This window comes from Peromyscus eremicus, chromosome 13 (genome assembly GCF_949786415.1).
Source record: "Peromyscus eremicus chromosome 13, PerEre_H2_v1, whole genome shotgun sequence".
NCBI lineage: Eukaryota > Metazoa > Chordata > Mammalia > Rodentia > Cricetidae > Peromyscus > Peromyscus eremicus.
The window spans coordinates 13937768-14074357 of record NC_081429.1 but is presented as its reverse complement, the minus strand read 5'-3'; the positions used below and the strand labels follow the sequence as shown (position 1 = coordinate 14074357).

At 39.3% G+C, this 136590-nt stretch overlaps 1 protein-coding gene across 1 annotated transcript; it reads left to right on the top strand.

Moving 5' to 3' along the window:
• Nucleotides 1-17367: 17367 nt before the first annotated feature.
• LOC131923625 (uncharacterized) lies at nt 17368-127845 on the top strand. Its single transcript, XM_059278746.1, has 12 exons — nt 17368-17437; nt 19037-21331; nt 26269-26460; nt 40695-40862; nt 46083-46184; nt 64342-64452; nt 74387-74565; nt 114335-114492; nt 116714-116756; nt 118520-118706; nt 125233-125368; nt 127383-127845. The coding sequence occupies exons 1-12, from the start codon at nt 17368-17370 to the stop codon at nt 127480-127482; spliced, it is 3741 nt and encodes a 1246-aa protein (XP_059134729.1). The 3' UTR covers nt 127483-127845.
• Nucleotides 127846-136590: the final 8745 nt, after the last annotated feature.

Genomic DNA, 136590 nt, shown 5'->3' with positions numbered 1-136590 from the left:
TAACAGATTTTCAAGTCATTTTTTGCTGTTATTTAAATACAAATGGTCAAAGACAACATAGGAAAATGTGCAATCAGCAGCCTGAATGTGTGTTTGGAAAGCGTTTACTTTCAGCTGCAGAGTACACATGTAGACATGTTAACCAGACCAGTATGGAGGTTGCTTGTTCTAGTCATACATACAACTGAAGGAATATACAGCTATTCATTGGTAGGAGGAGCCCTACGAACTTTTTTCTCTTCCTACCAGACCATGTTTCCCCTTTTACTGCTCAGCAAACCCAAAGCAACAATCAATGGACATTTCTCCTTCTCACAAGTCCCAAGCCAGTAATGCTCTCCAGAATATTGGGGGTGGCTATGAAATTTTATCATAAAATTTAAGTTAAAAAAAAATAAACCTATCGGCTAATGAATTTTTTTTTTTCTTCTTACTAGAAGTCTGATAGAAAAACTGCAGCTGAAGGAATAAAAAACAGTCCTGGCTTCCCCTGGTGGCTCAAGGGAACTATACTTGTCCAACTTACTGTCTCAGTCCTGACAGATTAACTTTCTTCCAACCACTTAGCCTGGGAAGTGGCTTCAATTTCAGGATGACTTTCCACCCAGCAGTAGAAATTGAAAATGGTACTCTTCCCTCTATTAGAGAAGAGAATGAACAACTGATGGAAGGCAGTGGGGTTTTTCATTGTTTCGTTTTTTTTTAAACCGGCCTATTTCACTCTAGCCTGAAATTGTCGTCTATGGGAACAGTGTGGTGTCCTGCAGACTTAGTAGAGAGCCTTATAAATATTTATTTACTCAGGTGGCGGAGGGCAGGAGTCGTCTCTGTCAGTGGAGACAACAGTGATTTAAATGCCATCTACCCAACAGCTTACTGCAGTTTCTGAGTTAGGTTTCCTTGTGTCTGTAGAACAGGATTGAAAATTCTAGTCGGTGCTAATTCATTTCTTTGTTGTTTCATTTGGGTTTTTTTTTTTTTTTTTTTTTTTGGTTTTTGGTTTTTTGAAAAATTGTGAGCAGAGCATCATTTTAAAAAGATGCCCCAAAGTCATGTGCAAATTGAAACCCCAGGGGCTTGGTTGGTCCTGACCACTGCCATCCCCTCTGCATCCTGGGTTAGGGCTCCGCTGGAAGTAACCATAATTGTGAAGCCAGTGGGAATTCTGTGTGCTGTGCAGTGTTGAGAAAATACATGTCTGAAAGCCTCAACGTTACCGTGGCTCTAGTGGTATCTAATAACCACTTCCAGGGAGACCTTTAATTTGTTTTGTACCTATTGCTAGGCTTGCCATACTAATCTTTTAAGGTCCCAGCCACTTTGTCTATCATTAACATTTTGATATTAATAGACAGAGTGTGCATTTTTTTCACACTCTTCTGGGCTCTATAGGTGATTTTTACCTTTCTTCCCATGTTGCTTCTGCATGTTACATTATGGGTCTTCTGTCAGTTGCTTTCTCATTGCTTTGATGAAATACCTGATTAGAAGCAAGGTAAGGGAGGAAAGGTTTACTCTGTCTTCTAACTCAAGAGGCTACCATCCATCATAGCACAGGAGACATGGAGGCCCAAATGGGGGGATGGTAGTCTCATTTGATCCGCAGTCAGGAAGCAGGAAGAGAGGCACAGCCAGAAAACTTCATGATCTCTCCCTAGTGACACACTTCCCCTAGCAAAGCTCTCCCTCCTAATGGTCCATGCACTTCCCAAATAACACCGTCATGTAGACACCAAGTGTTTAGACACGTGAACCTGTAGGTAACTTCTCACCTCAGACAACAGCAGGTCCCTATTTATAGCCAGCTACTAAGGACCAAGCTCTCTGGTTACCTTATTCTCATAGTAAGACTTACACAGGATATTATGTAACCAATGTTCTAATAGTTTTATCCTTTAAATAATCTGCTGTGGTTATTACTGTCAGCTAGACAGGATCTAGAATCCCCTACAAGACAGGCCTCTGGACGAGTCCTCATTGGAAGTGCAAAGACCCATCCTTACACAAGGGCGACCCCATTCTATGGGCTGAAATTCCAGACTAAGGAGGAGGAGCAAGTGGAGCACCATCGTGGGTGCCTCTGCCTCCTGATGGTGAAGGCAAAGCGACAAGAAGTCTCCCCTCCTACTGCCACACCTTCCCTACAGTGATGGACTGAGATAAAATAAATGTACCCTTCCTAATGTGGCCTTTGTCAGGTCCTGTGTTACAGTAATGTGAAAAATAGCAAGGGCATAACTGTAGAGAACAGAAGGCCACAGGGGCCTGTTGAAGCTGAGACTATGACATTGTTATGGATACCCAGTACGAATCAGTAAAAACATGGCTGACACTGGACACCCAGGGAACCTGAAGCAAACTGTCATGTAACCTATTAAATAAGCATTTCTGGCAGAATGTTACTTCATGAGATTTTGGAAACATGCCCTTGAGGTCTAAAACAAGTGACTTTGCCTTTGCTTACGCGTATCTACTTGGCATGTATGTGCAAGGCTGCATTGGTTACTTTACCCACCTGTGTGTAGCCCACTGCCTTGTGCCTGCCTGTATGCCTGTTGGCATCTAGAGTAGCCATTACCCCTAGTGCATAAAGTGTATCTCATTTGCTTATGATTCCTGCATCTTCTTTCTTGTCTTTGGAGCTTGGACTTGGCAACTACCTTATGAAATGCTTGTTGATATTATCCCGAATTTAACAATGGTCTAAACAGAGGATTCCATTCCTAAAGGCACATTCCTTATAATCGGTGAACCAGAGCTTGAGGCCAAGTATTCTACTCCAACTTTAGTTAGCTAGTTGGTTGGCTGGTGTTGTGGAATTAGTTTAAGATGTTAACATTCATTTATGCTGTGGAACATTTGTTTTAATGATGCAAAGATGCCTTACATTCTTTTATGTTGCATTTGTTTAACTTTGTAAAGCTGTGTTACTTTGCCTGCCTAAAACACCTGACTAGTCTAATGAAGAGCTCAATGGCCAATAGCTAGGCAGGAGAGGGAGAAGCAGGGCTACCAGGCAGAGAGAATAAATAGAAGGCAAAATCTAGGCTTAAGAGAAGAGCAAGAAAAGGAGGAGAGAAGGATGCTAGCGGCCAACCACACAGCCACACAGCCAGCCATGAAGTAAGACGGAAATAAAGATATATAGACCAACGAGAGGTAAAAAGCCCAGAGGCAAAATGTAGTTAAAGAGAAACAGGATCATTTAAGTTAGAAAAGCAAGCTAGAAAAAAGCCAAGCTAAGACTAGGCATTCATATAAGTAAAAATAAGTCTCCATGTATTTATTTGGTAGCTGGATGGTGGGTCCCCAAAGAGTTAAAGATAAAACAAAACTACAGGTTAGTTAGTTAGTTAGTTAGTTAGTTAGTTAGTTAGTGCTTTGCAGAGGTATCTCAAAATTTCTTATATTAGTGCAGAGAACAAGGTATTTTCAGTTTCACCTTCCTCTTTACGTCTCTAAAGTTTGGGTCCTTTGGGGTTTGAGTCTTCTACCTCTGTTATTCTCCACGTTTCTCCTGGTTCCTTAGTATTTATTTGTTTCCCAAGCCTGTCTTCCACGCCAGACGCACCAACTCGGGTGTCACTGAGCCAGCCTCCCCATGCTGTGCCTCTGTGTTCCCTTTTCTCCCCAGCAGGCTCCTGTTTCTGTAGCCCTTTGTCAACAGTCTTTTCCAGCGCGGGAGTTTACACCATCATGGTCTTCAACTTCCTCACTTAAATCCCTCACAACACTGCACTGTTTCACGATTGAATGCTTGAATCTCCAAATCTACCTCTCCTGCTCAGCCATACTTACTTCCTCCTCTTCCCCCTCCTCCTCTCTTCCCTTCCTTCCTCCTCCTCCTCCACTCTTCCTTTCCCTCCTCCCTCCCCTCTACCCTCTACCTCTCCCCCTTCCCTCACTCCTCTCTTTTGCTCTCCCTTCACTGCTACCGTCCTTTTCCCACTGCTCGTCTGCTTTCTACATCTGCTTCCAAAATTTGTCTCACTGCATACAGTTTTATTCCAGATCCATTCTTTATCATACACACAAAGATGTCCTCTAGGGAATTCATCTCATTCTTCAGCCTTACCGAAAACTTCAAGGGACTGGAGTTCAAGGGCTCAGTGGTTAAGAGTGTATCTTTTAGAGGACCCAAACTCATTTTCCAGCACCCAGGTCAAGGACCATACCTGTCTGTAACTCCAGCTCAGGGGATTCAGTGCCCTCCTCTGGCCTCTTGTGGGCACCTGTACCCACATACTCATCCCACATCCACATGAACATGCTCATAACAAAAATAAAATAAATACTAAAAACAGCAACAACAACAACACTTCTAAAAGAAGCCTCTTTGGGGAAAAGGAAAAGCCCTATTCATTAGCATAATTAAGCTCCCCAATTTCAACTCAGCACTTCTTTTTGAAACTTGTGTATTGAAAATCTTGAAAAATATCTTGAAAAGAATCATAGATATTGCTAATTTTTATACATTAATAACATTCATAAAGATAATCTTAGGGACCCCGTATACTAGCCTTTGGGTGGCTGAAACTGCTTCGTGTGTCTTGAGTTTAAGACAAGCCTGGGCTACACAGTGAGACTTTCTCTCCTTGTCTCAAATTTTTTTTTTCCAGAAAGATAAAAATAACCTTAATAATTATGTCCAACATCATATGCTACTATTCCTGGAGAACTGGAGCATCGCCTTGGTGCTTGGGTGAGACATCTAAGGTTAAGAACATCCGCCCTCAATGACGTCTTGCTAAAGAATGAACACAAGTACAGAGGACAGGCCAAGGTAGCTTTTAAAGGTCTAAGTGGGGTCATTCTGCATGGAAGGTCGGATGAGCACAAGAGAGAGAACACAGAATCATGAGCCCCAGAGCTTTGCACAGACTATTACAGGAATGGGAATGAACTCTGTGCTTGCCCAGAACAACAAGAACCTTAGACACAAAAACTACATTCCACTCCCAGCTAACAGAGAAATAACTAACCACATTCCATTTCTGATAGCTTTAACATTGCCTTCAATTAAAGGCTGTGGTGTGCAGCCCCAAACTCAGGATGGGTGTTTGACAGGATTGGTTAACCACAGTTATTACCTGAGTTCACCATTTAGCTTTCCTTAGCTTTGGAACACAAAGGAACAGCTCATGTGTCTGTTGTCACCAATTTCGCCTTCAGTTTTGTGGCCAGTCTAGGACACCAGGCTTCACTTTGAGGGTTGCTGAAGTGTTGGTGTTTGGACATTTTAAGATACCTCTGGGAAATGTGTCTCCTCTTCCAATTCTATTCCTCCTTTCCTTCCATAACAGTACAAATAGCAATCATTCTTCTTGTTTGTTCGAAAATCCTAAACTACACCACACCTTTCATGGAATTTCAGAAATTCTGAATCATGGAATGTGGAAATGGGACTTCAGTTCTAGCCTTCCAGATAAAATTCTCTATCAGCTATTACCATTATGCCATATGCGGCTTCCATCCCTGACAGCAACACAAAGACATGACAACCTCTTATCAATTAACCCAACTCATATAAACAATGAATTAGACTGTTGTAGAATATTATTTATTTTAAGATGTGTTCATTGGTTTAATAATGCAAAGATGTGTTGCATTCTTTTACGTTGCATTTGTTTAACTCTGTGAAGCTGTGTTATTGGGCCTGTTTAAACATCTGATTGGTCTAATAAAGAGTTGAACAGCCAATAGCAAGGCAGAAGGAAGGATAGGAAGGGCTGGCAAGCAGAAAGAATAAATAGAACAAGAAAAGGAGAGGACACCCGGGGCCAGCCACTAGCCACATATCTAGACACAGAATAGGAAGGAAAAAAAAAAAAAAGATATACAGAAGTAGAGAAAGGTAAAAGCCCAGAGGCCAAAGGTAGATGGGATAATTTAAGTTAAGAAAAGCTGGCAAAAATCAAGTCAAGCTAAGACTGGGCATTCATAAGAAAGAATTAAGTTTCCATGTGTGATTATTTGGGAGCTGGGTGGCAGGCCCCCAAAAGAGCAAAGAGTAAAACAACCAACTATATTATATCATTTAAATTTTCATGTTGGTTTAGGTTTCTTTGTATGTACCACATGCATACCATTCCTATGTTTCTCATACACCCCTACCAAAATTCTAAACCATAAAAACCCACAGTGCATTATGTATACTAAAGGTGTGTTTAAAAATAAGCTATTAGGAACAATTAAGACAGCTAATAATAGACTGATTAAGGGATGGTAAACCATTCCTGACACTGCATAAGATTAAATATGCTAATCAGATTTGGGACCTAGAAAACCCAGATAAAACCAAAATAGAATAAGACTCGCCACTCAAATCCTACTTCATCATTTTGCCTTTCAAACTACATACTTGAATTTTATCAATGTGAAGGCCTCGCCCAGGTAAGCATATTATGATATGTATGTATGATTATATGTATGTGTATATTTCAGAATTGAAATAGTATCTATTTTAATATTTGCTGGTCTGAAATGTTGGTTTGACAAAGGATAATAGCCAAGGAAAATGACTTGAATGCTTTATATGAAGACAAGTTTAACAATGTTCCCTTCCAATGGCCAACTATCTAACCGTGTTTGTAACCTATTCAGTGAACAAAGAAGATGGAGACTTCCAGAAAATTAGCCTAAACAATGTATGTAGGCCACCTTTATTTATGCTAAGAAAGACATCACATGTTCATTTGAAGAGGCATTATCCATATCCTAATGTGGTTATTCCAAATAAATTGTGCATTTGAAAAGCAAGGGAAATGCACATGACAGGCAAAGCGTCTAAGCATAATTGAAATTCACTCTAAATGCAGAAAGGGTCAGTGCCGTTTCTAAGCTATAGACCTTGTTTGGAATTCCTATGCTCTGCCTTGTTTCTATTGCAAAATTAAACCTACTAAGGAGAATCAAAATGATTTCCTCTGTATCCATAGAATGTTTCTTCATTGTATCGTTAGTACTCCTTGAGTGTTCATTTGTGCCTTGTATTAATTATCTAAAATATTAACCTGAGCTCAAGAAAGAAAAAGTTAAGGACATAACATTTTTAATACTAATCTCAAGTGCTATATGATTCATGTCATTTTATAGCAGAATATTCTGGCCATTGCATGTGGAGTAAATAATCTCTAATCAGACATTATAAAAATAAACTAATGTTGCTGCCTGATAATCTGGTGTGCCCCAAGATTTTTATGACAATATACATTTTCTCTGCAGGATTTCTTTCATCACTTAGGATTCAGAGAGATCCTCATTTTCTCATTAAGAATTTAACTATTAATCCAAGCAACGGTGATACATATCTTTAGTCTGAGAACAAGGCAGAGGCAGATGGATCTCTGTGAGTTCGAGGCCAGCCTGGTCTACAGAGTGAGTTCCAGGACAGCCAGAGCTACACAGAGAAGCCTTGTCTCAAAAAATAAAAACAAAACAAAAAAGAATTTAACTATCAGATAATTTTTAATCTCATTTTCTCTCTGAGAATTTTAACCTCATTTCTCCATGTATAATTTTATAATACCAAATAAGTAAACTAGACCCTTTTATTTGGAAATTAAGCTAAAAAAATAAATCTCTACCATCTGCCCTTATTTGTCCTTCTTTCTAGCAGTTGACCTTTATATTAATTTTAATAGAAAGCCTTTTCACTATTCAGTAAGTTTTTAATAACCTGGGAATGAACTTAGAATTAGGATGCTCATAAAATAGTCTTGGCTTCTTTCTCTTTTGGGGAAAAGTTGTTCAATTACTAAGTTTGCAGATTTCTTTCAAATGATACAATAGGCATGTAACTTTGGTGGATGGGCTTCTAAGCTCTTTCATAAAGTAGACTTCGTTCACAGTCTGTTTTTTGATTATTTTTGCAAAGTGCAGAATAAGAGTTCTGAATGTGATTTGATTTGTGAAATGTGTGTATGTTGTCAAATGTGCACTGATATTCGTATGAGAATTGCCAGACTTCAGTGAATCTGAGATGGAATGTTAGCACTGATTATTTGTCTAATATAAACGGTCCTAAATTAATCAAGTAACCCAGCAAATTAATCAATCCTAAGCAACTTTTTATTTCCCTTCACCATTGGCCAGATTGCAATTTTCAAACGCTATTAATTTAGTGTTTGTGTGTGTGCGTATGTGTGCACTCACACACATCCCATAGCAGTATATGGAGGTCAGAAAACGTATAGAAGTCTGTTCTCTTATTCCACCACATGGGTTCAGGGCTCAAAGTCAGGTCATCAGGTTCTGCAGAAACCCTTTACACACTGAGCCTTCCTGCGGGTCAGTTTGCAAACAAACAAATAAACAAAAGGTATGCAGAAAGTACCAAGCATATAACTTTTTAAAAACACCTTCTTCTTGCTTATAAACAAATATATTAGTTTGGATTATACTGCAGAACATTATTAATGGACAAACTGAACATAGAAAACATTTTAAGTGGTAATTCTAAATTTATCAGAAATTTCTCTATTAGGACTTTTAGTTCAAGCCTCTTTGGGGCACTTTTATATTTCTTACATTAATACTCTTACCAAAATATTTATTTTGGTGTGAGAAATAATTTCAAGGTACCTAACATTAAAATTATGAACAAGCAATGAGGTATGATATTGCTCACAGTTATTTAAATATTGTTTACAATATTGGGCTCAATAAGTACCGGGCAATATTATTGCCATTAAAGCACTTTAAATAACAATTCATCGTGTTCATCGAAAAGACTTGAATATGTAATATTAAGTCACAGACACTTCTTAGCTTCCAATAAGCAAAGCAGGGCTTTGTGAAGATAGCTAGGTACTTATTAATAGTCCGTGAGATTTTTATTACTGTTTAGAATTGATCAGTGTGGTTATAAATCAGCATTCCTTGAGTCTCAGGCAGAAATAAAAGAAGATGCTGCAGGGTTTTGCACTGAGCAATCCAAACACTTCCACTGTGTTGTAATCCCCCATGTACTCACCAACAATTTCAGCTCCTGCAGGCAGTTAGGTTTAAAGCACAGGAACCCTTGACTCTGTGAAGCTGAATGTCAACACAATGTCACAGGAAATGCAAGCAATCAAAAAGTCAACATGATTTGTCTTCTTAACTCCAGCAGCCCTGGCCTGCTAATTTGACTTGCTAGATTTTTGTCACAAGTCATGGTTAGCAGGAGGTGAAAGGATATTGGGGAGGTAACACCTGAGATTAGAACACGGTTTGGGTACAGCCTGTGAACATCCACGGGACTACTGAGGGGGGGAATTTAATTATCTGTCACTGAGTCTTCTTCCTAGAAACTTGTTGATACAGGAAGAAATAGAGTCTGCTGTTAAACCAAAACAACATTGAGAAATATATAAGCTTTAGTGTGCAAGGATAGGCAGAAGGGACAAAGGGTGGAACACAGCAGAGCTGAATCCATAGCAGGTATCCTCAGGGCTTCCAGATGCCGCCGACATCTTAACGACGCCAAGATTCTCTGGATAGAGTTCCACCCACCCGGTCCAATTTTATCTTTTGTTTTTTAATATCACAGTTTTTTATTGATTCTTTGGGAATTTCACATCGTGTACTCCAATCCCATTCATTCCCCAGTCCTTCCGTGTCTGCTCTCCACCCTTGTAGTAGCCTCCCTGACAAAAGAAACAGAAACAAGACAAAACAAAAAATTCTACTCCTCCATCTTACCCACCTCTCCACCACATACTCATTTGTCATAGAGGCATCGCAAGCTGCAGTGTGTCACTCAGTCTACCCTTTTGCCCAGGCAGCTGTACTTGCAAATGTTCGTTGAAATGAGTTGTTGGTCTGGTTCAAAGCCTCTGGCCTCTGCTTCATGATCAATACTGGACCCTCACCAAAACTCCTCTCAGATAGCCTGCTGTGGCCCTGAGTCATGGAGATCCTATGGCTATGGTTCTACAGGTCTGGTAGCTTCACATACTGCAGCGGGTCATAGATAGGGTAGATGTTGGGGTGGGCCAACTCAAAACCCTGGAATCAAAAGCACTTAGTACATGTGGAGCAGAAGAATGGGTGTGTATTAAAAAATGCATATGCCTGGATCCTAAATCTTGAAGATAGGACCGTAAATCTACATATTTATTGTGTTACTCAGATCAAATGCATTCAAATTGAACTTTTCAGAATGTGTTTTACATGTATGGGTTTAAAAAAAAATAGTACAGTTTCCTGGAAAAATAGCTCAGTCAGTAAAGTGCTTTTCACAAAATCATGAGAACCTTCGGTTGAGTTCCCCAAATCCACAGAAAACCCAGGAGTGACAGACAGCACGTGTCTTTTATTCCAGTGCTGGGGAAATGGAGTCAGGGATTCTTGGAGCCCTTTGGCCTTCTAGCCTAGGCAGATCAATGAGCTCCAGGTTCTTCGAGATACTTCCAGCCTACTCAGATCAATGAGCTCTGGGTTCTTCAAGATATTAAGATGGAGTATGACTTAGGGTTTCTATTGCTGTGATCAAACACTGTGGTCATAAGCAATTTGGGAAGAAAAGGGTTTATTTGCTCTTACAGATTGTAGTTCATCATCTGAGCCTCATAGTGGGCAGGAACCTGCATTCAGGAACTGAAGCAGAAGCCACAGAGAAGGGCTGCTTACTGTCTTGTTCTCCATGGCTTGCTCAGTCTGCTTTCTTAAAGCACCCAGGACCACCAGCCCAGAAATGGCACCACCCACAGAGAACTGGACCCTCCCACATCAATCATCAATCAAGGAAATGGACCACAGGCTTACCCATGGTCCTCTGGTGGAAATATTTTTCAACTGAGATTCCCTCTTCCAAAATGACTCAAGCTTGTGTCAAGTCGATATAAAACTAGACAGCATAGACAGAAATTGAGGAAGACACATAACATCTACCATTGGCCTCTACATGTGTATGTGTGTATGCATGTGCACACAGAAACATAAGCACTTATAGTCTGTGTGCTAAGACCTAGAAATTGTTATTAAAAAAACATTGATTCCTTACTGATTTTGTAGAAAACTATAGCTAGTGTGCTTCACAAAGGGGACTGGATGATATTCTGCCTTGAAATTTGAGCTTTTAACATATGAATTTATTCCATAATTAGCCTCCTAGGATTTTAATAATGGTAATTATCTACTCTTTGTGAATATTTCTTCTCTTATTGGTAATGTAATATTATATTTCAATGTTTCAAGAAAACGATTCACCTTAGCAATAAAATAGAAGAATTTTTAAGAAATTTGTCAGAACTGTTATACCAGTAAAAAAATTTAAGAATACCTTTCTGTTTTCTGAGCATAATGATACCATGTCTCAGTTCTGCAGTAGAAACACGGTACTAGCATTTCCTGTTTACACTCTTCCTTATTCTTCTGTGTATTAACATAATGAGACAAAGCCCATTGGCAAAGAAGCTCATAAAATACAACACACCAGATATGATAGGACTCAGCTTATACAACAGCAGTCACTGCAACTTTTCTGAGCTCTTCCACTGATTCTTGCAACACAACAAATATTCATGAAAAATAGAAACCCAGGAAATCTGTAATGGAATGGATTCCTCAATATATATCCTAAGGCCTAGTAGTGATACACTTTATTTGTTGATAGAACTAAATCCATATAAAAAAATAAAGTGTTTAGAACTTCTTAAATATGAAATGGGAATCGTTAAAGATCATTAAACAGGGAAGTGGTGTGATTTAGTTTTTGTTTTAAAAAAAAATCAACTGGCTTCTCTGTAAATCATAAAAGGATATGAATTTAGAAGAAAAGCATTGAAAAAGCTGTTGCAATAATCCAGATTTTAAATATTTGTTTATGTATTATACATGTGCTGTGTGTGCACTTGGAGACAGAATAAGACAAACTTGCTGGTGAATGGGAAGAGTAGGTTAAGGAGGAGGATCTAAGACGATGCACAGAAGTTTGATTGTATCTGAGTGGATGGAGATGCCACTGATGGAGACTAGACAGCTTCATAGGAGAAAATTGATGCACGAGTCACCAAGGACTCAGGTGGAGACATTAGTTTGAGTAAAATTCCAGCTTGATTTTCAGGAGGACACATCTACTTAACTATGTGTCCCTTCTTACCATATGAGATTAAGAAATTCAGGAGTGAAGTTATAAACTTTAGATTTGAAACAATGATGTTAAAGACATGTGGTGATATTTTATTTGTGCTGAAATGTGATGATATTTTAATTTGTGCCTGGAGATTAGAGGAAATAGCAAACCATTTTAAGTAAACAAAGAAGTCAGGCAACAAGGATAGATACGCCCTTAATCCTATCACTTGGCAGGCAGGATCTCTGTGTGTTCAATGTCACACTGGAAACAGAGCCAGGTGTGGTGGCACACGCCTTAAATTCCAAAACTAGTTAACCATGGAGGTCCAGAGGTCTGTACAAACAGACAGGAAGTGACAGAGCTGTGTAGGAAGAGGAAGTGATATAGCTGAATGGAAAGAGCAAATCAGATGGCAGAACGCAAGGTGTATAGATGTGGGTAGATAGGCAGTAACTCACATTTGGAAGCTGCAGAGTTGGTGAGGTAAGGTGGCTGTTTCTCTGATCTCTCTAAGGCTTTCACCCCTATATTTGACTCCGTGTTTTTTTTTTTTATTTAATAAGACCATTTTAGAAATTTGTCTACAAAGACATGGAAAAAATTTCTCAGGAAGAGAGTTGATGATGAAATAAAAGGAATGTCAAAGATTAGACTACGCAAGGGATGGTCAGCCAATTTTTCAGAAGAGGAACTAATGGACCATTACAGTGTCAGGGTGGTGTGGCTTCATGAAGCTGAAATCCCATAGGAATAGATACAAGAGGAATGAAGTGCTTCTCTTCTGCGTGAAATGATACTTAGTATATGAATGGACTGAGAACCAAGAAGTGACTGAGTTATAGCAATCTAGGTATCAGTCGTAACCTAGACAAGAGTCCTGTCAATGGAGTCCAAGGAGATAATAGGCTGTTTGAAGGGAAAAAGATGAAAGGCGAAGAGTGTTGAGTCAGAAAACAGTCAAATTGTTCAATATGTGTTGTTGTCTAGATACATGACAGCTGATGGAGAAGTCAAGCTGAAGAGAGAAATTGACACTTAGGCAGAGGAGATAATAAATGCAAAGAAAATGGTCCAGAGATACTTACATCATCAGGAAATGCTTACATCATCCACAAAATAAGAAATTTGATAGAGTATGATACCAATGCAAAGAAATTTGTCATGTTGATTGGAAAGCAGAGAGACTCACGGTCAGCTTCATTTTAGCATAAACTAAGTGGTAAGTTCATCCTCCCCCGTGTAGGAAAAAGGGTGGTAGGAGGCTGAGGAAGAAATAAAAACTCTTGCTTAAGAGAGAGGAAATAAGAAAGTGTTATCAATTTTTGCAGGGAATCTTTGGGATAACTATAGCATCTCCATATGAAGTTAAAAAAAGTTTTATTATGATTTGTATGAGGATTTTATTATGATTTTTCTAATGATAACAACTCTAAATCTTTTTCAAAAATGTAGAATTCTTTAAGGTTGTAAAAACATTCTTCCTCTCCCTTAGTTATTTTCTTTGAGGACTCAAAGATAGGTTTGTTAGGATTTTTTTTTTAAAGAAAGTAGAGAGAATAGATAAAGCATTCAAATAATTGAAAGTCTTGAAGAAGGGGGTCACATGGGACAAAAATACAGAAACAGCAGTCGGAGATACTAGGGAACAGCAAGCTCCTCCAACCCCGCATTTTATTAAGGTTCAGTAGACAATGTGGTTGCAGCATACTGTGCTAACCAGACAAATAGAGATACACTTTGCTTCCAATACTGTAGGATTAATTATACCCTTCAGTCTGCTCATGTGACTCATATAAGCCAATTATTCTGGGCACTGCCATGAGCTAACTTTGGTGCCTCTTGTAGAAGCAGAAAAATGTATTCGTGTAGGGGAAATTTTCAACAATTTGTGTTATAAAACCAGAAATTTTATTATCTGACAACAAATCAAATGCATTTAGACACAAGAAAGGGCACTATAGTAAAACGTAATTAGGCGCATGTTGGCACAGACCATCAAATTCATATATGCATGCATATTTATATGCCAAGCACTGTGCAAAACACTGGGTACACACTGAACAGTACATTAAATTTTCTGTAACAAAGTTGTGCTTTCTCACAGCTAAAACACAAATCAACTGTAAAATTTCACTGTATGAGTGGAAGCAATCCATGGCATCTAAACCATGTGTGTCTGCTCAAAAAGAAAGTTCAGCTAATTCCTAATAACCTGGGTCTAGATCCAGTTCATCTGAGTCTCGGTTTCTCATCTTCAAAATGACAGCCTTGTATGAGATGACCTTGAAGTCACTGTACAGTGCTAGTTTTAAATGTAATTTATTAAATGTGCACATACAGTATTACATAAAGAGTAACTGGAGTCATTTGACCAGAATGATTTATAGCATTTTCTATTGTGTTTTTTTTTTTAAGACAAACCCTTCAAGAAGAACATATTCCCATTTCTATCTCAGAGGTAAAGAAAACAGCTTCACAGAGATTGTAAGAAGTGTTGAATAGGCATTTGAGCCAGAACAAGCCCAGATTTCGTGAGTCTACATCCAAAGGGTTCTCTGCTGAATGTAATGGGACTACCTCATTTTCTGATCCCACTGTATAGAACCATAAAGAAATAATTTATAAACCACACAAGTTCTTTTGAAGCATTTTCAAAGTTTGAAAACCCAATATACATATATGACAATGATAACAAATTAAATTCCCACATTGTCTTCCTAAGGAAAAAATATTGCTTATTCTATCAGCTATAAGAACTTATTCATGCTCATGGGGGGGAGAGAATAGAAAAGACAGCTGGAAGTGCCAATAAATGTCTATTTTTCCAGAGAATAAAGGTTCTCTAAGGAAGAAAAAAGTTAGAATGCAAAAAGTTATAACACTGCCATACTTTTTGGAATATGGAGGATTTGGAATCAATAGATACCATGATGTGAAGGATGAGGAGAAAAATAAGTTGAGGGGACTCTAAGAACATTTTTACTAAAACTAGCCATAAGCCAGCCCCATTTAATTTGGAGTAATAAGCATCTTGGCTGATTGATCCATAGACAGAGCTTGCTCAAACCTGCACATAAAACTGCCCTGTTCCTATCCATCCAAGCTGCCTTCCTTGGATTGTGGAGATCACTTAATCATTGTCAAGCACAAAGGCAATGAAAATCAGGTGTAGCTGTACACAAAGACAGATGCCTGCCAACAGCACTACCTGAGTAGTTAGGAGAGCACCTTCTCCTAAATTCCTCTTTCCAATGTTTGCTGTTACTGAAGACATCATCAACAGTGAATAAAATCCTTTGTTTTACAACAGAGGTAAAGAATTTTGTCTGCTAGGAAGAAAGGCCAACTCTGCTAATGTGTGTATCCAGTCTCATGGTATTTAAATATAGTATGTAGGACAATAGCATAACGGAGGCAAAACAACTCCCTTTCACCACTTAATTGAATGAGGCTAAAAATCTAATGACTTTAAACCTAAGTAAAAATCACAAAAGCTAGAGTCTTCTATTAGTATAAGAAAAAGGTAATACAAAACTAATCAATTAAACAGTGGAGGGAAAAGGGAATTATCCTCTTGCAGAGGACCCAGGTTTGGTTCCCAGCACCCACATGGAAACTAGTAACAGTCCATGGGTCTAGTTCCAGGAGATCTGACAACCTTTGTTGCCTCAGCAGACACTAGCCATTTATGGGGTGCATATACATATGTACAGACAAACACTTATACTCATAAAATAAAAAATAATTAAATTCATTAAACAATGTAACTTTACAATTTGCATCCTAAATACCTAAAATCCTGTGTTTGTGCTTGTATGTGTATATGTTATATATGCTTGAATTTTGACATGTTATGTCTTATTTCAATAAGTTGTTGAGATATAACTAAATAGGAAGATAAAATATTCTTAGGACAATAACATATAGTCGAAGTAGAATACTACAGAAAAGCCAGACAAAGATAGAATGGTAGCAAGTTGATAAATAAGTTAATTCATAATTTGATGAAATCTAAATTCTGACTGAAAATAACTTCAAGTTTGGTACTTTCAAAAGGTAGAGATAAACGAAGAGATATACATCTCCCAAAAATGAGAAGGAAAAGAAGAAAGGCCTATAGGAAATGGAAACTCTTGAATACTACAGTATGTAAGTGCAATTTGATGCTTTGGTGAAGGGTATGTACAAAATTAACTACATCTGTATATACTTTGTTCATTATCGGAGATATTGGTAAGAAGAGAAAATATGTATTAAGAAATGCTATAAAATAGTTTAATGGCTTTGTCTTAGTTAGGGTTTTATTGATGTGAAGAGACAATGTGACCCTTAGCACCACTGTCTTCCATGCTCCTACTAGGATGGCCCACGAAGCTCCACTTAAAGCATTCAACTGCTTTTCTAACCTGAACTCCCAAAGTCCACATTCCTGCAAACAAAAACATGGTCTGGCCTCTCACAGCAATACACCACTCCTGGTACCAACTTTTGTCTTAGTTATGGTTTTATTGCTTTAAAGAGACACCATGACATCAGTAACTCTTATAAAGGAAAATATTTAATTGTAGCTGGCTTACAGTTCAGAGGTTTAGTCCATTATCATCATGGCAGGAAGCATGGTGGTGTGCAGGCAGACATGGTGCTGGAGAAGTATCTAAGAGCTCTACACCTGGATCCACAGGCAACAAGAAGAGACAGTGGCCCACTAGGCCTAGCTTGAAATTTGAAAACTCAAAGCCCACCCCTAGTGACACACTTCCTCCAGCAAGGCCACACCTACTGCAAGGTCATACATCTTAGTAGTGCCACTCCCTATGACGAAGCATTCAAACACATGAGTTTATAGGGTCCATTCTTATTCAAACCACCACAGGCTTTGACCTCTATAAATGCATTTATACATTCAGTATTATTCATCTTTAATATAGGCTAAAAAGATTTAAATAGAATATTTACTTATTTAGACATAGTCAGTTAAGCTCCCACCTCATTATTAAAATCTGCTGTTAAAGCATTGCTGTATAACTTTCCCAATTAGTCTTCTGCAGGCTCAACATAGAAATGGGGTCACCCAAAACTTACTGGAAATGTAAAATTATCAAGTGCTACGGATTATATACCAAATTGCTCTTGGTGTAATGCATTATTTTGAGACTTAATCATAATCTTCAGGTCTGGAAGGTAATCTGTCAGTCTATAAACTGTTACCATGTCTATGATTGATTGTAAATGGGCTTAGAGAGACTTTTCTCTCTGTCTCCTCTCCCATGGCACCCACATTACAGTCTTCAAATTTAAGTGGATTCATGGAAATTGTCCTGGTAACTGCCAAGAGTGAAGTCCTTCCTTCAGGACTGAAGAGTGCCAAATGGAGTGGTCAGAGTCTTCAAGTCCTGGAGTATTCTTTTTCTCCTTTTCCTGGGAAAGGGCATTTCCTCTCCGTGTAGGGATTTATGTGACTATGCATATTGTATATGCTATGTAAATAGATGTATACTATGTTTAAATCTGTAATGTTTAAGACAAATTTATTTTTAAAAAATTACCAATTTTTAACTTAATCAGCTTGTTAAAAAAATATCCCTTTTGAGGAACCAGTGAGATGGTTTGGTATGTTTGCCACCCAAGTTTGTGACCTGAGACTCATCTCTGTGTCAAACTGATTCCCTCAAGTTGACCTCTGACTTCCATATGCATGTCATGGTGCACACACACACACACACACACACACACACACACACACACACACACAATCAATCAATCAATCAATCAATGACAAAATATATTTAAGCTATCTCTGTGAACATCTGTTTCATTGATTGTCAAGGCACTAGTGGCTATTGTCATTCTTCTGTTTTCTTTAACAATCTCCTCATGTATTATTTGAAATACAATATGGTATCTTCATATTTTGTCCATGGTAGTTTGGATAAGAACAGATGTCTCATGTCCATGTCAACAAACTTCATAGAGTAAAAGCAAAATAGCACTTTGAAGTAGAAGAACACAAGTTACCAGTTGACATTCCCTGGATTATACGTGGTCTCTTCATGCATTGTATTCAAGCTTTAGAGAAATTTTTAGTAGTGTGAGCCAATCCTAAAGAATTAAGTGACTTTGAAAAAATACGAACAGAGATTCTAGTACTTTCTTAGAAAACAAGAGAATGTGGCAGTAAGCAATCTCTTTCCCCCACAGCAACTTTTGGCTAGAACTAAATATGTGTACCAAGCCTATTTTATTTGTAAACATTGTCTGGATACCATAGGAGTTTGCATTTGTGAAGATACTCTTTAAAAAGTATGAGGTTCCCAGCACTCGGGAGGCAGAGCCAGGTGGATCTCTGTGAGTTCGAGGCCAGCCTGGGCTACCACGTGAGTTCCAGGAAAGGCGCAAAGCTACACAGAGAAACCCTGTCTCGAAAAACCAAAAAATAAATAAATTAAATAAATAAATAAATAAATAAATAAATAAATAAATAAATAAATAAATAAAAAAAAAGTATAAGGTAATAGAATCTATGTGATGTGTTTGAAAGGCATTCTATAGGTCATACTGAGTTCTTTTCCAAGCTCTTTACCAACATTTTTAAATCTATGAAATTATATGGAGTTTGACATAGCCTGTAGATTAATATTAGATTAAAACTTCAGGACATGTCAATTTGTTTCTTATTAGGAAGTTGCATTAAAATTTTAGTGGCATACATTTTTTTGAAGCATGAATTTCTCTCCAATTCAGAAGTTGTCTTTGAATAAAGCTTAATTAAGTTTATTTTCTAAACTACGAGTGTTATTTTATGTATCCAAGGATACTTAATTTAAAATAAGACATTCATTTGAAATGGATTTTCGTGAAAACTGAGGAAAACTGTGTTACCCAAAATACTTACTTCCTATATTCATCCTATGATTTGTAACATCTGCTCTTTAAGTGGACATAAAACATTTTTCCTTCCTTTTCCTTCCTTTTTAGGTACGTCTCAGCCATCTGGTCAAGCATGTCAAAAAAATGTGAAAGATTTTGAAAAGGACATAAAGGGACACACTTCAGAGGCTGTGTTTCATCAGACTGGGGCATTAGGGAAATTGAAGGAAAATGGAGATGAGTGTGTATCTACTTCTATAAATGGAAAACAGAATTCCTCTTTTCTCCCCAAAGATGAGAAACAACCTCCATCTGACAGCAAAATACACAAGAGGATAGAGAATGATGACCCTCCTTCAGCCATCTCTTATGCACTAGAGGAAGTCTTACCAGTGGCCATGTTTAATGACTGTGAAAAATCGTTATCGGGGAAAATTACAACACTGGATTTCCCAAACACAGTAGAAGCCTTAAAGCCAACAAAAGGCAAATTTGTTACAGAAGTCAAATGTGGAGCTTTCAATGTACAAGTGGAAACCACAAAAAGTGTTTTGTATAAAACAGGAGCTCAGTTTCCAATGAAAAAGCGATGCCCAACATGTCACCAGCATTATTCTGTTCAGCAAGCACAGAGAGGCTCCACAGCTCGGGGCCACTTCCCTAAATACAGATCTGTATTAGCAGAAGAGTTCAAGCACAAGATACCATCTGCATGCAAAGGAGAGGTTTCTAGAAGTGAGATCCCTTCAATAAACATAAACATTGCAGGAAAAGAAATAATGGTTGAATATGCAAGTAAAAAACAGAACATATTCATCAATGTATCTCACCCTAAAAGCATAGGAAAATCGACAAAACATAGAAAAAGTTCCTTGAATCAAACCACAAAAGAACCTTGTCAGTCTCCTTCACAGCCTGCCATAAATCTCCCTGAAAACTGCAGCCTTGAAAACCAGAACCAGAGTTCATATGGTTTGCATGACGTTCCCTGTAGTGTGAATATTGTCCAGAAAGAGGATTCAGACAAAATTGTGGTTTCTCTAAGCTCATCTCTCAGGAGGGAGAAAAAGAAACCCAACACACTGCCTTCTGCTTCAGATGATTCAGAAGAGAAAGATTCTGCCACATCTCAGCAGAAGGTCCTTCAAATTATTCAAGACAATCCCCCAAAGCAACATTTCTTTACAGCTGACTCTTGTCTTCCTACCTCATCTGAAACCTTAAGGACCACAAGTTTAAATAATATGGATTTAAATAAAATGTCTTTTGAGAATTCTAGGGATGTGGATAAAGAGAGAAAAAACAGCTCTCATGAAAAGGAAAATATCACCTCGGATTCTCAAGTGTGGCCATGCACAGCAGGAACAAATGGTCCCCTAAGTACTATGGGTGGTGTAATTCCCATCCAGGATGCCTCAGACTCTGAATTTTGTCCTTTGTCTTTTCTAACCATGCAACTCTTGGGAGAAAAAGCAGCCAACACCAGCTGCAGAGGAGACAGAACTCTACCAGCAGAAGACTGTGACAAGCCAAGTTCTTCTTTCTCTGTCAGTGAACGTGTTCTGAAGCCTTCTCCTTTGCTCAGTCCATATCACCAGGGCACAAGACATTCAGAACTTGTAGAGACTTCTGAGAACACATTTTCCTTTAGCCAATATATTGGGGTTGAGACAGAGCAGGAGAAAGTACATGGTGATGTGACTTACAGAGACATTAATGAGGCTGTGTTACACAGTGACTCTTCTGCAAACGCACAGCTATTGGAAAGCAAGAGCACACAGACTGCAACTGTCGGGCTTGCACCCTGCAGCAGCCTAGCTTCGAAGAGCCCACTTCATGGCGATATACACAGCTCTGTGGGATGGGATCCAACAGAGGACCCTGCAAATCATGTAGAGACTGAAGCGCCAGTTCTGGCCTCCATAACTGATGAGTTCGAGCAGAGAGTTGCCACTCAAAATTGCAGCGAAGACACAGTTGATTCTAACTGCCCCACGGCAATAAGAAACCCTAGAGAGTCAACAGGCTCTCAGGAAAATGTCGAAATACCAGTGGTGAACAGTATGTGTTATGGAGATTTTGAAGACCTAACTGGTGAGAATCAGAATGAAATCTGTTCTCAAATGGACTTTCCACCAGACTCCACTGGGTCTGCCTGTACAGGACATGCTACAGAAAAGCTGTTTCTTATGGATAAGACACTAACCGGTGACACAGCTCCAAATAGTAGTGAAGGTGACAAAAGTCTTGGACTCAACAACTTTGAACAGGAACCAGCAGAATGCCAAAGGACTGTATCAAGGGGACACCCTGAAGAAAGTGAGAACAAAAGTGACCCCACAGAAACTCCCTGTCACCCTGTGGACATATTGCTGTCGCCACAGAGCCAAAAGGCTCTGAAAGGTACAGTGGGTTAAACAGAGTTTTAAGCTTGTATTATCGTTATGTGTGTGAGCCTTGAACAGTCTTGGGTGAAGTACTTTTGACTGCTTGGGATTTTTTTCTCCTTATTGGCAAGATGTGTTGAGTATTTCAGACTTAGACAAAAATGAACAAGACGATATCTATCAGCCTGTCTCTTTCCATTAGAACCAACTCTACCCATAAGTACTATGTAGAAAAGTCGCCATAGCTGCAGCTTTAGTATAAAATAAATTTTTTCTCTTTAAAAGATCCATATATTGGCAAATCAATTTTGTTGAAAACATTAGCCTGTGCCACTCATAAATAAACTACTATTTCTTCTAATCTTGCAAGGTAAGCATGTTTAAAAGAATAGGAAAAATGTGCTTGTAATAAAATGTGTTCTCAAACCTTGCTTGCTGTAGGGTTGCATGGGCAGGGTCATTCATGTCTCTAGGCCATGTGAAATAGTCATTAAAGCGAAGGACAAAAAACAGAGACACCCTTAACTAATCCTGACTGAACCATCCGAAGGACCTTTAACTCCCACAGCCTTCTGACCTCCGTTTTGTGTTGCCTGGTCTTACTCAAACAACTGATAGAACCCAGGCACTCTTGAGACCTCAAGAAGGGCTAAGGTGGAAGCTTTTTCCTAAGTACATAATGCTGTCTGTCTGGTTTCAATCCTGGCACCGCAAAACATCGTTCTGGTCACTCCATAAAAGGTCTTTGTGTTTCTCAATGAGTCCAAATTATTTGATACTTCATGTTAGCATTATTCCATAGTATAAATTAAAATACATCCTGACTAAGTAAACGCTGCCTCCAGCATTGCAGATAGTATACCGAATATGCTCAGAAATGAGACTGAGAATGAAGAAACTTCTCCCTAAGGTTTTAATGGAAAAATTTTAAAGCAGGAGCAAAATTAATTACTCAAAAGTTTTTGAAATTTTTGGAGTAGAACTATAACACAAGAAGCATAATCTATTACATAAGTGCTGCCATAAAATGTGAAATTTGATGCATGGAAAATTAATCCTCTAAAAAGTTATATAAACTATACAATCCCCTACTTTGTATGAAAACCCTAATTGAAAATCTGCTCATCCCAGTGACTGCTTGCTAGGACCCACGCAGCTCCAGATACCAGGCCAGTCACATAAATTCCAAGATTTGTGTCAGTACATAGTGTTTTAGAACTGCAGGGGAACCTATAGTACAAGCACTAATGCCTCCTGGGGGGGGATAAATGCTCATCTGGATGAATGTCCCCCACAAGCTGCCTTTCCTATACCCAGAAGTATGTTGCACCCCGTACTGCCTCTCCCAACACTGTGTCAATTAAAAATCCAAATAAGAATCCAACCACAAATGAGATTACTCTCAATAACCTGAAATTGTCCTCACTTGGAAAACAACTGCAAACACTGTTCCCTGCCTTTCTGCGGCTCATCAAAAGTCTGTCCTACAATCTTTCGCTTCTTTTCCCCTGGATAAATCAGTTCCAGGCACTTTTGACCTGTGTGAACTTCTAGACCCTTGCCCACCATGCTTCTTCAGGCCCTTCACATGGGCTGCTTCTGCTATTTGGACCAGTCTTTCTCCATTTCTCAATAGGGTCATTCTTAGCTTGTCTCTTTATGTTATCTTCAGCACGTAGTAATCACAGTAAGAATGTCTCAGAAACCAGATTTAAAACTCTAATCTGAGTTGTCCTTGTTCCAGCCCAAGTTCATCATTTTTCCACATTTTACTCTCATGTATAACATTTTTTCTTTCAATGTTACATATTTCACTTGTTTATTTATGTTCTCTTTCTTTACTAAAATGTAGATTTCATGAAGGTTTATTTTTCTTCTCTGATGATTTATGTTTCTACAGCATTATATATTACCTGCCCTTTAGTATAAAGACTCAAGGAGTATTTATTGATCAAATGCAGGGAAGTCATACCAGGTTGCTCTGTGCAATGTCTTGTTCGCATACCCATGTACTTACATAGAGAAAACAGTTCAGCAATTAAAATAGTTACAGATACTATATTTAAATTTATAAATGTCTTCATGATTTTGATTTTCTTAAAACTAGGAATACTTTTATAATTTATCAACATTATTGTCTTGCCATCTCAGGCCAAGATTGCACAAAATTTCAGGGTATGAAGTGCTTTGAAAGACTTAGGTTGTTTCACCTGAAGTGAAAAAAAAAGTCTTTGTAAGCACAAACTGGTATTTTGCATTTTGCAAGTGATCCTTCCCCACTCAAAGTCTGTCAATGAACATGAAATTAAGAAACTTTGCCCTAAGACTGAGTGTGTCCAGAAGTAAGAGAGTTAGGACAGTGTAAAGGGAAGGGTATAAGCCTTAACCCTTTAAGAATAAAATACTAAGTTCTTTACCAGGTAAGTCTTAGTGTTCTTGGGGTAGAATTTCTTCAGCTAAAAATTATCTGAAATATATGTATAAGATCTATGCCAATGAACCAGAAAGTCTACATCATAAAAACATTAATGATAAAACTAAAACCAGGTCAACCTGAGAAAACAACAGACAATAAGAATTCAGTGATGTTTTATATGCTATAGACACATTCACAATTATACAGTGATTTATATGTAATGACACAAAATTATATACAGTATATACAATAGTTTAGTTTCCCATAGCTCTAAAAAAGTGAGTGATTCTAAGAGACCAGGTAAAAACTAGAGATTTGAGAAAGGTTGAGATAGCTGGGAATGAAAAGATGAACGAGAAGACATCCATTCTCTTGTACAAAGCAACAACTACTGAGATAACTTCCAACAACGTGACTTATGGTGAAGCCGGGACTTCCTACACATGTGATTATTAACATGTCTGCTGATGTGCACAGGCCCAGCCTGTCCCAGTTTCCACTGAAACTCTGTGCTTTCCTCCAGAGGTGCTTCTCCAGATGTGCATCTTTTCTCCTCCTTCACTTCCTGGATCCCCCATACTCTTAAGGGGACCACTTTCACACCCATTCTTAGGGTCTCCATCCAGTCACACAGCTCTTTATCAAAATATCAGTAATGAGATCATTTTGAAAGAACAAGTAGGTGAAGGCTGGAAAAGTCTGAGTCAAGGAATTGCATTTAATATAGTGGTGTGCCTTCTTCCTACTACTAAGATGTTGACTCCTGCTGTGTATGCTGTGTAAGATGGAAGGGCAAAGTGGCCCAGCTAGTCTTCTTCAAGAATTATAAGGGACATTATCCTATTCATGAGAGTAAAGCAGGCAAGATTTTGTTACTTGCTAAAGTCTCCACTACTCAATATGATTACATTAGGTCTTGCTTTCCAAAATACGAATTTCCAAGGGACACATACGTTTAAACTTGAACATTTGTTAAAACCTTTGTGTTTCATGAATTAATACATTGTTCTACTAAAATGAGAGTAGATATTTTGACAAAGGTCCTCCAGAAACTTTTTGTTTGTTTGTTTGTTTGTTGTTTTTTGAGACAGGGTTTCTGTTTTTCTGTGTACTTTTGGTGCCTGTCCTGGATCTCACTCTATAGACCAGCCTGGCCTCAAACTCACAGAGATCCCCCTGACTCTGCCTCCCGAGTGCTGGGATTAAAGGTGTGCACCACCACTGCCAGCCTCCAGGAACTTTCTTTGTCTGCATCCCAGCTCCAGCATATCGCCTGATTCAGAGAAAAGCTCAATGGCATATCCTGGATAATCATGGAATGGAGAGAGGCTCACATGTAAATAGAGATTATTGTGACCTAGATAAAAAACACCATGCCAAAACTATCTATTGAGTCAGGGTATATTAGGATTGCCAGTAGTACATTTGAATCTCAGAAGGTATTTTATATTTAAACCCAGATTAAATGACAGCTCTGCTCAACATAGTACAAGAGATTTAATTATTGTCCTGGTTTTTTCGCTTCCCTATTGCTGCAGTAAGTACTGACTAAAATCAACTTGGGCCATAAATGGTTTGCGTGGCTTATATGTTATAGGCAATCACTGAGGAAATCAGGGCAGGGGGGACTCAAGACACACCTGGATGCATAAACTTAGGTGGAGATGGTGGAGGAACCCTGCTTACGGCTTGTTCTCATGGCTTTCTCAGCTTCCCTCTTAACAACCCAGGACCAACTAGGGGTCGTACTGCCTACAGGGGGCTGAGCTCTCCCACATCAATCATTAATCAAGAAAATACCCCACAGACATACTGCAGTCCAGTCTAATGGAGGCAATGCTCAGGTGATGTCCCTTCTTCCCACGTGACTCTAGCTGATGTACAGTGAAGTTGGGCCAGATTTCCTCTGTGGTTTTTCCAAATCTAAGAACACCAACACGAGCAACAGAACAGGTGTAAAGCTTTATAAATGGTGGGATTCAATACTTCATATGATATATACATATATACCAAAGCATATTTAGTGCAAATTCTACCAATTTGAATATGTGAGGAGATTATAAAGGGAAACAAACACAAAATTATAAAAACTCATTTTTCCTAGGAGCACAATAAATAAAAAGTCAAGTTTTCAAGTCTATGTTGCTTCCCTTTTGTATAGTATCAACAAGTAAAATTTTAAACCACTCTAAACAAATGAAATTACTTTCTAGATTTTATGTTTTATGTTTATGCACTTCAGGTTTTTTAAATTTTTTTTTCAGTTTAATTGCATTGTGATATTTTACTGGTAATATTATTCACCTAATTATTTAATTACTTTGTTTGCAATGACAGAAAGCAACATTTTGGGATGGTATAAACCTATGTCTTAATATATATATATATATCTGTGTCTCTGTTGTCTCTCTCCAACTTAGCAAGTGGACCATGGAGGATCTGAATGATTTTTTTTTCTTTTTCTGCGCCTCAAAGACTATTTCATGTCCTATCTTGGAGCGGTGTCTCACTTTGATATTTAACGTATTTTAATCCAGACCAGAATTTGGAAAACAATAACCCCCGCAAGCTATCGCAGGAATTGACTCGAAGAGGTGAAAGAGCCAGTGACGGTTCCCAGGAAGAAGCCATAGACCAGTGGGCCAGAAGGAGGCAGCAGTTCAGGGACGGCAAGAGATGCAGCTCAGCTGGGGGCAGCTCTGTCTTCAGCAACTTCACTGAGGGCTCCAGTGAGTAGCACCCTGTGTTCCTAAGCAACCGCCAAGGCAGCCGCTCACTGTCTTAATTAAATTCCTTTCCCTTCATCTCTAGGACATACATTCTGATTGTCTGAACATGGTGATGTGGCGGTTATATGGTTTTTATTTATGAAAGATACTTCTTCAAATAATCAACTCTTCGTTACACATTAAGGAATTTCTACTTGGTAAATGGCTTTCAGAAGACACACGCAACAGCCTGCTGAGGCTTCTTTTCTCCTTAAACACTAAAATAACTAGCTATGGGGCCGTTTATAGAGTTAAATGTGTGCTTTTACTTTTTAAAAAAGATCTACATTTGTATATGAAATATACATAACCTAAAATGATAAGATCAATATTGCTGATTGTGAGAAATGTCTTCTTGTTTTAACATTTCGTAAATGAAATGTCTTCTAACAGAGCTGTATTTTCGTGAGACAGACTTTCTTCAGTCTGTAGTGTGTTACAGAAGCAGCATTGTACCTCAGCCTCACAAACAACGGCAGCTGAGAACGGACGATAAGCTATTACCGATGAAAATTGACTAGAGTAAAACATGAATTAATACATGGGGTGAGGGTTAGTACATTTTGTAGCTACTGCAACTAATATGGATCTGAGATTGCAACCGTCAATATTAAAGGAGGCTTGGCTAACTAGTAGGTATGTGCTACTTGCAAATTATTTACAAAAGCAAAGTGCTTTTGAGAAAACAAAATTCGTACCAAAATCTCAGGGAACTATGATTGATTTTTTTTTTAAAGGAAGAAAATAAAAAGGTGCATTGTTGTGCTGCAGCAAATGTTGTTATGAAAAGACAGTAGTGGGAATAGTGGGTTGTGCCCTGTAGAGAAGCGGGTGGAATGACCCACATGTCAGCATAGGTAGCTGTCATTCATTTCCCAGAACGAAACAGAAGCATGACAAAGTCTAAGGGTTGAAAGAAGCCATACACCTGTGGGAAAAGATTATAAGTAATGTAATAAAATCAAATACTATGTTATTTCCAGCACAAAACTTCATATTCATGTGACCACAAAGGACGAACTTTTAGATGTTTTATTTTGTGGTGAGAGTTTTTATTCTTGTCCTTTGACCTGTGCCTAATTCTTCAGGTCTTTCTTTGTGTTGGGCAGTAAGGAACTAAAATTAGAATTGTAGCATTTATACTCTGCATATACTGCTGTGTTTGAGCCTTATCTCTGTTATTGTTTGTATGCACTTGAAATACCTACCCAAGAATGCACATCTCTTATTAGACTCCCAAAGCTCTGATCCTAACACATCACTAATTAGTTCTAATATTTATTTTCTAAATATTATTTTTATTTTCCACCTTCTGTTCCACTTTTACTTTATCAACTGTTTTATTTACATTTTATACAATCTTAAACACGTTTTAAAAAATATATTGTTAATGCTTAATATGTTTCAAAGCTCTCCCTCATCACTGTTTTTTTTTTTGTTGTTTTTATTTCTAACAGGATTTATTAGTTTTCTTTCTTTAGTAAAAGCCTAATAACTTTTTCAGGAAAAGTCATGTAGAAAGAAAAATTGATTTATTATATATCTTAAGGTGTTATTGCCCTCTTAATTTTTAGTGGCAATTTGGTATAGAATTCTAGATTCAAAGCATGGAAGAAACTGGGTCATTGCCCTATTAACAGTGGTGCTAGTGAGAAATTTCAGTTCAATATGGTTTTCATGACTTCTGTCATTAATCCAGTTTTGTTTTGGGTAAATTAAGGATTTTTCTTTTCATCTTTATTATTTTGTTTAACTTCTCTTATGAATTTCAGAACACGTATTTTAAATACATTTTCATGTTTGGCCCCATGAGCTCATTCATATTTCCTCACTCATAACTGTCTTTAACTTGTAGATTCTCAGCTATTAGTTTTTCTACTTTCTTCCCTTTGTCTTCTTGTCTGTGTCCTACTGGCATTATTTCGTATGGACAGTTAAACTTTTGGATCCATTCGCTGCACATATTAACACCTTTCTACAATGTTTTTCCTCATCTGTCCTTGCCACAGTCCCTGACAGTTCCAATGTTCTGTCACCTTAGCAATTCAGCCCACATGTAAGTCCTTCTTAATAGGTTGTTAGCCTATTGTTTTAAAATGTTTGTCTCCTTTTTTACAGCTCAATTTTTTTTTTTTAAATTATTTCATGGGCCGGTTAGTCTTCTGAGACAGGGTCTCTCTGTGTATACCAGGCTGGCCTAGAACTCGCAGTGATCCTCCTGCCATAACTCCATTTTCAATTTTTATAGACTAACTACTTTTTGGATGATTCTCATTTTTATGCCTTTGAGAATATTAACTGATTTGTATGAACTTTTAAGCTGATTATTGGTAAACTACTAAACTACTTCTGCTAATGCACATTTCACATTGGCTGAGTTTCTTTTGTCTTTCTTTGGGTTTCAGTTGGGTATTTCAGTGGTGGTATTGTGTTCCCCAAAATATTGTGCACCCTGATAAACTTATCTGAGGTCAGAGACAGAACAGCCACTAGATACAAAGGCTAGAAAATGGTAGCACTCACACCTTTAATCCTAGCATTCCAGAGGAGAAATCCCTCTGGATTTCTGTGAGTTCAAGGCCACATTGGAAACAGCCAGGCATGGTGACATATGCCTTTAATTCCAAGAAGTGAGCCTTTAATCCCAGGGAGTGATGGCAGAAAGGAAAGATATATAAGGCGTGAAGACCAAGAACTAGAAGCATTTGGCTGATTAAGCATTTGGCTGGTTAAGCTTTTAGGTTTAGAGCAGCATAGTTCAGCTGAGAGCCATTGGGATGAGGACACAGAAGCTTCCAGTCTGAGGAAACAATACCAGCTGAGAAGTTGGCCAGATGAGGTTAGCTGTGGCTTGTTCTGTCTCTGTGATCTTCTAGTGTTTACCCCAATACCTGGCTCAGATTTGTTTTATTAATAAAGACTCTTTAAGATTCATGCTACAATTAATTATTTGGCTCATTCCGTGTCTGCCTCCAATTGGCAAACTATGTGGGCAGGTAGTGAAACATCCTGGATTGATTCTGCTTTATCCACAACAATGATTCTTCTGTTGCATTGACTGGCTTAGCTCTGATCCAGGAGATGCTATATCCCATCCAGTGTCTCCTGTCCTCAATATCAACCGTTTTGCATTTCCAGCTTAGGGGTTATTGCTGCTGCTTGTATCATGGTGGACTTTAAAGTGGGGATAGTGTAAGCATAAAATTACCTTGCAGTTTCTGATGGTACCCCAATTATCACTGCCTTGTTTGTATCTTGGGTCTCTCTTGTCTTTTCACACTTTGAACATTCTTGGCGATATTCTTATAATCCTGTATCAGAACTCTCAAATATATTCTATGCTGTGGTTTCACATCATGGTTTATGTGTTACATCTGGGTTTCAGGTGATACATAGCTCATGGCATAATGTGAATTCTTTTCCTGTTCATAAACTCATCTATACATCTTATCACACACACACACACACACACACACACACACACACACACACACACACCCCGAGTGAGGGGAGAGAGGGCAGATTATCGTCTCTCTAATATTTATCTGGACTTTGAAACACCCCAGTCTTTTATGATGCATCAAGTTCAGATGCAAATCCTGCTTCTAAATATATAGAAATGAACATACCAGTGTGTCTAATATAAACCCTGCAGAAATTAGGACATAATTTCATTCATGTTTTATAATGTTTCTATCAAAATGAGAGGCTATAGTCTGTGCTTATTTCGATCTCTGAAAATGTCTTTCATTTGCCCCTCTGGAGTCCCTTTCTACCCTTCTAACTCCTTTAGTCCAGCACAAGAGCCTCTCCTCTTTGGCCTATGTCAAGGGGCTCTCTGGATTTTTATTAGGTTTGCTTGGTAGTATTTTATCAAGAGACTGCTGATGGGAACAAGGTCTAAATAATATTGCTCCTGGTCCTTCTGTGTGGGAAGCCAAGGGCTGGCTGTGTCTCTGGGCACAGTCCCACACAGTGACCCACGCCATACTGCTTTCTATGATGCAAAGTTCTTGGGACTGATGGCACCCACTTCCTTTTGTCCTTAGATAAGCTATTCTCAGTTAGAAACTAGCATACTTTGTTTTCTTAAAGCCTGTCCAAACTATGTTACTACTGTCCTTATTATCTTGAAGTTACTCATTAGAGGAAACCATTTTTTTGTGTGTCATAATCCTATAGTGTACCAGCACTTTCCCTCCTGATGCTGTTGTGAGTCACCTGTGAGTAAGCCAGCCCTGGGTTATTATGTCTATAAGAAAAAGGAATTTTCCCTCTCAACATAGCTTTTATAGTTACTCAGAAGTAGAAGAAAAAAGTTGAAAATTATTGAAATTTGAAATTTGATTTAAGATTTTTTCAGTGTGAGATCTTGGTTATAATGGGGAAGAGTTATGTTTTAACATTTTAGAAGCAACAGGAATGCCAGTGTAAGGATTTTAAAGGTAAAAAATGTCTAAAGGAATATATTGTCTGCTGTTGGTTTCTCTTGAGGAATTGTTAGGCTGTTTTAGTTTATTTAGTTTTGTTGGTTTGGTTTTTGTTAGTTTGTTCTATTTTTTTTTATTTTTTGATGATTTCTCTTATTTTTGAGATTATAATATAATAACATCATTTCCCTCTTTACCATTGCTCCCTTCAAACCCACTGATATACTCCTCCTTGCTTTCTTTCAAATGCATGGCTTCTTTTTTTCCTTGATTGTTGTTACATGCATATTTGCCTATTTCTACTCATGTATATTCTTCCTATACAACTTGCTTACACTATGTTAATGTTATTTCTGTGTATGTTTTCAGAACTGGCTGCTTGTAATGGAATGATCAATTGGTGTGCTCTTACCCATTCAGTATTATTTTAGTTGTCTGTCGTTCTTTGTGAAGGGTTGAGTCCTCCTGGGCTTCCCTCCATCCACTATAGCATGTCTGTTGCCATTGTCTTCAGCTCATGTTTAGGCAGTCATGTTGGTGAGACTTTGTGAATGTAGCTCCTGACACTCCTAGAATACACAATCTCACAGAAAGCTTCCTGAGTTTTCTGACTCTTACAATCTTCTCATCCTGTCTTCTGCAAGGTTCTCTGAGCCTTTTTAGGTGCAGGAGTTTTGTTTTTTTGTTGTTTTTTGTTGTTGTTTTTTGTTTTTGTTTTTTTTATAGATGTATTCATTCGGGACTGGGCTCCACAACTCTACATTTGACTGGTCATGGTGTTCTGTAATGGTCTCTATCTGTTGCAAAAGAAGAGGTTTCCTTGATGAAGGGTGAGGACTATACCTATCTATAAATACAAGGACAAATATTAAGAATGTAGTTGGGATTATTTGGGCTTAGTAAAGTGGTGGCTGTAGGTTCTCTTCCAAGATCAATGATTTCACTACCTCTGAGTAGTTTGGTAGGTTTCCAGTACCAGGCAAAGTTTTGTTCCTGTCAAGTGAGTTTAAAGTATGATTAGAGACCTGTTGGATACCATCAAGGTATATGTGCCACTTATGTACCTTAAATTATCATGGCATGTAGATCATTGTTGTGGTTCTTAGGCATCATCACATCTGGGAGAGATTATTTGTTGCTTCCTTCCTTTGGAAGAGGGATTCTATGAACAAGGGGCATCAACATCATGATGGGTCTTGACGAACCGATGTACAAACCACACTATAAAAGTTGCCTTAAATAAAGGATCAAGAACAGAGAGGGAGAACAAGAAATAAGAGTCCACGATAAATGAAGACCACATGAGAATAGGAAGAAGCAAAGTGCTAGAAAGGTCCACAGAAATCCACAAAGATACCCCCACAATAGACTACTGGCAATGGTTGAGAGAAAGCCTGAACTGACCTACTCTGGTGACAGGATGGCCAAACACCCTAATTGTCGTGCTAGAAATCTCATCCAATGACTGAGGAAACCGGATGCAGAGATCCATGGCCAGGCCCTAGGTGGAGCTCCAGGTGTCCAATTGGCAAGAAAGAGGAGGGTTTGTATGAGCGAGAATTGTTGAGACCAAGATTGGAAAAAGCACATGGACAAATAGCCAAACGAATGGAAACACATGAACTGTGAACCAATAGCTGAGGAGCCCCCAACTGGATCAGGCCCACTGGATAAGTGAGACAGTTGATCAGCTTGAACTGTTTGGGAGGCACCCAGGCAGTGGGACCGGGACCTGTCCTCAGTGCATGAGCTGGCTGTTTGGAACCTGGGGCATATAAAGGGACACTTGGCTCAGCCTGAGAGGAGGGGACTAGACCTGCCTGGACTGAATCTACCAGGTTGAACTCAAGCCCCAGGGGAGTTTTTGCCCTGGAGGAGTAGGGAATGGGGGGTGGGCTGGGGGGAAGGTGGGGGAGGTGCTGGAGGAGGGAGGACAATGGAATCCGTGGCTGATATGTAAAATTAAATTAAATTATAAAATAAAAAAGTTATAAAAAATAAAAGATCATGATGGGGAAACCTATAGAGACAAACAAACCAAACTAGTGGGAACTCATGAACTTTGGACTAACAGCTGTGGAGCCTCCATGGGACTGGACTAGGCCCTCTGCATAAGAGAGACAGTTGTGTAGCTTGATCTGTTTAAGGGGCCCCCTCGAGGTAGGATTAGGATCAATCCCTGGTTCATGAGGGGGCCTTTTGGAGCCCACTACCTATGGTGGGAGACTTTGCACAGCCTTGATGCAGGGGGAGGAGCTTGGATCTGCCTCAACTGAATGTACTGGGCCCTGCTGACTCCCCATGGGAGGCCTTACCTTGTGGGAGGAAGGAATGGGGGGGGGTTAGGGAGCTTCCTAAAAGGGAGGAGGGAAGACAGGGGGGATCTGTGGTTGGTATGTAAAATGAATAAAAAATTTAATAAAAAAGAAAACAAACAGGTGCTGAGCAGTGATGGCACACACCTTTAATCCCAGCACTCGGGAGGCAGAGGCAGGAGGATCTCTATGAATTCGAAGCCAGCCTGGGTTACAGAGCGAGTTCCAGGACAGGCTCCAAAGCTACACAGAGAAACCTTGTCTCAAAAAAAAAAAAAAAGGAAACAATAGGCTTTTAAGGGATGATAATAAAATAAGATAAAACAAAATGAACACATCAGATGTGGACAAGACTAAGAAACAGAAGGAAAAGATACCAAGAGAGGCTCAAGAAACAGAGACTCATTTGCACACTCAGGAATCCCATAAAAACACTAAACTGGAAGCCATAAAATATACACAGTGGACCTGATGTAGACTCCTGTAGTCCGTGCTCATGTTACTGCATTTTCTATGAGTTTCTATGAGCTTCGCTCATGCTGATTTAGAGGGCTTGTTTTTCTTGGTGTCCTCCATCTCCTCTGGCTTGTACATTCTTTCTGCCTTCTCTTCCACAGGGTTCCCCAAGCACTAAAAGGAAGGATTCAATAGAGACATCCCATTTAGGGCTGAGTGTTCCAAGGTCTCTCACTTTCTGCATAATGTCTTACTGTGGGTCTCTATATTTGTTTCCCATCTACCCTTATCCCACCTCTAGCCCCTCCTCATAGAGAATAAGGCTTCCCTTGGGTAGTCAACACAGGCACAGTCTGTGTGAAAGTTGTTCTTGAGTCAAATCAGATATTGGTTGGTTACTCCCAGGAGCTTTGTGCCACCATAACTCTAACATATTTTGTAGGCAGGACACCATTGTAGATCAAAGGTTTTGTGGGTGGCTTGGATTTATGTTTCTCTTTTGGTAGAATAGAGGGCATGTTGCTGTACCAAAATGCTAGAACACAGGGGTAAAGGCATCATATAGACACCAGCTTGGCTTCTTCATGTTCAAGGAATTGTACTGATGTTGTCTTCAGCCATGGGCCTTGCCATTGGTTTGTGGAGATGAACCTATTGTGTTAACAATAGCCTGAATTGTTTGGGGATTTCCGAGGACTCCTATGGCTAGCAACTCAATTAAATATAACCCAGTCCTAGGACGGAAAGCTTCATTTGGTGACAAAGGATGTCCAATTAGGCTCTGTCAACCCCATAATTTTGCTGAGGTCTCCTTCGTATATGTATATATTTTATAAATATAAACTCTCCATACTACCCATCAAATGACCCTTAATTTTAGCTGTCTCTCCTCCTATTCCTCCCTCATCTCCCTCTTCCTTCCCACTCCCCACTCGATCCTCCCATTCCAGCCCCACCACATCTATCCTATTTCTTTTTTGTAAGATCTATCTGCACCCCCATAGGACCTTACTCTGTATCTAACCACTGTGGCTCTACAGATTGTAGTTGGGATGCCATTGACTCAACAGCTAATACCCACATGTAAGTAAATATGTACTCTATTTGTCGTTCTAGGTCTGAGATACCTCAGTCATGATAATTTTTTCTAGTTCCATCATTTACTTATGAATTTTATGAGGCACCCACGTTGCCTTGCAGCCATCAGAAGCATCCCATCTACAGCAGGGCTTCCCTTGTAAAACCCATAACTTATTTATTGTTGTTTTCTTCTTTCTGAGGTTTTTCTTGAACCTTGAAATAAATTGTGTGTGTGTCCCGGGGGGCGAGGGAGGGTATCAGCAACATTCATCTACAGTTTGTACCTGCAACCTGTATAAAAAAAAAAAAAAAAAAAAAACCATCAAGCTCTCCATTGGTCCACCAAGACAGTAACCAGCATCTATCCGTCTTAATAAAGTAGGGGGGGAGGAATAATTTTATTATAATTGGGAAAAGAAGAGGCAAAAATTTACATGTAGTAACTAACTGTAATAAGCTGATTACATATAGTAAAGCTTCTACTGCATATGGAAAAACCTTCAGTTAAATTTACTCTAAAGTTGACATAAAATATATTTTTAAATTCCAATGGTGATATAATTTTTAAATCAAGTTGAGCTTATCTATCTCCTCAAGAGTTTATGAATTCTTTGCAGTGAAAATATTCAAAATCCTTTTTTTCTTGCTTTATAAGACAGGCAGTCCTTCTCTGTAATCAACCATCTATGTATCAAACAAACCTAGTGGGAACTTCGCTGCTTTCATTAACTGAAAATGCCCTCCAAGTGCCATAGAGATTGGGTCTAATTCTTTCTAGTTCATTGTGTCCTTCTGTGACTTGAAATCATAGCAAGGGGCTTTTTCTTTCATTGTAATGGCAAATCCTTCCATCCTACTGCTCTTAGACATTCATGTCCGCTTTGCACTTCTTGAAATAAGAAACAATCACATGTGTTGGAGCCAGCTCATGGCAGTTCACAAAGCTGTCTATGCGTGTTTTCTACACCGCAGCTCGGTGATAGCATGCTGTTAGCTTTATACTGGCCGTGTTGGAAATCTTTATGCTACGAAAACTGCCTAGCCCAGCAAATCAGAGATTTTTTTTTTTCCAATTTGGAAAGTTATTTAAAACATTTACCAATACTCCACTTGAAATAACACAAGATCAGCTGTAATTTCAATGTAAATTCAAATTTAACGTCCAAGCATAATAATTTTAACTTAACAATGATTGTGCTTTCTTTGAGGCAAACTTTGTTTTGAATGAAAACTTATCCTAACAATTTTGTCCATGTTAGACATAAGAACAAGTGTCTGCCACTTCTCTTTCAGCTTATCCAGGCACAGACACATTGAAAGCACACTATATTTCTGGAGAAACTCTTTTAAGCAGAGCCTGCAATTCACTCAGAGTTGCTTGGGCTAGTATTGTTTAATGTGTGGTTTGAATTTTTTTCTCATTTATAGAGTCCGCGCATGCTACTAATATATGACGTAAAACCAGACAGCTTTATAGACCATCATTACAGTTAGCGTTTTCACTCTGTTAATCTCACTCGTCTCTGACTTCCTATGTAATAACTGGAAAAGGCATTAAGAATGACATGTTTATGTGTGTGGACACAGTTGATCAATCCATCTGAGTGTGGGCCATGCTGACTAAGGTATACTCCGTAAATAACTTGAAGGCTAGGAATGGGCGTAGGAAGGGACTGCAAAAGGAGGCTCTGAATTTTATAATCTTAAATGGTCCCTGTATCACAAACAGATGTGGCAGGAATTTGGGTTTAATCATGTGAGAATAGCTCATAGCATTTCTCATATTTCACTCAGTAAATAAAATTATTTTGGAACTGTACTTTTAAAATATTAGTTGCCATTGAGAAAGAAAGATAGAAGGAAAGAAAGAATAAATGAAAGAGAGAGAGGGAGGGAAGGAGAGAGGGAGGGAGGGAAGGAAGGAGAAAGGAAGGAAGGAAGGAAAGAAGGAAGGAAGGAAGGAAGGGAATAAAGAGAGGGAGGGAAGGACAGGGAAGAGAGGAAGCAAGGGAATTAATTGTAATTCCTAATAATAAGAGCTAAGTGGACTGAAAAGTAGCTGAGAGGTTAAGAGTTAGTTCAAGGGACCCAGGTTTAGTTCCAAGCACCCACAAGTTGTTTTACAATCATCTGAAACTCCCCTGGGATCCTCTGCCCTCTTCTATTTCTGTGGGCACCAGGCATGCACATAGTGCACAGACATAATGCATAAAAAATGCTCATGCACGTAAAGTAAAATAAAAATCTATCTAATATATATATATATATATATATATATATATATATATATATATATATATATATATATATATATATATAAAATTTCATAGTAAGACCTAAGGATTGGGATGTGCCTACTTGATGCCAGATTCTATGCTAAACCTCTTATAATGTGTTTTCTTGTTGATATTCCCAGTAGAATTATGAGTTATGTTACTGTATTTCCAAACTCATTTTGCTCATCAGAGCCTCATGCAGAGGATAAGTGATGGGTCCAAAGTCATTCAGTTATATATAATTAGTCTTAGAGCTGAGTTTCAACTACAGGCCATCTAACCGGAACTCACACTCTTTCATAAAATGGAAAATTACTGGATCTGTTTGAACACAAATGAAACCCTGGTCTCTCTGGGACAACCAAACAGGGCCTTGCATCTTTGCATACTATCTCTTCATTTTCTTCAAATGACACACTAGGATGAAAGAAATGTAAGGATACCCAAGGTACTCAGAGCTAACTTGTGCATGTTCTAGTCCTTTTTAAAAACTATTATTACTATTATTATTTATCATTAGTATTATTATTATGAGACCAAAACTACAAATGCAAAGAAAAAGAACATGCCGGTACTTTTTCAGAAAGAATGATTTAAAATGTGATTTCAGTAATATCAAAACATTTAATAGCTCATGTTTGAAATGCTCATTTATGATGTGTTTAAGCTAGCAAACCTCATTTGGTAGCAAACTTTTTCTGACAAAGAGTTATTTGGACTTGCCTGCTTATATCAAGGTTCAACGTGGAGCAGATGCTGAGACCTCTAGCAGCTATAAATTTTCAGCAGGTGTGTGGCTTGCTGCTTCATTGGAGTTTAACACAAATTTTATGTCTCAGCTTATGTAAGGGTATGTTCATTAGCTCTGTCTTGCTAACTGAATGAATACAGAGTCATTCATCCACAGAATCACATCTGTTGGTAAATAAGTGAGCTGTTAGATCAGCCTCATACATATTGATAAAAGCAAAGACCCATATAAAGACCTGCCCTCAGACCCACTGCATATCCAATACAGGCATTTACTGCTGAAGGAAAGATATTATACGATAAACCAGTTGTCCCAGAAATCTCTGTGGCCTACATCAATGAACATTCAACAACTGAATTTTTAAGTTAAAGAATGTAGAAAATGAACCTAAAACTTTAGAAAGCCCTATTATAGCTTTAAAAAAAGGAAAAAGAAAAAAAAACTTTAATTTAGCCTTAAAGTTTAGAAAGGCACTTCAATAAACTATAAAATTTCTGGTTTACTTTTCCTGTTGCAATCAAATGTCACACTTAGATTTACTTAAAACAATTTTGAAGTGATTGGAATATGCTATGTGAAAGAAAGTATCATATTCTGATTTATACTATTTATATTATTCTGTCCTAAACTTTTCATAATTTTCATCTAATAAGAATCATGTCCCATCAAGTTCTCATATCATTTACATTCCAGCTTTATAACTGTATTATATTGCCATATGTCATCTGTTTTTACATCCAAATATAGCATAGTAGAAGTACTCAATCAACATCACCTATGGAAGTATAGGTAGACTATTCCTTCGCTGGAATGCTTATAGCCACAAGTATTTCAGATTTCGGATTTTATGAGGCTTTATTGTATTGGTATAGACATTATAAGGTATCTGGAGATAGGGTCCAAATGTAAAAGCAAAATTCTTTTAGGCTAGATATCTATTTAACCTGTAGATAATTTTATACACCATGTGTAGTGCACCTACATTCCGACTGGGACCTCTCTGATGTGGTATTTTCATACTTTGGGTATTACATTAACATTCAAAAGGGGTCAGGTTTGTCGTTTTAGATTTAAATTTTTAAATAGGAGTGCTCCCTTCTCGCTGTGTATCCACCTCCCCTACCCCATATAATGCACTGAATGGATTTATAGTGACAGACTTCCTAGTCGTGCCTCTGTTTACAGCTAGCTGCCCTTTCTCTGAACTCTCACACTGCACCAGGACTTCTGTCTTACTCATCATTCTATCCCCAATGTCCATAAAACTGCACCTGGCTCAGGGAAGAAGAGCATTTATTTCAAATCAATTCAGTGAGTGAATGAATGTACCTGAAACCACCCAAGCCATCAAATGTCTGGGGCAGTCTCACATAAGTTACGCAAATGGGGAAGTTGGAAATCTATTGTTCATTTGTCTCTGTGTCAGGACAATGACTAATAATTATTCTTCTCAGTCTAGTACTAAGAAAGCGAAAGTAGAAATGAACAAGAACCATTAAGAATGATTCTCCAGAGAAAACTCAGAGAGAAGACCAATCCTCCGCTGTTGGGGGGGGGGGGTGGAATGGAATATTTATATACCTAACCCACAGCAGAAGTCTGCCTTGCTGTGTTAGGTGAGGATGGGAATAAGAGATTTCACCCAGAGACTTTCTGAGAAAGGCATAGGAACAATTACAGTGTCTGAGGAGAATCAGAGAGAGAAATAACGATATTCTATTGTGTTTTAAGTATGGTTGAGGTATTTACCTATAATCCCAGGACTTAGTCCCAGGACTTGGGGCAGGACGATCAGGACATTGGGAGGTCAGCCTGTGCTATTTTACAAAATAGAGAGAATCATTGTGTTCTTTATATCTCCCCACTCCTGATGCTATTTAAGAAATGCAAAAAAATGATGGAGTTTTCTTGAAAATAACTTTTGATGCTAGAGTGTGATTTTTCAACTCTGCCTGCATGAAAGACTGAAGGCTTGGAGGAGGATTTTATTTAGGTTTGAACTCTCTAACCAGGGCACAAAGAAACATGGAAGATAATGTGGGAAGACAAGCTCATTTCTTTTATGGACACAGCTTTCCACAGGGTCTAAGACACTTGTACACACAGAGAAAACACTGAACTTCTATAGAAGAACTGGTAGATGAAACTATACACATCTCCTTGTCTCTTCATGTAAGCCCACAGTGAGATTTCTAGAAATACACTTTTTAGTGCCTCCTTCAAGCACAAAGACAGTGACATGATTTTTGTATTTGATAATCCTTTTCTTTGTACTTGGTATTTTGAAATGGATTCTGAAAGCTAATTCCTAATCTTACCTGGTTTCAACTTGACCTCTAAATAGTAGTATATTGTTTTTCAAAGCAAACATTTTTTTCTTTAACTGAAATATTTCCATACTTTGTCCTGTGCCCAGACTCCCACAACCCAGAACCTGAAGCAATATTTGTTTTTGTTTTTTAAGATTCATTTTATTTTTATTCATGTGTCTGTCTGTGTCTGTTTGCACATCGGTGCAGTGCCTGTGAGGGCCAGAAGAGGGCGAAAGATCTCTAGGAGCTAAAGTTGCAAGCAGTTTTGAGCCACTAGATGTAGGTGCTGGGAACTGAACGTGGGTCCTCTGGATGAGCAGTAAGCACTTTCAATTGCTGACCCTTTTCTACAGTCCCGGGAATATTTGTTTTGATTATGATATTTTTAAAAAATATAAATTATTCCCCCCAAAAATGCACAGCAAACGTAGCTACTTATATCTAAGGATAATGTTCTTTATTCATGGGGACCTCACTTCTTCATATTGGGAAGCTTTCTTACCTTTACCACTAGAGCACTGGATCTTCTTTCTTGCCAGAATGTAACTTAATTTCTCACCTTTTCTGTTCCTCAGTTACCTCAGATGATGCTCTTTCTCCAGATTTTGGCTTTCGAGTTGATATTGAAGAAAAGGGATTCTACACAGAGAATTTTCATTCAACAGCATGGGTTTTCCGAGGTGATGATGGAAATCCTGAAGACAGCCCCAGGTGTCTTAGTAAAAAGCCAAGACCAGTAGCTGGTAAGGACTTTCAAATTACAGCAAGATGCATGTGCCTTAGAAAACTCATAACTAAAGCCTCTGAAGTTGCCAGCCCTGAATACTGAAAAATATCGGTAGTTGACATGAGTTTAAGAATCTGGAATTATTAAAATGAAAACTATTTTAAAAGCTATTCCTGGTGGAACAAAAAGTGATACCAGGTGTGGTAGTTTGAAAGAAAATGGCCCCCAAAGGGAGTGGCACTATTAGGAGGTGTGGCTTTGTTGAAGTGTGTGTGGCCTTGTTGGAGGAAGTGTGTCACTGTGGAGGTGAGCTTTGGGGTCTCATATATGCTCAAGCCATTCCCAGTGTCTCACTTCCCTTCCTGTTGCCTGCAAGATGTAGAACTCTCAGCTACCTCTCCAGAACCATGTCTGCCTGCATGCCACCACGTCTTACCATGTTGATAATGGACTAAACCTCTGAAACTGTAAACCACCACCTCAATTAAGTGTTTCCTTCTATAAGAGTTGCCATGGTCATTGTATATCCTCAAGGCAATAGGAATCCTAATTAAATCAGCAGACTCAGTTGTCCTGGCTGGTTTGATGTGTCAGCTTAACACAAGCTAGAGTCATCAGAGAGGAAGGAGCCTCACAGGAGGAAATGCCTCCATGATAACCAGCCATAAGGCATTTTCTCAATTAGTGATCAATGTGGGAGGATGCATCCTATAGTGGGTCGTGCCATCCCTGAGCTTGTGGTCATGGGTTCTCTTAAGAAAGCAGGCTGAGCAAGCTATGGGGAGCAAGGTAGTAAGCAGCACCTTTTCATGGCCTCAGCATCAGCTTGTGTCTCCAGGATTCTGCCCAGATTTCCTTCAATGGTGAACAGCAATGTGGAAGTATAAGCTGAATAAACCCTTTCCTCCCCAACTTGCTTTTTGGTCATGATATTTTGTCACAGCAATAGAAAACTAAGACACCAAGGTTTAAGATGCCAACGTGGATGGGGGGGAGTCTCACAGGGCCCCAATGAAGAATTACAGGTAATTAATGGCTGCTGAGAGAGGGAGAATCAATCTTCCTCAGGGACAAGCCCGCTGATAGGTCATATAATTCCAAATAGATAGACCTAAACATTTATACATATGAACAGCACTAAATGATAGAATCTAGCAGATTGTATTTATAAATTTCTATGTGTACATATGTGTAACAATAATAATTAAAGAATAATAATTAAAGGCCATGAATTTGAAAGGGAGTTAGGGGAATGGGCATAAGTTGGAGGATAGGGAGAGGGGAAATTATATAAGTATATATCATATAAAATTCTCAGAAACACACAATTTAATTACATAATACATTTACTAAATTAACAAATATTTTTGACTATCGTTTTCCCCCTGCAATCTGCGACATAACAATAAATAAAACACAACTACTCCTCTCATATGTGTAGTGTTAACCATGATATATAAGATCTGAAAGAAAAGTGCAAATACTGTGATATTAACTATGTTCCCAGTCATCAAAAAACAAGAGTTTTCCTTAATGTGTGATTTTTTTTATTGGTAAAAGAAAGAATTGAACTGCTTTCATATATATGGTATATAGTATATATAACATTATAGACATTACATTATATATTATGTATTGTGTGTTATAATTATATATAATATATACAATATTATATATATCTTCTTGCACACACATGCACATGAACATATAGGCTTGTATGTATGTGCATACATGAACTTGCATGAAATCTGTTCACATTCTGCAAGTGAGCACCAGGAGGCCTTTTCTCAAACTGAACCTCCATCTGAGACTGTCCTACTTCTCTTGTTGTTACTGAGATTTCAACTGTTACTTGTGCTGGGATGCATGTCTTCTTGACTGAGTAGCACTGAGAGAGCAAGAAATGAATGTAAGGCAGGCAGTGGTGGTGCATGCCTTTAATCCCAGCACTCAGGAGGCAGAGCCAGGCAGATCTCTGTGAATTCAAGGCCAGCCTGGGCTATAGAGTGAGTTCCAGGAAAGGCACAAAGCTACACAGAGAAACCCTGTCTTCAAAAACCAAAAAAGAAAAGAAAGAAATGAATGTAGACATTGGAAAGTGAGCCACAGGCAAATGGACAAATTTTAACTAAAATATTTTAGTAACCTAATAAATATTCCACTTCCAAAATACTGTAATGCTAATTTACATGTGTTACAATGTATTTTATGATAAATAAATTTTATACTTATAAAACAAAACTCAATCCTTGTTTTCCTAGACATTTTGAGTTGGAAAATAGTCAAACAAAGGGATCTCTCCCTGCAAAGCTACATTGCTGTAGCTACGTTAAAAATGTAGAGTGTTTTGGTGTGTGGGTTTTGTTATTTTTATGGAAATATTTGACCTTTATTTGGAATTTTACAACTAACAATATGATGCTAAGGAAGTGTCATCTAGAGGGATAAATTACTTGATGATGCATCCACACTCTGTGAAACAACATTTGTGGCTTCTCAGCAGCTGCGTGGCACTTATAGATTATTCACTAGATAGTGCCATGGGAAAGTAAGGCTATAAATCTTAAAATATGAGAAAATTGTCCTCAGAATGGGGGAGGAACACGTTCCAAACATGTTGACTGTGTCCTCCCACAGGAGAGTTCTACAGCTGAGCTCACCATTTAAAGACTTTATTGAAATGTTTATTCTTTCATACATGTTGTTGACATTCAATTTGCTTGATTGAAAAACCAAAACCACAGAAACATGGCCTTGAAAGCAATAGCTATTTTAATAGTCTCATGAAATATAAAAACAAAACAACAAATGTGATTTGATTTGATTCAACACATAAAAATCTTCCATTAATCAAATATGTGTTGGGTAAATCGATCTGTCAAAAGCAGAAGATAGCACCATGAGAGTAACCTAGAGGGAACAAGAAACCTTGAAAAGTAGAGATGTTAGAAATTATTGTTACAGCAGCCAGAAATGGATTTCTGCTTTCCCTTTTCATCCTGATTAGCTACCAGCCTATCTCAGAGTGTTGAAATATTAATTCCTAAGTCCTTGAATTTCCCAGTTCTGCCTCTTAAATTATGAGATCCAATAAGACACTTTCCAAATAGTTATGCCAAGAGAGAATTCCCTTAATGAGTAACAAACTTTCCCAGAGGCACAGAGCTTTGCAGAACACAGAACTTTAGAGGTAGAATCCACAGAACACCTTCTCAGCAATATTACTTTGCTTTTCCTGATTAAAAAGAAGAAGAAGAAGAAGAAGAAGAAGAAGAAGAAGAAGAAGAAGAAGAAGAAGAAGAAGAAGAAGAAGAAGAAGTTTTCGTTTTCTTCAGGTGTTTTACAAAAGCAAACATCCCTTCTGGAATCCACATGAAGAAATTGTATCCTTCCATCCCCCCTTTGAGAGCATTGTTGTCTATGACTTCAAAGTCTCATGAGTTCCCTTGGCTTCCTGTGTGCTTTTAATCCGCCTATATATTACCTACACCTGTGTACTCCAAATGTGCCTTTGGATGTGGACTTGAAGATAAGGCAACTCTACAAAAAAGAAACATCTTTTCACTGTAACCTGGAGAAAGATCTGAATCTAAGAAGCAACATGTAACATCCACAGAAGAAAAGGGAGCAGCAGGTTGAAAAAAAAAAAAAGCAGCAAAATCTATTACCCAGAAATTCTAACGCATTTATACTTTTTATGAAAGGGAATCCTATTAAATTTCCATTTTAAGGTGTTAGGTTACCCTATTCTTTTTAATAGCTTGAAATCCTTATCTTATAATTGCTTAGCATTTTCACAAGTACCTGGGAGCCAAACTGCTATTTAGGACCTACTTCTGAAGCTCAGGAATGTTACCTATTATACTTTATTATCACTTACACTCTACTTACTGTTTACAAGTCTCCAAGGCAAAATGCCCATGATGTTCACAATCTGGAATCATGCTTTTTCCCCCATCTCTGAGGAGTAACAACCCTTAATCGTTCTGAACAGAGAAGATTGTGATCTATAAGGCTGTTCTTCATAGTGAGCATAGAGAGAAAAGTGCCTTGAGGTAGAGAAGAGTAAAAAGGGTCAATGAATTGAGTAACGTTATGAATAAGTTAAACTGATTAACAAGTGGTAATTGTGAGGAACACACGTACACACATACACACACACACACACACACACACACACACACACTGTAGAGAGTATGATACAGAAAAGAAGGTCTGAAGGTAGCAGGATGGAAAGTGGATTAATAACTGGGCTACAGTAATTGAAGTTATCTTGATGACTGTAAAATCTGTGCACCCTAACTGTGAAGATCTTAGGACTCTCCAGTGACAGTACAGCCAAACCTAACAATTCCAACCTCTTCAAAACCAATTGATCTTGTATTTTTCTGAGTGAGCCAGGTCTGTTACTTTTCTTGGCTTCTTATAAAAGCTCAGTTTGTGGAATGTGTTTCAGTTTTCTTATTTCCATGAATAATTGTGGAGGACCAGCCCCCATATTTATTTACCCCAGGGACTATTGAAGAATGAGGGACAAAAGACTTAGTTAGAAATGAAGAAGGGAAAGAAAAAGACAGAAAATACAGGATAGACTTGGGAGGGCCTGGATCCCAATCCATCGTGCTTCAACTGTCACTGCCCTAGGGTATTTAAAGGAATGCCAAGGGGTGGAGCAAAAGACCTCCCCCCAGCACAGCCAAGTGCAGACCATCTCAGACACGGGCACTCAGGCCCATGATCCAACCGTCCTCTCTATGCAGACCTGCTGGGTAAAGCCCAAATATGGTCCAACAAATAATGTTGTGATAAATTATCTTATTTACAGATCTAAGCAACTCAGGGTTGCAAGATCTGTATGCTGTTTGGGTAGCTATGACAGAGTGGTTAAGGATGAATCCTAAGGTATAGTGCTGCCTAACAGTAGTAAGCTTTATTTTCTTGACATGAGTACTTAACCTCTACATCTCAATATTCTCTCTCTAAATATTCATCATCATCATCATCATCATCATCATCACCTGTTGTAAAGATGCAATTAGAACACACTGTATAAAAATATAACAATGAAACCCAGAACTTTGTATAATTAATGCATTCTATTGCATAGTATTGCTTGGAACCTTTCTGTTAGGCCTGACGTAATCTCAACAAGCAAACACGCCACTTTTACAGTACTGTAACAGTGTGTAGTACTGAATGTCAACTCAAAGCAATGTATTCTTTGCTTTCCTTGCAGTTCGTGAGCGAACTGTGAGACTATTCAAAGGAACTGGAGATTACCCCTGGGGATTCCGGATTCAGTTCTCCAAACCAATCGTGGTGACTGAAGTGGACACCAGTAAGTGCTCTCATAACAAGTTTAATTCATACCAGAGCAGTCCTCTCAACCCTATCAACATGTACAAGATAATCAACCCTGTCTCCATCTTGTAACATACACATGAGCAGTAGAAGCAACTTCTAAGAGTGGTTACCAAACAATATTGAGAAGTGCTTGTACCATAACCACATATTATTTTAAAGTCCAGGCTTTATTATGAAATTCACTCTTCTGATAGACACAGAAATGCTGTTTGTCAGTATGCAAAGGATTCTGGGAGTTCTATTTGCACTGAATTGTTTCCATTATGCCTCTTCTTGTAAACTTTAAAAATTTTATTCTTAATTTAAGTATTAGATCATCCCTTTCCTCCATTGAATTCCTCCCAGGTCTTCCCCCAACTCCCTCTCTAATTCCTGGTCTATTATTATTATTATTATTATTATTATTATTATTATTATTATTATTGCTACAAATATGTTAATACATATGTAAATACAATCTACTAATTCCATTTTGTGCTGTTTTTACACATGTTTTCAAGACTAGCCGTTTGTATTGGATAATGAATTCAGGGTCTCATTTCTGCAGAAGACTAACTCTTTATTTCTCAACAATCATTAATTGCCTATAGCTCTTCATCTACGGGTGGGAGCCTTGTGAGATTTCTTCCATCCATGCTGTGATGTCTAGTGGTGCTGGAATTTTCCAGATCTTGTTGAGGTGACCATAATGTCATAACTTACTTGTCATATCTAGAAGACACACTCTCACAGCAGACTTCCTGATATCCAGCTCTTACAATCTTTCCATCCCTTCTTCAATGTTTCCTGAGCCTTGTATGTAGGAGTCATGTTGTGAAAGTATCAGCTGGGACTGAACACCACAAGTATCCTCATTATATACCTAAGGGGGTGACATGTGTTTGGTTATAGATTCCATTCATGTTCATAATTGTTTTAGAAAAACTAATTTAAATTTCTCATGATTTCAGAGTATAAATTGATTAATTGGCATTTATGTATAAAAACTATGTTGTATACCAGGGATGAAAGAAATCATTATAGATAACTATTCTGAACAAAGTATTTTATATTTGTTCTCCATATATGTATATATGTATACATATATGAACTTAAAACTTGATATTACCATGATCACTTTACAAATGGTTATATGAATGATCAGTGTCACTGGACAACTTGTCTATGTTTTTATGTCTATAAGCACCAGGATTCAAGTCTTAGAATTTCAAGCTACTGAAGCAGAGTTTCTTCAGTTAGGACACAATCAAACGCCTGACCCATGGTGGTTTACACAATGGATCAGACAAGCTGACTCACAAAGCTGAGGGTCTGTGATAGTGCAGATGTTGGGTTTGTTTCGATGATGCAGTCATTTCATCCGAAGCATGACTTGTTCTATTCTTTCCATTGCTGTTGCAAGTTTCTACTCAAACCTAAATAATCTCAGCAACTCTGGCTTTCCTACCACTAATTACAGAGTCAGAGGAAGAGGATAAGCTTGCAACCTCAGATAACCCCTGGAGGACCACACTGAACTGGCTCGGTTGGGTCAAATGAGGTTGTTTGGACTGAATTGTTAGAAATCCAAGTCTTCCATAGACCAGAAGATGGAGTGATGCCCTTCACCTTGAACCAGTTTCCACAGACTAGAAAACAGAAAGAGGTTGTCTTGTGAAATGTAAGTTGCAGTTCAGGACATATTGGCACAGGAGCACTCGGTTCCCAATGAGCTGTCAAAAAGAATCACCCAAACAGCATCACACGGTTTATTCAAACATTAGGTTTTGCCTCTTCTTGACATACTAATATTTGGCATATGATCATTTTCATTTTGAAAAAAATTTATTGAATCCAAGGTATAATGGTACATTTCTGTAATCCCAGCACTCTGGAGAATGAGTCAGGAAAAGTTCAAGTTCAAGGCTGACTAGGACTGTATATGACCAATGTTTCAAACAAACAATAATCCTATTATTAAATAATTAACTACCTTTGAATCTTTCTTGGCTAGATATTGACCCAATTTATTTTCAGCTGTTGGTAGTAATAGCACATTAAGCATTACATCATCTGTTCCTAGCCATATAGAAATATTAACAATGTCTCTAATATATAAATTCTTATGGAATTAACATAGATCAATCTGTTTATTATAAAATAACTTTCCTTTATATTCTTTACCCAGTTTACTTTACCAACATATTTTCCCATCCTGTGAGGTCTAAAATGAATCTAAATTTTTATCTTGTTCCTCTGTTTTGCGATTAAAAATCCAGACTAAACTCATAATCCCAGAACTACAAATAAATTTAATATAGTCACAGATATTTCAGAATTCCTTTCTAGTTTCCTTTCCTCCCCTTCAGCTTTCAGCTTGAGACTGGCTTAGGCATGCAAACATATGTCGTCTTCCCATTTTCTCTGTTTCTAATTTATATTTATGGACACCTCCAAGTTGTACCTTTTCCTCCTGTCTCCTCCAATTTAAAGACAATCTTTTCACCTGTGGCCTTGGTCTATTTTCTCTCCCCTTCTCTTTATTTACAAAGTATTAATAAGTAAAAAAAAAAACAGAGAAAATCTTTAAAATAATAAAGGAAGTTCATTTTACCTGAATCCTATCATCTGAGAATAGAGTGAAATCAAACATCCAATAGCTTGGAGGCAGTTGTTGTACCTGACCAAAAGAAGAGGGTGAGTAAGCTGAGAGGCTCCAACCCGTGATGTAAGCCCAAAAGCTGAGAGAGGAAAAAGAGCAGGACTGGATTGGAGAAGCCTCTAAACTTAGGGTAATACTGACAAATCCTGAAGCAGGCTAATAGTAATCAAATATTGGCCAGAACTGAACATCCATTGAGGAATCCTGCACTGGTGGTCAATAGCCTGATTCTGTCAATCCCTCCAAGTTCATTTACTCTCTGAAACAGCCACACAGAGCATGGCCTGAGTGAGGAATGTGAAGGGTCCTAAGAATTCAAGTGAGGCCAAGTTCAAAAGCAATGGACTCAGTTGTTCGGCAGAGAAAATTTGAAGAAACCATAATTTCCATTCTGTTGCATGGTCACTTCACATGCTTCTTTCCCAGGCTTTACGCTGAGAGAGAGAAGCAGGTGGAACCCCAGGACATAGAGGATAGGCAGTTTATCGAGAAAATAAGTATATGTGACGTTAGAGTTGCAGACACGGCAGATACAGGTTCTCACAGCAATGAGCTCATTTGTTAGCATCACTTTCTGTATTTGCTATTGTTATTTTTGCTGTGGCTGAATGTCAGACAAAAGCAAAAGAAAGGGTTTATTCTAGCTTATGGATCATAGGCATATAATCTTCGTAACAAGGAAGGCATGATACAGGCCATTATGTAAGGGAAGACATGATACAGGCCACGGTAGCAGGAAGAGAATGATACAGACCATGGTGGTGGGGAAGTCATGCTGATATAGGCTCTGATGGCCATTCTTGGTTGTCAACTTCGCTACTTCTGAAACTAACTAAAACCAAAGTGTCTAGGTATACCAATGAGGGAATTTTCTCAATTAAATTGTTTGAAGTGGTAAGACCCATTTTTAACCCAGATCCTTAGAGGTGAGGAGATACAAATTTAGTGTGGATCTTTTGAGGTGGGAAGATTCATCTTTAATCTGGGCCACACTTACTTCTGGATGTGGAAAAAGGAAGCTTGCTCTTTTTGCCTAAATGCTCTCACTGGGAAGTCCATCCCTCCACTGGCATTAGAACCTACTTTTTCAGGATTCTGGTATATACTAATGACCAGTTGAAATATCCAGTGTCATGGACTGAACAACTACTGTATTCATGGAGCTTCCATTGGTAGACAGTCATTGTTGGACTAGCTAGACCTGTAAGCCATTCCAATAAGTCCCTATTATGTTCTAGATAATAATAATAATAATAATAATAATAATAATAATAATAATAATAATAATGATAGAGAGATAATAGACAGATGATAGAGAGATAGATAGACAGATGATAGATAGATAACAGATGACAGAAAGAGAAATAGATACATACATACATACATACATACATACATACATTCTATAAGTTCTGTTGATCTTGAGAACCCTGACTTATAAAGATTTTAGTATCAAGAGTGGCAGTATAAGCATGGATTTCTTAAGAATTTTCAATAGGCTTTCCAATTTGCCAACATCTACAGCCACCAAAGCCTCTCCAGTTACTAAAGTCTCTCCTAGCAGATCAGAGAATACCAAAAATCCATGGTGCAAACTATTTTACAAACTTAAGGAGACAAAATGCATTTGATTATTTTGATTCACCAATGGTGAGAAGCGATGGAGTTGCCAACTCTGTATATAAAACTTTTGACAATTTGTGGAAAAATAAGGAAAATGATGATGGTGGTTGGTTGTTCCCAGCATCTCTGGATGAATGATAAAGGAAAATAATGGGCTCTATGATAAAATTAACCAACTTCTAGCATCTCAGAATTCAGTGAAGGACAACAATAAACTCAATGATAAAATTGTCCAGCTCCAGATGCTCATAAACAGTCTAAAGGTTTCTAAGTGTACCCTAAAAGGGAATATTCTCTCCAGCAGCCACAGAGCTCAAGTTGTGGAAAATCAAACTGAAGCCCCTCATCCTAAGTTTTGCTAACATACAGTGAAAATTCAAGTCCCTGACTTGGAGGGTATCAGTGATTAAAGTCATTAATTGGTGAAGAATGGGATTGTGTAACTTAGATATGTTAGAGGACCCTATTGAAACTGAGAACTTTGAACCCTCAGATTCTCAAGGGTTTATCTCACTTGAAGAAATACTCTTTCTGAAAGAAAACATAATCAGCAGGTGTGATCCCATTCCCATCCACTGATATATTGTGCTTTCTGCCTTTGACTGAGGAAATTAATCCTTCATTGTCTACTAAACCATCAGTGATTTTCTCTGAAGGAAATGTCAAGCAAGACAATACTGATGTCCTTCAAGGACCAACAGTAGTTGCCTCTAGACCTATAACCATACTTAAGGCTAAGCAGGCTTCTAGAGGGGAGATATAAAGTGTAGTCCGTGAGGAGGTGTGTTACAGTTAAAAGCTTAATGAGTTTGCTCATTCATTCAAGCAGCAGTCTAGAGAATGGACTTTAAGGATGTGGGATAATGATGAAAGAAACATAAATGTGGATCAGACTGAGTTTATTGATATGAGCCCATAGAGTGAAGAATCTAGGTTTAATATAGAAGCTCACAGTTTAAAAGAAATGGGTCAAAATGTATTTAAATGGTTGTCTAAAGCCTTTGTCAAAAGATGGCTTACTGAAAAGGAGTTGGAGATACCTGATTTCCCTTGACTTAGTGTTGATGATGAGATTTTAAGGCTCAGGGAATTGCAATGCTGGAGTGAGTACACTCTGTAAAATCTAATCCTCTCCAATAGGGCCAAGGGCATGCCCTTCATTAATCCTATAAAACACAAAATGGTGAGAGAGGCACCAGCACATCTGAAGAGCTTTGTTGTCTCCCCTTTCCTTGTGCTAGACCTTAGGGTTGGAGATGCTGCTGTGCAGTTGAATGAATTAAGTGCAATGGGTTTAATTGAGCCCCCAAAGTAGCAGAGACTAGGTGGCAGCACTGAATCACAAAAGGCAAGGCAGTTCTAGTTATTGTAGTGGACAGTGTGAACAAAGCAATGTCTATAATGGCCTAACCTATCATGGTTAGCACAGGCACAGCAAATTTAATGGTGGCATGACTCATATGCACCTTTGGTACTAGATAATCAATCATGGTGTTTCCAGGCATGAGCATGTTTCCATGCTGTATTTTGGTTTGATATGTATAAGCAGAAAAATTTTCAAACAAATGGAAGAAAGCCTATACTGGATTGTGGCAGAAGGGAATCTTAGCCTGTGGGCCAGGTTCCAGGCGTGAGCTAATTTGCAAACCAGAACACCTTGAATAAAAGGAGGGCTAGATTCTCCTGAGAATGGGCCTTGACAAACTAAGAGTTTTATTGTTAGCCTTTCTCCAGTGCTTCCCAGAGGGACCCATGACCTTTTACAAAGGTAAATGTACACTGGTAGAAAGGAAACAATCATATTTCCCGGGGTCTATTGGACACTGGTTCTGACTTGATGCTGATTCTTGGAGACCCCAAGAAACATTGTGGCCCTCCAGTTAAAGCAGGGGCTTATGGAGGTTAGGTGATTCATGGAGTTTTAGCTCACAGCTGACTCATAGTAGATTGAGTGGGTCCCCAAACTCATCCTATGGTTATTTCCCCAGTTCTAGAATGTATAATTGATATAGATGCATTTAGAAGTTGGTAGAATTCTCACATTGATTGCCTGAGCTGTGGAGTGAGGGCTTTTATGGTTGGAAAGGCTACATGGACACCTTTAGAGTTGCTGCTGCCAGGGAAAATAGTGAATCAAAAACAGTATAGTATTCCTGGAGGAACTGCAGAAATTAGTGCCACTATGAAGGACTTGAAAGATGCAAGGATGACGGTGTCCACCACATCTCCCTTTAACTCTACTACCTGGCTAGTGCAGACGACAGATGGATTGTGGAGAATGACAGATGACTATCAAAAGCTCAATCAAGTAGTGACTCTGATTGCAGCTGCTGTACCAGATGTGGTGTCCTTACTTGAGCAGATTAACATATCTCCTGGTGCCTGGTATGCAGCTATTGATTTAGCAAAAGCCTTTTTATTGGTACCTGTCCATAAGGACTGCCAGAAGCAATTTGTTTTCAGTTGGCAAGGCCAGCAGTCTACCTTCACACTGTTACTTCAAGGATATATTAACTCTATCCCTGTGTCATAGCTTAGTTCAAAGGGATCTTGATCATCTGTTCTTCCATAAAATATCACATTAATGCACTATATTAATGACATTTTACTAATTGGGTCAAGTGAGCAGGAACAAACACTTTGGTAACTTGTTGGTAACACATATGTGCATCAGAGGATGGCAAATAAATCTAGCCAAATTTCAAGAACCTTCTACCTCAGTGGAATTTTTAAGAGTCCAGTAATGTGGACATGCAGAGATATTCCTTCTAATGTGAAGGATAAGTTATTGCCCCTGGCCCCTACCACCACCGAAAAAGAAGCACATTTAGTGGGTCTATTTGGATTCTGGGGACAGCACATTCTCCACTTGGGTGTGTAAGTCCAGCCACATACCAAATTACTCAGAAAGCTGCTAGCTTTGAGTGGGTCCCAGGAACAACAGAAGGCTCTACTACTTGACTCATATGATCCAGCAGATCCAATGGTACTTGAAGTGGCAATGGCAGCTAGGGATGCTGTTTAGAGCCTTTGGAAGGCCATTTGGTGAATCACAGAAGAGACTTTTGGGATTTTAGAGAAGGACTCCATCATCATCTGTAGACCACTATTCCCACTTTGAGAGACAGCTCTTGGTCTGGTATAGGTCTTAGTGGAAACTGATTGTATGACAATGAGCCTCCAAGTTACCAAACAACCTGAGCTGCTCATCATGAGCTGGGTGTTTTCTGACCCACCAAGTCACAAAATAGAATGGGCACAGCAGCAGTCCATTAGCAAACGGAATTGTTTTATCTATGGTCAGGTCCAAGCATATCTTGAAGGCATAAACAAGTTACTTGAAGTTGCCCAAATGCCTATGGTTTCTACTCCCAATTACAATGTCGTCTGCTGTGAAGCATGCATCTTATAGCTTCTTGGGGTATTCCCTGTGACCTTTTGACTGAAGAAGAGAAGACGGGGATGGGTTTACTTATGGTTCTGCATATTAATCAGTCTCCACCCAAAAGTGGAAAGCTACAGAATTACAACTCCTTTCTGGAAAAACCCTGAAAGACACCAGTACATGGATATCTTCACAGTGGGCAGACCTTCAGGTAATTTACATGGTCATACATTTTCTTTGGGAGGAGAAATGGTCAGATGTGAGATTGTCCGCTAATTCATGGACTATAACCACTGGATTTGCTGGATAGTCAGGGACTTTGAAAGAGCATTATTGGAAAATTGGTGAGAAATACATCTAGGTAAGAAGTATGTGGATAGATCTGATCTCTCCAAATGGGCAAAGGATGGGAAGATTTTTATGTCCCATATAAATGCTCATCAAAAGGTACTTCAGCAAAAGAGGAGTTCAGTAATCATATAGATAGGGTGACCTGTTCTGTGAACAATCAACCTCCTTTCCCAGCTATCCCTACCATTGCTCAAACCAATGGGCTCATGAGCAAAGTGGCAATGGTAGCAGAGATTGAGCCATGGGCTCAACAAAATGTACTGCTACCACCAAGGTTGATATGGCTACACCTGCTGCTGAGTGCCAGATCTACTAACATCAGAGGCTATTGGTGAATTTTTTTTTTTTTGAGACAAGGTTTCTCTGTGTAGCTTTGTGCGTTTTCCTGGAACTCACTTGGTAGCCCAGGCTGGCCTCGAACTCACAGAGATCCGCCTGGCTCTGCCTCCCAAGTGCTGGGATTAAAGGCGTGCACCACCACCACCCGGCTATTGGTGAAATTATTAAGGCCACTCCACATAGTTAAAAGGGAGGTTTATTTTGTGGTGTAACTTACAAGTGAAGGGATAGTTTACAGGGTCTGGGCAAGGTGTAGCACAGTCTGGTGGTGTTCTCTGGAGAACTCTGCTCAGTCTACCACCAGCGTCCAGGGTCCAGGAACCAAGAGAACCTGTGTATCCAGATCTTGGGTTTTCAGTATCCTCTCTCAGCCCCACCTTGTAGGTGTGACCATTATCGAAGCCTCAATGGGGGTTGGAACTTCCAGGTCAAAGCTGAAATGGCTACCCACTACATCAGGCCAACATTGAGCCCCAGATATGGCACCATTTCTCCTAATGACTAGCCAGTGATATGGTGACAAGTTGATTACATTGGACCACTTCATCCATGGAAATGACAACACTTTGTCCTTACTGGAGTAGATACTTAGTCTGGGTATGGGTTTGCCTTTCTTGCATATACTGCTTATGCCAGAACCACCATCTGTGGACTTACAGAATGCTTTATACACCATCATGGTATTCCATACACTACTGCTTCTGACCAGGGAACTCACTTCACAGACAGAAAAGTGATTAAGTGTCCCCATGATTTACAGAATCCACTGGTCTTACCGTGTTGCCCATCCTCCTGAAGGAGCTGCCATGATATAAAAGATGTAGTGGCCTTTTTGAGACACAGTGATACAGTTACAATGCTGATTAGGTGGCAGCAGCCTGGAGGGATGGGATAGGGTTCTCCAGAAGGTGGTATATTTTTTGAATCAGCATCTAAGATATGGTACAATTTCTCCACAGCCAGGATCCACTGGTCAAGGAGTGGAAAGGGGAATAGTTCCACTCATGATCACTCCCAAAGACCCACTACCAAGTTTTTACTTCCTGTTTCTGTGACCTTAAGCTCTGCTGACCTAGAAGTTTTGGTTCCAGAGGGAGGCAGTACTCCTGCCAGGAGATATAACAGACATCCATTGAACTGGAAGCTCACATGTTCCCCTAACCACTTTGGGCTTCTGATGCCCACAAACCAACAGGCCAAGAAAGGAATAGCAGAGTTGGGGTGTATGATTGATCCATATTACCAAGATGAAATTGCATTTCTTATCCACAATTGATGTAAGAAAGATTATGACTAGGTTAGAGGAAATTTTTTAGGGCATCTCTTTGTGTTCTCATATCCTTTGATTAAAGTCATTGAGAAATTACAACAGCCTAATCCAGAGTGGCAATGTTACAGATCTTTCAGGATTGAAGGTATGGGTCATTCCTTCAAGAAAAGAACCAAGACCAGCTGAAGTGCTTGCTGAGGGTGGAAGAAATACAGAATGGGTAGTAGAAGAAGGTAGTTATAAATACCAGCTGTTCACATGACCAACTGCAAAAAGATTATAATTGACATGAGTGTTTCTTTTATATTTAGTTGAGAGTATGTTTTGCACAGATATTTATGTTTTCTATCCTTGAATCTTTATCATACAATATAACACCAATTAAGAGAGTATCAATGGTTATCATATTTAAGTTTGAGATACTAAAAGAATGTCCCTCACAGGGCATTGCCACCTATTCTAGAATTTATAGTGTGTTTGTGTTTTATATGAGGGATACTTATATCCTGTTTGACATAATTATGACCTGTTTATTGGTTTCATTTGGAAATTAAGCATGACATCAGAAGATATGACTGTGTGTAAAGTTGACAAGGGGTGGAACTGTGATGGCTATTCTTGGTTGTCAATTTGACTACATCTGGAATTAATTAAAACCCAAATAGCTAGATATACCTGTGAGAGATTTTTTTTTCCTAACTAAATCATTTGAAGTAGGAAAAAACACTTTTAATCTGGGTCTTTTGAGGTAGGAAGATCTAGTTGTAATCTTCTCCTAAAAATCTATATAAAGGAAACAGGAGAAGGAAGCTTGCTCTTTTTGCCTGCTTGTGCTCTTTCTACCATATATGTAAGAGAAAGAGCTAGAGTTTAATGAATCTCAGGGCAAAATTATTCATCTCAAAATAAATGATATTCTCTAGATGCTAGAACAGCTGTTGAACAAAACACATTCTCTGGCAAGTGAGAAGAGTGACAACCTGACAACCTGCAGATGTCAAGTAAAAAGAAAATTAATACACAATAATATACAATATATATTAATATAAATTAATAATTAATAATTAATAAAATAAATTAATATACAATATATATACATATACGTGAATGAGTGCATATGTTATATATAATAAATGAACACACACACAGTCATATAAATGTACATATATGTCTATGGGAGTAGGCCTAGGACTTCTAGTATCTGGGCAGACCAGAAAGCAATGACAGATGACAGTTGATGTTTAGCTGCTTGATCTCTCTCTCTCTCTCTCTCTCTCTCTCTCTCTCTCTCTCTCTCTCTCTCCTTCTCTCCTCCCTTCTTTCCCTCCTCTCCCCCTTCTCTTTTTACTCAATTTGAGACCCAAGCCAATGGATGGACTAGTACTACACACATTCATCTAAAACCCATATTCTTTCTGCATATTCAGTTCCCCTAGAGAATTCTGACCAATACACAGGCCATAGTAGCCGAGAAGGCTTGATACAGTCCATGGGGGCAGGGAAGGCCATGATACAGGCCAAGGTAGCTGGGAAGGCCATGATACAGGCCAAGGTAGCTAGGAAGGCATGATAGTGGCTGTGGTGGCTGGGAAGTTTTGATACAGGCCACAGAGGCAGGAGTATGGGACTAAGACTCCTCATGTCTGGGAAGACCAGTAAGCAATGAAAGATGAGAGCTGATGCTTAGCTGCTTGATGTGTCTCTGTCTGTCTGACTCTCTCTGTGTCTGTCTATCTCTGTCTGCCTCTGTCCCTCTCCCTCCCCTTCCTTCCTCCCTCCCTCCCTCCCTTCCTCCCCCTCCCTCCCTCCCTCCCTCCCTCCCTCCCTCCCTTCCTTCCTTCCTTCCTTCTTTCCTTCCTTCCTTACTTCCTTCCTTCCTTCCTTCCTTCCCTCTCTCCCTCTTCCCCGCTTCTCCACTTTATTCAATTTGAGACCCAAACCAATGGACAGAATAGTACTGCACACATTCATCTAAACCCCAGCACTGTGTCTCCTTGGTGATTCCAGTCAATTTCATCATGAACATTGACCATCACAGAGTTAATTTCTGATATTTTTGTAACTATTCAATTGTAATGGTTAACTGTATCCTTGTTGTTCTAATACAAAACAAATAACTCCATGTGCTCTGTGGGGAACTTTTAAATCAGAGGGCCCTAAGGTATTTTGCAATAAGAAGGCTGAAGCGTCTTTTCTGTCACAGAGATTCGACAGACAATGCATAGTTAACCCAGGATTTTATTCAACATCAGAAAGTACTGTCCTGGCAGGGATTCGCCTAGCTGCTGAGTGTAGCTCTCTCATTTTTTTCTTAAATGTATTTCTCAGTGCTGAGAATCCCTCTGAAATCCATTGTCTACTCAAATCTACTAAATGAGGGGTTGAGGGACTTTAAAATTACACATATTTTCAGCCCTTCTGAGAATCTTATTCATACTATAAAACATTGTTCTGGGTGCAGTAGAGAGGCTTAATTACACACTAAAGATAAAAAAGATAAAGAGAAGAGACCTGTAGGTGGGGTGGAAATGATTATCCATAAGTATACAGAGTGTGAGCTCGCTTGGCACTTATGCAACTAATTGCCCACACCCGGCTGGCATCTGCATGAATGGTTTCTTGAAAGCCTAAGTGCCTGTGAGATCTGTTGGCATAAACAAAAGAAACAGATGTTTCAACTTTGATAGCAAGCAAACTCAGAAAGAAAACTATACATTTAAGACAGGAGAAGCAAGGGAGGAAATGAGGAGGAGGCCCATGTTTCTGAAGCTCCAGAATTGAAAGTGCTACTGTTAGAGTGCAAATTTAAAAGTGAAAAATACAAGCTCTTTTTTTTTTTTTTAAGGACGAGACTTTCAGAATCTACATTATATGTAAATATGCATGACAGCATGAAGTAACTTCTCATCAAGCTTTTCCTAATAAACTTAGAAGTGTATCTATTTGGAGGGAACTGCAAATTTAGAAAGTCATACTCTTGTTTTCCTACTACTTCATACCTTCCTGAGCAATTTATGTTGAACACTTCTGCACCAAAACCAAAGTCAAATAGGGCAAGCATTTGTGTGGTGTATTACCAAGTCACCTTGAACTATCTTTGGCCTCAATGAAGCCCGTGTCGTACAACTCCAGCATCATTAGTACATAGAGGCGAACCTTGTAAGATGCATGACAGTGTAGACTACCACAACCAGTGCCCATTATTCAAAATGAAGAGCAGTTTTATAAACCAGCCACAAGAGTGGCAAACCATAATTCCCTGCCAACAACTATTATACTCGGTATCATAACCAATAATATAGAGGTAACACAATTTAAAATGAACAGAGGAGCTGTATAGATATTTACCTGAATAAGATAAACAAATAATCACTAAGCAAATTGACAGTGCTCAGCATCATTACTCACCAGAGAAAGGAAATCCAAAGACTTACTAATTTTTCTCACAAGTATGATTATAATAAAAGGCCAAATAATAAATACTGCCAAGAATACAAAGGAATCCAGAATACCCATGCAAAAATACAGTAAAAACTTCAAATTGTCTACTCAGAATAGAGCAATCTTCATAGTAATGGAGTCTTTAAGTAAAAAATTATTTTAAAGCAAATGTTACTTAGAAAAGGTCCTATTAAACATGTACTTGGATTTAGATTTTGTAGTGTTTAATGACTTATCTAGTCAATCATTTAACATATTGATTAGCATAATCTCAAATTCCTTCTACTTCCCTTATTCTCCCATAAGCTTTAGTTAGTCCTCATTTTCTTAATGTCTTGAACAGACTAAGATTAATGAAGATGTTAGAGTTACCTTTATGGCCTCAATATAGAACTGCTGACATTCTCTTCATCTTGGATTTTTTTCTTCTCTCTGTCTCTCTCTGCCTCTGTCTCTGTCTCTCTCTGTCTATCTCTGTCTGTCTCTCTCTCTCTCCCTCCCTCCCTCTCTCTGTGCACCCACATGTGTCCACGTGCATGCATGTGTATAATTGTGCAAGCACATATGTGCTCATGAATGTAGAAGCCAGAGTCAGTATCACATGTCTTCCTCACTTGCTTTCTACTTCACTTTTTGAGACAAGTCTTCCACTGAACCTTGAGTTCACCGATTTGGACAGACTGACAGGCCAGGAGCCCCTGAGATGTTTCCTGTGTATCTATCCCCGACACTGAGATTACAGCTGTAGACAGCCGTGCCTAGGTTTTTATGCAGATGCTGGGGATCCAAGGTCAGGTCTGCAGTCTGTATTTTACCGGCTAAGCCCTGTCTTCATTGTGATCTCTGTTGACTATACTTTTTTTTTTCTATTTCTTTTTTTTTAAAATTTTTATTTTGCAATGCAATTAAGTTCTACAAACAGGCACAGATTCCTTTGTTCTCCCCCCTCCTGCCCCCCTCACCTTCCCCCCAGCCCGCCCCCCATTCCAATCTTTTCCAGGGCAAAGCCTTCCTCACAGACTGAGATCAACCTGGTGGACTCAGTCCAGGTAGGTCCAGTCCCCTCCTCCCAGGCCGAGCCAAGGGACCCTGCATAGGCCCCAGGTTTCAAACAGCCGACTCATGCAATGAGCACAGGACCCAGTGCCACTGCCTGGATGCCTCCCAAACAGATCAGGCCAATCAACTGTCTCACCCACTCAGAGGGCCTGATCCAGTTGGTGACCTCTCAGCCATTGGTTCATATTTCATGTGTTTCCGTTTGTTTGGCTATTTGTCTCTGTGCTTTATCCAATCTTGGTCTCAACAATTCTCTCTCATATAAACCCTCCTCATTCTCGCTAATTGGACTCCCAGAGATCCACCTGGGGCCTAGTCATGGATCTCTACATCCAGATCCCTCAGTGGTTGGATGAGGTTTCTAGCACGACAATTAGGGTGTTTGGCCATCCCATCACCAGAGTAGGTCAGTTCGGACTGTCTCTCGACCATTGCCAGCAGTCTGTTGTGGGGGTATCTTTGTGGATTTCTGTGGGCCTCTCTAGTACTTTGTTTCTTCCTATTCTCATGTGGTCTTCATTTACCATGGTCTCCTATTCCTTGTTCTCCCTCTCTGTTGTTGATCCAGCTGGGATCTCCCACTCACCCAAGCTCTCTTTCCCTCAACCCTCGCCCTTCACTACCCCCACTCATGTCCAGGCTGTTCATGTAGATCTCATTCCATTTCTCTGTCATTGGGCGATCCCTGTTGTTGACTATACTTTTTAAGATCTATCTGCTTTGATTTTTGTTTTTCTTTGTCCAGCCCCCTTTCTCTCTCTTACTAATAGTAATTATTCTTTGACTTTGATCTTCAGTGCTCTATAGTTCTCTCCTTACATTGTCTGAGTGTTGAATCTGCTTGTTGGTTCTATCTTAATACCTATGCTTCTTCAATATTTATGCTTTAAATTCTCTCTCTTTTCTATTCTACCTGGACCGAACCCTGAGGCTCACTCATGCTGGACAAGCAGTCTACCACTGTTCTTCCCCTTCATCCCCCAAAATATTTTTAATTCATCCCAATAGATATTTAAGATTATATACTCCATGGTTATTTCAGTGTATCTAAAAGCAAACACACATTTAACCAGTGTTTTTTTCCTCCATATATTAGAAGTTATTCTGAATATAGAAAGTACCATAATAAACAAATGAGAAATTTTACTTGCTGATGATATGTTTATGTTTCATTAAGGATAGATAGACAGGTATCCAAATAAATTCTGAAGAGCATTTCAGGTCATGTGAAAGATTGTTATGCTTCTACTAATCTCTAGAGTTATGTTATAGGCTTGTACAAATTCTAGTAATAATATCCATGCTGATCTGTTTAACTTAATCTCTCTATCCTAAATTAATCTTCCTAAAGTCTAAGGTATAAAACAATTTACCTGTTTTATGTTTTATTTCGTATCTCTCTAATGTCAGAGGATCCAGTACAATTCTGCGTCTTCACCTAAAATACCCTTTCTCCTTTGGCCATATCCCTTATATTATCACCAAGGTCAATGCCCACTGATCCACAGCCTCTACACTAGCTGACTTGAGTCACTAACTTTTGGAAAGCTATGCATACCTTTGCTCAGAATACTTACTGTTTGGGGTATGTTGATATTTTGAAATGATGCTAACTTTGCCAATAAAAAGATAATCCCTCATCAAGACAAACAAAATAAAAGGTTATTAGTCGTGGTAGTAGTCTAATGTAGATGTTCTTAATTGGAGATAATTTTACCGCACACAATGTTTCATCATCTGGGTTCCATTTTCCTTATGAATCTATCAACCCCTGGAACCCCAAAGTCACTGACACCTGCCAGACAGATGAAAACAGGAGAAGGAAAGGGTGGCCTTCTGTGTAGTTAGGGTTTAGGCCTAGAAATGGAACACACCACTTCTGTTCACATTCCAGTGGGTAGGCCCTTTTCAGATTGCATGCCCAACTGCAAAGGAATCTGGAAAAAACTGGCCAACTGTGAGCCCAGACAGCAGAGGAGTTAGGCGTATATAAACTTAGCAGCCTTCCCCACTCTGGCCTGCCTAATACTCATGAAACATAATTCACTTATTCGTCAATATCAGACCAGATTCTCCTCTTTCTGAAAACACTTTATAAATACTCCAAATTGGAGTAAGAATTCCTTTTCCCCAAATCACAGCACATACTGTCTTTGTAATGTGTTTTCTATCTGTCACTTGCTATACTACAAGTGTAATTTTCTTTTTTTAGTGCTGCTTCTCTTGTCATTACCAGTAAAACTGAAGGCCCTTGATGAAGAACTATAGCATATGATTTGGAGTGGTTCATTTATTTATCCAGTACGTGTTTGTTGAATGACTGTTAACCTGTAAGACAGTAGCTGGTATTATGGTGAACAGAGAAAATAATAAGAAACTTCACTGGATCTATGTTGTTATTTGCAATGCCATAAACAGATTCTATAAGCCCTTTAAGACAGTGGAACGATGGATTTACTGCAATAGAGTCAAATGATCAACCATGCCATGAGATGTAATATTACTCCAAGGAGAATAGTATATATATGAATGGGAGTGTCAAAGATGGCTTTCTGAATTGAAGGAGCCGTGGATTATAAGTCAGAGACTTTCCTACCATTAAAACAGATTCAGACAAACTGTAATCATTAATGAAAATATTCTACATCATATTGCCCTCAGCAACTGAGTCACATTTTAAAAATAACATTCTTGACCAGGAATTGTGGTGCATACCTTTAATCCCAGCACTCTGGAGGCAGAAGCAGGCAGCTCTCTCTGTGAGTTCAAGGCCAGTTTGATCTACAGAGGGAGTTCTGGGAAAGCTAGGGGTACACAGAGAAACCCCATCTTAAAGAACCAACATATAAAAAAAGTAAAAAAATAAATTAACATTCTTTGGGGCTGGAGAGATGGATCGGTGCTTATGAACACTGACTGCTCTTTCAGATGATGCTGGTTCAATTCCCAGCACACACGCACTGGCTCACAACCATCTGTAACTCCAGTTCCAGGCATCTGATACTCTCTTCTGCCTCTGCAGACACCAAACATCCACTTGGTGCACAGACATGCATGCAGGCAAAACATCCACATACATAAAAACATAGCAAAATAAAATAAAACATAGTAAAAAATAATGAAACTTGAAAAGTAATATTTAAAATGAATACTCTTTGAAGAGGTCAGTGATGTTCTACGTATTTAAAACTTGCTATTGCTCAGCTTGCACATCACAGAGAGAGAAAAGGAGTTTAAAATGAATGAAGAAAGAAAAAGTAGAATGCAATTGCTTGCTGTCGGAAAAATTTTGGCCAAATCTATAGGAGACCATATTGTTTAAAATAAATTAACCTTAAAATAGCATATTGATTTTTTATGGGTATACTGCAAAATGAACGTGATAGACAATCAAGGAACAAAATATCCATTGGACAGGGCATTTAGTCTTCCACAGCTAAGGACCATAAAGCTGAGGCTCTTTTCTGTTTCCCATCTGAAAAGACTCAGGAAGGAGCCTAAACAATGCAAGTAAAAGCAGCTCTTTCGCTCACTCCTTTCTCACCCGCCTCCCAACTACTCCAAGATCTGCTTTTGCCACAACTTCATAAGTATTTCAATTACTTGTTCCCTGAACGGTCCTGCAGAGAGGCTCTGCCCCCAGCCCCCTTTTGATAGATGAAGATATTGAGGTTAAGTGATTTTCTCAGGGTTACAAAGAGACCTCACAGCAATGGGGAATGAGAAGCACTAGTTCAACCTTCTCGGGGGATGAATAGATTGAGTTTCAGAGCAGCTTTGCTATTGTGTTGCAAAGGAGCCACTCAAATGCCTGGCTGAATGTCTAAGTCCTAGAAATGAAAGGGAGGCCGCAAGGAGAGCATTTTCTTTCTCATTAATGACACAAGCAATTGTCTAAAGTTGGGGACGGGGGCGGGGGGAAGGCTCTGTAGAAAAAGAGTCTTTTTTTAAAAGTACAAACAGCAGGACACTCAATTTGGGACCCTCTGTCAAGGAGACTGTTGTCATCTGTCTCCTTACAGACAGTGCTGCTGAGGAAGCTGGACTCCAGATTGGAGACGTGGTGCTGTCTGTCAATGGCACTGAGGTCACCAGTGTTGAGCATGCAGAAGCTGTGCACCTTGCAAAGAAAGGTAAGCGGGCCAGTTACAGACTCCAGAGTTCACAGAAAATGCTGTGAGCTCAATACACAGGAAGTTCGAATGTGAGAAGGTGGCAGATGTGGAGGGATGCCTTTACTGCGCTGTGATCAGCATGGTGTTTTATCCTGGTAATTAAACCTCATTTCTAAGTCATACACACTTTGTATTGATCATCACCCATAAAATATTTTGTCAGAAGACACAATACATTCTACTACCAAAACATTTCTTTAATTAAGAAACAAAGATATTTTCATCATAAGAATTTGTTTACTATTTATTTTCATTTCTTTTTACATATGCTCCTTCCCTTCATTTTTTCCATTTCTTAACAAAGAAAGTTTGTAGAGGTAAAAATCTCAGGGTTTTACTGTGGTGAGTGTGAGCGCGCACGTGTATATGTGTGTGAAAGAAAGAGACAGACATTACAGGACTGTAGCTTTTAGAGATTCTCGTAGGACCACCTGAGGACTGTGTGTCAAGCAGTTCCATCACAGAAGGAACCACCACGGTAGTGGTGCATCCCCTGCACCATTCACAGTAAACTTGTGGAGAGACTTATGCCATTGTTCTCCCTGAAAAACAATTTTCTTCATCACCATGTTAGAAGTCCTTCAAGTCTCATAGATAAACACATTCAACTAGAAAATGCTTTGTTCTGTCACAGGATTATTTGATATGGTATCTTATTTCTGAAAGTTAAATGGATGCTGTGATGCTCCTGAATCATTGTTAGACAATGAGATATTACTTAAAATGTGCATTGGGAATAAGCCTCAGGTGCCCTGGTTTATGTCAATAGCCTTCTTTCATGCTTTGGGGTTACCCAGAGCTAAGAGTTCTCCCATACAGGCTAACATTTGAAAACCACCTACAAGTGCATTCTACTTAACTATTGCGAATTGTTTTCAGGTAGAATTTGGCTTGGTGCTTTATTGCTCTGTGAGATGTGTACCAGGTCTGCCAGGAATGCAAGGTTATTATCAGTAAGCATGTGCAATAACTCTCAAAGGTCTTACCCTAATAGTTACCCTTTCTGAAGCACAGCTTAGGAATGCAGCTTTGTTATCATAATTACACTAATAAGTTGATAGTGGAAGACAGTAAGGCAATGTTATGCATTACTTTTGTACTTAGCTGTTCTCAAAGATAATTCCTTGTAATTTACATTTTTGTGTTAAATAATATTTTGCTAATACTTTTATTCCTAATGTTTTTTTTTGTAAATTTTGCTCCAAAAAGCTTAATGTTGTTTATAATCCTTAACCATTCCTGGAAATTAAAGGAAAACAGAGAACATCTCTGTAACTCGAATAGAGGAGTCTCTGGCTCCTGATAAAATGGTCACATGATATTGACAGTTGGAGAAAAGTGACTTGTACATCCTAGCTTGAGCTCATTGCTTCTGGGACTTACTTGGAAGAGTGGGTTATACTCTGTTATAACCCCGGTTCAACCTTAACTTTCCTCTAAAAAAAAAAAGAAGAACAAACAAACAAACAAACCCATAACCCCTTGTCTTTGCCAATCCTCAGACTCAACACTAGAGACACCTTCAAAGCAGAAGGTAAATTGTGGATCTGAGCTGTCAAAAAATAGTATAGAAAGAGACAGAAAAAGATGATGTCATGCTTGTATTTGTTACAGGGTGGGAATTACATAAAACAGCAGACTAGGACTCAGTATCTTGTGTGAGAAATAGGCTGGGGGTGGGATATTTATTATTGACTTTGTCATTCATGTGTTCCTGGCAAGCCTTGTTCTACCTCAATATCATTGAATACTACAAAGTTGACAGCACCTGTTATGGACAGTCAATGAGATGTGCCCACCTGGATGGAGGCATAGATCTCTCCATATTCACAGATGATGTCCTGCATATACTTAGGGGTAACTGACTATAGTACAACTTTGAGCTCAGAAACAGTGAAATCTCTGATAAAACAATGGAGAGAGTCTCTGCGATTCTTGGTCACCTGCCATGAAAGCAAACAACACAAACACAGCAGCCGGACCAAGGTAGCAGCCCAAGAGGTGTGCTGCCATGAAGATCACCACCTCACTCACCAGGAGGAACACTGGGGAGGGGTGCAGCTTTAAACTTGTTCCAGTGCATATTTCTCAAAATATCTCTAGCAATCCCCAAGCAAAAGATGTTATCTCGTCGAAATACTACAGAATTTGGGAAACAGAGCAGGGAGGGAATGTCAGTGTAGGAATAATTTGTAAGAAGCAAGGTAGAATGAATACATCTGAGACAGCAGACATTTAAAATTTAAAATAAGATCAATATACATCACTGAATTGGTCAAGGAGGACATTTATGGGATATGAAACAGAAAAGCGGTTGTTAAGAAGAGCCAGTTGTCAGTGCTAAGTATAAAGAAGACAAATGTTGGGGGAAAAAAAAACAGTATGTGACCTGAATAATAAAATAAATGCAATGGAAAGATCCAAGGTGATCCACTAGTGTATAAACTGTCACAGAAAGTGTCAAGGAGAAAGAGAGAAAGGAAGGAAGGAAAGGAAAGGAAAGGGAAGGGGAGGGGAAGGGAGGGGAGGGGAGAGGAAGGGAGGGGAGGGGAGGGGAGGGGAGGGGAGGGGAAGGGAGGGAGGGAGGGAGGGAGGGAGAAAGATAAAAGTCAGGCAGACATAAAAACAATTATACACAAAGGATAAAACCAGAGGAATAACATAAAACTATCCTAATTAAGAATTACTGAGAGAGAAAAAGTTAAATACGTGAAAAGGAAAAATTAGTGCATGTGTGTGTACATCCATGCATGTGTTTGTGGTGGGGGTGCACATGTATGTGGACGGTTGTGTGACTGTGTATGGGGAAGCCAGAGATCAACATCAGTTGTCATTCCAAGGGTGCTCTCCACTTCGTTTTGTGAGACAGGGTCTTTTATTTATTTATTTATTTATTTATTTATTTATTTATTTATTTATTTATTTAGGTTTTTTGAGACAGGGTTTCTCTGTGTAGCTTTGTGCTTTTCCTGGAACTCACTCTGTAGCCCAGGCTGACCTCGAACTCACAGAGATCCGCCTGGCTCTGCCTCCCGAGTGCTGGGATTAAAGGCGTGCGCCACCACCACCCGGCACCATAGGGTTTTAAAAGAATGCATCAGATAGATGGGCATAAAAACTCTTAGGCAAGCAGACTATAGTGAAATTTAAGAATAGTAAAGAGAAAGAGAAAATATTTAAGCTTTAGGAGGGAGGCATTGTATCACCTTTAAAGGAATTGAAATGCAACCAGACTTTGTAACAATAGCAAATTCTAGAATAGTATAGAGTAATATTCTCAAAATATTAAAGAAACTCAAATGCAATGTCCACTTAAAGGATTATTTGATGTAAGTATATATGGCAAAGGGTTATTGGCGTTCATGACTTTAGAAAGATTATCTTGAGGAATCTCAGATAAAACACTTTGCCAAGGAGAAATATAAACCACAACCACTTTATATTAAGCATGAAAAATAGGTGCAAGAAAATAATTTAAAGTTCCCTATTAACTCTTTTGGTCCTACATTGACCAAAATAGTTACTTAATAGAGTTAAATGCATTCATATAATTTTAATGTCCCAAACATAAAGAGAAAAACATCAGTTTCCTTTCATCTCTGATAAAGTCTACTTAACTATGTAGCTTTTTATTGCCATGACAAAACATTGTAGATAGCCAGCCCATAAGGAGGAAAGCTTTACTATGACCCATGGTTTCACTCCATGGTTATTTGATGTTGATGCTTTGAATTGTGGGGATATCAGTTGTGTCAGTAGCATGTGCTAGAGGAGGATGCTCCCCCTGTGATAGCCAGAAGGCAACAGACAGAGAGAAAAAAGGCCTGCAGTCCCAGTAAATGTTTCAAGATCCACCATCAATGAACTAACTTCCTTCCACTGGGACCTACTTCCTAAGATTGTCCATCTACAAACAGTGGCACAGAGCAACAACTAATCTCTGAGCATACAGGGACTTGAAGAACATTTAAGTTCTAAACTATTACATAACCAAACTCCCAACCATTAAAACAGAAAGGCATATACATATGAACAAAAATAGTTAACAGAGAAATCTTGGACAACTGACAAGAATAATGCTGATTATAACAGACCTGCTCATCATAATAACAAAAGGCCTGGCCAAGCCAATATAATACCTGCAAGAGAAACAGTAGTATACACTCTGAGAAAAAAGAAGCTACCATTCTTACTGAAGATTATGTGATTACAAGGGACAGAAACTTACAACTAAAAGAGAATGACTTATCGAACTAAGATCTTCTATACAAATTGGTTGTCCAATATGATACGGACCACCCTAAAAACATATATACAATAACACTATGCAGACTGAGCAGGTTATGTTTAGGGATGTATATGTTCACACATATGTACTGACAATTAATGTAAACAGATGTCATGGATTTGAAAGAGATGAAGATGGGTGTATGGGAGGGCTTTGAGGGGTGAAAAGGAAGAGGGAAATGATGTAATTATAATCTCAAAAATAACATGACTTTCTAAAATTCAGCCGGATGTATTTATGCTAACAACAAGAAAAAAGAAAGGGAGAAATTACATGTGATTAACAATAACAACAAAAATTCTAAGTGTTTAGAACTAATCTATCGCCGGGCGGTGGTGGCGCACGCCTTTAATCCCAGCACTCAGGAGGCAGAGCCAGGCGGATCTCTGTGAGTTCAAGGCCAGCCTGGGCTACCACGTGAGTTCCAGGAAAAGGCACAAAGCTACACAGAGAAACCCTGTCTCGAAAAACCAAAAAAAAAAAAAAAAAAAAAGAACTAATCTATCAAAGAATAAAGAACTTATGGAAAAACATGACGACTCTCTCAAGGTCTGTAAAAGAAGAACCTGGATAGATATACAGCTCAATATAGAGTACTGTGTGCTGTGTTTAAGGCCTTGGGTTCAATCCTGTATGATGGAGGAGGACTAGAGGTCTGAAAATAAACACTGTTCTTATGCATTTATAGGTATGTGTGTATATATATATATATATATATATATATATATATATATATATATAATTCTCCAAAAATCACTATAAAAATTCAATGATATCACAATAAGATTTAATTAAATGTCTGGGTAGTTTGGAAAACTTGCCTACAAACATACAAAAGAGTAAATGTCTTTAAATGGATACACTATTGATAAATAGGACATGATGGCAAAAGAACATTTTATATCAGCTCTGAAGACATATTCCAAACCCATAATAACAGATAAGAATGGAGTTCTTTTGTAGGAATGTAGAATAGATTAGTGATCTGCAAAGAACTAGAAAGCTCAAAAAAAATACCCCAACATTCATTCAAACTTTGACAAAGGTGTCATACATTGTCCTTTATAGATTATTCTATATAGAGAGGTAGACTTCATCTGTATCAGACCTCAATTTTAAAGTTAAAAGCAATATCAGTAAAAGAAATTATGGACCAGTTTGCCACTAATCAAAACAATGTAAAGTGTCAACAAGATGATGTTTCAGATTCAATAATATTTTTTAAAATGCCATATAATAGCCAGCTTTGACAGGGGCATAGTGGTAAGAAAATGAGAATCTTCATGTACTTTTCCTGGGATATAGGATTCTCAGTGAGCAATTTGCACTTTCTAGTGAAGTACCTATAAATCTTATGTCCTAACAGTTGTACTCCTGGACAGATAAACCCAAAAACTACTTAAGGGACAAATACAAGGGCATTTGTGCAGTATTTTATGTGGTAGAAAGGAATTAGAGTCAGCCTGGATAACCATCACTAGGGGAATATGTAAACCTATGTTGTAATGCATACATACTCTGCATTTCTATTCACTTTGAAGCATCATAAATAGATTTTTAAAAGATGGTTTCAAGTTGAAAAGAAAAGAAAAGACAAGGATAAACAAAAGGGAAGATGGGGAGAGAATCAGGCAGGCATACAGAAAAACAGCATGACAACATTTATGTATCATAAGAAGACAAACATACACAAGATAGTATGGTCATATTCCTATATCAAGCCCATTTTGTGAGTCCCTGTTGTGAAAGAGAAAATAAATTGTTGTGCTTGAAGAAATAATAAAAACAAAGCAAGGAACTCACAACTCTAAACACAATTCTGTGGCATGATCTGAGTGTTATGTTGGGCACCGTGTTCCTGCAAGATGTCCCCTGAATGGATCCTACCGTATGCAAATGCAGCTAGAACCTCATTCTGAAATATGTCAGCAATAATGGTAAAGGAAAGATGAGCAAAACGAACAGGGTCACCAAGAAACTGGTTCTGTAAGATCATACCTGGCCGTGACACTGGTTCAGACTTATGGACATCAAATTACTTTTCAGAGAACACTGTGTCCTAGGTCTAGCTGTGTGCTGGACTCAGTGGGCAACTCTTTTATATGTGGGATGTCTAGTGATGCCTCCATAGTTGTAGTTTTGATCAACTCTCTGTGTTGAATCGTTCACCACCAGCCTGGCATCAGGACACAGCCAGCATCTTTCTATTTTTGTTTTTGTTTCTTGACAGTCTCCTACATGTATATAACGACTCTTGTTGTTTTCATCCCCTTTCTCCCACTGAACCCTCTTCTTCAGCCCAGAATCTTAAAGACTTGGCCAAACAATTACAGCCTGATGACTGAAAGTCTTACTTTGTTATCTTATCTCAACAGAGTAGCATGAAAAAGGGGGACACCACTCAAAAACTCTTACTTTGTAATTGACATTATTAGTCATAGTACTACACACACCTGTACAAACTGAGCTTTATTCCATCGATGAGAAACCCAAACTGATTTTTGAAAGGCATCCAGTGTCGTACTGAAAATGGCTATCTGTATGCGAACCTTTGGGACTTTGCATGCTCGATTGCTTTTTGAGACAAGTTTTCACTGTTTGGCCCAGGGCGACCCTCAACCTGGGATCCTCTGGTTTTACCCTCTGCCACCTGTGCCGGGATAACAGGTATAGAGCACCACTCTCTGCTGAGTCTTTATTTAATTAGCTTGCCCCGATACAGTGGTTTTGGCTTTTTATAGGGCTGGATCCCAGCAGACTCAAAGAGGAGATTTAATCACCCACGTAAAAAGAAAAGGAGCACACTGAAGCTCAAGGAGCCGGCAAGTCTTGGCCCCGCCAGGACTTTGTTTCACTAAGTGCAGACTTTAGTAAAAATCAAACACAGAAGTGCCTCTGGGGGCCGGGTTCTCAGCTGCTGAACACGGTGCAAGCCCTGGGGGACAGAACACATCTTGCACATTTCTCTTCTGCACTTGTGAGGTGGTAGAGCTTGTCTGACAGCAGAGGTGGGACTCTGACACAGTTTAAGATTGGTGGCATAATAAGACAGTGAGCCAAGGAGAAAGTGTGAATTAGAAAAAGAAATCATTTTTTTTTTCTGTTTCCTGCAGCTGTAAATAACCTCCCTGAATGCTACACTTCCAAACATGGGCCAACATGCGAGGGAAGGTTTTTTTTTTCTGGGGAGCTTTTGTTTTGAAGGACTTTGTCACTAAAGAACTGGGGTGGGTAGAGATGAGGTTTGAAAACTTCTTTATCTCAGGAAGCTGATCATTTGCCTAGCTCTTTCATCTCAGGCTGTAGACAGTCTCCTATCTGCATTCTTCATCCCACCCACCACCCAAAGCAAGCAAGATGCCTGGTAGATAAAGGCAAAGGCTGTGTACTTCCATTCCCAGGCTCATGAAATTAATAAGCCAAAGTAATATGGGGGTGAGGGAACTAAGAGTTGTTTTTCTTTTTTTAACTGAGATATGTTGGGGTTAAAAATAAATTGGGTCAAAAGAAATGAAATCATAGTTGAAGAAATGAAGAAATATTGTAGTTGGTGGCAAGGACCAAGCAGCAGGGCCACATGGAAACAAAAATGCCGGGGGACTTGAAACTGAAATTGTATTTGGACATCATCTAAGAACACACTACAAACACAGAATGTCAAGGCTCATGCCCAACCTGCTAAATGAAGGCACAATGTTTAATGAACCACTGGCTGATGTGTGTTAGTTTTTTAAGCACCAAATTAAGACATCTTCTAATTTTAGGCTTAGTAAATTAATAAACACAAGAAGTTTTAAATGTTAACACTTAGAATTTTAGTTCTTCTAGTGCACATACTACAATGACTACAGAAGCAGATTTTTTTTTTTTTTAGCAAAACATAATATCAAAGTCTAAACTCTCACTCAAGCTCTTCTGTGAATGTCAAGCCCAAGTCCTCTGGGCCCCGAGTAGCATGTGGTAAAGAGTATAAAACTACCCTCTCCCGACAGCTGTTTGGAGCTCAAGAACTCCCCATGCATCAGGCTCATGTCCTCACTCTGGGCATGAGAAACTTCCTTCTAACATGATGAAACCATGCTGCACCAGGGCCAGCTGCATCCTTGCCCCAGAGAGAATTTTTCATGATGCACCAAGTTATGTTTCTGACCAGGCTGAAGCACGAGCTTAGTCTGATCGGTATCAGAGAAAGTCGCATGCAGTCTGTGTAAGCAAGAGGAAAATGACCTCGGGGGCAGCCCACTGCAGCAGTCCATAAATAAATTGGCAGACATGTCAACTGTGCACATTAGTCCAGGAGTGCAGTACTTTGGGGACTACAGTCCAAAGACAAAGACATTTGTGGGTTGCCGGTCAATCTGGAGCATTTCTTTTAATTTTTCTGGATGTGTTTTTGACAGGAGCTTAAGGGCAGTTCAATAAATTAAAATGTATTTACATGGCAATGAAGAATTATCTTGACATACTGAGAGTTATTTAATTACCAAGGTGCTTCGCGTGCTGCTAAAGTTAAGACTGTGTCAGCCTTTCTGGGACAAATCTTTATTTTCAGGGCCATGTGGCTCAGCCAGGAATGATCCCCTGGGTTGGAGCTTGTCAGTTATAGAAGATGAGTCTCCTTGCTGACCCCCATTTCCATAGACAGCTCTAAACAGATCGGTAATCTCAATGTCAGCCATCGTGATGAAGTCAGCGCTGCCAAGGCCAAATGTCCTCCTTCGGGGATGTGGCCTCCCTCTCAGAGGAATTGTAAATGAAGTCATAGCCCATTTGCAGTCTTCAAAGAGTGTCAGGGTTGCTGTCCGTCTGCATGGCATTCAGAGAGCTGTCTTAAAGCATCAAAAGGTAGGTGTGTGGTGTCCATGCTGGCAGCAACAAAGCACAGTAGGTAGGCAGTGACCTCATGTTAACAGGGACAGAGACAATATCCAAAAGCTCTACTGTATACCAGTCCTGTGTTACCAGCCAAGAAGACATTCCAAGAGAAACAGGAACTGGGAGCTTAGGGTAAAGTCACACTTAACCTGGAAACAGAAAAAGGTCAGTACCCAAGACCTCCCAGTACTGCTATTTCCAAACTCGAGGGTTTTGATAAGCTACAGTTTCAACAAGAGAGTTAACTAGTGACACAGACTCTCCCTCTGGCTAAACCAGATCAAAAAGGCTAATTATTGCAAACAAACGTGAGGTAGAAAATCGAGGCATACACCCCACACACACACTCCTCCTAGGAAGTATATCAAGATGTTTAAGGAATTAGGTTGGTACTACAACCAGTGACATTGCACAGACTTGACTGTCATCAGAACCACCGTGGCTATGATGAAGGAGTGTTATACAGTTGGGGAACTTGGATCCCACATCAGTTCAACTACTTAGCTGTGAGTCAACAGCGAGATAACGGTCCAGTTCTTCTATTCTTCCTAAACACATAGGTTTGAATTCCGAAGAGACTTGGTTTAATCTAGTGGTAGGATTCTGTTTCACTGTTTTAAAAACTATAACTGTTTCTCCATCCATTACTTCTGCACTGTCACGGTACCTCCAGAAGGTTATAAAATGTTAATCCACTGAACTATATATATCTTAAATTCACACCTGTAGGTCCGGACATCTTGACTCTAGTGGTGGGATCTGACATCAGCCGCTGTCCCAATACCCCATGGCCCACCTGTCGTGGCTACCTGCATAAGAGGACTCACTCGGGCTTTGTGAAGAGCTGGAGGAAGAGGTGGTTTGTGTTGAAGCATGATGGCTATCTCCTCTATTACAAACACAGAAAGGTAATGGCTGGCATGGGTAAGAATAAAGAACGTTGGGAAGTAAAACCTCCTTGGACTAAAACCTTCCATGACCAAGAGGTGTCATTCAAGGAATTATATGGCAGGACTCTGGAAACAGTTATTTCCCCTCTGACTGCCCAGGAATTGTTCTTCCTTCAAAAGTCAAAGAATTATGACTTATGTTCTCTTCTGCTGCATGAATCAAGGCACATGTTTCTTCTCATTTACTTCTGTTCCCATCCTCTATGCAGACTTCTTTTCATTGTCACTGTAAAGAAAATAGGAACCAAAGATAAGTTTCTCGTACCGGGGTAAATCAAAATGGACCCATAAAAGCATAGCTCTCCAGGCCACAGTTCAGGCAGTGTACTGTGGTCAGCAGAACTCAGTGTTGCTGAGGCTTCTGAGACAGAGAACTGAGCAAGTCACCTGGAATACCGATTTCATTTTCCAGGTTTCATGAGAACGGTGATTTCTAACTCTGGGTGAAGGCTGGGACCACACAGGGAATGTCCCCCAAGGTGTGCTAAGGCAGTCCTCCTCCCAGATGTTTGTGACTGGGTGAGTCTGAGATGGGCCCATGCACTTGGAAAGACCTTCTTTAGATGAATATAAAACCACAGTTCACATTTTGTTATCATGTGTGTCTTTTCAGCCAGATGCAATCCGGTGTCTAATTCTGTTAAGTGACTGCAAACATGCTTAAAAATAACAACAGAGATTTCATATAGAACCCCTACTTTTCGACTTCTCATGAAATACTCTCAACAGCTGTCAGCAGTCAAACAGACTCCCTGTCCTAAAGAATACACGCACTCCCCCACTCAACAAAGGATGCACTGTCTCCCACAGCCTTGTGATCTTCTGGCTTCCCTCCAGGGACATTCATGACCCACCTCTAATCAGGGTTCAAAACAAGAATTTTGGCTATTTACCTCATTCATGACATAATCTTGTTTTTTTTTCTTCTGTCTTTATTTTACATTTCTCGTGTGTGTGTGTGTGTGTGTGTGTGTGTGTGTGTGTGTGTGTGTGTGTGTATGTGTGTGTGTGCACTTGGGTGCATGTATAAACAAACTTAATTTCTTCCTGAAAATATCTAGTAAAGAAATGAGTGCATTGTGAAAGTGAAATACGGTCTAATACTGAATTATTGTGGGGACTTTCTATTCCGACATTCTCAGCCACTTGCTCTGTGAACTGCTCTGCCTTTCGTAGGGAAGTGAACCATACAGCTCCATTGAGAAACTCTGTCTCCCTCCAGTGCGGGAAAATAGGATTTTTCTCTAAACAGGACGAGACATTATTATCTGTCCTTGGCTTCTGTTCTCCTGAGTTAAAGTGGAACAGACAAGAAGTTTTCAATCCAGAAAGCATTGTGGAAACACCAGACGCCAATTTCCAATCTATGGGAACACGAACATTCATGTTTCAGAAGCCTGTAGGAGTCCTAGAACCATGCCCACGTTCTCCTTCCCCTTATCTCCTGAATGGGCAAGAGTGTAGCCCTGGAAATCTGATACTTTCTTTTTTTTTAAGTTTTTTAAGAAAATTCTAATTGTAATTGAGTAAATATTGCAGTCAAGTGTATTCTAACTTAAAGTTAATAATAATAATAATAATAATAATAATAATAATAATAATAATAATAATAAACTGACCTTGCATACTGTCCTCTGGAGACTGTAATCCTGAAGTAGTCTGTCTTGCCCTGCATTGGTAATCAATTTCTGTCTCCTCTTATAAAATAGGGATCATAGCAGATGTTAGTTTTTAATGCTCTTCTTCAACAAACTAATATAACAAATATCTTTGAGTCAAACATCTCTTATTTTAAGATCTCTGATTGCTGAGATTCAAAAGGGCCAGCCAGGTTTGCTAGGTGGCAGTCAGGGGCTGGTGCTGAGGCTTTGCTAGGTGCCATCAGTGGATGGTGCTGAGACTTTACTAGGTGGCAGTCAGTGGCTGGTGCTGAGGGTCTGCTAGGTGGCAGTCAAGGGCTGGTGCTGAGGGTCTGCTAGGTGGCAGTCAGTGGCTGGTGCTGAGGGTCTGCTAGATGGCAGTCAGTGGCTGGTGCTGAGGGTCTGCTAGGTTGCAGTCAAGGGCTGGTGCTGAGGGTCTGCTAGGTGGCAGTCAAGGGCTGGCGCTGTGTTTAGCTCATGTGGTGTTTTTGTGAATCTTTGAATTAAATGCATTCAGATGAAGAATGTGCAACCCAGTTTATCACAATCCCCACTATTCTTCATTGCCTCGTCTACTTATTTTTATCACCTACCAAACTTTGGCATTTAAAAGTATGAGCGGAGGGGAAGGTATGTACAACTTTTAAACTATACTGGTAATTTTAGTTAAATTTAGAATACTTTTATCTGTCTCTAGTCTTCTTTGGGGGTGGGGATGTGGGTCTCGTGATCAGCACACAGGTAACAAAAAAGCTGTTATGAAGAATGTAACTGTGGCCATCATTGCTACATCGGCTTTGGATGCAACTATAGGAGAGTATAATAAAATAGCATTATTTCATTTTTCAAGAGCCCAAATCACGTGCCTTTTACTGCTACCCATTCCAGAACCCATCATGTCTGATCTGGAAAATAGATAGCAATGTCTGAGAAGAGCTAATGAGGCATACAAAGAACATAACTGAATAAATTAGCAGAAAGTGCACTCACCCCTTCAGAAGTCATTCATGCAACAAATGCTTATTGGATACTTTTTACACGCCACTCCTTATGTAAGCACCAGAGAGAAGGCAAACAAATATGGAGCCTGCCTTGTTTGTGCTTATAGCTCCACGTAGGAAACAAATGTAAGAAAGTAAACCCACAAGTAGCTTTAATTAGTATCACAAATAAAAGTATATCTAGAGAGAATAGTTACAGCATTCTGAATCAAGCACCATCACACTGCTCTCAGCTGTCCAGTTGTTAAACCTTGATAAAAGAGTAACTGTAGGATATAAGAAGACTCAGTATTTTTCAAAGAAGGCATATTCCAGCAAGGACAAACTCAGAAGAGGTCCGTTCCCTTTCCAAAGCTGGAGTTCAAGGAAAAGATGGGGTTCAACAACTGGATGGCCTGCAGCTCACTGGTTTTCCAGGCCCGAGGAGTCTACAGTCCAGGTATAAACAGGAAGCAAGCCTTTGGGGCCCCACGAGGCAGGAAACCTTCAGTTGGTGGCTGGTGCGGATTTATAGCAGCGGAGTGAGGATGCGTGTGCTGCCGAAAGGCCTGGAACATGAGACATCCTTGTCGCAAAGACTCTGTCAACAGAAGTAGTTTCAGAAGGACTGTAAGAAACACACCTCGGGAAGTAAGAGGGAAGTAAGCCGGGGAAAAAGCAGGGCATCAGAGTGTACCGGAGACCTGCACAGTTTGCCCATATGGTAAGGGTCACAGAAAGGTGACCACCAGACCCTGCTAAGGCAGCAGGGTCACAGAGCGACAGCATGTGCTGGGCCCCTGAATAAAGCCCCTTCTGCTGGTCACAAACCCACACTCCTGGTCTACCCTGCAGCAACTGAGCAGAGCAAGCGCCTCCCTTGCGGTGTTCCTCTAGCGCCCTCTGCTGAGAAATGTTAGCACCGCAATGCTTGCACAGACCTGGATCATGAAATGAGTTCATTCAAAAAGAAACAAAAGCAGACAGTAAGGGGTAGCTGAGACACACTGAGAGTGCCAGGTAGACACCTGGGAAAAGAGTGAAAAGCTTGGGTAAATTAAGAAGAGATGTGAATATATAATTAATTCTACGGAGTGTGTGTGTGTGTGTGTGTGTGTGTGTGTGTGTGTGTAGGGAAGAATATAATAACATTTCAATGGAGACCAAAGAATTTAGTAGAAGTGAGCTAGACAGAAAATGTGGATAAACAGTTATTATCCAGGCCAAGAAAGCAAGATATATGGGATCTCTAAGCTGAAGAAAGAAAGAAGCAAGAAGGGAGGAAGGAAGGAAGGAAGGAAGGAAGGGAGGGAGGGAGGGAGGGAGGGAGGGAGGGAGGAAGGGAATATTGTGTTTAAGGAACTTAAAAATCTCTACTGTGGCCCAAGAGGGAGAACGGAGAAGGAAAGTTCGTCTGGAGAAGAAGCAGGAGGCAGCCTCCTCACAGGGGCCCAAGATAAAAACAGCTGCTTTGTGATGTTCTTTTGACTAAAACAGAAAATACCCTAGGTCACGGGATTTTCTAAAGTTTATTCTGACCATTTTGCTGAAAATGAACTAGAGGGTGACAAGAGTCGGACGGGAGCAACCCTGAGAAAGCCAGGGCTGCAGCCGAGGCAACAGGCTATAGTGGTCCTAGCTAAGTAGAATGATCTCCAAAGATATTTCAGGACAAGAATCAATATCATTCACTGCTGTAGGATAATCCTCCTGTGCAGTGTAAAGATTTGTCACTCGAATTGGTTTAATAAAACACTGGTTGGCCAGTAGCCAGGTAGGAAGAATAGGTGGGGTGACCAAACTAAAGATGATGGGAAGAAGGGCAGAGTCAGCCAAACACAGAGGGAGAAGGACATGAATGTACCGTGCTAATAAAGGTAGTGCCACATAGCAAAACATAAACAAGGAATATGGGTTAACTTAAAATGTAAGAGCTAGTTAGTAATAAGCCTGAGTTATTGGCCAAGCATTTATAATTTATATTAAGCCTCTGTGTGGTAATTTGGAAGTGGCTGCTAGGTATTTGGGAACTGGTGGGCAGGAGAGAAATGTCCAATTACAGCTGACAGAATACAGTAAGTCATTTTACCAAATACTGCAAACTGGGCATCTCACAAGCAGAAGACATGTATTTCTCATAGTGCTGGGGCAGGGGTGGACTAAGTCCTAGAGAAAATCACCAGCAGACTCAGAAGCTGGTGAGGGCTCACTTCCTGCATTTTTAGGTGCCATCTTTTCACTGTGTCTTCACATGGAGAAAGGAAAAAGAGATTCTTGGTAGCTTAAGAGGTCCTAATCTCCTTCCTGAGGATCACTCTTGTGACCTAATCTTCCAAGAATTCTACCTCCAAATTCCTATGCACTGAGGACTAGATTTTAGCATATGAATACAGAAACACTTCTATGACACTAAGAAGCTAACTCATCCATAGAAACAAGGAAATCCAAAAGATTTTATAGTATTTAGTTTATAGTGTAGGTGAAGTAGTATGTAGTTTCCTGGAAAGAATGATTGATGAGGTAAAATTCTAATGATTCACTGAAATAACAGTAGATCAAATGAGTATATGATTTGAAGTTTAGGTTAAACTAATGTATTATTGTGATTGGCAGGTCTCTGTGGGGTATTCAAGGTTAGAGCTAGGAAGAAATTACATATATATTCAATGAATATGTTATGATATAGTAGATGGTAAATATATTCAGCTATAGAAGTTGATCAAGGTCCTAAGGTAGCATTTCTTTAACTTGGGCTTTGAGAATCTGCAGAGAAGGAGATAGGCAAGGCAACCAGAGAAGCAGAAGCAAAATCCAGAGGGAATATATCCTAAAATAAGACAAGATCACAGTTTTAGGAAGGAAAGTGGTGAGTTCCCAGTCTACCAGGAGGCCCTACTGGGTGAAAATTTAAAAACATCTATTTTACTATACAACATAGCATACATTGATCATTTTGCCAAAAGTAGTCTAGGTAATATAAAGTGAGTTTGGAAGGAAGCAATTCATTAACATAAGTTAAAAGCTAAAAACAACCTTCAAAGTCTAGACTTTTGAAAAATTTTTGACAATGAAAGAGATAGGAATAATAGGGTCACTGGAGAATATTTATTCCATTTACAGTTAGTGTAATTACCAATACAATTGAATTTTAAAATGCTATGACCATTTTGCTTTCCATGTTGCTCTTCTGCTCTGTATTTCTCTTCCTTTTTCTCCTTTCAGCAAATTAGTTTTCATTGTATTATTTTAATTCCTATCTAAAGGTTGCTGTACAGTGTTTGAACTATGAAAGCTGATACAAAAATAGTATGTGTATTTTGTAATTTTTTTTTTTTTTTTGGTTTGTCCAGACAGGGTTTCTCTGTGTAGCTTTGCGCCTTCCCTGGAACTTGCTTTGTAGACCAAGCTAGCCTTGAATTCACAGTGATCCACTTTCCTCTGCCTCCCGAGTGCTGGGATTAAAGGCGTCCACCACCACCCCCCGCTACATATAGTATTTTACGGGTATTCTGGCTTTTAATTTAACCATATCTTACATAATATGTTCATAATGTCATGTATTTTAGTTTTATACAGATTGTAAACTTATGAGACATTGTTAATATTCTTTTATAACTATATGTTTAACTATATTTTTACCGAATTCTATGATAACTCCTTCTTTGCTGGAACATCAAACATTTGACCTTGGATCATTCTTCTTCTGAGATAGCACTGTTTAGTGAGTGACCATCAGTTACTTTATCTTTCCTTAGTACTGTCTGATTTTTAGAATGGTTAAAGGATCCTTGATTTGGTAGTTATTTCTTTCCAGAATATTTTGAATGTGTCTCTTTCTATGACACTAAGAAGCTAATTCATCCATAGAAACAAGGAAATCCAAAAGAGCAGCCTCCTCCATGTGCTGTGTGTCTTTGGCTTGCTTCCAAGCTATAGTTAATAGCTAATTTGCTCTGCAAAGCTCTTAGTTTTAAACCTTACATTTTTACTTCACTCCCCATTTGATTCTCCTTTACAGCCCCTTGTTTATGCTGCAATTATCAATCTGGCCTTTTTAGTTCTTTGAGCACACTTATCATAGTCATATTAAAGTCTATTTCTAACATTCCTTTATCTAGAGTCTCCAGAAGTCCTTCTATCTTCTTCTGAACTCTTGGCAAATCGGTTCCAGTTGTAAAAGATAAGAGTGCTGGCGATTCCTGTCCCCCTCAGTCTTATCAGTAAGAAAGCACGTAAAAGTCAACCTTCAGTCCCTGTGAGCGTTGATCTTTGCCCCAGTACCCTTACTTCCGGGGCCATTCATTAGAGCCTTGTTTACCAGGACCACCTCTTTTTTAAGTTACCTTTAAGAAATATTTGTATTAATTCTTTTGAGAATTTCATAATGTCCTCCTTACATCCAGTCTTCCCATAGCCCCCCCTCAGCTTCCCACCCAGTCACCTTTGTGTCCCCCCACCCATGGAGTCTTGTTTGTGTTGTCCAAGTAGAAGGGTCTGCAGGACCACCTCTTGGATAGTCTCTCAACTCTGTGAGTCTGTTGAATGTTCTAATCATTTCTTAGCCTTTTCAGATGGAAGTAATCCTCACATTAAGCTAATTTCTGCTAGACTTTGGCTTCATTAGCCTTCATTGTCTTCCTAACTCTGTGAGATATTTGAGGAGTATTTATATACTCAAGCTTTTCCACGATTCTTTTCTAGCAGCCAAACTGATCTTCATCTAGTCTGGCATAATTAGAAAGAGAACTTGAGTGACAGCTGAGATGGGAGGTGGTATGAGGGCAGAGCTGGTTTTGTAATGTTTTAAATTGCGAGATATTCCTTTAAATAGGAGTGCTGTCAGAGAGTACTAAAATCTAGCAAAGGAAAAAAAAATGGAGGTACCAAAGAAGAGGGATAACAAGTAGATGTATTTGCCATCTATCGAAAAAAGTAGGTTGTAGCTAGCCCCTCACTGACAGCAGAAGATTAGATTACATACAAGATATGGCTGAGTTTTCAAACAGGCTCAAAACAAAAGGAGGCGTTCTTTGTGCATTACACAGAACAAGCCACTGTTTGTTGTGTCTTATGAATCTCTATGCTCAAAACCGAATGTGGGTGTGTGTGTAGGACTGGTAGGCATGGCATACATGAGGCTCTGAGGATGCTTAGAGAGAAAAGCACTGTTTTACTTCAAATGCTAGTCTCTGTTTCAAAAGCTGTGCTATTCACTCTGTTGGGGGAGTAGTCGGATGGTGTCACAGCACACAGTGAGAAGAGAGTTTATTTTGAACAGGAAGCAAAGTTCAGAGCATGAAATAGGACCAGTTCGTTTGTGTAGTTTAAATATCTCTTGTAACTAAGACTTATTCATTTGTATTTTCTTTTATCACAGCAAAGTGAATCATGGAGTGATACAATTCACTTATTGCTCCGGTTCCGGGGATCCAATCCAGGGCCTTGTGTCTGCTAGGCAAGTGCTCTGTCAATAAACTACATTTCCGTGTAATACTTTCCAAGTCTATCAACTTAGAAGACTACTCGTGGGCAGAGTAGAGAAACAGATTAGTGTGGGCCCTAAAGGTCAGTCTAGCTTTGCAGCCCACCATCTTACAATGAAGAATTTGTGTCGTAATACCGGGTTAATTAACAGTTACCAGAAAAATATGTAACTCTTGGGCCCAAACCTGAAATTCACCAGAGGAAACCCAGTACCAGATAATGGGCTTGACTGGACGGTGGAAGGAGTCAGTACAGCTGGTTTCTGTAGACACCTAAGCTTTCTGTGTGTCACCTTAAATACAACTATTAGACATTGGTGACAAAGTGGTGAAGATGGGGCTCAGAGAGAGATTCCGTTGGGTTAGTCATGTAAACATGTAGATGGTGTTATATGCCACGAGGTCACCTAGAAACAATGTGTGTGTGTGTGTGTGGGGGGTGTTACCAAAGCAAAGAGCCAAAGACCAAACCCAGTTGGAAGTCTCTGGCAAAGGGAGGAGGCTGCATCAGCAGACTCTGAGTGAAACTGGAGCAATCTAGAGTTCCCGGGTCCGCAGAGTGAACGTTGCTGTGCTCCAGCTGTCCGTGAGACAAGCTTAGTGTCTCACGGGGGTGGATCTGTCCTTCTAACTGGCCTTTTCTTGCCTTGCCTTCTCTGTGTTTTTTTTCTTTTTTCTTTTTTTTCTTCCAGTCTGAAAACATGGTCATCTCTATCATCCCCCCAGGGAAAGGAGTAAATTCCCTTGAATAAACATTTCTTATAATTAATTAGTTTTCTATTTATCTTTTCTTCTAAGGCAAAAACTTTCAAAAGAGCCATCTAACACCTTTTTTTTTTCTCCCTACTGCCTTTCCACACCTGCAATCAAATACTTGAGCAGGACAGACGGCTGTTGAAGTTACAAGCATGCTCAAATTATCCAGAAAGAGTGGACAGTAAGAGAAGCAGTGGGCTATCAGTGTGTAACAGGAAATCACACTGACCTGAGAAGTGTTCTAGGTGGATTAAGTTAACAGGTAAACCGATTATTACAGGGCAGGGTGCATGATTTCAAATACTATACTAGAATTCATTTTCTCTTTCCATTTTACTCCATTCTCAATAAACAGCCTGTGTTTTTTGTCACAAATAAATGTCAGTTTGAAAAAGCTTTAGATTTGCTTTTCTGAGAGGGCCTAGGAATCTCTTCTCACAGTGCCAAGCATCCACCTAGAACTTTTGTTCCAATTTGGGGCCTACATGGAAATAAATTGTAGTTGGAGACTCCAAGCCCTGACGTAAAACCCTCCAAGGTCTCATTCCAAGGCTTTACCATCACCCTGCTTCTGCGCATGCCTCTGCTCCAGACCTCAGCTTTGTCTGGTTGTCTGTTCCACCTGCTCGCGTATCCTGACAGCACCCTTCAGAACAGGGCTTCTTAAATGTTTTCCAATCAGGACTCAATTTTACCCCCCAAATTTTTGTGTGACCCTGGATTTGGAAATATATAAAATAAATACACAAACCAAACACTTAATGATAATAAATCTTAAAGAAATTAATTCTAAAACCATTTCTTGTATATAATTTTACTGTTTACTAAAGATGAAAGCAAATTTTAACACCAGTAAGATGGATGTGATCCTTTATTTTTACATAAAAATTCCAATCATACACTGATACATACAATCATACAGTGATACACTCCTTTAATCTCAGCTCTTGGGAGGCAGAAGAAACTGGATCTTTGTGAGTTAGAGCCAGCCTGTTCTAAATTGTGAGTTCTAGGCCAACCAGGTTTACAAAATGAGACTGAAAAAAAAGAAGAAAGAGGGAAGGAAAGAAGAAAAAAAGGAAGGAAGGAAAGAGAAAGAGAGAGAGAGAGAGAGAGAGAGAGAGAGAGAGAGAGAGAAAGAGAGAGAGAGAGAGAGAGAAGAATTGAATGTGTGGTGCTCCAGTGTATAGAACACCTTAATTTTTTCAGGGTTGATTGATATTTTGAGTTTATAATCATGAATGGAGAGGTTGTTGCTTCATAAAAATGTAAAGTTCAAAATGGCTAAAATATATTTAGGACCATTCAGAATTATTGGAAATTCTATCTTAATCATAAGCCAACACTGAGCTAACATTTTAAAAATGAAATTCAAGTCAGTAACTAAAATAACAAAAATTAATGATCAGACATTCTAACACAATACAAAAGATAACATTTGATACTTTCTACCTGGTTAAAAAATAACAATTTTTTAATTAAACCGTTCTTTTTCTGTGAGAGCAGAAAACTCTGTGCTTATAATAAATACACTGCACATCAAAATATACAGTAGTCTCAAATCGGAGGCTAAATGTGTTTGGGGCAATGTTCGTTGTACTGGGTGCCCTGAAAAGTATGTGCAGAACGAAGTGCTCATCTATGTTCAGAACCAAACCGCCATGAAGTTGCAGATGTGGGCAGACCCTACATGAGACACCCAGATGCATTCCATGCTTGATTTTCCTACAAAGTTTTGATTTTGCACAGTTGGAAGCCTTTTCCTCCTGGTTTTGGTTTTCAGTTCCCACGTTCGGTTAGTCTAAGTTAGGCTGCAAGAAGGGAAGTTAGAAAACTGCTAAGTAAAAGTTGAGCTCATCATCTGCTGAGCTCTCAGTAATAAACGAGAGAAACACACAGTGGAGAAAAACTTGCAGCCTTCAGAACGAAGGGAGCAAGTGGATTTGGATATATGTGTGCGCTCCAGAATCTGAAAGACCATCTCCAAGCCTCTATCCTCCTTCCTTAGAACCTTTAGTGTAATTTAAGAGATGCCCAGTAGGTGGAGTAGCTTACTCACAGTTTTCGAAGTTACCAGTACACAGCAGTTAGAAACAAACGCCTAGTAAATGCTGCAAGAAAAATGAGAAATTACCAACAAACGAAGGAACTGAAGACTAAAGATAATAAGATTTACGACATAAAACCTATTAAGTAAGTTAGGCAGTTGCTCGTTTGAGACCCCCTGCTGATACTAGCTTATAGCTTCAGGTACCTTCTGCTATGTGACCCCTGTTGACAGTGACACAGGCAGCCAGTTCTGGTATGAGAGGGTGTCAGGTGGTGGGTGATGGGATAAGGACGCATCTGTGGTGATGCTCACTCAGAGCTACTTATACAATATTAAGAAGGCTCTTCCCTGCAAGGGGACATTTCAGGTTAGGAATAAACCTTCCCTCTTGGTCTTCAGTACATTCTTCCACTACCTTCTGCTTTTTCCTTTACAGCATTCCTTTTACAAAATGTATGCTTATACAAGGTATAAGAAGGCTATTTTCTCAAATGACTTTCTTCCCAAACAGACCAGTGCCTGGAATTCCGGGAACACAAAACAAGCCTGTTTACATTTAAGAGATTTATTCTTTGAAGAAATTTACATTTGTTTGGTTATTCACCAAATACTCACTGAGAGCTTACTTTACACCTGGGATAGGACTGTAAAGATGATAGAAAGGGCTCCCAGGTCTCACGAACCATCTCTGTAGGAAGAAGATACAGAAGAGAAGCAAGGGAACATTAGATACGACACCGAGCTTTGGAGGGTGGGGCATAACGTTGGAAGTGGGCTTCCTCAGGTATCAAAGAAGCCGTCTGCTCAGACAAGAATGTGTAAGTCTGATAAAGATCCGAGAAAAAGATGTAATTGGAAGAAACTGGTAGAACCTGGAACTATTTTAGTCATTATTTTCTTAATAAGTATTGAAAATTCATCAAGTTACTTCTCAAGTGTTATCACCTGGCGCAAAGAAAGATAGCCAAAGAAATCAAGTGGAGAGAAGCATCCTTCCGAAACCCAGTAGCGAGGTCTCTTTTCCAACTGTGGCAGAAGCAAGCAATTGACATGAGCTTTGTAGTGTCAAAACATAATGACGCACTGGAAGGAAAGGGCGACATCACCAAAACAACAACAACAACTGTGGTGCTCAGATGTGTGAGAGAGCCTTCAAAAACAACCTGCTCCATCTCCCCTCTACCTCAGTATTTTTTGAAATACTGGTTGAAAGTTACAATTAGACCCAACCAGGTGCTTATCAGATATCTCAAGGGTCACTTCAGGTCTGCCAAAAGACTACTGAAGCTCCATTGAATTCTTATGTTTTTACCAGTCCTTCAGCTCTAAGAAAGAAAAAGAAAGAAAGAAAGAAAGAAAGAAAGAAAGAAAGAAAGAAAGAAAGGAGGGAGGGAGGGAGGGAGGGAGGGAGGGAGGGAGGGAGGGAAGGAGGGAAGGAAGGAAGGAAGGAAGGAAGGAAGGAAGGAAGGAAGGAAGGAAGGAAGGAGAAAATCACCTTCTTCCTCATAGTACCATTCTGAGAGGGGGGAGGGAGGGAGGGAAAGGGAGGGAAGGAGGGAGGGAGAGATGGAGGGAGAGAGGGAGAGAAGAGAGGAGGTAAGTTCATGAAAAACTTCAAAAACACCAGTGATATTAAGAAAATTCAAAAACTGAATTTTCCTGTTTTAAAGGACAGGTGTTCTTGGTGATTTGTGGTTTTCTAGTCTGCAAAGGAGCAGTTTTCTTTCCGTACTTGAATAAGGTTGGGGTATTAGGCACTCTCTGAGGTCAGTAATGTAGCGTGCCCAAATCTTCAGAGCATTGAGTCCTCACATCAGCCTGCTCTTGGGGCACACTGAGGTAGACGTTCCGATGCTGCTGACGGTGACAGAGTGCGTAGAACAGCTGCACTGTCCACTTTGGCTGCGGTCAACACTGATGACGTAGCAGATGCTTTCAAGACAATAATGAAAATTGCCATATTCTCTATGTGCCCTGGTCTTCATATTTGACTTGGAAGGAGGGCTCTGAACAAAATAAGCTAAAGTAAATTTGCATTGTTTACCTACCTCCTATTCTTAACTAAGTATTGGGATGTTTGCTAACCCTTCCATCCAACCCCAATAATCAAAGAAGAGGTCAGGGTTATCCGCCTGCTTCGTATGTTGTCATCAGACAAACTCTGTGATCATTTTCTTTCTCATTTCTATACCCTCAGAAGCATAAAGGGAAAGGTCCTGGCTTCTTTCTTGGACTGAGCTTTCTAGAGTTTTATAACTGACAGCAGCCATAGTAGTGCCTTTGCAAATCTTGGTCCAGATACCCCAAAGCCACTTTTCAAAGACTATTAAACCACTATGCCTACTTCTTCAGAGGTTTCAACCCCAAAAGTCATCAGGATAGAAAGTATTTTATGGCTCTACTTCTTGTGAGGATGCCCTCCTCTCACTTGAGGAAAATATTTGCTACTTCAGCAGAAGGAAAATCAGTCCATTAAAATGCCCTTATTTGTCATAAAAAAAAAAATCTTGGGGAAAACACTCAGGAGTGGACTATTAAGATAAATTATCCATGAGGTACAAGTGTCCTTTGCATTTTCCCTTTTGGGATAGGTTTTGTCCTCATTGTTGACATGAAGAGTATCTGCTTGCAGATCTGCCCTTTTACTTCAGAACTAAGATAATGTTTCCATTTCAACTGAGTCATCCTTGTCCTAAATATTGCATAATGGCACAGTCTGCCATCTCCGTTTGCTTTGGCCAAACACAATGACAAGGCAAACCAGGCCGAGGCTCCTAAGTCTCTTTGGACACTCTGCCATTTTGTGTGGTGGTCAGATGCATTTATTAGGTTGTGAGAAATTATAGTATTGAATGAGTAACACAAAATGCTACTCAAGAAATCTTAAAATAAAAAGGTTGCAGAAGAAGTGCCTAATCTAGCTATGAAAACTGTATTCAGAAACCACAGGGAGAACATCTGTCATTTGAAACTTTTTATCAGAAATAGAGGGAGCTCAAGGTCAGTTTAATATTAATTCTCCCCCAGTTCTTTCATCTAGATATCAAGTTGCATTTGAATCTGGCAAAGGGTTATGAATGTAGGTCAGCTTAGCCTTCAAAGCAGAAATGTCTTGATAAATATTCTGTAGCTGTCTATTTAGTCTTCAATATCATTAGGTTATTTTTAAGTGAAAATGACCTAAACTTGCCTTTTCATGGAAAGAGAAATTCATTCCTGCTAAGTTGAAATTGCTTTTGAATAATTTATGGGGAACAGTGAATTCATCAGATCTGATGCTATCAGCAGCCGTGAGATTGCATTGTTCTATAATGGGTGCTATGGGAACAGCAAAGCTAGAGTTGGTGAGTATGAGAATTCCAATCCAGAATCTTATGCCAGATACAGGTAGGCAATATTTTAGAAAAGAAAATCCCAAGTTGAAACTATGTAGTAATAACCTTTAAAATGCCCTCACTCTAAAAAATAGAAATAAAGTATATATAAATAAAATATAAAAAATATAAATGAAAAGGAATGATATTCATTTTACCACTGTGAAATTGACTGTGACCAATATATTGGATCTTTTTGTCAGAATATCATCACTGAGTGAGGAGATAATGGTAACTGGAAAATTATGATATAGAAACAAGGGCTAATAAATAAGAGCATACGAACCTATAAAATGAGTTTTAGTCTCCTGAAACACAGTATATTTAACTTTCTCTCCTCAATTTACTAATTTATGGTATTAGATCTTCTCCAAAGCACCATGTTTAATCTCCTCATTCATTACTTTTTAAATGTTCTTATTGATCATCTTTTATTTGTGAAGAATACAGCTAATCATTATTTTAGAAATAAGGTTAAATAAGATAAAAGTTTGTCCTCTCATAATCAGTGGTAATTGATCTTAAACTTCTAATGTGAGTAGGATTTGCAATGGTATCAGGAAATGGGGCAAAAAATAAAATAAATAAATAAATAAATAAATAAATAGAACAGAATGAGGAAAAGCTAGACAGGCTTGTGTTGGGACCAACCAGAGAGGCCTAAATGGATTCCTTTGGTTACATTATGATGGAGGACAGACCAAAGCCAGGTTCTGACGAAGCTGAATGCAGACTAAAGAGCTGCATTGTGCTTGAGTGCCGGCTGTGACTCGGGAAGCGTAAGTGAAGTGATTCTTTAGTGCTACGGAGTGACTCTGGGTGCCTGGGTGTAGGGTAATCTAGGGACCCTCTAATTAAGTCAAATAAGATAATTCAAGAGATAATCCGAAAGAGAAGAGGCTGACTGCTGTGGTGGGACTAAGAACTCAGGCAAGAAGACTAATCTCAAGCTAATGTTCATGTGGTATCTGTTTATCTAACTTCTTCCTCCTTTTCTAGTTCCTTTTTCCAGTCATAAACCATCTCTAGCACTTAGATACCCTCTGATATTGTTCCTTGACTACTACAAGGAACCAGTTCCAATGGTATGTTATCAATGAAGTAGATATACTATCGTTTTCCACATTCTGTCTAATGTCTGCATAATGGTATTTCAGTACAATTGGTTTGCTTTGTGGTCTTACATCATTTGACTCACACATTTAAGAATGTGTGTCTGAAGTCCCCAGGATGGGAAAGACCAGGACTCTGTAGGTTCCTCAAGGGTCTAGGTCATAGCTTGAGTCATGGCTGGACTCAGATTCCAGATCACCAATGTCTAGGTTTATACTTGTGGAAGAACATTGTGACATCACTCACACTTTCTGAAGGCAGCCTTACCTTTGCCCATCACCCACAGAGGTATCTCTTACCACCAATTTACTAATTTCATTACTTCTTTTTTTTCTTTGAGTTTTCCTGTTTTATGAACATGTCTTTGAAATACGTTTAGGATATTGTTGCCTTTGTAGCTAAATGCAATCTTAACCTCCATGTCTTTCTAATTTTCTTCTGGATAGTTGTTCCATAATAAATAATATGCTCCATTCTTCCTGGATCAAAGTCCATTTGTTGTTGCTGCATGACAGAAGCTAACCTCTCTCAAAGGTGAATGCCAAGTCCCCATTAACTGACTTCCTTATAGGTGGGAACTGGCAATTTCCTGCTGGCAATAAGGCCTCATAAGGAATTGAAGAAGATGGCTGATGATCCAGTGGTGTGGAGAGAGGGGCATAACAGAAAAGTGTGAAGAAGATGTTTGGGGGGGAAGGGCAGGGACTGTGCCAGATTTCCTTTCAGACTGACTGCTCTTCTGCGTGAACTGTGTGTTGCAGATATGGACACACGGACACAAACTGTCGGCCTCTGCTATGCAACTTACCAAGGGCCACAGCTTAGTCCAAAGAAATTGAAAAGAAGAGCATGATAGATCTTTTTTGACTTTGTGCTGAAAATTAAGATAATTTCAACAGATTTTGTGTTCATGGAGTTCCCATACATTAATTTCATTTCCTGTAAGCATAAGATGACATTGGTGACAGAAAACACTGTGCACACTATAGGACTTACTAGAGAACTCACTGCTTTGACATTTTACTCTTCTTTTCAATATAGACATAAACTAACTAATGAACAAGTAGCTAAAAGTTACACACAAAACTTCCTGAATATTCTCTTGCATTATTGGTTCTGATGTTGTTCTGAAAGTCTGTAACATGCCATTGTTAGTCATGACCAAGAAAATACGTTGAGAAGTTTGATGTGAAGATTAGAGCCACAGATAGAAGGTTGCCTCAGGTCACCTGAGGTAGGGTTAGCATTGCGATGACTTTTGCCTTTGAAGACGTGTGGGGGTTCACACTGAGGAAAGGGACAGATGATTATCTGTACAGGACAGAAGTGCGAAGGACGAATGTAGCTATTGAACATCCAGAAAGCACAACTCAAATAATTTGTGTTCTCGCTCACCTTAAAATGTTGTAATTAAAAGTACATTATTGAATGTGCCTGATTGTTTAAAAACATCTTAACTGTTTGTTAGATAGGAATTCAAAGGTCAAATTCAAAGTTTAGTTTATTTTTCTACATCATGTTTAAATGTCTTGACTAAAACAAACATTCCCAGAGGTAGCAGACATCCAAACACAAGGAAGTGCTTCTCTAGATCAACATAGTCCACATCTTATAGTCTCATGCAGGGAATGTGTAGGACTGGTGGTTATACGTGTTTTTATTAGCAGTCAGGAAAGAGATATGCATATGATTCATTCTTAAGTTTTATAGTCTTTGTGTTAAATGTAGGTAGTAAATTTCCACCCTCCCTGATGTCATACAAACTAACTGGGAAGTTGGAATGATTTTGAACAAAACATCTTATTTAGGAGATCCAAATGCCTTTATTATGCAGAAATGTTTTTTTTCATGAATGAGTCCCAGTATTTGAGCCAACTTAGCAATTAACATTAAAAATATTTTCTTCATAACATGAATTTCCTTCAAAAGCAATTCTTTTCTCATCTGTAATTAAAAGATAGCCTTTACTTTCAATGGGCAGATCAAGTCTCATTTTCCCTTAAATATCTTCATTGTACGACATGACTAATAAGTACTTATTACACACACACACACACATACATATGCATCAGTAAACATGGAGGACTGGTTATTATTAAGTTTTTCTCATTAATAAGGAAACTGATAAAAGATGATTCATCCTTAAGTTTGACAATCTTTCTGTTATGCCACAGAACGCTTCTATGTTAGACAAAACATTGCTATGATCATGGCCCTACACCATAAAATGCATTGTATTTTTTTAATAAGGAAATGTAATTCATCCCTATACTTAACCACAAATTAATTTAACACTGTACTGAGGAGAGTGAGCACACATCTGCCTATGACTACACAGTCACACCTCCACATTGTGGAACTCATACTCTGCTCTCAGTCAGTAGAGTTGCAGGCACACAGTAATTAAACTGTGACTCAGAAGTACAAAGTATATAATGATAACACAGACAGGCCATGTATGAAATATTCCTAAAGTTTAATGAATTACTATGTTTTAGGCAAATACTTTTAGATATGAAAAATGGAAGTTGCATTATTTTCTTCCTATCTCTCAGGCTTTGGGGTATGTATCACAAGGATGCTGTGGGCTTAACCTGGGTAGCGTAAAAATTAAAATGATTGCCAAAGGCTAGTGGTGTCAGTGACATGATCCATTTATTAGTGTTTTCAGTTTTCTTCCTGGACACAGTGACTCTCATAGACAGTATGTTCCTAAGTTCTGCAATTCTATCAAAAACAAAGCAAAAGTTGAAGACTAGAAAAAAATCGTGGTTTTATGAGAGCATTTTTAAGTTGTGTGGGGAGTCCTTTTAGAGATCTTTTTCTGAAATACCTAGCTTCTGGAGATGAAAGAAAGCAGCCATTGCAACAGAGTGTTGAGCCAGCTTTCCTGCTGACTCACTGAAGACACAACCCTGAGCTTATGTGTCCTGGGTGTCCACAGGAGGAATTGCTCCACAGCACTTCCTGGGTCAGACACACAGTCCTACGTGGCCTAATTAAATGCAAAGGTTTGACGGCTATCAAGGCCACCATTGCCTCCTGTTTTTGTTTGCCTGTGTATGATCATCACTCAGTCAATTGAGTTTAAAAACAAGCATTAACTGTTACTGACATTTATAAACAGTCTGAAGCAACATACAAGGAATGACATACTGAAAACACTCTCCTTTTACATTTTGTTTTGATTTTTTTCTGTTCTTTTAAAAACTTTTTTTTAATTTTATAATTTTACATATCAGCCATGGATATGTCCTCCCCCCTCCCGCCTCCCCCACCTTCCCCCTTACCGTGAAATTGATAGTATAAAAATCGGAACCTCTAATAAATGGCCAGACAAACTAAATCAAATGAGATAAATGTAATTGGACTGTATAAAGTGAAAAAAAAAAAAAAGAAAAAAAAAAAGAAACAAAATAAACAAACAAAAAAACATTGCCAGAAATTTCAAGAAATGTTCTTATATGTCTAAAAATATATGTCCTTAATAATGCTTGTTTCTTTACAACACTAACATATCATATATTATAATCATCGTGACCAGGGAAAATGTCTTAAATATCGTGTTCTCACTCTTTCCAGGAGCTAGCTTCTCTAATGTCAGAAACCCAGAGTTTGTGAAAATAGAATCACTGCTTCTCAAGAAAGCACAATGTTGGGTTCCTGTAAGGCACTGATCACATTTTTTCATCAACCAATCGATATCCAGCCTTGTTTGGCAGTCATTTCTTTTCAAAGATGCCCCCATTTAAATATGTAGTTGGTTTCTGAACACACCAGCTTTCAGTACTCTAACTCATGGCTGAGTCAAGCATGCCTCATATGGACAGTGTATAATAAACAGCGCTACCTTTTTGTACTTGGGAACACTAGAGAGGACACTGGCACCATAGTTGGGGACCATTTTAAATTAGTAAAACCACCAATCAAGCAAACAAAATAAAAAGAAAAGAAAAATGCAGAAAAAAATAAACAAGAAACAAAGCCACCATGACACTGGCATGAGTATTGATCTGGGAGAGTTACAAATAAGTTTTAGAAAATAGGCAGATTCATAAACATGGAATCCCTAGATAATAAGCATCTACTGTTCCTTATGAACCACTGTGTACTAAATTAAAAAGCTAAAAAAGTAAAAGATTTTTTCTTTCATCATCATATTTTATTAAGAGAGGTATACAATAGTAAAAATAACATGTTAAGAGCTTATTATACATAGAATAGGAACCCAGGAAGCATTTAAGAAACATTTAACTCTAATAACTACCAGGATAGTTAACATTGTTCCCCCATTTGGGGAACAACAAGGCTTAGAAAGGGAGTCGTACTCCCACTTACGTGCTTCTTAACTGAACCCAGACTCTATCTAGATGCAAAATCAGATGGCCCTGCTACTCTATGCAATACAGACTTCACTCTGTTTACAAATCAATTGATATTACTGTAATCCCATTGTGTGAAGAGAACTCAACGATGGCTTTAAGACAGCTGGTCCCTCCTTCAGACTCACATAAAATTGATCTTGAACAACCAGTGACACTGTTCTAGACCATGAGATTCAAAAGAACAAAATTCTGTCTTGCAGATAATGCTCCATTTTTAATCATATTTCCTCGGGAACCCATTCGTTTGAGTTTACAATGCCTTCTCAGACATAAATTTAAAACGTGTTCTTTAAGGGGCATAAACGGTAAATGTGGTTCGTTGTACCTTAAAGGTACTGGCTCCTCTCTATGATATTTTAAATAGTAGCAGAAAATTTTATCACATCTTTGTCTAAAAAGTTTCAATAATACCTTTTCACCTCTAAAACAAAGTCAAATTCTTCAATCTGGCGTTTGTAATTTCCACAGTTTGAACCTAACCTTGAAACCTGCCCTGGGCATGTCTCTATTCTAATTTTTATCCCACTGCATACCCCAGCATACAAAAATCCTGGCCATTTCCTTCTGCCTGGTACTTCTCAACTTCGGTTTCTACAGTTGTTAAAACACAGCCTCCTGCATGAGACCTAAGTATCTTCAGGTCATATTTATTCCTACCCCATTCGTCTATATATCTTTGTCCTCAAGAAAATGCTTACACAAACATTGTTTGGCAAATGTTAGATAAGGAAAGTTTGTGAAAGGAAAGAGTCATGAGCGTCCAGGAGTTAGGCAAGTCTCAGGATGGTTTCTACATAGAAAATTGAGATTTTTTTTTAAAACTCCTGTTTAAAAAAATGATTGAAATTATTTAATTTCTCCATGTCTTTGTGCTTTGGTTTGCTCTAGTTTTGTTTGTTTGTTTGTTTGCTTTAGAGAGAGAGGGATAGAACATGAAGTTGGTTATATAGGGTTGAGGGATGACCTTGGAGGAGTTAGAAGAGGGGAATTATAAACAAAATATCTTATATGAAATTCTTAAAAAATAAATAAAAACAATTTTAAATGATAGAAATTTCTACACAAAAAGACTTCTTTGGTATTTGGTAATTTACTAATGAGTAAAACCTTTAAGTATAACTTGCCAAGGTCTTTCTTATTTTTCTGGTACACTCTGTAGAGTCTAGACTTGCCAACAGCTTGTAAAGGCTCTTAATATTCATAGATAATCAATCCACACCATATGCTGGTGCATTTACTACTCATAGACCATCAACCCATACCATATACTGGTGGAATCTAGGTCTCAAGAATTCTGTTCTGCTGAAATGGACACCTCTTGTTCATGGAGTTCTTGTGAACATAGAGGTTTCTGTGCAAGGTGCACTTAATTCCCAGTGTAAGGAAGTTGCTACCAGAACCTTTTTCGTGAAGAGCAAAATGTACCAAGTGAACAATAATTGGGAACTAGAGGCAAGAAATGGAGCGCTGAAGGTCAGCTGAAAAGGAAGCATGGAGAGTCAGGGAACACTACTATGTTTAAAATTTATTGTGAAAGTCACAAAGACTCTTTGGGGCTTCTCATTTTTACAGATTTGTCTCTTAAACCAGGCAGCATGAACTATTGGCCATGAAAGACATTATTAGCATGGGGGCCTGAGGTGTGTGCTTCATTCACTGTTCTGGAGGTAGGTGAGTAGAAAATGTGTAGCCTTTTGGAAGTATCTCACTAGGATGCCAGTCTTAGGAAAATGAAAAGCAGTTTTCTGTCATTCTCCTAGAAAGCCCCCCAACATCCTTCCTCCCTCCCTTCCTTGCCATCCACATGAGCTGTTTACCCAAAGGGTATTTTGGTGCTGGTAAATTCGGTCTCTTCCTGTAAGTTCTGAGTGAGTCAAAAAATGTTCATTACTGATGAGGAAACCTCTTTCAGGAAGTTTGAGCTTGAGCACAAATGTAACAAGAAGTAATGATGAAAATATCACAAGTTGTTGGCCAAGTATACCTATCAAGTTTCTCCTTCAATTTTTTTCTATAAATTAGAGGATAGCTAAGAAGTAAAAATACCCCCCCACACACACATTGAGTTATAGCTTTCTATTAATGGTTACTTGGATCTACACATGAGAAGCATTTGCTTTACTGTGAGGCATTGTATTGGACACTTGGCTTATTTTATTGTTCTTCAAAAAAAAATAATATGTGCTATAGAAGTACTCAAAGTTAGACAAATGCTAAGTGGCATGGTCAGGACTTGGGTCTAAGCCACTGTCCTAGATCTTTCCTCTTGGCTGTATTATGTCTTACATGTAGAGACTTATAAAAAACAATAGTACTGGATTGGGTTTCAGAAAATCTATATTTGAATTTCACTCCACTAGTCTCATAAATCTAGAAAAGTTGGTTAATGTGAGCCTTGATTTCTTCTTTAAGAAGGACTCAGAGTTTTTGACTACCTGAATCATTGGAGGAGCTACTCAACCAACATAAGATTCATTTGTTATAGTAAATATTGGGATTCATCACTGTTTCTCACCAGCTAATCTAGCACTTATGACTTCAGCAAGCTAGTTTGAATGGCAGAAGTCAATAACATAGAAAGATGAGAAATACGCTTTATACTGAGCTTCTCCCTAAGATGCTAACACTACCTGTTTCAGTAATCAGCTATTTCATGGATGCTAAGAATTTTCTAAACATGGCAGGCACTGGGGATACAACTGATAAAAGAAATTGTGCCTGCACTTACCAAGCTTACATTTTAGAGAAGTAGATAACAAATATGTAACTAACCTACTGACAGAGCAGTTAAAATGACCAATGTAGAGGTTTCTTTATATAGCATTTCTCAAGAAGATTCTTTTAGAAGTTTGGCCGAAGACCCAAAGTAAGTGAATAGGCAACCACATGAGAAGTGATTCAACAGAGGGAAAAGTTGTCTTTAACACCCTAAACAAGAATGTGTCTGAGGTTTCATGAGATGCAGGCCCTCAGCAAAGACAATGTGCATAGGAAAGCAGGAGAAGACAGGATTGAGAAAATGCTGAAAAAGTGGGCTGAATCAGGCATGCTATGGGACAGCCTATGGGTTTTGCTTTATAGTAGTAAGTCAATGGTGGATCATAACCAAATAAGAAATATGGTGTCTATGTGGGAGAACAGTTCTCTGCCCAGTAGGGATGTCTACAACTTAGTCTAGTGTAGCAGGAATCTTAACAGTTATTATTAATAAAATCAAGCCTGAGGCCAGTTATTAGGGTGAATACTGGAAGATCAGAGAGACAGAACAAGCCACAGCTAACCTCACCTGGCCGACTTCTCAGCTGGTCTTGTTTCCTCAGACTGGAAGCTTCTGAGTCCTCATCCCAATGGCTCTCAGCTGAACTGCTGCTCGAAAGCCTGAACGCTTAACCAGCCAAATGCTTAACCAGCCAAATGCTTCTAGTTTCTGGTCCTCACGCCTTATAAACCCTTCTGCTTTCTACCACCACTCCCTGGGATTAAAGGCGTGAGTCACCATGCCTGGCTGTTTCCAATGTGGCCTTGAACTCACAGAGATCCAGAGGGATTTCTGTCTCTGGAATGCTAGGATTAAAGGTGTGAGTGACACCATTTTCTAGCCTTTGTATTTAGTGGCTGTCTGTTCTCTGACCCCAGATAAGTTTATTAAGGTACACAATATTTTGGGGAACACAATACCACCACAGTCTAGAGAGTCTGTATGTTACCTACTATGGCAAAAAGGAGTCTGTGGATATGATCATTTTAGTTAAGAATGTCAAGATGGAGACTCTATCCTGGATTTCCCAGACAAACTCAATGTCATCTTAAGAGTCCTTATGAGAGGGAAGTTGAAAGATGAGTGTGACAAGGGGCACAGAGATTGACTGATGAGCCCAGGAGCCTAAACATTCAAGTAGTCACTACCATTAGAAAAGGTAAAGATGTGGTTTCTCCCACACAATCTCCAGAAGATACACTATCCCCCATCAGTATGTTGACTTTAGCCCACTGAAACTAATTTCAGACGTTGCCTCCAGAACCATAAGAGAATCCATCTTTGTCATTTTAAGCCATTGTCTTGTGGCATATTTATTATAGCAGCAACCAGAAACTAATAAAATTCCTATAGATTCCATTGTAAGGATGGTTTGAAGAGGGATCAAAGAAACTAAAAGGCCTGTAGGCATGGGACTCCAGCAACCCTAACAATGTTGACCTCTGTGAAGTAACAGTGATGCATACTGAGGAAAGGAGAGCAAATTAGAGGTATATTTTGGAAGCAAGGCTGGTTGGACTTGCCAGATCCCCTTAGCTCCTAAATCACTCTTTGCTTTGGCAGAAGCAGGAAGCCCTGGGTACTGCTTGGCACACTGCAGCCATCAGTCTTGAAACAGTGAGTGCTGCTTTACTAGGTGACTGATTTGACAAATAAGAAACTTACTTACCCAGCCAGAAACATCTAGCCACTGGAAAAACATTGCTCATAGCCCAGAACCTGCCAGTCTACAGCAAACTTTGCTCTGCACTTCCCTAACAAGTAGAAAAGCATGACCAAGGATAGCAATTAGAACAAACGTGGATGCCTGTATGGGTAAAAAAATAACTCCAGGTGCATAGAACTTCTTTATATGAGGTGAGCATGATATTCTTCATAGTCAAAGAGAGAGGAAACGCAATAATTTTCATATGCAGCACCATTTCTCAGACCTCCCTGGGCACTATTTTCCACTCTTTGCTTTGTGCCAATGAGGGACCCACCTGGCTGAGTGCAATGAAGCATTTCTGTGTGCAAGATTTCAGACTGTGGTCTCTGTCCACATGTCTCTCACTGAGACTTACAGCTGTTTTTAAAATCCCAACTGGAAGATAGAGGAGAAACAGACAGGAATCCCTAGAGTGCTGCCAAGCCATATAATAAACCTGGACTTCTCAGAAAGACTACACCTAAAAAGCCCTGTCAGGACCTTGCATACAGGATTACCTGAAGTGCCCCAGGTTCCCATTCCTGTAGTATCATCCAATTCTATCAGCACCAGCGAGCTACATAGGCCTCTTGGATTCAGTTTGTAAGTATTTTATTGAGCATTTTGCATCTATGTTCATAAGGGAAATTGGTCTGTAATTCTCTTTCATTGTTGAGTGTTTATATGGTGTGGGAATCAGGGTAAGGTGTGACATCATAAAATGATTTGGGCAATATTCCTTCTGTTTGTATTTTGTAGAATAATTTGAGGAGTGTTGCCATTAACTCTTCTTTGAAAGTCTGGTAGAATTCAAGAGTGGCCTGTGGGTTTGTAGGGAGTGCCTACTGGCATAAAGCACTAAGTGGGAGGAGGGATGTTAGGAGGGGATGGTCTATGGGATCCACAGGAGATGTGGGCAGGGGAGGATGGGAGGCTGTAGCAGATGTTATGTTACAGAGCTAGGGATGAGACTCGGGATTGAGATGATAGAAGGGTAGCTCACTAACAACATAGTGGCTCCTGACCATCAGTAACTCCAGTCCTACAGGGTCCTGCTCCCACTTCTGGCATTTTCAGGCACTGTTTTCACATGATACACTTACATACATGCAGACAAAACACATACGTAAACTAAAGATAAATCATTCTTAAAAAAAAAAAAAACCACTTCATCCCTAGCTTCTAATTTAAGAGATGTTTGTTTCATCACATGGGATGCCACATTTCAGATGAAGTGAATGCTAAGTGTAATGTGATTTTTGTTCCAGCTATTAATTTTGACCTCTCTGGCTTAATGCTGTGCCTAGTTATTCTATAAAAGAAAAGGACTTTTCTGCCTCAGTACCATTTGCTATTACATATTCATTCAGAAAGTCTTACGGAAGCCTGTCCTTCCTAGATGTTGTGGGAGATGAAAGGGAATCATCCCTTATTCAAGAAGTTGGAAGCATGAATAAAGAGGAAAGCATGTGAGCAAAACATGACATCCAGTATGCCCGGGGTTTATTTTTAAAAAGGAGTCTTCTTTATTTCAACAAATGTATGCTAAGCATAGTTTAAGGTAGCAAGGATACAGAGGTAATGAAGAAAAGAAAGTTTCCCATTCTCATGGGGCAATATTATCTTTACATCAGTAGAAAGTTAAATAGAATGTTAACTTTAACAGTGATAACCACAGTGAGTAGAACAGGATTGTGTTGGATGGATGTTGTCTAAGAACAGCCATTTGGGTACACCTCTCTGAAGAGAGACCATCTCCCTAAATGATGAGACAGCTGTAGCCAGTCAAACCCTAGAGAAAGAACAACACAGAATAATGAAGAAACTATGAAGGCCACAAAGTGACAGTCTAGGGGTCTTATGAGCGACATACTAGCTCAACCACAATGAATGAATAACAAAGCAGAAAGCTGAAGGTTGAATCAAAGTCTTGTGAGACCTGAAAATCAGAGGCTATATTATTTATGTGGGGTGGGAGGGGCTTAAAGCCAGACTCTGGCTAGCTACAGGCTCTAAGCACAGACCACTGCAGTTTAGAGCAGTCTGCAACTTAATTTTGTCAAGTCCTATTTTAAAAAAAAAGAGTCCTAAGGAAGATTTCCATGACCATAGAGGGAACTATTGTTATCTTTGAGAAGGAGGCCCCTGAACATTCTTATTGAGTGATAACTACCCATCTTCATATCTAACTCTGATATAAGAAGATGGGCTATAACTAAGTTTGGCTTAAAGTATGTTGTCTGCAATCTACTACAACGTAAGAAATATCAGGCTCTCCATTTAAGGTAAAGGTTAAAAGCTTTTTTCTTTTTACCATCCACTATCTCAATCTTGATGTATTATTGTGTTCTATATTTATTAGTTAGTGTTGCACTTACATGGATACCTGTTGCCTCCTCCGTGCTTTAACCCTCTTGTACCCATGACCAAGAGTAAAGAGTAGCTTGGCACTAGGCAGAGGCCAAGAAGCAAGAAGGTAAGACTGTCCCACAAAGGCAAGAAAGGTGATTTGAGCTGGGACCACACATTAGTGGAGTAAATGGACCACAGGAATGGACCACACTCCAATTAGTCTCTACAATAACTTACTTATAAAACACAAACTCAAAAAAACAATAATCAAAACATTTTAGGAGGCAGACTACATCATTCTGCATATTGGGCCTTGTACTGTGGCACTGTTTAGCAAACTGTGACACCTGCTTTGTGTTAAGGTCAGAAGAAAAGAAACTGCATCTCTTTTTTTTTTTTTCCTAAGTACTGAAACATAGTAGGCTATAGATAAATAAAATGTTACCATTGCGGGGGACAGAGTAGAGGGTGTACATGTGGAGCTCCTCTACATTACAGTTGGCCCTCCATACCTCTGTCTGGAGCCAATGAAGATCAGAAGTATTTGGAAAAAAATGTGTCTGTACTTACCATGTACACTTTCTTCTTTTCACTATTATCTAAGTAATACAACATAGTGATTACTATACAACATGTGCACTGTATTAGGTATCTTAGGGTGATTTGAAATATACAGGTGAGTTTATGTAAGTTATACGCAAGTTCTACATCATTTTTGATGGACTTAATAATCTTTGAATTTTGCTATCTACAAGTGGACTATGAAATCACTCTCTGCCGATATGGAGGGTGACTGTGTGTTGTCCAGCTTCCTGTGAGCCTAAAGTTATATATAATTTATATATGAAGGTATATACGTGTGTGTGTATGTGTGTGTGTGTGTGTGTGTGTCTGTGTCTGTGTGTCCGTGTGTCTGTGTATGTATGTGTATATATATATATATATATATATATACACACACACACACACACACACACACACACACATATATATATATATATATATATATATATATATATATATATGATGCTTCTTAAAAGATAGAAAAGATGGAGGGACGCACAGAGGAAAGGAGAGAATCCAAGAGCAAGAATCAGAAGATAAAATTAACAGCTCTCAGATGTATTCACTCGGACATCATGAGGTATCATGTGACCTCAGCTGGAAGTAGAGACCTTGTCCTGAAGCTGTGAAGCAATGAAAGGAGAGCAAATGAGAACACTTGCCAAAAGTAAATGACTGGTCAGCTTTTTCCTGGCCACCCTGCACATCCACCAAGTGATCATTTATCTATTACCCTCTTGTAGAAAGAGTGCCCTACCCATGCCTTCTGATGTTCCATGAGATGATAGCATTTTATGCGTGGCACACAATCCTTAGTGCTGAAAAAAAAAATTGAGACTGATTTTCACAAAGAATAGCAGGGACTTCAGTTAAAATAACTAAAGTAATAATATCTGAGGCTACAGAGTGAGCAAAGTTCTTGTAGCCTGTGTTGTAAGTTTTTTGCTTTTTTTAAAACTAATTTGTGAATATTTATTTACCTTATTTCTAATTTTATGCCTGATGTTTACATAATACTGTTCCAAATTTACATAATTCAGATTGAGATAAAAGGTGACTATGGAGTCCTAAAGGTATTGGGATAATCTAAGTCCACATATGTAAAGTAGTACAATTCTTGAGAGAAAATAGGTAGAAAATTAAATAATAACTCTTCTTATTGCTAATATGTTTGACAGTATTTTCACTAGATCACATTTTTTTCATCCTAAACTATATATCCCCCAGATACCAGCCACAGAAATCCTGATTTTTTTATTTTAATTTTTTTTTGCTAGTAGGATAAAAGTATAACTCATAGAATTAAAAAATATTTTGTAAGAAAATATCACTTAGTTCTGGGGTTCAACATGCTTTTCATTGAAGGGAAAATTAGAACCAGTCAATTCTTCTGCTTCTGTGCAAATGTTGAACAGAATACACACTAAATCTCTAACATATCCCAAAGCCTTCGTCTACCCACAGTGATTGGAACACGCTTGGCACATCTTCACAAATTCTGAAGTCTCCCATCCTCAACAATCTGCCCTAAGCAGAATGCCCTACAAGGCTAGGCTTTCATCTTAGTGGGGACCTAAGTATTAAAATGAGGCAGCACTACTAGAAGTACCCTTCACCCAGCTTCAGGGAGAGGTGAAATTAACAGAATTAAACCTATATACTTCTGTAATGAGTGACAAACACTATTGCCAAGTAACACAGTAAGAAGCCAGGTACTTATTCATAAGAAACCTGCATGCTGGTTCCTTTGAGTATAGTCTCCTTCACAGTTCATCGACTGCTAACGGAGCATTTTCTCAGGACCTAGCACTGCCCTAGCTCCAGTGTATGGAGAGCAGCACAATCCTACTCAGATGGGCCTATGGACATATGAATCCACAAGACCCAGAAGAAGTAGGTTGTCTAACAAGAGATTAAGGCAGCCAGTAATGATAGGTTGTCAAGACTGAGCTACAAGCCCCAGCTCTGCCATGGGTCCCTAAGGAGCTTATGTAACCTGTGCTCTCAGCTAAGAGATCAGGACAATGCCATCTCTGGCCTCTAGGGTTCATGTGAATGTGACATTTGCTGTATAAGGCATTTATAAAAGAAATCTCATTTCATGGAGACAGTGGTTGAGTAAATTTTGGTACACATCCTGATTTTTCCATCTATTAGCAGCATTTCCTTGGCCAAATGATTTAACTCCAGTGGCCTGTTTCTTTGTTTGTAGAACACAGTTAATGTGGTGCTCATAATATTCCTTTATAATGTTGTCAAAATCATTAAGGAGTATTAGAACAAATATTTCAGGAAGAAGGTTCTGGGCCAAAGAGTTAATTTTTCACTGGAGAAAAAGCTAAACACCATGCAGAAACCATCTGCACTATTTTTAATCACTGGGCTAGTAAAATTTCATAATTGATAGTGTCTGAGTCATTCAGGTGACTTCTTGATTAGACAAAAGAATTTGGTAGAAATTCCTAGCCAGGACTTTGGCCATGACCAAACAACCACTGTAAACATAGACAGGTACTCTGATCCTTTTTCTAACCTCCCTACAGGGGCTTCACTGTAAGTCACAGATAAGATCTCTCTCCTGAGATATCTGTGAAAGGATTCTCTGTCATTTACTAAATGTACTGAATCAATAAGCAGAGCACTATAATTTTCAGATGCACTAAGATTTCCCATAGGAATTTAGCATGAATTATTTTCTCTTGCCTTGTTTATATTGTTATATGTGTCTATCTTTTGATAAGGGGGTACCCTAATCTTATGATTTCTTACTTGAGAACAATAAACCATACTTCCAATTTGCTAATCTCATTTGATGTCTCAGAGGGAAAAAAAAGAGAATATTTAATTATATGGTAGTTGTAAAGGGCCCAAACATAGAGTTATAATGGAGAATGTTTCAGAAGAGATGATTAAATAATAAAAATCACTGATAATGGAGTTTAAATATTCTTTTCACAGAAAGTGGTGTGTGTGTGTGTGTGTGTGTGTGTGTGTGTGTGTGTGTGTGTATGTGTGTATGTGTATCTTAGTTAGGGTTTCTATTGCTGTGAAAAGACCCTGACCATAGCAACTCTTATAAAGGAAAACATTTAATTGGGGCTGGCTTACAGTTTCAGAGGTTTTTGTCCATTATCTTCACAGTGGCATACAGGCAGATATAGTGCTGGAAAAGGAGCTGAGAGTTCTACATCTTGATATGTAGGCATCAGAAGCAACTGTGTCCTACTGGGTATAGCTTAAGCATATAAGATCTCAAAGCCCACTCACACAGTTATACACTTCCTCCAATGAGACCACACCTACTCCAACAAGGCCACACCTCCTAACAGTGCCACTCCCTATGGCCAAGCATTCAAACACAAGAGTCTATGGGGGGCCATACTTATTCAAATCACCACAGTGTTTGTGTACGTGTGTGTGTGTGTGTGTGTGTGTGTGTGTGTGTGTGTGTGTGTGTTTGTAGCCACTTTATAATAAATACATATTTTGATAGTAATACCTTATATATGGCACATGTTGATTAAAATTAATTGATAAAAATTTAATTTTTAAAAAATGATCAAAGAAATTTAGTAGCAATTTCTCCAAAGATGCACAAATTGCCCACAAGCATGGGGGAAAGCACTCGGTGTCTCATCTCTAATAATTAGAGTAATAAAAATAAATAACAGATAAATAGATAACTCCATACCCATTAGAATAGCAATTATTTAAAAACTAAGAAATAGCAAGTATTGAGTATTGAAAAGGATAAGGAGGAACTGGGACCTTTGTACCCTGCTGGTGGCAATGGTATGTGATATAATGGCTATGGGAAAAGTATGGCAGTTCTTCAACAATAAAATGTAGAATTGCCAAATGACCCAGCCATTCCACTTTTGGGATTATAGCCTAAGAAATAAAATCAGGGGCTTGGACAGTTACTTGTACATATATGTACAAGGCAGCATTATTCTTAATTATCAAGAGGTAGAAGCAACTTAAGTATATATTGACAGACTGATAGGTAAAATAAATAGAAGATAGATAGATAGATAGATAGATAGATAGATAGATAGATAGATAGATGTGCCATATATATTCAGTAGAATATTATTACATTTTTAACATATTTATCTTCCTTTTAATTATTTGTAAGTGTATGTGTGTCTATGTGTAAGCATGTATGTACATGATACATGAGTTCAGGAAGCCAGAATAGAATATTGGATTCTCTTGTAGCTATAGTTTCAGTCAGTTGGGAGCCACTTAACATGGGTGCTGAGAACCAAACGTGGGTCCTCTGAAAGAACAATATGTGATGTTTACTGCCAAACCACCTATATAGCACCTATCACATTTTCTTAAGAGAAAGGAAATTCTAACACATTCTGTAACATGAATGAACCTTAAAGACATTATGCTAAGTGAAATAAGCTAGTCACAGAAGTTCAAATATTGCAGGCTGCCCTTCCATAAGATGCCCTTCCATAAGAGCTGGGGTGGGTGAGAAATGGGGACTCAATAGCGGCGACTTGGAGCTTCAGCTTGTGGGGATGAAGAGTATTTCCTAGGAAGAATGATGGTGATAGCTTCACTCAAAATTTTAAAGTGGTGAATTCTATGTAATATCTATTTTTACCATAGTCCTTAATAACTAAAACTAAAAGTTTAATTCCGCTCCCTCAACTGGTCCATTTCAACAAACTTCTCACTACATTTCTGTTGATTGTGTTCAGACCTCCTGAAAAGGGAACATCAGGCTGACTTGAGTTGAATTTTCCCTCTACTGGGGATCCTTTCGACTTCATGCCCACAGACAAGGCATTGTGTTTCATTTTCCTCATACATAAAATATGGAGAGTATATTACCAAGTCACAGAATTAAACAAGATTGTGTAAAAATGGCTGGCAAATACTTCATACTCAGGAAATTATTGTTAGCACTATCAGCATCATTTTTTCCTACTTCAAATTCACCATGAAAAAAAAGTACATAGCAGAATCCTTGTGCACAATAAGAGCTCCACGTCATTTTTTTTTTCTTGGAAGAAGATCCACATAGAGCCTACATAATTCAGCACTGAGTTATGAGACACAGGCATGCTTTGTGAGAAGACAGAGATTGCTGGAGGCTACAAAGGCAAGATTTCAGGAAGAAAGAAATTTAAACAGGGACCTTGAAGGATGGTTGGGACTGGAATAGAAGATAGGAAATGGAAAAGTGATGGGAAGCTTGAGCAGAGGCAGAGAGAAGAATGATGTGATCCTGTGACACTTCTCCACTCTTCTATTAGTGACATTCATAAAAAGGATGTCTGGGAAACCACAAGAAAGCCTCAAGTGTATATTTCTGATGTGCTCATAGTATATCAATTTGAGTTCATACAGCAGAGAGATGGCATGTAGTAGAATTTGGTATGTAGCTTAGTGGTCAGGCAGCATGCTCAAGTCTCTGGAACTGATCCCAGGCACAGAAGACGGAGAGAAAAGAAAGAAGAAGGAAGGAAGGAAGGAAGGAAGGAAGGAAGGAAGGAAGGAAGGAAGGAAGGAAGGTTGAAAATACTGATTTCTTCATTTTAGAATGTCAGTATTCTAGTATTCTTGAGGCCTTTGATGGACTGGATGAAACTCTTCCAAACTATGGAGGCTATGCTGCTTAACTCAAATTCTCTTGATTCAAATATCAATCGTGTCTAAAAGATAGCTTCCTTAGAACATTTAGAATGGTTTGACCAAATAATTATTACAAAGTTAACAGAAAGAAATGAATTGTCACACAAAGTAACACAAACATGAAATTTAATAGAGAACTGTTGCCTAAGAACATGAAAGAGTAATTATACCTGCAAACAGGGATCCCTAAAAGGTATCTTAGGACAGAAGAAAAGTGCTCAAAAAGGACATGTTTGAAGGTGAGAGTTCAGAAATCACTGAAAAGATTTGTTTGGGCTCACTGGATGCTGAGGTGCCCAGTCAGAACCAATCTATAGTCTCTGAGGAAACAAATATGAAACAAAAAGCAAAGTTACAGTGTTCAGGTGAACCAAGGCTGCTAAACAGGAATGCATCAGGTCAGGTGTATGAAGGGTATCAGGCTACTGATGCAGGTGTGAAGTCCGGAGAACATGGGGCCTGCATCATGGCAGCCATCAGAACTCTTAGCGCTTAAGTAAGCCATGACTGGCGCTTGGGCACAGGAAGAAGTCCAGTGCGGTAAAGCATATGAGGGATAGTGGTATTCTATTTGCTCTGGCAGCTGGTGAAACCTTTTTCTTCAGGAGTCCAGTGTTTTGAGTAACACTTAGTGGAGGAAAATCAGATCCTGAAATGTCCATCCTCACAGATGACAGAAGAGCATACAGGGCAGAAACCTGGACTAGCCCCCGGTCTGAATTGCCTAGGAATCCCTACTATGTCATTTTTGTCCAAGGTGAGGACCAGAAAAGCCCTAGACAAGTGCACTTACCACTAGAGAAAGTCTCAAGGGCTCCAGAATAGGAAATATCATTGTTTAGGCTCTTCTGTACACCCAAATCCAGAAGGATTGTTACATTAAATTATCAAAAGACTGACACAGAGAAGCTCAGTCTTCATATATAAGTGGTTGGTTTCTTTGTCTAGATCCCTAGGATGTAGTGGTAGATCCTATTGGGTACGAAATATTAGTTCATACTTTGAAAGGCAGAAGAGTCAACACTAATCACTGGATGATCTGAGACACTGGCACCAAATGTCAAGGACTTGAGCAAATTCAGTATCAAGAGAAAATAATGAAACTGAGGTGAAGATTTCAAAAGAAAAGCATTTTTCTCTCATTTCTACATTACCAACTCATTTCACAAAGAGCAAAAGCAGAACAAGAAGGAGGAGGAGAAGGAGGGGAATCTGAAAAGAGGGCATGGAGCCATATGTCCTCTGTGAGAAGAGGCAGGGTAACCCATCATGTCTGTAGACAACAATCTGAACTAGAGTTGGTGAGAGTAAGAGAAGACTTGTAGCTCAGTGACAGAGAACTTGCCTAGCCTTTGCAAAGCCCTGTGTTCAGTCTCCTAAATTGTGAGAAAGAAAAAAAAAATGAGATGTCTAATCAGAAAACCAGTGGGACTCTAGGTAGGACTTGAATGTCCAGTGTAATGTCTAGCCAATGATACAAGAACCACAGAATGGTGGAAGAAGGAAAAGGCAAAGAAACTCATCGATGCTCAGGTTGTTAACCCAGGCATGGGAGAAGCAGGGCTTGACAAAGATCCAGAAGTTACCCCCTCTAGGCAACTCAGCAATAAGAGCCTGGTTCTCTGTAGTGGAGTGGGCCTCTGTCTAGGAGTGGCAGGAACATCTTAGCCCAAACATTTATACACCATGAATGCAATGTCAGGCATATCTTAAACAATTTACATCTGATTAACTCTTAAAACAATCCTATTTTGCAGAAAAGAAATAGAGGCACAGGGTGATTATGATATCAATAGCAAATCATTTAAGTGACTGACTAAGTAATATAATGGGGATCCAAACTCCACTTCTCTGGGTGTAGAGTCCCTCTACATATATATATATATATATATATATATATATATATATATATATATATATATATATATATATGTGTGTGTGTGTGTGTGTGTGTGTGTGTGTGTGTGTGTGTGTGTGTGTATGTATATATATACATATATATGTATATATATATGAGAGAGAGAGAGAGAGAGAGAGAGAGAGAGCGATCATAGTAGTGCCTTTTTCCTATGATTTTACCTTCTGAGGTTTCAGTGTTTCCATTACCTATGGTCAACTGTGTTTAAAAAAATCTAAATAGAAAAGTCCAGAAACAAATAATTCATCTCATATTATAAGCCTTTCTGAGTAATGTGATATATCTTATCATCCCACTGTATCCCTCTCTTGACATAAAGCATGACTTTTTGTATTGTATCTACACTCCATATACTACCCTCCCATTTGTCACTTATTGGCCATTTCGATGAGCAGATCACCTGTCCTAGCGTCATGGTTTTTGTGCTCATTGCTTTAGTTAATTATGTTCATAATGTATAGAAGTATTGATCCAAATGAGTGACACAAAACCCAGAAGGACCAACCAAGTCTTGTACTATATGGCAACATTTCAAGGCATGCAGAAAAATGTTTATAATCAGGGTCCAGCACTCTCTGCTTTACACATCCACTGGAGTCCTTGGAATAGACCCTCTGAGGTTACGTGAGCCCTGTTGTGCATTTAGATAGGACACTTTAAAACAAGCATTTTGTCAGAGTGCACATGGTACAGAATGCCTTTGTTGGACTGACAGCTTTCAGGCTGTTAACTCAGTTTTACTACTTCGCAATTTTTTCTTTTTTAAAAGTGTGAGTGTTGAGACAAGGTCTTGCTATACACCTCAGGTTTTCCTTCTACTCTCTGTGTAGTCTAGACTGGCCTCCATCTCATGGTAATCTTGTCTTCATGCCCTGAGTACGGCTATTCAAGGCATATACCACCATATCTAGTCCTTCAGTCCCCTTTCGTAATGATAAGTATTGCATGGTTGTGCATACACATCTAAGAGTAAGTTAGGAGCCAAGGGAAAAAAATGTAACAACTGAGCCATTCAATTGAGAACATAAATTTCTCTTCAGAGCTGTAGAGTTGGGTAGCCCAAACTCAAATACTGTTGGAAACCCTCCCCTTGGCTAACTTTCAAAAAGATACTTGTTTGTCTGGCAAATCAGGATTTGTCCAATGACAACAAGCTCCTTTAGCTGCAAGGGCTCCCATAAAGACAAGCTCCTTTAGCTGCAAGGGCTCCCAGAGCCTCCTGGAGGCTGGAATCTTGCTGCTGCCAGGAAACAACATGATCGAGTCAGCCTGTATTTATCACACTGAAAACCTGATTCCCCACTTCAGGCAAACTGAAAAAGAAAGCACAAAACTCTCAGTTGGCAGCCAGTTACCTCTGTTGATGTCACATCTGCAGCCAGGGATTTTTATGAAAGCAAGGAAAGAGCCATAGCTCTATGGAAAGATGAAATACCTTATGGGCGTACTCCTGCTTGGAAGGGTGAGTGGTTGCAAATTTAGAAATTTATGAAATTGTCTTCATCTCTTTTTTTTTTAATCAAAGTAAAAGGGAATGTCAAAAATCACAAAGCTTTAACTGGGAAACTATTATTACTCATCAACAAGGGTGTGATTTTTGCCTTCATTTGACTTTCTATTTTCTGTCATTTTCATCCTATCTTGCCTGCTTGGAGGAGAAAAAATGAAACACAAACAAACAAATAAATAAATTCACACATAAATAATCTGAAATAATCTAGGGAGGGGCTTGTAGTTCCTCAAGAGTCATGACTTCTATTTTTCCACAATACAAAGAGGGCAAAAGGCAAGGCAGTGAAAGCCTTCTTCTTCTCTCCTTCCTTCTCTCCCACGCCCTTTACTTCTCCTGTGATCCTAGGGCATGGTCGGTCATAAGCTTCTTCTCATGACCACCAAAGAATGGTGGTTTTAGTTGCTGGAAGGGAGAAGATGCTCCAAACGGCCACCTAGAGATAAAGGGTGCCCAGTGTCATTAACAAAGCTTTGATGGACACTTCTCAATTTTGCTCCAACCCTCCAATTTTTATAGCTTCTCAGTTCTGCATTGTATTCATCTTTTCATGGGATGCTCCCCTTTAAGACAGTCTTTTTCTATCTAGATTTGTCTTGTCTCTGCTTTTCTTCACTCAGAATGATCTCTTTCTCATGGTACAGATGTCTTTCCCTGCCTCCTTAAAAGTCTGTGGATTTTCAGGGTTGTACTCCCAGATAAAGTGAAACATACAGTGTTCTCAGTTTTTTTTCCTCCTTTTCAAAGACTATGAGATGTGGCAACAACAAATTTCTATCATGTTCAAACCAAAATTTTGACCGAAGCAAAAATTCAAAGGCATCCATAGGTAGTTTTATCTTAACAGAAAGCCTCACAAACACACACATGCCCTTGTCTTTCTTCTTCTCCATAAAGACAATCTATTTTAAAAGTGCATTCACTCTAGGTTGGGTTTTTGTCCTCATTATTGCTTGATGTTTCCCGTCTCGGAACACTCTGACCTTTGGAATTCATTCTGCAAAAAATATCATTTCCATGATAGACAACCCCAACCTCACCCAAGGTCTTCTGGCACAAGCAGCCCGGGTTCCTTTATTCTCAGTCTATAGCTTCTGGACAGCACTAAACAATTCCTAGTTAAATCCCCTCAGCATCCATGCTATGTTAATCAGTCCTGCACACAGGCAGCAGCTGGACCTGTGAACTGGCTCCGGAATAGACAGCAGTGCCAGAGGAATTCTGTGCCTTGGACAAAAGAATATAAAGTTGTGGGGAATGCAGCCTTGAAGAAATTTTCATTGTTCCATCAACAGCAAAGAAAGACTTTTGGCAGCGCATTAGGGAAAGGATCAAACAGAGCCAATTTTATGATCATTGCCAAGCTAAATGACTGAATTTTTCTTAAGGAAGTAGAGTTTTTTTTTTTGTTGTTGTTGTTGTTTTGGTTTTTGGTTTTTGATTTTTAAGGCATGACAGTATAATAGAAGCTGGGTTTTAATTGTCCTTTATCTCTAGAAAACATTGATTGATGAGCATGGCACCGCAGTGCCAGCAGTATTAGGATGAGATCGAGTGGAGTCTCTTTTTCAACATCTGGATCTCACCAAGAGACGGGTTTAAAGGTTCTTGTACCAGGGAAACCTAGATAAAAGAATATACTAGAAAGCACAGCTGCAGGGGAATCCACACACGCTACAATGCCCCGTGACCAATGTGTCACTGCAGCTGCCACCAGGGCCACAGAAGGCTCGTCAGTGGGGAACATGAGGCAGCAGCTGAGATTAGTAAAAATGCCATCTTGGCCGTGCTGCAGAGCTTGGAAAAGAAAGTATCCCTTTTGAATAGAATCCATTGTTCTCACACACCCGTAACGTTAGGGAAGAGCCTCTTAAATGACTAAAGGCCTTATTCCTGGTTGTAGAGTGTGCCATGACTAAACTTTGCTGAATTCGCCTACATCCAAGAATGCAGAAGGACCCTGACATTCCGTGAGTGACCAAACAGTACTGACACTCAGGCCAGCATCACCTAATCTGTATAATGGGCCCTCACAAGGCAGACTCAGTGGGTATTTGCTTTCAGTGAACACATCAGTTGCTTACCAATGGAATAAGTCCATTAGGTTTTATTTCTATTTCTAATTCATCTTTAAGATGCCCTTGAAAATGTAACTAAGTAGCCAAAATGTTGAATAACACAAGCATTTATCATTGATTCCCAAAACCAACAGTCCTTGTATCCCAGTGATCCAAGAAGCCAGACATTTGGTAGATGCAGTGTGAAAAGACACTTCTGGAAGACAGGGTTCACGCTCTGCTTCTGTGCCATCCATGTAGTACTGCAGCATATCACTGGGTCTAATAGTCTTCCTCTAAAAAGGTGAATATTAAGATATAGTTCATGAAAACGTGTAAGATACTACTTATAGCTGAGGAATTTCCTTGCATCCATTCACCTATGTGCCAAAGACATGTACACAAATATTCATAGAGGTATTACTCAAAATAACCCTACACCAGAAAAAAAAATTCTGTCAGCTTACACATGGAGAAACAAATTGTCACATCTCCTACAATAGACTATCACTCTGTCTTAAAAAAGAATGAAGTGCTAATTCCTGCTGCAACTTAGAAGTTTAAAGACATCACACTAAGTAAAGAGACCACAAGTTATATGGTTCCACTTACATTAAGCATCCAAGAATGCCAAATGCATAAGGACACAAAAATGTGCCTGTTCATCTGTGATTTGGGAAATGGTAGCAATTGACTGTAAATGTACTCAAAGTAAATTTAGAAGTTAATGGACATATTCCCAAACTAGATTGCAGTGGTAGTGTCTTAACTCCATAAATTTAGTAAACATCAATGATATGTAACTGTGCAGTGAGTGACTTCATGCATAAGTTATAGCTCAATGCAGAGGTGGTAACAACAGATATTAATAATGAAGAGGAAATTTTGAAAAGTAACTATAAAATAAACCAAAATAAAGACCATTTATCTGTAAGATTATTTTTACATGAATATCATTGTATGTTAAAGTGTTGTCCTTTATGGAAAAATATTCTTTATTCTTTTGTATGACTGTCTTTTATCTTGGAGATTTATAAATCTTATGAAAATTTATCAAGCCAATTGGTTGATGGAAATGATTTAGAAGGGGGTTTGACATACAGTAGCATGGAACTCATAGTGTAGGTGCTGTGTAGAGGTATCACATCATTACAATGTATATCATGTGATACAGATTTCTTTTGTTGTCCTTTTTGTTGATGGGAAAGCTGGCATTGATAATACTTTCCCAAATGAGCTTAAATAGAGCTCATATTCATAACAGCTATTCAAAGGTGTTTAAAAGTTACAAACATAATTTGGAATATTGTAATATATACTAAGGAAAATATAATTTGCAAAGTGTGTTTTACTTTATTTTCATGTTAAGGAAAAAATAATCACCACAGTCTTCCTTGCTTTTTTCATTTTCTCCACTAACTGAACATCTTCTTTATAAATTACAGGATGAAGAGAAGTGGCCACCTCTAGACATAATAAAATTAGAAGGAGCAGAAATTGATGTTGACAATAGCTTGGGAAAACCATTTGTGTTTAACTGTATGCCTCAGTCTCGAAGTAGAATATTTTGCCTCTGTGCAACTTCAAACCAAGAGATGAAAAGGTAATATATTAATCTCCTGGCTCTCTGGTTTTACTTTCAGTCAGGAGAATGTTTCATGAGTAGTAGATTTGCATATTCTTGGAAGCAGAAATAAACAGAGAACAAAATATGGTAGCATATGTTTTATTAAGTTCAAGAAGTTTAGGATGTCATTATTTCATTTTTTAAACAGAATTTCCAAAGAACATGAGCATACTCTGTTAACATTACCACTGTAACTCTCCTTATTTTCTTTAAAAGACAAAAGCTCAATAATGCTGCAGCTCCCTGTTTATATCTCTCATTTCTAACAAATTACTAGATGTATGCACTATAAGATGGATAGTTATTGGTATAAAAATAATGAAGCATGATATGGAACAATACAGTTGAGTGAGATGAGGTAAATAAATAGAGACTCCACTGACATTGTATAAGCATATATTCCACAAAGAGGGAGAATGTTTTGGCATTCTAAAATGTAGCAAAAGTTCTGGCCATTAAATATGTACTCCATTCTTCTGAGGGAATGCAGCTCATTGGCCATTTCAGTAAGCCAAGTGAAAACTGTAAGGAAGGAACTGACAAGCTAAGGTGAGGGGTGAACAGGCTACAGAACAGAAAGTGAATGGGAAAAGGTAGCACATCAATGTGTCTAGTCTTAACGAATACCTCCTTCCAACCGTAAAGGGGGTACTAGGTAAGAAACATCTTGGGCAAAAGTATTCTGTCCCTATTAGTGGAATAAATATATGGTAAAGGACAACCAGGATAATATGATAACAACTTTGTTCTATCTCAATGAGTGCACAGTATTTGTGCACACCAAACATGCCTAAGACCCCATTTTAAAGATTCTGTGGATTATCTGTATAATGAAGAGCCCATCTTTGGCCCCAAAAGTAAATAAATGGGGAAAATTGTGGAAGAGGAAGTGGAAAGGTTGTCAGAGCCAGCAGATCAGGGAGTTTGCTGTGAGATTGTGTCTCCTAGTAACATCAGAGACTACACCCATGAAATCTCACCAACGTGACTGCCTAAACATAAGCTGAACAGGGATGACATCAATAGACATGCCAAAGCGGACAGAGGAAGGACCAAGAGGTCTCAGCTCTACCCAAAAACACTACAGGCAGCTAAGAAGGGCTGAGAGTGGCAGAAATAGTCTTCCCCAGGGAAAAGCACACCCATTGGTCATCCAGTGTCCAACAGTCAGTGCTGAAAACACACGTACAAGTAGTATTATATGGACTGAACATGTTAGATTTAGGAATATATATGTATGTATTTATAGTGCATATAATAATAATTAGTGGGAAAAAAGAGGCCATGAATTTGAAAGAGAGCAGAGAGTGGTATATAGGAGGGTTTGGCAGGAAGAAAGGGAAGGGAGGAATGTTGTAATTAAATTATAATCTCAAAAATGAAAAAAAAGTAAATAAACAAAACAAAATGCCAAGTCAGAACTAAAGTGGTAGGGCATTTGTTCTTTGGGATACAAAATAAAAGTTGAGATGTATCCTAAGAGAAGACGTATGACAAAACAATCGAGAACAGGAAGTAGGGGCTTGTGAATGTGGGAATGAAGTAGTTATTTATGGAAAAGATACACACATGGAAGAAGACATGGAGCAGAGGACATCTGGGGAAATACACTGGACTGTGGGGATATCAGTGAGCAATGTGCTTTGATTGGAAGTTGGGGAGTTTGAAACAAAACTGAAAAAGGTTGGCAGGTGGGGTAGGGTCTGTCTGCCAATCCTAGGCTAAGAAGCAAGACTGGAAGAACTCAGGCCTCCAGATGGAACACCACTAAGGCATACCAACGAAGCCATTATGTTTGAAGAACACTTAAGGAGGGACTCCAGGCAACTAGCCGTTCACCAGTATTTCCATATTTTAGTAGGCTGTGCCTTATGGTTAGTATAGCAATTATTAACATTCATGCTGTTGTAAATGAATTCCAAACCTCAGAAATAGTGAGTGAATTCTCTCTTAGGCACTGATAAAATGATAGTAGTGGGGGGTACCATGAATTTTGCTTCAGATATGCCTAACGGTGTAAGGCTTTGCCACAAACTAACCTTACATTTGCAAGAATGTTGCCTTCACCCGGGAGTGAGGAAACACATCCGAGGCTCCGGACTGCTCCGCCTGAAGGACAGGTTAAACAAGAACAAGCTCCTCTACGGGACACTACACAGTCGCCATGGGTAGTCCCTCTCATTTTACTGTCTTTCAGGTGGCTTGAAGCAATGCACAAAGCAGCCCATCCTGTCCGCCAGGTAAGGTTTCCTCCTCAGCCCTGGTCTCTGTTTCCAGTTTGTGTTTCTTTACAGAAGGGAGCAAGGTAGATGTTGTGCTGCCCAGTCTGGGACATCTTAGGTCTGTTCTAAATGCTGGGGAAGGGACTCGGAGTCAACAGGGGTTCTGCTCAGATCTGAGAGGGGAGCTTTCTTTCAGTCCTGATGCTCTTTTTATTTTTCCAAAGTCTGTATGACATCCCTCGCAGGAAGTATCAGGATGGAGTCACAAAGTGGAGTGTAATTCCACACAGAGCCTTACAGTAGTCCACCACAGTGACAAACGAATGCTGCTGGTTCTTTGCACTCTCAAGATCTCCAGGATGTCTTGGACTGCTATGGCTGTCAGTGTGCACTGTATTCAGATTCTCAGTGCCAGTGGGGCCATGTTCATCTCTGTTCTATAGACATGTTGGTCACCTTGCACTATTCTTCCACACCCATGATCTCCAACTTTAGAGCAATATCATTCTGTTATATTTATACCTACAAAATGTTAAGTGATTTAATGGCATCGTCAGGTAAGCCATCACTTGAGAGCCTAAGGCACTGAGTACCACCCCTCTTTCTGAATTTGTCCCATAATGCATTGTGAGAACCACTGCCTAAAGCCCAGCTCTTTCATTTTCACACTGTGGATATGGCTTGTAACGAAGTTATTAATTGCATTTAATAAGATCATTCCTTCATAAGGTGGCATTCACTTAGTACTGTCTGTACGCACTTTTGAGTTTGTGCATTGGCAGAAGTTCAGGGTGGAGTTTGAATGTCCTTGCCTTGTAACTGTCCATTCAGAACAATCGTAAGCATTGTCATATAATGAACAGCAGGGCTTTTGTTTCCTTTTACCTGGAACACAGCACTCAGTACACTCGCCCGTCTCTCCAATGCACCACCCTAATGAGCCTGAATACTTTTAAGAGCTATCCATTCTGCTAATGCACTCAGAGTGTCGGCCGCGAGTGAAAAAAAATGAACAGCCAAACTCCCAGCAGGGCTCCCACTTCACAGCGCAGAATACAGCAAGCTCTGCATTCTGATATCTTTTCACCGCCTTGCTAAATAAAAAACTAAAGGGCAAAACCAAAACGGAACAAAGAGAAACTGGCAAGCGCAGGCCAGTCCTGATGAAGAGATAAAGCGCAGTGCTCCTGGCCGCGGGTCAGAGTTCCCAGAAAGAGCCTGTTTCCCAGGCCTGTGGACTGAGGGCTGCCCTCCAGGTTACAGGGGCTCCATTTATCATCAGCCTTCCACATCAGTGACCGTGAGAGCCCAAGGCTGGGGCTGGCCTGGAGCATTTAATTTGCACAAGTGGGGGTTCAGATAAAGAAAGGCATGAGCCAGGGGCTGCTATTACTCATAGTGGACATACCAGGATCCAGTCTTGGAGGGTAGTGTGGTGTGAGAAGCCCCATATCAGGCCAGCGCTTTACAAACAGGAGCATCAGCAACTCTTTGCTGAGGTACCTATTCCCATTGGCTCTCTATTCCCAATCTCCTGGGGGTATTTTGGCGGATACTCTTGATTTCTTTAGAATACAATAGAAGCCAAAGAGAAGAGGGAATTCTCTATAGGCAAAGGATAATTTGACTGTGACTCAAGCAGTGAGACTATATTAGCAATAGAATTTTTCAGAGCAGTGGCTCCCTAAAGTCAAATAGGCTTATCCCCAGGTCACCGCTCTGTGGGTCAAAGGCATCTGGTGCAAGATGACTACTTATATATTGCTGTACTACACCTGCAGAACCATGTCTGGGAAGATGTTACGCTGCACAACAGCAGACTCCCACCTCTTGCTATCAAACATCCTGAATGCCTGGGCCTTCTGCACCAGCTGCAGAGAAGCACAGGAGAGTGGCTTCAACACTATTGCATTCTGAAGGATGGCTGCTTGTATCTCTATGCCAGCATTCGCTCCACTCAGGCATCAGGTAAGGAATCAATGTCACTTGAAATTATTGTAATTACTGTACTAGGAAGGACACCTTAGCTGTATCGAACCTTTGGAATGCCCTGTACACGTGCTTCACCTAAGACAGCCCATCGATACTCCACAGAGGAGGCACTGTTGCACTGCTACTGTGAGCAATCTACTGAGATCTTAATAGCCAGGCTAGCCCTGGAACCTGGAGCCTTAATGCCTCATGTTTGATGTTTAGAAGTTAAAAGACCAGCTCCTCATTCCTTTGGTCACTGATGACCTTCAAAGGGAATGCTAGTCATTTTCTTAGCTAGAAACATCATCTTTTCCCCAAAGCATTCCTAACTTGGATACTGGCAGTCTGGTGTTTGGTTTTTTGTTGTTGTTGTTTTGTTTTGTTTTGTTTTTTGCTTTTTGTTTTTTGTGGTCAGTTTGCTCAACTTCCCACAAGTTACTTTCCTTACTTATAAAATGGAAATAATGGAGACAGCAGCTAAGCTGTCTATTGTACAAGAATGCTGTGAAGACTGAGCCATTGTTATTGAAATAGCATTAGTTCTGCATTTAGTGGTCTGAATATAAAAAAGCTATTCCCATATATATTACATTCATTTATCATAGAATTACTTTACACTCTTGTGAAGTTATATATGCAGTTGGATTTCTGTTTGGGCCACCAGCTCACAAATAATGATATAGAGACTTCTCATTAATTATGAAAGCTCAGCCTATAGCTTAGGCTTGTTCTAACTAACTCTTATAACTTAAATTAGCCCATTTATATTAATCTACATTATATCATGTGTCATTACCGCTCTTCTATCTTGTACTTCTTGTTTCCTCTCTGAATCTCTTGGCATCTCTTGCATGCCTAGATTCCTCCTCCTCCTCTTTTCTCTCCCAGGAAATTCCACCTATACCTTCTGCCTAACTATTGGCCATTCAGCTTTTTATTACTCCAATCACAGCAATACACCTTCACATAATGTACAAATATCCCACAGCATATATACATATTTGAAATAGAATATACATATACAATATGTGTATTTAAAAGATATAGATATAAAAATATCATGTGAATAATAAAATAAGTATACCTGAAATCTACAAAAGAGCTCTCTCGCATTTTAAAAAATGATTATCTAAGTTATTTATTTCAAAATTTTAATTGAAATCAATTATATCAGTCCCCTGCTTCCTTTTCTTTCTTTCAACCTCTCCCATGACCCTGTTGTGTTCTCTCAAACTAATGGCCCTTTTTTCTTTAATTACTATGTTTACATAGATATAAGCACATGTATAAGCTAAGCTTGTCTAGTGCTCATCTGTGTGTGTGTGTGTGTGTGTGTGTGTGTGTGTGTGTGTGTGATTTCAGGGCTGACCACTTGGTATTGAATAACCAATTAGGATTTCATCCATGGTGAAGACTAAACAGTGAAGATGAATTCTCCCTCTCTCATCAGTCTTTAGTTGTTTTAGTTTAGTTTAGTTTAGTTTACCAAAGTCTCTAGTTCTTTGTCTAGCAGTGAGAGTCCCCCTTCCATGTTAGCATGTCTATAGGTGTTATCACCAGGCAGGTCCTATTTAGGCAGCCATATTGTCAAGGTATCATAGGTGAAGCAGCCCTTTCATTGATGAATGAATTATAAATTTTTAGAATAGGTAGAAATTTCCATTGAGGGACATTTTGTTAGTATCTCAAAACTTAAATATAATAACCACTGATATTCTCATAATTGATGTTACAATATATAAACAGGAAAGAAAACACAAATATCTGTACAAACATATTCTTAACAAAATATGACAGAAACACTCATGTCAGTTATAATCTTCATTTCTTCACTTGGTCATATGGCATTGGCTGGCATTTATAACTATCTTCTTCTCCTACTCATTCTGTACTTCCTCCACCCCCAGCAAGCACTTCAGCAGGTCTTGGTTCTTTCCCTGGGGGACCGATTCATTCACATATATAATGAATATATATCAAGAGCGATTTATTAGACTGGCTTGCACAGTAGAGTCTGAAGAGTCCAACGGTGGCTGTTTCTTACTGGGGAGGCTGAGAACCCAGCAGCTGCTCAGGCAACAAGGCTGGATCCCTTCTCAGTCCCGGTCAGCTGCTGGAGGCCTGGAAGATTTCTGAAGGCCACTGGTCTTCAGTCCACACTGGAAAGCTGAAGAAACTGTGTTTCGATGTCGATGAAGATGGCAGCCACAGAAGCAGCAGTAGCAGCAGCAACAGCTCACCAGCAAGAGGTGACAGCAAGCAGACACAAAGGCAGAAACCTTCCCTTGGGCTTCCTCATATCTGGGCTATTGCCAGAAAGTGCCTCCCATATATGCAGGGGTCTTCTCAGCTCAGCCCTAATCAAGACAATCCTAACCTAATCTAGATAACCTTTCACAGGTATGCCCAGAGGCTTGGCTCACGAATGGGTCCTTCAAGTTAGCAATATGAGCTGTCACACACACACACACACACACACACACACACACACACACACCAGAGTTCTAGTACTCATTTTTAATTCTTGCCAGAGATGCTAAAGAAGTAACACTTGGCATGCTGTAATCTATAATTCTTGCTTTGGCTGTGCTCACAAAGAGCTCTGCATAGCTCTAATCCGAGTTACAACTCTCTGTGTCTTCGTTCCCCAGGCAGTCGTAATCCTGAACCAGACATTGATTTCTGTTTACTACAGGGTTTCTCATACTGAGGGCTCTCGGTCAGTTTCGAAGTCATAGAAACAGTGTGGTCAGTTGTGGTTATTTTTAAAACAACTGAATTAGAAACATGGTACACACCAATGAGATGGCTCAGTGAACAAGGCGGCGAGCCTGATGCCCTGAGTTCCACCCCCACAAACCCTGATAGAAAAAGAGAAAACACTCATGACAGTTATCCTCTGACCTCTACATGCCTGATATTCTCTCTCTCCTATCTATCTCTTTCTCTCTCTCACACACACACAAACACACACACAAATATACACACACATACACTAATTAATAAATAAAATTCTTTTTAAATGAAAAAACATGGTATATTGTAGTGCTTCTCAAAACTTTTGGTCAATTATATTAAAACATACAATAATATTCATTTGTAAGACCTTTGGATCACAACCAAAATAATGAGAAAAATATTGATATGCAAAAGCCTTTAGTCTCTGAGCACATGTCTGCTCCAATAGGTAATGTTTTTGTTTGTTTGTTTCAAGACAGGGTTTCTTTGTGTAGCTTTGGAACCTGTCCTAGTACTCACTCTGTAGACCAGGCTGACCTCGAACTCACAGAGATCCACCTGCCTCTGCCTCCTGAGTGCTGGGATTAAGTGTATGTGTGCAACCACCACCCAGCTCCAATGGTGAGTTTTATGTCAGAATCTTAGAAGAAGAATATAAAGCTAGTCATTGCTTTTGGATTACACTGTAATGCACCTGTCATTTGTTGCTTCCAGCTTGACACTAGACTCCTGTGGTCACATCCTGTCCATCTGAGTTTCTTCACTGTCTTCTATATTCTAAATAGTTTTCATTTTAGTCCACTGACCCTTCTGTAGAGCTGGGAGACCTCATATAATACTACCTGTTCCTGAATGTAGCTGTAGTTCTATTGGCATGCTATTTCTTTTTATCTGCAGTGCTGAGAAAATACTGAGGATAATAAGAAGTGAGAGGGGAAAAAAATAAAAGTAGAAAGGAGGGGGGAGGGAGTGAGCTGTGGAAAACAGTGTAGCCCTGGCTTCCTGTAAGAACTATATTAGGCACTAAACCCACAATTTCTCTTTCAGCTAGGTATATATGCCTCTAGGGGACAGTGGGTGAATTGGAGAGAATTCAGTTCCCGGAAGGCTTTCTTTGCTTAACTCTCAAAAGAGGTATTTGTCCTTTAGCAAAATGTACTGCTGGCCCTCATGTGCCTGCTAATATTAAGACTATTTCAAAAGTCCCTTGGTCAAGGACGTTTACATAAAGCTGTGCCCACATTCCCTTTTATCTCTCTCCAGCAAGAGCTAGAAGTAGCAAATCATGACAGTGGACTGTTGTTTGTCACTAAATCACATCAAGGTCTGGGTGCAGTTCTCAGAAAGATTATTTTACCCTGTTACAGTAAACAGGGCAAATCATGCTCACACAGTTCTTTCGGCTAACATGGGACTGGACTGATAATTACTGTTACTAACGAAGAGGCTTAGACCCAGGGAAATTTTCTTAAGTGAGCTGCTGGGGTTTACAGCACAAGCTTCACTGTCACGTAAGCCCCGCAAGTGACTAGGAAGACGACTGCCAGGCTTTGTTGTTTGTAGCAACAATTTTTTTTTGCATTCTTTTATTTATTATACACGAATATAATACATTCTGGTCATACATTTTGTGGTGGTCTGGATGAGGTGTCTCTCCTATGTCTCGGGCATTTGAATCCTTGGTTTCCAGTTGTTGGCTCTGTTTGAGTGTGGTTAGGAGGTGTGCCTTGCTAGAGTAAGTACATCACTAGGGGTGGGCTTTGAGGTTCCAGAAGCTGCTGCCATTCCCAATTAGCTCTCTTTGTTTCCTGCTTGTGGTTCAAGCTATATGCTCTTAGCTTTCTGCTCTAGCCACGTGTCAGTCTGCTCTCCCCAACCTTGATGGGTCATAACACTCTGGAACCCAAAGCCCTAAACTCTTAGTTCTATGAGTGGCCTTGGTTGTGCACTTTATCACAGCGATAGAATAATAACCAATACACAGTTCCATGCTCTCATACCCTCCTCCCTGCACACCAACCCACCCGTCTTTCCTCCAAATCCCCATCACACTTTCCTGTCTTTGGCTGTGGTGACCCACTGATGTCCCCATCAGCCCGGGTGTGGAGCCATCCCCTCGAGACTGAAGACGGTGACTTCGCCTCTCTGAGCAAGTCTCAGCTGCCATCAATTAGTGAGCACAGAGACAAAAGTTGTGCTATGTCCACACAATGGAGCATCATGCTGCAATGGAAAGAAATCAAGAACTGATGTCTAACATGAATGAACCCTGGAAACACTCTGCTAAGTGAAAGTGAGCAAGCACAGAAGAGTGTGTGCTGTAAGATGGCTTTTCCATTAGGTCCTGCAGGAAAACGAGCAACTACAGAGAGAGAAGAGTAGGGAGAGATTATCAACAGCTGGGGTGGCACCTCAGCTAAGGAGTGACTGCTTATGGGTGGTGTTTCTGTCTGACATGAGGAAAGTTATGCTGATGATTATACAAATGCTGTAAGTAAAGTAAGACCATTGATCCACACCCACCATGTGAAGAGCTTATGGTGAGTCAGTGATACTGCAATAAGGTTTTTCCATCCCATCCACTCTTCATCTCTCAGCCTGTCTCAGAGAATGGTATCACCCTATTGGGTGAGCACCATATCCCTGAGGTCAACTAAGGTAGAAAAAAAATATCTGGTCATTTCTGAAGTCAATGTTTTCTCAAGAGTTCCAAAATGGACTCTTTTCAACTGAAAATTTCAAAAAGGAATTTAATATCACCTTTTGCATCCCCCATAAAAATAAGCAACCCCTCCCTAATCTCTAAAGTCTAAAACCCTGTCTTCCTCGCACAGTAAGCTGATAGTGAGTGATTTAAAGGAAGCCAGAGTCAACCCTACCCAAGCTTCCCTTTCATACTTCCACATCGTCATTGCTGAGGCTATCAAGTAGACTGTGGCATTTTTTTTATTTGCATTTGTAATGAAGTGCACTGTGGTCACTGTTGGAGGTGCTAGGGGATGACAGCAAGGTGACATGGGAGTGGTGAATCTCTAAACATCCTAGCACTACTATTACTAATAATGCCCGGATCTCTGCAAGAGATTTGGGCTACCTCAGAACAGAAGAAACAGACAAGAGTTTTGACCCTTCAGAATCTTCTCCTAGACCATGATCCCTACCAACCTCAAAAAGGGAACAACATTCAGACCAAGTAATGCTCTTAGATTTAAAGGACCATGAGAGGAAAATTACTTTTTATCACCAGTAAATCTATCTATTCTCATTGCCAATTCAAGATGGCATTTTAGTATCACCCTGTGGATATGTATTTTAGGTGGGATTTGCAGTGCACAAAGAGGGTGAGAATCTGTGCTCGTTGTACAAACTGCCTGCAGCCTTCATTGTGCTTCAGGGAGCATGTTTTAATGACTCTGCCCCCAAGAAATACTATTTAATTTTCTTCTAATACGGTATTCCAGCTATTCCTCTTTGACAGTGGAAATTTTATTTCAAAACTATGTCCTTCTGGTAAAGAAGCTTATCCAGGCACAGAGTTTGAAAAGATAAATACTGATCACTTACACATGGAACCGAGAAGTTCAATTCTGCTGCCACTCTTGCTACTGGGCACTGCTCAGTGTGTGGCCTCTTTTGAAGTTACTTTCCTCACCTGTGATGACAGAGCTAGAAAAGCAGTCCTTTCATACACAGAATTTTAACACCTTTTCTGATGCTCTCTCCTTACTTTCCCTGTTCTCACTTGCCCCCCCCCCAACATCTTTGATTTCACCCTGTGTAGGCGGCCTGTATCTCCAAGGATATAGGGTGACTGAACAGACCCACGGTTTCGAACAATCAGTAATTGAACTCAAACCTCCATCAGAAGAGTTCAGGACTTTCTATTTCTGTGCAGAAAATAAAACAGAAAATCAGCGGTAAGCCAAGACCTGCCATCCTCCCTCTGTGTGTGTTAGTCTCCAAAAGTGGTCAGCCAAGACTTCCCCGTCCTCCCTCTGTGTCAACCTTGACAAGTGGTCAGCCAAGACCTCCCCTTCCTCCCTCTGTGTGTGTTAGTCTCCAAAAGTGGTCAGCCAAGATGTCCCCTTCCTCCCTCTGTGTCAACCTTGTAAAGATCTCCTTCGTAAACTCACTCCCTCGTTTTCCAATTCCACTCCTTAAGGGAAATCCATCCTTTCTCTATAGGTTTCATACTGACTGTTCTCCTGGATTATTTTTCTTTCATCCCTTTTTCAGTGACTTCTCTAGAGATACTTTTTTTTTCCCCAAATGAAGATTGAGTAACCAGAATTCCTGCCAAGACAGTGGGTACCTCAGGCTTCAATATTAAGAAAGAAACAAAGAAACAAACACGCCCCCACCATTTACAATTTGTAAATACTCCATAGATTTTTAAATTATATTTATTAGCACATCTTAATTGTGTAAAACATAGATCTGTCATTTGACTTCTTCACGTAACTTGCATGGATTTGTCCATTTATGTTTGGTTGATTGTTTTATCGTAAACCAGTGAAGGAAATAAAACAGATTTAATTTGTGGTGTATTCAATCTCAGGCTGTCATTCACAAATGAACATTGAGTTCAAATGGTCCTGAAATACAAAAGAGGTAAAGTCACGAGACACAAGACTGTAGAGAAAAAGTTACTCGGCATCCTCCTCCACCTCTCCAGCCTCCCCAAGATGCCCGTGCCCTCTGCACTCCATGCCTACCCTCACCTGCATCACAATAATCTCCCACCTGTCCCAGGCCTTTCATTACAACTACAAGGATCCCATGAAGAAATTCCTTACTAAAGCCAGTTGATGACCTGATATAACTTTTCTAGGGACATTTATAAGAAATTATGTTTTAAACACAAATAAAATCACAAAAGCGGAACTTTAGGGATCGCCCTCAAATAGCCACTTAGGCAAGAGATTGAGGACCTCATCTGTCTTTTCCCACTATGTAAATGTTGCTTGTGCCTCTCCTTTGAAGGAGGTACAGGAGTCAGAGGCAGGTGTGTCGCTGCTAGGTACGCTGCCATGGCTCTCTTCTGGACATCTGGCCAGCAGATACAAATGATAAGGTTCCAACTAGCACACTAGAGCAAGGATCACTGAAACTGATCTAAGTCCCAGCTGATAAAACCTACTAGTTTCTCTGTTACGGCAGGCTCAATAGTTGGGGCTGACTGTTATACTCATAGGGCATTCTTTTATAGTAAAAAACAAACAAACGAACAAAAAAATTGAACCACTGGAGAAGTATTTCAAAGAGTAACAGTGGAAAGTCAAAAACTGGATAGAACTTAGAGCTCATGTTCTTCCACTTACCCCTAAAGTAAGTTTAGAAAGTGATAAAAGTTAGAGTCCACACCCAGAGACCCACAAATGCATTTATTAGTGTTTCTGAAATAGCCTGTTGGAAATATTCTTGGGTAACTGTTTCTGGTTGTTATTTTTGGTTGGCTACTAATACAGCTCCTGCCATTAGAAACAATGTTTCATAAAACATTGTCCAAGAAAATAAAAGCAAGAGAAAGAAAAGGGGGATTAATTAGAGGGTGTGTATGGTTTCTGGAATTTAACGAAGAAATACTTTTACCAATATAACAATATTTATTTCATGTTTGATCAACAACGCTTAAGGTTAAATGAAAATAACAAAATACCATTAACAATTTTTCAGACAATATAGCTCCATTGATCACTATACTGAACATCTTCCTCTCTTCTACTTATAACCCTTACTTTTATTATCCAGCCATCTCTACATTTTGCCTTCTCATTCAACCTGAAATCTATAGAGTATGTTTTCCTCATTAATTCCAAACTAAATAACCAAGAGAAACAATTAGAAAATAAATTAAAGAGTTCTGTCATATTTTACCTCCCCAAGGCCTGACAGGTTTAGTGATCTGTTCTGTTTTTCTTTCTCTTGCAGCTGGATTACAGCTTTGAAAACATCGATCAAAAAATGGCTTCCTTTGGACCAGGCCATTCAAGAGTTCATGAATCGACCTCTAGAGGAGACTAGAATGTGAAAGAAACTGTAAATTAAAAGACAGTTTCCACAAGGGTGTCCCCAACTTGATGAAAGAAAGGAAACATTTCTGAAATATAGTTTTCAAATGAATCTACTCCTTATGTGTTAAAAGTCGGAGCAACTGACATCAGCATTCAAGTATGACACTTACATCACAGTCTCCTCCCCAGCCTGCTTACATCTGGATCAGCATACCTTAGCTCCCCTACCCCGAGTCTTTGAAAACATAAATAAACATGTATTTGTCTCATTTTTTGTAAAATATTTCATTCAGAACTTTGGCCATAAGCTTCCAAGAGTATCTCTGGGCCATGATACGGGACATTAGTAAAAATTAAAATCATGGAAATGGTGTCTCCTATATGATGAGTGTTTCAGCCAAAGGAGGTGATCTTCCTTAGGCTCTCTTATGATGAACAGACCTAAGCACTGCCCCAGGACTTCTCAGATAGAGTGCTTCTCAACAATTTCAAGAAGCTATTATTTAAAAAAATAAAATAAAATAAAATAAGGTAATAGACTGAATCTAAGGGATACATCTCAAAAACATGGATCTGACTCACCATGTGAATCTCTACAAAACCAAAATGAACCACTCTAGACCTGGAGAGCAAAATCTGAAGAAAGTAAGAAAAATCTTTGGCCAGGTGGTGGTGGTGCACGCCTTTAATCCCAGCACTTGGGAGGCAGAGCCAGGCGGATCTCTGTGAGTTCAAGGCCAGCCTGGGCTACCAAGTGAGTGCCAGGAGAGGCGCAAAGCTACACAGAGAAACCCTGTCTCGAAAAACCAAAAAAAAAAAAAGGAAAAATCTTTGGCTGTATTTCTCGGGTGTAATGAACCCTGTGTTGTATTGAGGAGATTGTAATGCATTTTGGAAGCCCAACATCCTGGACATGGACCACAGATTTCTTTCATGTTCAGCTGTAAGATTAAAATACCCTGAAGCAACTCATATCCACATGACGGAAGGTGAAAGCAAGACTGTCCTTTCATAAAGAATGCTGTTTCTATATCATCCTGAATGAGGTAATCGAGACTCAGAAGGACAAACACGGTATGTACTCACTCATAAGTGGATACTAGATGTAAATCAAAGGATAACTAGACTACAACCCACAGCTCCAGAGAAGCTAGCTAACAAGAAGGGCCCTAAGAAGGATGCATAGATCATCCAGTGAAGGAGAAATAGATGAGATCTACATGAGCAAACTGGGGGTGAAGAGTGAGTAATGGAGGGCAAGGGATAGGGGATGAGAACATAAGGGAACAGGAGGTTGGAGATGGAACAGGGACAGAGTGGGAGAGCAAGGAAAGAGATACCGTGATAGAGGGAGACATCATGGGAATAGGGAGAAACAGGGTGCTCGGGAAGTTCCCAGGAATCCACAAGGATGACCCCACCTTAGACTAAAAGAAAGAGTCGAGAGGGGGCCTGAACTGGCCTACTCCAGTAATCAGATTAGTGAATACCCTAACTGTCATCATAGAGCCTTCATCTGGTAACTGATGGAAACAGATACAGAGATCCAGGCTGGGTGCAAGGCCGAGCTCAAGGAGTCTAATTGATGAGAGAGAGGAAGGATTCTATGAGCATAGGACATCGAGATCATGATGGAAAAACATACAGAGATGGCCAGCCAAACTAGTGGAAATGCATGAACTGTGGACCAATAGCTGTGGAGCCCCCATGCTACTGGACTAGGCTCTCTAGATAGGCAAGACAGTTAGTTGTTTAGCTTGAACTGTTTAGGGGGCCCCCAGACAGTGGGATCGGGACCCATCCCTGGTGCATGAGCCAGCGTTTTGGAGCCCAGTGCCTGTGATGGGACACCTTGTACAGCCTTGGTGCAGGGAGGAGGGGCTTGGACCTGCCTCAACTGAATGTGCCAGGCTCTGCTGACTCCCCATGGGAGACCTTGCCTTGGAGGAGGTGGGAATGGGGGGGGGGGGAGTGAGCTGAGGGGGGAAGGCTGGAGAGCCGGATGAGGGAGGAGAGGGGGATCTGTGGTTGGTATGTAAAGTGAATAGAAAATTTCTTCATTAAAAAAAGAAAAGAGAATGCTGTTTCTGAGCCTCAATAGCTTTGCAGCGTGGCTCGCCTTCCTTACAGATGAGGACGAGAAAGGGAAGTGAATTCCTGCTAATGACCACATCAGTGGTTCCTGGCAGAAGTGCAGCTGAGCCCAGCTTCATCTCTTCACCCGTGTTTCCCTGCTCATTCCCCCTCCCCTCATCACACCCAGGAAAATAAAATGTGAAATCTCGTCACACAAAGGTACTGAAGCTGCCTTTATACACTTCCAGTCTGCAGCAAAACCCTATAAGCGACACCCCATAGTTTTCTGTATATTACTTTCACATCGTTTTCATGACTTCTTTTAGTTTTTGAGATTATAATATAATTACATTATCTTATCTTAGCCCCCTGCCATGTCTCTTTTGTCCCTCCAAACCCTTCTATATACCTCTCCTTGCTCTCTTTCAAATTCATGGCCCTTTCATTTTCTTACACATTATATTATTCTTTGACAGACAATCTTAAGTGTGAAAAGAAATAACAAAATCATGTCACTGCCCTACATACTTTATCACTCCTTTGTTGAAGTGAATATGAAAGCATTCCCTCAATGCTGCCTATGCCTGTTATTTGTCATAATTCAAATAAAGGAGTCTTGTGAGCAAGTGGGAATGTACTCCTTATTCCATGGATTAGGAGAAGCTGTCTAGATGAGCTCATGCCCCAAAGCCTCCTGCTGTCATGCCCTGACCAACTGAATGCCACAGTCAAAAAATATTTAATTAACAACAACACATAGCCCTCTATCCTGAAAATGGTGCCTTTGTTCTTACAGTATCTTCCAGGACAATAATGAGGTCTTTCAGCTGCAACATCAAGAATGTTCATGTCAGGAACCTGGGGCTTGCACTTCCTCTCCCCTGCGGTGTTTCTGCCTCTCTGGAGCCTGGCCCTGGAATGCACAAACTGTGCCATTACCAGGCAGCCAGCTAGTGACCACAGCCAACTGTGACATTGGCATGGCACTCTCCCCTGCAGGAGCAAAGCAAAAGCAAACATCTCGGTCAAACGTGAACACAGTTTTCTCCGATTCAAGCATTCACATAAATTCCTTGAAAGTGAATGGTACCAACCTTCAAAGTCCAGAGAGAGACACCATCCTAAATTTACTGTTGTTATTCTTGGAAGGGTCATCCGACCTTAATAATCATGGACATTAAGGAAAAAAATTAAAAAAAAATTCTGGGTGCACATTTTCATGCAGAGAGGGTTGGTAGTTTTTATGTGATTCTCAGTGAGGCAATGTGACCCAGAAAGGAAAACAAAATACACTTTTTAGTTCTGAGATGAAGAACATTTCCCAAGAGCCAGCAGGCTTGCAGCTCCCATAGATATGAACAGAAGGGGAATGTGCAGGACCAGCCCTCTACATACGCAGGATCTAGCTGTACATCTTGGGCTTAGCCTTTTGTCCAATTAAGGAGCACCTCCAACAAGTTCAGTCAGACAGTAGATGTGTAGTGACTGCATATTCTGAGCCAATCTTCCTGACTGCCACCAGCCAACTACCAGCAAGGAAAGGCAGAAAAGATACAGAGATCATTCGCTGCCCAGCAAGTGGCTCGGAATTTCAGTTCTAGTCCGACTTTGTTCTGGCTACAAGCCCAGGGAGGTTCCTTGAGATTTCCTTGATTTAGCTTCCTCATCATTACACGAGGTAGTTCCTATCTCAAGTGTCTATGAAAATTCAATAAACACAACCACATATGAATAGTCCTAGAAAACTATGTAGCTCTACAGACTCGCAGGATGATTTTTTGTGTCATTAACAAGGACGAGTCAGCTTATACATAGACCTCATGTCTCTGAGGACAACTCCAGAAAAAATACAGAAAGCTATGTCTTGTCTTCTAAGGGTCTGAAGGTGGAAAGGATGTAGAATAGATCCATTAAGATTCTATCTGGAAAGAATATAAAAGAGCAAACTTGCTAATATCATAATATGACATTATATAGAACCACCAAGGCTGTGTTACAGTTACCAAAACTCCTTGACAAACTTGATTTTCCATTAACATTCCTAGGAAGCTCTGATCTATATCTCAGTAGTTCTCAACTTTCCTAATTCTGTGACCCTTTAATACAGTTCCTCATGTTGTGGTGACCCTCAACCATAAAATTATTTTGCTCCTAATTCATAACTGTAATTTGGCTAATGTTATGAATTGTAATGCAAATATCTGGCATGCAGGCTATCTGATACGTGATCGACGTGAGGATAGAGAGCCCAAGATTGAGGACCACTGTTATATCCTGATGTTTTCATGGGACCCATGGACCTAAAGGTGCTCCTTACTCTGCTCTCACTGTGCTCCTTACATTGACACTGTGCACACTTTAGGGAACCTCTAGACCACTACACTTGGAGTTCCTATTAAAATTGCACTTAGTGAAGACAAATAAATAAACATCCAAAACACACTATTTTATTTTCTGAAGAAGAGAATGCTAAAATTTTTAGTCTAGTTCCTTATTAATGTTACTAACCTGGGAAAATGTCCACAGACTAACCTCCGATAGTCCTGGGGCTTGCAACAATAATTTCCCTGAACTTTTGAGGAAAGAAAATGCTTTCTCCACGAAAGTTTCCCTAACATCATAGATGTGTGTATTCTGCGCGAGCTTACCCAGAGACCACATGGAATTCTCCTCAATGACTTGTCCACTTCAGGATGTAACAGTTAAGGTATAGAACACTTTTTCTAAAAGTAGCCACTCTGTCCTCACAATAACTTTACATCATGCATGGACATGAACACACAAATACAATTTACAACATTGGTTAACATTAATACTCTCCAGTTTGCAAACCTGCCTTTTTAGAGTGAAAACCATTCTTGGGCAGAAAATTTTTATTTCAATGACTTCTTCACAGGCTACTGCCCCGAAGCAGATATGCCCAAGCAGATATGCCCAGGATTCATAAAACAAGTGATCTTAAAAAAAATTCCAGAAAGCTATTTCATCAATCTTTTGAAGCAAAATAGGAAGACATCTGTAGTTACTATTTGACAGTTCCAGAGATTAAGAACTATACATATCTTGCTTACAATATACCCAGAAGCCTTTGTTGTTCTATATAAATTTTAAGCTATTAATATTTATGATGAATAAAACTCCATTTTATAAAAAGATGAATGAACTCCATTTGCTGATCTAATCACAAAAGACATTTGAATCTGGTAATTTTGAGTTTGGATTCGAACTTGGGCAAAGACATTGAAGACTCAAAATCATGGGAATTTCTGGGAGAAAACTTAACTATACATTTATAATGAGTGTAAGGTAATGGTGTCATATACCCCAGGAGCATCGCGAACTGGGCCTCAGCCTCTGTACTCTGCTCTGCCACCAGATGTGCCCATTCATTCTTCTTTCTCCCTTTTTATTTTTTTTAACATTGTAACTGAACTTTTTCATACATTATATTTTTTATCATGCTTTTTCTCTCCCCAACTCCTCTCAGTTCCTCCCACTCTCCCCAACTCTACACCCTTTATCTCTCTCTCTCTCTCTCTCTCTCTCTCTCTCTCTCTCTCTCTCTCTCAAAAGCAAACAAATAAACAAAAAAAAGGAACACACACACCCAACAAACACAAAAATAGAAACCAAAATATACAAGCAAAAAAATCAATAAGACAAAAAGTGCCCACACAAAACAACGTGAGACATAAAGTCTACAAAAACACTGTTGTGTTTTTTTCTGTGTTGGCCAACTACTCCGCGGCATGGGGCCTGAAGTGTGGTTAACACACAGTGAGACGCCATAGGAAAAAAAAACTAATTTTTCCTTTGCAAGCAAGTGTCAGTTTCAGATAGTTTTTTTGTTAGGGGTGGGACCTCAAATTTCCCCCTCTCAGTACTGAGAACCTCTGCAGGTCCAGTACATGCTGCCAGTCTAAGTTCAAATGTGCTTTAGTCCTGTTGTTTCTGGAAGACACTGTTTCCTTAGAGTCAACAACTACCTCTGGCTCTGACAATCTTTCTGCCTCCTCTTTTGTGTAGATCCTTGATCCCAAGGAGGTGGGGGTCAGTGAAAAGAGGACATACATTTTAGACTGAATTCTCTAGTCTCTCACTCTCTGCACATTGTCCTGTTGTGGGTCTCTGTGTTAGCTCCCATCTACAGCAAGGAGCTTCTCATGATGGCTGAGTGAGGCATTGATCTCACTCAGGATGATTTTTGTCTAGCTCCATTAATTTACTTGTGAGTTTCATAATTTCATTTTTAACAGCTGAATATTATTTCATCATGTAAATGTTCTGCATTTTCATTATCCATCCATTGACTAACGGACATCTAGGCTGTTTCCAATTTCTTGAATAATGGATAGAAATGAACATGGCTGAGCAATTATCTCTATATGGGGATGGAGCATCCTTTGGGTATATGCCCTAGAGTGGTGTAGCTGGATTCCATCTTCCTGAGGAACTGCCACACTGATTCTCATAGTAGTTGTACAAGTTTGTACTCTCACCAGCAATAGATGTGTGCTGGCCTTGCTCCACATCCTCACCAGTATGAGTTGTCATTTGTTTTATTGACCTTGGCCATTGTCAACCATGATCAGTATGACAGGTTTGGCTCTTCTTTATATCAACAGTAAGAGCAAAGGCATGTCCAGCAACACATATGGGAGGCCTCAGTTTCTCCTTATTAATGTTGAGAGAGAGGAGCCTTCAGAGTTGTAATGCACTTGTTCCTTCATAGAGGTCAATGCTTCCCATTGTCTTACAGATACTTGAACTCTGAGCCTCTTGACTTGTATGTAAAGACCCAGAATGCTGCTCTTCAAGTTGGGCTGCTGTCATTTGCCATCAAAGTGATGTGACAACGGAAACTACTTTCTAAATCAGACATTTTGAGAAAAGACACTATTAGTAATTGTACTGAGATAAGAAATGTCCAAAGCAAAGGAAAATTCCAGAACAAAGAATAATCATAAGCCTTGTGAATGACCATGTATAGGCGCTTCTTCCCTATCCATCTGTAGGAACATAATTTTTTGCTTAAAAAAATTAAGTGGTGTCTGTTCTCAGGTTCAGTTCCTTGTGAGAAGATAATTTCCGTTATTCAATCATAGTTCCAACAAATTAAGAAACAAATCACAGTTAACAAAGTGGCAGGAGGGGCAATATTTAAAAATAGGTCTAGAGAACTCTATAGCCCTAGATCTGTGTTTGTTTGGAGTAGAATGGGAAGGAAGAGGGTAATTGCTTTTCAAAGTAGTAGAGTCAGAAATCCAAAGATTGGATTTCTATCGCACTTACGTAAGTTCAATGGAGGAGACTTTGAAGCCAGATCAGTCTAACCAAAATGAATGCAGTTTAGTAAAGCTACCTAGTCATAGTCGATGTGTGCTTGCTGAGGGCATAAAATTCCTGTGTCAGAGACACAGCACCGATAGCCCAACTCTGAGGGTTTGGTGTAGGATCCTGGTTCTAGCTAACATCAGCTTATTGTATTGCCTCCAACAAGTCACTCTATATTCAGATATTTTAATTTATTGACCTTTATATTTGTACTAAGTGACCCCAACTGAAAAGTGGATTTGAGAACTAGTTTTCTAAGCAAGAGGTTTAGGAAACTTGTTCCATCTGAACTGTTAAGAAAAGAGTAGAATAAATTACTCTGTACTTTTGGGGAGTTATTATGTTTTACAAAAATCTACAACCTACAGTATGAGGAAGAGACAGTTAAATGTAATAAGATTACAAATATATGCTGTTCAGCAATTTCCTCTGAGATAAAACCATCTGTCTTGGAGGTGAGCTCATGAAGATACAGGATGTTAACAATTCAAATCTCCAGAAATTCCCTGAAAATGTCAAGATCCACTTGGTCCCTCCCTCCCCAGGCATGTGTTAAGTGGTCATGGCTGCTGAGAGATACGCTTGGCCAAGCTGTGCCACCTAAAAGATTCTCACTCGCTGAGAATCCTGGAAGAGGTGTATCTGCTAAGATGCCTAGATGAAGCTCAGAAGAAGTGAGCAACCTGGAGACAACATTTTCTAACCTGCTGAGCTGCCCACAGGCTGTGCAATGGACACCAGATTCCTAGCTTTCATGCACCTGTCTTTGAGTCATTTCTGCTCCTGTAAGTAACTCGATAAAGCTCATCTGTTCATCAATTAGACTTTGGTGGTATCCTTACTTTGGTCTGTTGCTGGTTCCCTATCTGTGCACATCTTCCCCAGGAACAGTGTCTCACAACAGCATAGCACACAAGAAGGTAGACAGTATTCATATAAACCTGAGTTGAAAACTTGACCTTTTACAGAACACTAAAACTGTGTTGATTTGCCAGCAAAGCAATGAAACATTATACTGTAAATGTGAATTTGAGATGAGCGCTTGCTTGGGTAAATGTTAGGGAGACACACCAGATCCTTTTGGTGGCTAGGATCACCCCTCAGCCTTCCCCAGTGACTGTACTACACATTGGTCCTTCATGCCTCATCAAATTCTCAACCGGTAGATATAAATAAAATGCTTTGCTCAGTGAACCTGTCCAGTCATAGTCACTGCAATTATGACTGTTTTTAAATGGTCTATGCTATAAAATGAATTAGAACTTTTGTTCTTGGACCTCTTGCCTTGTTTGTTGCAGCAATATAAAGTAGTTCAATCCCATAACTTGGTGCCACTGTCACCAGGATTTCCTTCTGGATCTCCTCACCCTCTTCTACATTGTCAATTGCATATGAAATCACATATTAGTTGGACCAATAATACATAAATAGCTTTAGTCCCTTCAGAGTTATATTTCCTATTAATTTTGATCTAAAATATATCAATTATGCCATTTTTCAATTTTTCTTTTTTCCTTTTTCTTTTTCTCAAATGAATATCACCCTATCTTTTGATACATGTGTATGTTTATTCTGTCATAAAAATTATTTTATAAATTTCTAAGCCTTGAAGAACGACAGATTTTTTTAAATTTAACCAAATAAAATATTTCTTGAAATATAGAAGAAATTGAAGACCCTTCAACTATGGTCTTGAGAAGAGGTATCTCTAAAAC

Bases quoted from the DNA above. Each gene is read 5' to 3' on its own strand.
- LOC131923625 (XM_059278746.1), top strand. From the start codon at position 17,368: ATGGAAATTGTCCTGGTAACTGCCAAGAGTGAAGTCCTTCCTTCAGGA. The intron at 21,332-26,268 runs GTACAGTGGGTT...ATTTTAATCCAG, and splicing joins GAGCCAAAAGGCTCTGAAAG to ACCAGAATTTGGAAAACAAT. The intron at 125,369-127,382 runs GTAAGCCAAGAC...TTTCTCTTGCAG, and splicing joins AATAAAACAGAAAATCAGCG to CTGGATTACAGCTTTGAAAA.